This window comes from Rhododendron vialii, chromosome 5a (genome assembly GCF_030253575.1).
Source record: "Rhododendron vialii isolate Sample 1 chromosome 5a, ASM3025357v1".
Taxonomy (NCBI): Eukaryota; Viridiplantae; Streptophyta; class Magnoliopsida; order Ericales; family Ericaceae; genus Rhododendron; species Rhododendron vialii.
This window is the reverse complement of record NC_080561.1, coordinates 719,867-864,045: the sequence shown is the minus strand read 5'-3', so window position 1 is coordinate 864,045 and position 144,179 is coordinate 719,867. Positions and strand designations below refer to the sequence as shown.

Here is a 144,179-nt window from a genome sequence, read left to right as displayed (position 1 = left end):
GAGGTAATGAATATTGTTGTAGTAGCCATCATGACAAGAAGCATATTCGCGAACATACCCCCAGATGTAGAGAGAAAGCCAGAAGGTATTAGAAAACCTGCTCACACAAGCTAAAAATCAGATCAAGTAGATTAACCCAGAGTTGGTCAAGATCAGAAGAGAAAACAATGAGACGAGTCAAAGTAAATGACGAAAAACACAACAGGGTGAATCCCTGCGTTGCCAAAAGGTGTCATAAGAACTAAAAGCTATTGAAATTAAAAATAAAAGCAAGAAGCCCATCACATTTTAGCAACTGAGATCTAGCAAGAATTTTTCGAGTGGTAGACGGGAGTGTGCCTTTATGACTTGTAACTATTGTCTGTCGGCACAAAATGAAGGGGGCAAAACCAGACCTCAGAACTGTTGGGGAAAGCAAGTCTGGCTACGTGGGAGTGGCCATCTGCTGGATATAGCCCTCGAAATCTCAAAGGGGGCTGCAAAAAATTAGTGAAAAACATCTATGGAAACCCAAATTAACCTGAAGACCTATCCTGTTTCTTCAATCAATTTTAGCAGTCATGGATTTCAATGTCAGATTACATATAAACATGACAATGAGAAGATAAAACTCTGATGTACCAACAAATTAAGAAGAGACCTGAGGACAGCTCCCTTGACAAACTTGCAGAGACATAGTAAAAAACCTCTTGCAGCCACAACCAGAACTCACCACCCCACTTCAATTTATAGCAATTCGACAAATCTACGCAAGCTAATTACACGAGTAAATGTCAGGAGGTTGTTCTTATCGAAGTCCTCTCTATGAAACAAAGTCATTATTGCATTGGAATCTTTTTAAGAAAGAAATCCTACCAGGGAAGGTGGTAATTAATGTTTTGAATGTGATTATAGCAATCCCTATTGGACTCATTCATACATCTACCGTTTCTGACAGTATGAGTATCTGGCTAAAGGAAATTTTTACACTTGTAAAACATGACGAGAGGGCAAAGGAATCGAAAAAGCCCGAATGGTTGTCTACTTGCAACACCTTTTTCTTTTGCAATGCTAGGCTAATTACAACTGGTCAATAAAAGTTGTAACGCTCGTCCTGGTTCAAAGTTCACAACTCACTTTTCCCTTCAATCTGAAACTAAGCGGGAGTTAACTGGGCTATAGAATCAATGGTGAAAAATACACCTGATTTAGAGCAATACTTCATAGCGCAATCTAGATGGTAATCTTCTAGCTTGTGTGATAAATTTCAAGTTGAAAAAGATGAAGCAAAAATAAGAAATCATAAAGTTCTGAGCTAACATATCGACACATATACTATGTCTTGCATTTCAGTATAACTAATATTTTTCCGCTTTCATTGCAAGAATCAGCCATAAATTCGTAGTTTCCCACTCCAGTGCTAATTTGAAAAAATAATTTCATTTGCTGTCCTGTAAGAAAGGCAGAATCTGTGTCGGAATGTTTTAAGTTAATGTAAGCTTTTGTCAGCGCCCAATCTGGTAAATCTTATTCTGATATCTGCGATATTACCGCCAAATTGGAATCCTAGTAACGCTATTTTTACTACTAATGCAACATTAAATACAGTAAAAGGTTTCAAAAGTTTGTCGTTATAAAACCGGTACTTATCCGGATTCCAAACCGTTTTTGGTTGGTGCAAGCTTTTGTCGGCACCCAATCTTCTGGATCGGTTAGTGTTATACGCAAATTTAGCCAAATGATTGGAATCTTAATAACGGACCTAACTATTAATACAACATATATATTAAAGGATTCAAAAGTTCGTTATTGCAAAAGCGATAATTGTCCGGATTCTAATTTTGTCGTTATGATAAACGACAATGGGATTGTAATGGGATTCGGTGTGCTTTCTTTCCTTCTCTTTTTCCTGCATATTTTCCTACATCATCAGAATGGGCTACCCAGTGTCACTAAGGAGCATAGATACGGACACGTGGACACAGTATTTCTCCAAAAATTAGGACATGGAGATGTTGGGGATATGTTGAATTAAATATTTTTTATCTCACAATTATAGTATATTTTTTCAAAAGAAAATTTGAATATTTCCTATACTATACCTCTCTTAATTTTTATTTTATATTTGATCGCAAATACTAAATTTGCCAATAAAAATAAATAAAACAAGCGAAAAAGAAATACTCAACATTCAAATTTCAGAACCAACCCTTTAGTTATAGATGTTGGGCTGCTATTCCCTTTATAACAGTTTATTCTTAAATAGGCCCAGCTATATATTATATGATGATTGGGCTTTGTCCGTGCCACTTCACAATCTTATAAAAATGGGCTGACCTCTTTATCTATATACATCAGGGCCATTTCACAACCCAAGAGAGGTATAATAAGATAAAACCATAGATGTTGGTTAACAGTTTCTGCTATACATTCGAAGGGGCACATCGGTTCAGCAGTGGCCAGAAACACTCGCCTCTTTGATACGACTTTCCATCTCCTCCCTTTCTTTCTCCTCCTCCTCCTCCTCTTCTTTTTTTTGCATCCCAAACCATAAGAAACACTCACCGAAAAAGTTAGCAAAGGCTTCTCCTGTACACCTTGTCCAACCACAAGTTTCTGGCGGGTCCCTCTCATGTAATCAACCACATGCTGGACACGTGTCTGGGATGCGCCCGGCCGTGTCCCAAATGTCTGGGACACAGGTATGTAAGTCTTGAGAGCGTATCGGTGCTTCTTAGTAACATGGCAACTCAAACAATGAATGAGACGAATGAAACAAGCCTACTGAATTATAACATATACATGTTTGAATTAAAAACTGAGTAGGCATTTCAAGTTGCAAAGTTATTGCTAATTTTATGTGAAAGCATAAATTCTCATGGAGCATGGTCAAGAGGATACAAACCTGAGCCAGAACATGCTTGACTCCACATCATAGCTAGCCGGATCAATACCAATCAAGAAAGCATTCTAGAATATTCAACAAGCTACATTCGTGAGACAAGTCCAGTTTCACCTCAGGAAGCTTCTGAAATGCTTCTGAATCGCTCTTAACCACCTTAAACTGCGTTGTTCCTGCATCCTTCTGGAAAGGAGTCCAAACGATAGCCCTAGTTATATTTCTTTGAAACCTGAATATAAGATATCACAGCAGGCCTTATGGCTCCAATCACCACTAAACTTCAAGAGAGTAATCATATGCTTCCTAGAAGACCGATAATCAGTCCTGAAAAGGCACCCAACGTGGTTTCTATTTATTGCAGCTTAGTGATGTTGCGTCACAACCTGTGTCTGAGATCACTGCAATTCCAAGGAAGCAAGTTATGGCTGGTTGTGTTCAACGAAGATAAAATAGCACTGGAGAAGTTGTCTGCAACCTGTACCACTCTAACATGACGACCATGGAACAAGACTACTAGAGTCCCACTTTCTCTAATCGCTTCTCCATGTCCAAGAGGACTAATGTCCCTTGCAAAGGAATACACTAGAAAATACCAGTCAACATGATTTCCATGGAACTTGAAGACCACATCTGAAAGAATCCACCATCTCTCTTAATCCCTTCAACTTCAACAAGGTACAGGACAGATTTGCTGAGCAGTCATAACCAAGCTTGGAAAGAATTCCCAAACGGACTACCTTGTACCACTCAACAGGATCTCTATGAAACAATACTACTACATTTATCCTGCCATTGTGTCTCTCCAATCACTTAAACTTTGTACCGGCCAGTTGTCTCAAGACGAATAAATAAAGAATTGAGTTTTTAACAATACCATAACCATTGATGCTGAGGTGATCTTTCTCTAGTCGGGCAGGAGAAGATAGACGGCACAGGTAACCCGCATTGAGTTTGTTTAACCACCCACAGAGAGGACTCAAAAGCGGTTCAAGAAAATGGGCAACCAATTGATAGATACCACATCTTCTAAACCTTTTGCCTGCAAACCATTTGGTTGCAGTAGTTGCAAACCATAAAGCAAACACTTACGATGGCAGGACTGGTAGAATGCATCAACACTCATTGACGGGATTTAAACAAAAATGCAAGACATCCATGCTATGAAGGTAAAGAAAAGGCAGGATTTAAACAATACTGCTGCCATTATATTCTGAAAAATGCCGTGGCATTGTTTGCTTAAACTAGTACACTGGGGCGAACCACAAGATCAAACCCGGAGAACATATTCAAAGCATACAAACACCATGAACATCTTCCAAACTTCACATTCATAGATCCAGAGAGTAATGTTAGACTTCACGGGACTTCGTCCTTAACTCCACTAATAATTTCTATACCAGTGATACAGGGAGTTGTAGCAGCAGCACACTGCAGATCAGACAGAGAGAAAGACCGCCAGGGAGATAAATTCCGTTGAGGAGACGACGTCAATGATTCATTGCAGGGTGATCTTCTACCATGTGGGTGCAGAGGAGGCCGACAAAGAATGGGTGGTGGTGAGCTCAATTTGGAGTTTTCACTGTTGCTCTTGCTCTCATAGCCGCTCAGACTTGCCGCCAGAGCCAAAGTACTTCTGGAACTGGCAGATCTCTTTGACATACCGACACTGCTACTTTTCGGTGGATAATGGCAATTCTTGTCCCATAAAGTACTGTGAGCAAGTAAATTCTTGCGTTTCCTTGTGTAAGCATCTTCAGGCTTCACAATTTCTTTAATAGAGGAACAAGAGACGGCATCACCCAGACTAGTAAAGGACTTTGACTTGCCACCATAGAATTTGGATATTCCTCTCCTGAAAAGTTCAAACCGCATATTAGGAATACTTCATGCAAATAAAAGAAAAAGTACAGCACATGAGAAAGATAAAGGAAAAAAAATAGTGATATCTAAAGCTGGTTAAATTAACATAATTCTAAAGGGTGTCAAAATGTGAATACAAATTTCCTTCCTCTGAGACAGTGAGACCTGAACCAAATCAAATCCGGAATTGTCAAGATTTGGTAGTAATTTTCAAAATACAAAGAAAAAATACACCAATGCATTGGCATATCAAAGATATCCAATAAATATTGGAAAGTTGGGTCTAAGAAATATCAAGAAGTTTGTTTTGAACAACGATCACATATCTAACAGGTAAGATACTTGTTTCGGTGGCGAGAGCTATGGGTCTGTGCCTCCAATCTCCACCGTTGTCTGTGAATCTATCTTATTACGCCACGATTTGTTAATAACAAGAAGTTGGAAAAAATTACACATGCACGACAATTTTTTACTCAACAAGATTTATAGCTCTTAGTGATATTAATTAATCTTCGAAAACTACAAAATTATCAAGCATGTTGAGTGCATCTGATTGGGCTGTATCCTACTAACACATGTTTTCCCCACAAAAATGGCAATAGATAATTCAGGAGTAATATTTGAATTTAATTCACTCGATTCAATAGTAGGTTCAATCACTAGGTATTTCCGATCGTCACGGTTTGAAGAAAAGAGGGAAAAAAAAAAAGGGACTTAGAACCTGGTATGGGACTACAAAACTAGGATTTTATGCAATGTTTCCCAACTTATAATCCCTTAAGAACCAATAGATGAGATTATATCTTCGAGGGATCTGAAAAAGGTCATCGAGGCTTGCGGCTCTTGCCTCGCGTTGGTGGGAGGCGCACAACCCAAGCACCTCAGGTGCACATCAAGAACTGCGCCTCACCTCGCCTTGCCCGCAGAGCCTAATCAGGCGAGGCACATGCCTTTTAAAATATTGATCAACTGTATCCAAATACTAATTTGCCACCCTCCTATCGCTTTTCCATGAATCATGTCCAAAATCACGCATTGTACGATTGTAACTACAATAGTGGTTAGAATAGACATAACGTCCTTTTTGTTTGAGAAAAAGGTGAATGATTTTCTCAATGCTCCATTTATCGGTCAGAGGTGCTTCATTAAACTCTTAAGTCTTAATACGTAACAATTAGTCACCAGTTACCTACCTTTGGTATATAGACCCCGATATACCAATCTTGGTGCCATACTGATAAAGCGCACTCATAGCTAAACTAGAACAAGAAAAAGGGAGCCCATGTGCAACAAGTTCACTACAACTGAGGTATTGTTTGTACAAGGGGAAAAAAAGAGAGGGCACTTTGGAGCAAACCAACGTTTTTAAAATTTTAATTCCCCGCACAATAAATTGACACTGGACCAGCACTAGTTAAAGCCATTTTATGTCCTTTGTCTGCATAAGAACAAACAATGCAATCCACAAATCAACCTAGCAGAAAAACCTAAAGAGTAACACCATGTAAATGAGAACTCACAAAAGTCTATCATGGAACTCATGCAATGGTTCAAAAGTAGCTCGACAAAAAAAATGGGAAAAGAATATCTCTGACGTAGAAAGCGGGACCAATTTAGCACGTCATAAACAGCACAATCAGCCTTTTCATTACTTCAGGGTAAGCATCTGCAATGTCTTTGGTCGTTGCAAAAACACAATTTTCCACTTCCTTTGAAAGAAAATAAATAAACATCAAATCCCATGGTTTTTTTTTTCTTTTTTGGATTTCACGGAGGTGGAAAAGCTTGCCTGAAGGAGGTACACATACTCCTATACTGAAGCTTTAAACTTGAAAGCACGTTCTCAGGTTTCAGGCAATGAGACAACAAAACCATTAAATAAGAGCATGCTCGCCCTCTCTCTTGAAGGAGACACCAAAATCTGACAGTTGAGCAATTGTGTGGTTCTTAAGCCGTCTTTGATATGTCACCTTATGATTGGTTATCACAAAGCAGTTATCTATTCAATTAACAATCATGCAGTGCCATCAGCATGCAATCTAAATTGTCGTACACATTGTTGTGCTAGTAGACTTTCTCAACATTGACCGCTCATGGGGTTGTTCATCCAATTCCAAGTCTACGGCTAATCAAACGAGCCTTTAAGGTAAATTACGTCCAAAACATAATCCAATCAATAACCTAAAGATGTTTCCCATTACACAACCTTTTTCATCAACTCAATGCAATTGTTCATGAACACGGAGAACCCAAAGTAATTCATTATCTTAGTAAATTGGTCGTAACTCCATTCTCTTCAACTAGCAACCAATTCATCAAAAAAAAGATCCCATGCAAACCAATTAATCATGTGCCTCAAAGCTTAGTCACATAATCCCTCAGCAGGACCCTCCGCTCCCGCTCTTAATATTAGCTCTGCATCTGCGCTCTCAATCGCGAATGTTAGTATTTTGTGACGTTTTTGAAGCTGCTTTAAGTTTAACCCTCACGCTCCCGATCACGCACGGGAACTATATATAACTAGTTAGCTTCGAAGGGAATATAAAAGTAAACCCTAAAACATCAAATGGAAAAGATACATACTTGATAGGCAAACCTTCCTCCAGAGCATCCAAAGTATCCAACGGTCCTTTACACGAGCTCTGAACCTCGCCGTCGCCGAAATCACCATCGCCGTCCGACGTGTCACTATCCCTCCCGATCGACGACGAGCTGCTCGAATCCACCGCCACCTCTTCCTCCAATTCCACCGCCGAGGGTTCTTCCTCCGTCAATAGCCGATCGCCGGAGAAGATACCGGCGACCGGCATTCCAGATTCCGGCGAGTCAAATGGCGATCCGAAAGACATGCCGTGGCAGAACCCTGGCCGTTCGATCCGGTTACTATCCAAGGCGATAGACATCCGTCTGTCTAGAAGGTAAATTAAAGCATAGGGACAAAAACATCAAGGTTTACTTGAATACGCAGATGAATTATCGATACAGACAGAAAATCTAGAGAGAGAGAGAGAGAGTTATCGCAAAGACAAAAAAGAGATAAAGTTGGGGAAGATGATAGGAGGTCCAGGGTCCTTATCCTCATCCATTGACGGTTGAAATATTGCGAGTGGGATAAATAAACAAGATTATCTTTGTTTATGAGTGTTTTAAGATAAATCAAAATTACTTATGGCTTTGGAATGGATAATCTGCATCGGGTTCCGCGACAGCTAGGCCTCGTTTGGATACAGATTATTAGTGAATGATGATGTTAATTTTCGCGCCGGCTAAAATATATATATTATAATCAAATATTCGGCTCTGAATCATTGGAACTTTCACTCATTTACGAGTTAGATCTCCAGAATATTCTAGAGTTATATCCAAGATAAAATTGACAAAATCGATTTTGAAAAAGTACGTTGAATTAATCTATAGCTGCGACAATTGGGCCTCGTCTAGATGTGTAACAAACTAGTGAAATCATGTAGTTAATTCTCATTTTGTTATAACCAAGTGTCTAAATGTCCATCTCAAAAGATTCAAACTTTGACTCATTTACGAATTAGATCTTCAAAATATTCTAGATTTTTATCCAAGATAAAATCGACAAAATGGACTTTGACTCATTTTAACTGTCGTGGGTTCTGCAACAGCTAACTCTCGTCTGAATATCAGGATATGTAGCGAATAATGTTAATTCTCATGCCGGTTAAAATCTCTTTTGTTATAACCAGTTGTCTGGCTAAAATGTCATTAAATAATTGAAACTTTGGACCACTAAGATCTCTGGAATATTCTGGAATTTTACACAAGATTAGATTTGCAAAATCAACTTTGAAAAAGGTATGTGGAATCAATGGTGGAAGCAGAATGAATATCAAAATACTCCACCATTGGAATATGTTTCTGAGAAACGAATATTATTTTAAACAAGTCTACATCATTAACATCAATTTTATTGCACAAAATATGTAAACGACATATGACTCTTTCTAAGTTTATATATAAAACGAAACCTATAATCTCCGGTAAACTAATATAAAAAAACCTATGACATGTTATTTACAATAATATAGTTTGCAACAACAGAAAATATTGGCCCGTTCAAATTGACTAATCAAACCAATCTCAAGCTATCTTATCTCTCTTAAATCGCAACGAAAGTGACATCATTTTATTTCGCTCGATAAGTAACAAGATATGACTTTCTAATATTTATCCAAACACAAAACCTACAATATACAGCGAACTGATTAGTACTCCCTCCGTCCCTTTTTAAGTGTCCTGCTTCGTAATTCCAACTTATTAAAAAGACATCATCATTAGACCTTTCACATCAACTTTTTCCTCCACTTTCCCTACTTACCCATCATCATTACACTTTTACTCACTTACTTTTTAAAAAGAAATCTACTTTTAGGGATAAAATAGACAATACACCAACTTTTACCCACTAACTTTACAAAATGGACACTTATTAAGGGACAGCCTAAAATGGAATACTGGACTCTAAAAAAGGGACGGAGGGAGTAATATAAAACGAAATATGACATGTTATTTATTAAATGTAGTTTGTAAAAATTGGAACGTAATTGAATAATACAAAAAATTTATTTTGACCAATAAAATTGGCAAACCAAATTAGCCATTCTCGAATGGTCTCTTTTGTTTGGATCACAATGAAAGTGACAGTGCCAATAAAACAGAGAGACAAATTATTGTGTGACATATATATCGATGGTATTTAATGGAGTTAGTAGAAGCTACGGATGCCATGACACCCCAACCACGAGAATGAAAGTGACGTACGTTATAAATAAGGAACAAGGAATCTTGTAGCAATGAACGGTTCGAATTAATAAGAGTTCGGATTAAATAAGAGTCGTTTGCGTCAAAATAGACGGCCAAATAGCCTATGATGGAAAAAGTATTTCCGATATAAATACAAAAAAGGGCAAAGTATTAGGTACTCTCTGAATAATTACGTAGAGTTTTTTTGGTGGGGTGGATTAATCAATTTATAGTTATATGCTACTTTCAATAAATAGATAGTCGCAATACATATTTTATGTATATCAACTTTTACCCCTAACATACTCACAAAATTTAGTTACGATTTAGTACATTATTAGGTGAAAATACCATGAATGATTACTTCTTCTTCTTTTTAAGAGTTGTGCTACAAATGCAGACGTTCCGGCACAAATTCAAATATCGATATAAAGCTTGAGTAATTACATTTGAATGCCAACAAATCCATCTCTTGAGCAAGATTTTAAATAAAGGTTGTTATGTATTTTCTCAGCTGTTACGTAATGGGATTTCGGACCTCCGATACCGTTACAGAACCAATCTGGTCCGATACAGTCTAATATCAACCGATATATAGTCGTATCACTGATACCGTCACATACGTTTCACAACACCGCGATTTAAAATATTGCTCCTCAGCTACTCAATTAACAAACAGTAAGTAACAGCCCATAAAGGATTCTCAAAAGAGGATTAGGGGCCCAAAGAAGCCCATACACCATGCTCATAACAGAAAGGATTCACCCTCTTTCGCAGAACGGCAGAAGTCCAATTTTCCTTCCAAGACCAAATGGAAGCCCTCTGGCAGCTTTCACTTCCTTACCAGAAGCAGAAAATGAGACACAAGCACCTTCAATTCAGCCCCTTGAACCTTGCCAAAATCATCCCTGGCTACTGAAAAAAAATATTATCAAAATTTCACCCTTCAAAACCTGCATAAAAAAGAACTTTGACAGTTTCTCCTTTAGGCAGAAACCATCTCTCAAACAGAAAAATCCACTTGTTAGACGGGCCTAAAGCTTCATGTCTAAAACAGACCTGGCTTTGTCTTTGTCTATGGAAAACAGATGGTTAGACGGACCAAAAGTTCCATGTCTCTAAAATAGAAAATCCACTTATTCTTCATGCAATCAACTATCAAACGAGCCATTTTTTATTTTTTATTTTGAAAATCAAGTGGATATAATGCAAATTATGATTTTAAACCAGTACTTAAGACATCACATGACCTAGCAATTGCATTTTTGAAAATAAAGCGGATACAGTGAAAAAATGGTATTTGTATCAGTATATAATTGTACTTGAGAAACCAGACAAAAAAATAACCATAAAATCTATTATCTATTTCCTCCGTAGAATAAAAAAAAAGACGTAAAAATCTGATAAAAAGAAGTACACACAATTGAAGTGCTATTAATTTTTGGAGAGAGTTTTACATGATAAATGATAATTAAATAGAGCGAAGACAGACAGTAAATAGAGAGATTACCAACATTTCTGGAAGAAAACCAAAGGAAAGAACTTCTCCCTAACAATTAGTTCATCACTTCCATTAGAGAACTGATACCGTGCAAAATCATCATCATGTAGGGCCAAACTCAAATTGCTTCAGTGAGTTACCAAACAAAACTAAAGAGAAAGGATCTCTCAAACTATTGTTTGATAACTCATCGAACAATTAGAATTTAATTCTAGCTCTAACTCAATACAAGAGTTCAGATTGCTCCACTCGAGTAGAACGAAAAGAAGGAATAGTAAATTGAAAGGGGGAGCCAGAAGCAAACAACTAATCAACTGTCTGGAATCCTAAACAACACAAATCAACTAAGATTCTACCTCAACACTATCTTGCCATTACAATGCATGTATTTATAGAACTTGGTATCAATTCATAGCCGTCGGATTGAACAAGAAACTATTCATCATGTCCTTACAAATTATAACACATTCGGAAAATGCATTCACCGAAATAAATTCCTTACTAGTCTATCATGTAATATAAACAGGGAAAACAATAAATTTACTCGTGTTTTTTTTACTAATATTCCTTAAACGAGGTTCATGAATATAATCAATAGAAGCAAATAATAAATATCACATCTTCTCTCGGTTGGAAATTACTCAAGGCCTCTTATTGAGGATGAAATGTCCTCATTTATTAACTGTGCTTAAGAGAAATGGTTAAATGAAAAGAATTTGGGAGTGTAAACAGCCTATCTCCCATTTTGGGAAATAATCCGAAGTCATATTACTCTTATTTAAGGCCACGTCACCATACAAAGAATAATCTAATCCCAAACCGTTGCCTCATCGTCCGAAGAATCACCCCGCTTGGCAGCAATTCCAAGCAGTCCATCCGGACATTTATCTTGGCAACGAATGATCGAAATTTTTATGCACTTGAATTAGATCCAAGCTGTCCGGACCGAAACGAGCAGCCGGATAAACTGCTCGACACCGCTGCCAAGCACTCAACATCTCCCAATCCAGATTTTTGAGGGCTGATGGGCTTCAAAGTTGTGAGGAATGGGATCCACCTCTCTTTCAATATCCGCACCTTCGTTCCATCTCCACTATGTGGCTGCGCCATGCATCTGGTTCCTGTCGTGAGGACTTTATTAGTGGAAACCATATCAGCGGAAATCAAGGGCTGGCTCTACCACTGCTCCATCTCCGTCTTCAGGTATGGTCTACTCTCTCAGTCATTTCCTTTCCTATTTCCACATCTCCCCATCTCACTTCGCTTTTCTCTCGGCTTTATCTCATTCACATGACCCCACTTCCTATGGTCAAGCCATCAAGCACACACACTGACATGATGCCATTTCTAAAGAACTCCATGCACTTGACACAAACAAAACCTGGGTCCTCACACCTCTTCCGCCTGGCAAAAAACCAGTTGGTTGTAAATGGGTTTTTAAAACCAAATTAAAAGCTGATGGATCCGTAGAACGATATAAAGTGCACTTGGTCCCCAAAGGCTACACTCAAGTCGAGGGGTTGGACTATCATGACACATTTGCTCCTGTTGCGAAATTGGTCATTGTCCGTTGTGTGCTAGCTATCGCTGCCACTTGGAATTGGCATTTACACCAGTTAGATGTTAATAATGCTTTCCTACACGATGACCTCGATGAGGATGTTTACATGTCTCTTCCTCTGAGATATGGTCGACAGGGGGAGACGCATGTCTGTCGATTACAAAAATCACTCTATGGGCTCAAACAGGCATCCCACAATTGGTACTCTAAACTATCTACAGTCCTCATGACTAGGCCAGTTGTCCCATGACTCGGAGCTCAACTACTAGCTATTTTATTACCCTTGGTGGCAGCCCCATCTCCTGGCGCACTAAAAAGCAAAGTGTTGTCTCCTGATCTTCAGCTAAGGTCGAATATCGGGCCATGGCCTCTACCACTTGCGAATTATTATGGCTTCACAGTTTACTACGCGATTTAGCAGTTCAATCCTCATCCCCGATCACCCTCTATTGCAACAACCAGGCAGCCTTGCACATCGCCCAAAATCCTTTTTTCATGAGAACTCCAACCACATTGAAATAGACTGCCACCTTGTGCGTGAAAGGGTCCACAAGGTCTTCTTCGCCTTCATCACATTGCCTCCGCTAACCAATTAGCCGATATTTTCACAAAGGCCTTGGGTGTCAAACATTTTCATCTTCTGACCTCCAAGCTGGGCATTATGTCACTCCATGTTCCACCTTAAGGGGGAGTATTAGCGGAAATCAAGGGCTGCCTCACTATACTCGACAACAATCAAATTAGGATCAATCACTACCATAATTATAGGATAATTATTCTCCTTCCATGTTTATCTTTTCCTATATGTATGGTTGTATCCTTCTTTGATTTTCAATGAAAAATACAGACAATATTCATCACAATACCGTTTTTATCAGAAAGGGCTTCCAAAATAGGATGGCCTGGACTTTAAACCTGCTTCCATAAATGAAGAGTTTGGGAAGTACGTACTTTTAAATTTTGGTAGCGACCCTCGGCAGGTTCAAGATAAGTAAAAGACTATGGTTCGAGCTATTTTTACTCGTCTCCGTTCTCACTCTTCTCGGACTTTCAACTACAATGTCTAACTTGGATGCGTTGGAAATATACAGCCTGGATATCTCCACATGGATTATCCTATGATTGTTTTCTATAGCAAGCCATTTGATATCTCATGCTATTATAAAACTCACCTCTCTAATTCTTGACAAGTTGGTGAGTATGAAAAATACTTACTTTTGGTTCGCCATAACAAGTGCATCAACAAAGGTATTGTAGCATACAAGTGTTTAGGGGGCATGGTTTATATTGCTTAAAGTTGATACAAAGGTATCGTAGCATACGAGTGTTTTAATTTGAGGGTATGGTTTATATTGCTTAAAGTTGATATAAAAAAGGTGAAGATCGTGAAAGATTCCCAAGAATACATAACAAAAGCGTTGTTTTGTCTTGTAATGGCAAGTGCGTGTTGGATAGTGAATGCTATACGGTATGGGACGCTCGACGACGAGTTGAAATACATGACGCATGTGGAACCCATGATCGAGAGTACGACCGTATGTGATCATGTAGCTATGGACTTATCAGATTTTTTTTTTCGAATAAGAAACATGATCAGATAGGGTCGTACCCTCTGTCATGGGTTGGGTCATCCATTTCAACTCGTCGTCGAGTGTCCCATACCGTATAGCCTTCACCATCCAACATACACTTGTCATTACAAGACAAAACCACGTTTGTAATGTATTCTTGGGAATCTTCCATGATCTTCGCCTTTTTTTATACCAAGTTTAAGCAATATATATAAATCATGCCCCCAAAACACTCATATGCCACAATACATTTGTAGATGCACTTGTTGTAGTGAACCAAAAGTAAGTATGTTTCGCACTCACCAACTTGTGAAGAATTAGAGAAATGAATTTTATAATACCATTAGATATCAAATGGCCTGCTATTGAAAACGACCATAGGATAATCCATGTGGAGATATCCAGGCCGAAGATATCCAATGCGTCCAGGCTAGCTAGACATTGCAATTGAAAGTTCGAGAGAAGCTAGAACGGAGACGAGTAAAAATAGCTCAAACCACATTTTACTTACCCTGAACCTGTCGAGGAGTCGCAACCTATCTTCCATAAATGTAGAGGAGAGAATTTTGGTCTTGGCAGATTCTCCAAGCTTGCTTGCCTAGCAGTATTGCAAGGTTGAAAGCTTCGATATTTCTGAATCCCAAGCCGCTGACTTTCCTTTCGTACGCTAAGCTTCGACCATGCTGCTCAATGGGTTTTTCGCTGCCCATTATCTTGGCGGTTTGGCCCCACAAAAAGGCAGTTGTCTAGCAGGTACTCCTTTATCAAGATAAAACGATCTTGGAAGTTGTTATTGTACACGCCAACCGAGTGTTGTCCAACACCCAAAGCACCGTATACAATGTCAAATATTGAAGCAAAATTGTCGACCATAAAGCAGGGTTAATATTGATCTGTGCACATGGGAAGAGGAAGGAAGAAAGAGAGGATTTTTTAGGGGTTTTTTTCTTCTAGCAATTGATACGGTTTTCCCATCTTTATATAGTGGGGTTATGATTAACAACTTATCCTATTAATTTGGAGAAAAACAAGTGCACATGGTAATTGGTTTTGACCAATTCTAAAAATCTTTTAAGCAAGAATATTACTCGCCAATTTTAAGCTATTATCGCTTAAGGTGAGAACAATTACCTCAATGGAAAAAAAAAGGATATTAGTTTATATGCGTTAATTTAAAATTACATATATACATCACTTGTTTCCCATGCACATATTGTTGGATCCGGAGTGCTGTAGTGCACGTGTAGGGCGGCACACAGTTGTTGATCTCATTAATTAACGGTTCATATTAAAAATCAATTATGACCGGTAATAAATGATTCTTACCGGTCATAATTAAAAATCGTATCTCAACCATTTATTGTCTAGATCGATGACCCGTGTACACCCTACAGGGTGCTTTACAGGGCCTTGCACTACAGAATTTCCCAATCCCCTATTGTTCCCCACCACTTCTTTTTCATTTTTTTGGTTAAACTTTTTTACTATTCTTGGTTCCCGCAAACTATTCCCCACCACGGTTTTTGTTTGGACACATTCAACACAAGTGTAAGTCCAAACGTTTTTACTATTTTTGTTTTGTTTTTGAAGTAAACGCAAGAGCGTCAAAAGATTTTCTTTAAAAAGAACCAACCACATTGTGAGTAACATGCAATGGGACAGCAACTCGTGAGCTGTGGGATCACTCGACCCCATAGAATTTTGCTGCTTATCATACTTTTATTGTACTAATTTTATTACTTAACAAATGACCCATAAGATTTAGTCCTTCAAAACTCATAAAATTTAGTACTTTTACATGTTAGTTGGAAAGTTTAGCTGAACTTTTTGATGTGTGATATGTTAAAGGTAAATTATGTGGAGGTACAAATTTATATGGACAATGTGGCATTGTGACAAGTGGATGCGCCATTGTGACATGATAATGATGTACAGTAGTAGTTTAGAATTGTTTAATGAGAAATTACCATAAATGTTAATTTTTCTTAGAACATATAAGTACCTAGGAAAATGTCAAATGAGCGAGTCAATTCCCAATGAGACATTTTAAAGATGAATAGTAGTGATTGAATTGGGATGGCATCTTTGCAGTTTAGTACTTCAACCAGGAGCGGCTCTACATTCATCCAATGGTGGTCAATTGAATATCTTTACGGAGAAATTCTTTTTAGAATACATGCATGTAGTAACTTTGGTTTAGTCATTTTTCGAACACCCAACCTTGAAAACCTAGCTCAAAAATAATTGAACACTCATCGTTCCAGGTATCTCATAGTTGAACATGTACGTAATACATTAGCTCAAACAAAGTTCACACTCGATCAAAAAAAAAAAAATTTCACACTCATAATGATAATTATTTAAAAAAGAAAAAAGAATGAGAGAAAAGAAATAATCTACTGGTATGGGTATTGTGCTATGTATGGATGGGCACTGCTATGTCTTCACTCTCAACAATTAATGATCGACTTAATATACGTTGTCTATAGTATAAATGTATTGATTTAGCATCTATAATATTAACTATTTGTAATTTTTTTTCTTTGTATAGTTTATGAAAATATGGACAAATTTCTTTTAAAAAAATTGAAGGTCTACAAAAAAAAGTCCTTGGCAACCTATATTTACTATCCGCATTATATATATTTTATTATCTCGACAGATTACGACGCAAGTAAAGGAGACACATCGCAATTAGGAGAATGACAACATTCGATTAGATTATATAATGACGGTAGCATTAATTAATTCAGTTATGATGTTGCAGGGGGGAGGATCCCATCCAGTCCGAAATAGTCTCGTTCAGTTTTTGTATTTGGACTGTTCTAAAGTGTTTTGAATGAATCAGATTTTTTTGAATACATTTTTATTACAAAATATCCAAAACAACTCCGAACAAATTTGGATCGTCCAAAATAATTTTGGATAGCTCGGATACAAAAAAATAAACCAAACTGGTCCAAGCGGACTAGACAGTATCTGACACCGATGTTGCAATCCCCTGCATCAAACCAAACTACACATTCTCAAACTGGTCCAGGCGGACTAGACAGGATCCGACACCGATGTTATTTATTAAATGTAGTTTGCGAAAACTGGAACGTAATTGAATAAATACAAAAAAAGACTGATTCACCAACAAAATTGGCTAACCAAATTAGCCATTCTCGAATGGTCTCTTTTGTTTGGATCACAATGAAAGTGACAGTGCCAATAAAAGAGAGACAAATTATTGTGTGAGATATCGATGAAATTAATGGAGTTAGTAGAAGCTACAGATGCCATGGCACCCCAACCACGAGCATGAAAGTGACGTACATTACAAATAAGAAACAGGGAATCCTGTAGCAATGAACGGTTCGAATCAATAAGAGTTCAGATTAAATAAGAGTTGTTCGCATCAAAATGGACGACCAAACAGCCTATGATGGGCAAAGTATTTCCAAAAAAAAAAAAAAAGGGCAAGTATTAGGTGCTCTCTGAATAATTACGTAGAGTTTTTTTGGTGGGGGTGGATTGATCAATTTATAGTTATATGCTACTTTCGAAAAATAGATAGTCGCAATACATATTTTATGTATATCAATTTTTACCTCTAACATACTCACAAAACTTAGTTACGATTTACATTACTAGGTGAAAATACCATGAATGATTACTTCTTTTTTTTTAAGAGTTGTGCTACAAATGCAGACGTTCCAGCACAAATTCGAATATCGACATGAAGCTTGAGTAATTAGATTTGAATGCCAACAAATCCATCTCCTGAACAAGATTTTAAATAAAGGTTGTTATGTATTAATTTTTTCAGCTAGAGATTTCGAACCTCCAATACCGTTATTTAACCGATCCGGTCCGATACAATCCAATATCAGCCAATATATGGTCGTATCACCAATAACATCACTTTTCGCAATACCGTGATTTAAAAGATTGCTCCTGAGCTACTCAATTAACAAACAGTAACTAACAGCCCATAAAGGATTCTCAAAAGAGGAATAGGGGCCCAAAGACTCCCATGCACCATGCTCATAACAGAAAGGATCGCAGAAGTCCAATTTTCCTTCCAAGACCAAATGGAAGCCCATCTGGCAGCTTCACTTCCTTGCAAGAAGCAGAAAATGAGACACAGGCACCTTCAATTCAGCCCCTAGAACCTTGCCAAAATCATCCCTGGCTACTGAAAAAAAATATTATCAAAATTTCACCCTTCAAAACCTGCATAAAAAAGAATTTTGACAGTTTCTCCTTTAGGCAGACACCATCTCTCAAACAGAAAAATCCACTTGTTAGACGGGCCAAAAGCTCCATGTCTAAAACAGACCTGGCTTTGTCTATGGAGAACAGATGGTTAAACGGGCTAAAAGTTTCATGTTTCTAAAATAGAAAATCTATTGGTTCTTCATGCAATCAACTATCATACAAGTTACTTATCCAAAAAAAAAAAACTATCATACGAGCTAATTTTTTTTTTGAAAATCAAGTGGATATATTGCAAATTATGATGTTAAACCAGTACTTAAGAAATCATATGACCTAGCAATTGCATTTTTGAAAATAAAGCAGATATAGTGGAAAACTGGTATTTGTATCAGTATATAATTGTACTTGAGAAACTAGCCGAAAAAAATAACCATAAAATTTATTATCCATTTCCTCTGTAGAATAAAAAAATAAGACGTAAAAATCTGATAAAAAAAGAAGTACGCATAATTGAGGTGCTATTAACTTTTGGAGAGAGTTTTACATGATAAATGATAATTAAATAGAGCGAAGACAAACAGTAAATAGAGAGATTACCAACATTTCTCATAGAAAACCAAAGGAAAGAACTTCTCCCTAACAATTAGTTTCACTTCCATTAGAGAACTGATACCGTGTAAAATCATCATCGTGTAGGGCCAAACTCAAATTGTTTCAGTGAGTTACCAAACAAACTAAGGAGAAAGAATCTCTCAAACTATTGTTTGGTAACTCACCGAACAACTTGAATTTAGTTCTAGCTCTAATTCAAGAGTATAGTTATGTATAGAGCAAACCCTAGTTTCTAGTGATTCACCAAACAACAAAGGAAAAGGTGATGAGAGCAAACTTTCAAACCAGGGTTCAAGGTTATGGAAATACTAACACCCCGCTAACCTCCGCTGATGTATACTGCATAACAAAAACTCTCAAATCACAGTGTGGAATCTCCTAAATAACACAAATCACCTAAGATTCTACCTCAATACTATCATGCCATTACAATGCATGTATTTATAGAACTTGGTATCAAATCGTGGCCGTTTGATTGAACTAGAAACTATCCATCATGTCCATGCAAATTATAACACATACTATAAACCACAAAAGCTCATTCGGACAACACATTCACCTAAATAAATTCCTTATTAATCTATCACGTAATATAAACAGGGAAAACAATAAATTTAATTACCCTTGTTTAGTATATTCCTTAAACGAGGTTCATGAATATAATCAATAGGAGCAATTATTAAATATCACATCTTCTCTCATTTGGAAATTACTTAAGGCCTCTTATTGACGATGAAATGTTCTCATTTACTAACTTTGCTTAAAAAAAATAGTTAAATAAAAAAAAGAATTTGGGAGAGTAAATAGCCTATCTCCCATTTTGGGAAATAATCTGAAGTCATGTGACTATTATTAATTTAGGCTTCATACCATACAGAGAATAATCTCATCCCAAATATGACTGGTGTGATGCCATATTAATTTTTCCGTTGCTGAATTGCATGTTGCCCCACTGCCCCGGGATGTTCCATCTACGGGGTTGTTCACTGAGCGCGCGGCTGCCCCATCTTGTTCCCGTCATAAAGACTTTTCGGGCTTCCAAAATTCCTCTCCCAGTGTAGGATGGCCTGGACCCCAAACCTGCTTCCATAAATGAAGAGTTTGGGAAGTACTTGTTTTTGAATTTTGGTAGCGACCCTCGACAGGTTCAGGATAAGTAAAAGGCCAAAGTTCGAGCTATTTGTACTTGTCTCCGTTCTCGCTCTTCTCGGAATTTCAACTGCAATGTCTAGCCTGGAAGCACTGGATATCTTCAGCTTGGATATCTCCACATGGATCATCTTATGGTTGTTTTCTATAGCAGGCCATTTGTTATCTCACGCTACATCTCTCTATTTCTTGGCAAGTTGGTGAGTACGAAAAATACTTACTTTTGGTTTGCTACAACAAGTGCATTTACAAAGGTATTGTGGCATACTAGCGTTCTAGGGGTGTGGTTCATACTAGTCAAAATTGATATAAAAGAGGCGAAGATCATGGAAGATTCCCAAGAATACATTACAAAAGCGCTATTTTGTGTAATGGCAAGTGCGTGTTGGATGGTAAAGGTTATACGACGAAGAGTTGAAATGGATAACTCGTGTAGAACCCGTGATCGAGGGTATGACCCTATGTGATCATGTAGCTACACACTTATCAGATTTGTTTTTTGAAGCTATATCTAAAGACAAAAGTAAGTTGATCATATAGCTATGTTTTATATTGCACCTACGAATCATGTGTAGCTACATGATCAACTTACTTTTTATCTTTGTTTTTTGAAGCTATATCTAAAGACAAAAGTAAGTTGATCATATAGCTATGTTTTATATTGCACCTACGAATCATGTGTAGCTACATGATCAACTTACTTTTTATCTTTAGATACAGCTTCAAAAAATGAATCTAATAAGTGCGAAGGTACATGATCACATAGGGTTGTACACTCGATCATGGGTTCCACATTCGTCATCTATTTCAACTCTTCGTCATATAGCCTTCACCATCAAACACACACTTGCAATTACAAGACAAAACAACGCTTTTGTAATGTATTCTTGGGAATCTTCCACAATCCTTGCCTTTTTTTATATCAACTTTAAGCAATATAAACCACGCCCCCTAAACGCTTGTATGCCACAATACCTTTGTAGATGCACTAGTTGTAACGAACCAAAAGTATTTTTCGTACTCATCACCAACTTGTCAAGGATTAGAGAGATGAGTTTTATAATAGCATGAGATATCAACTGGCCTGCTATAGAAAACAACCATGTGGAGATAATCCATGTGGAGATATCCAGGCCGAAGATATCTAGTGCGTCCAAGCTAGACAATGCAGTTGAAAATTTGAGAGGAGCTCGAACGGAGACAAGTAAAAATAGATCAAACCATACCCTTTTACTTACCCTGAACCTGCCGAGGGTCGCTACCTATCTTCCATAAATGTAGAGGGGAGAATTTTGGTCTTGGCAGATTCTCCAAGCTTGCTTGCCTAGCATTGCAAGGTTGAAAGCTTCGATATTTCTGAATCGCAAGCCGCCTTCCTTTCAGACGCAAAGCTTCGACCATGCTGCCCAATGGGTTTTTCGCTGCCCATTCTTTTGGCAGTTTGGCCCCCACATAAAGGCAGTTGTCTAATTGGTATTCCATTAATATACAATGATCTTGAAAGTTGTTATTGCACACACCAATCGAGAGTTGCCTGACACCCAAAGCACCGTAAAATACAATGTCAATTATTGAAGCAAAATTGTCGACCATAAAGCAGGGTTAATATTACCCTGTGCACATGGGAAAAGGAAGGAAGAAAGAGAGGATTTTTTAGGGGGTTTTTTCTTCTAGCAATTGATACGGTTTTCCCATCTTTATATAGTGGGGTTATGATAACAACTACCCTATTAATTTGGAGATAAGTGCACATGGTAATTGGTTTTGACCAATTCTAAAAATCTTGTAAGTTACTGCTCTCAGAATATTACTCGCCAGTTTTAAGCTATTATCGCATAAGGTGACAACAATTACCTCAATCAAACAGTCCACGTTGTATTCCGAACCACTCCACAACTACACAATCCTTTGGGGTCCACAACTAAGTGTATCGATCCCACATAAATGTATGGTTCTTGAGTAGTCCGGAGTACCACGTAACAGTGCTCCTGGACTACTGAACAGTTACTCATAAAAAAATAGGATATTACTATATTAGTGTGTCTATATATATATGCGCATAAAATGATAAATTACATACGACACTTGTTCCCCACCCCACTTTTTTTTTTAGGAAAAATGATCGCCAATGACGTGTTTTGATACTTAATACTACTCGCTAAGGACAAGCTAAGTACATTTGTTAATGCTGAAAATGTCTTTGGCGGGTATTAATTATCAAAACACGTCATTGGCAGTCATTTTTCCAAAAAAAGGGAAAATGATGGTCCAGGACGTGTTTTGATACTTAATACTCGCTAAGGACAAGTTAAGAACATTTGTTAATGCTGAAAATGTTTGTGAAAACCAAGAATAGTAAAAAAGTTTAACAAATGTAGGCCCAAACTTTTTTACTATTCTTGTTTTGTTTTTCAAGTGAAGGCAAGAGCGTCAAATGATTTTTCTTTTAAGAAGGTCCAACCACATTGGTTACCCAATTGTGAGTAGCATGCAATGGGACAGCAACTCGCGAGGTGTGGGATCACTCGACCCCATAGAATTTTGCTGCTTATCATACTTTTATTGTAGTAATTTTATTACTTAATTAACAAATGACCCATAAGATTTAGTCCTTTAAAACTCATTAAAATTTAGTATTTGTAAATGTTAGTTGGATGGCCTCGTTTAGATACAGATTATTAGTGAATGATGTTAATTTTCGCACCAGCTAAATTTTTTTTTTTTTTATAATTAGATGTTCGGCTCCAAATGATTAGAACTTTCACTCATTTGTGAATTTGATCTCCAGAATATTATAGAGTTTTATCCAAGATAAGATTGACAAAATCGACTTTGAAAAAGTTCCTTGAATCAAGTTGTACTGGTTCCGCGACAGCTAGGCCTCGTCTAGATGTGTAAGAAACTAGGACATCTAACAATCATTTAGATACAGATTATTAGTGAATGATGTTAATTTTCGCGACAGCTAATATATATATATATATATATATATATATATATATATATATATATATATATATATATATATATTATAATTAGATGTCCGGCTCCGAATGATTAGAACTTTCACTCATTTGTGAATTAGATCGATCTCCAGAATATTCTAGAGTTTTATCCAAGATAAGATTGACAAAATCAACTTTAAAAAAGTACGTTGAATCAATTTGTACTGGGTTCCGTGACAACTAGGCCTCGTCTAGATGTGTAAGAAACTAGTGAAATCATGTTAATTCTCATTTTGTTATAACCAAGTGTCTAGATGTCCGTCTCAAAGGATTGAAACTTTGACTCATTTATGAATTAGATCTTCAGAATATTCTAGAATTTTATCCAAGATAAGATTGACAAAATGGACTTTGGCTCATTTTAGCTCTCGTATGGATATCTGGATATGTAACAAATTAGTGAATAATGTTAATTGTTAAGCCGGTTAAAATCTCTTTTGTTATAACCAGGTGTCTGGCTAAAATGTCATTAAATAATTGAAACTTTGGACCACTAAGATCTCTGGAATATTTTGGAATTTTACACAAGATAAGATTTGCAAAATCAACTTTGAAAAAAGTATGTGGAATCAATGGTGGAAGCAGAATGAATATCAAAATACTCCACCATTGATTATGTTTTTGAGAAACGAATATTATTTTAAACAAGTCTACATCATTAACATTAATTTTATTGCACAAAATATGTAAACGAGATATGACTCTTTCTAAGTTTATATATAAAACGAAACCTATAATCTCCGGTAAACTAATATATAAAAACCTATGACATGTTATTTACAATAATATAGTTTGCAACAACAGAAAATATTGGCCCGTTCAAATCGACTAATCAAACCAATCTCGAGCTATCTTATCTCTCTTAAATCACAACGAAAGTGACATCATGTTATTAACATCATTTTATTTCGCTCGATAAGTAACAAGATATGACTTTCTAATATTTATCCAAACACAAAACCTACAATATACAGCGAACTGATTAGTAATATAAAACGAAATATGACATGTTATTTATTAAATGTAGTTTGTAAAAATTGGAACGTAATTGAATAATACAAAAAACTTATTTTGACCAATAAAATTGGCAAACCAAATTAGCCATTCTCGAATGGTCTCTTTTGTTTGGATCACAATGAAAGTGACAGTGCCAATAAAACAGAGAGACAAATTATTGTGTGACATATATATCGATGGTATTTAATGGAGTTAGTAGAAGCTACGGATGCCATGACGCCCCCAACCACGAGCATGAAAGTGACGTACGTTATAAATAAGGAACAAGGAATCTTGTAGCAATGAACGGTTCAAATTAATAAGAGTTCGGATTAAATAAGAGTCGTTTGCGTCAAAATAGACGGCCAAATAGCCTATGATGGAAAAAGTATTTCCGATATAAAAAAAAAAATGGGCAAAGTATTAGGTACTCTCTGAATAATTACGTAGAGTTTTTTTGGTGGGGTGGATTAATCAATTTATAGTTATATGCTACTTTCAATAAATAGATAGTCGCAATACATATTTTATGTATATCAACTTTTACCTCTAACATACTCACAAAATTTAGTTACGATTTAGTACATTATTAGGTGAAAATACCATGAATGATTACTTCTTCTTTTTTTTAGTTACGATTTAGTACATATAAAGCTTGAGTAATTACATTTGAATGCCAACAAATCCATCTCTTGAGCAAGATTTTAAATAAAGGTTGTTATGTATTTTCTCAGCTGTTACGTAATGGGATTTCGGACCTCCGATACCGTTACAGAACCAATCTGATCCAATACAGTCTAATATCAACCGATATATGGTCGTATCACCGATACCGTCACATACGTTTCACAACACCGCGATTTAAAATATTGCTTCTCAGCTACTCAATTATCAAACAGTAAGTAACAGCCCATAAAGGATTCTCAAAAGAGGATTAGGGGCCCAAAGAAGCCCATACACCATGCTCATAACAGAAAGGATTCACCCTCTTTCGCAGAACGGCAGAAGTCCAATTTTCCTTCCAAGACCAAATGGAAGCCCATCTGGCAGCTTTCACTTCCTTACCAGAAGCAGAAAATGAGACACAAGCACCTTCAATTCAGCCCCTTGAACATTGCCAAAATCATCCCCGGCTACTGAAAAAAAAAATTATCAAAATTTCACCCTTCAAAACCTGCATAAAAAAGAACTTTGACAGTTTCTCCTTTAGGCAGAAACCATCTCTCAAACAGAAAAATCCACTTGTTAGACGGGCCTAAAGCTTCATGTCTAAAACAGACCTGGCTTTGTCTTTGTCTATGGAAAACAGATGGTTAGACGGACCAAAAGTTCCATGTCTCTAAAATAGAAAATCCACTTATTCTTCATGCAATCAACTATCAAACGAGCCATTTTTTATTTTTTATTTTGAAAATCAAGTGGATATAATGCAAATTATGATTTTAAACCAGTACTTAAGACATCACATGACCTAGCAATTGCATTTTTGAAAATAAAGCGGATACAGTGAAAAAATGGTATTTGTATCAGTGTATAATTGTACTTGAGAAACCAGACAAAAAAATAACCATAAAATCTATTATCTATTTCCTCCGTAGAATAAAAAAAAAGACGTAAAAATCTGATAAAAAGAAGTACACACAATTGAAGTGCTATTAATTTTTGGAGAGAGTTTTACATGATAAATGATAATTAAATAGAGCGAAGACAGACAGTAAATAGAGAGATTACCAACATTTCTGGAAGAAAACCAAAGGAAAGAACTTCTCCCTAACAATTAGTTCATCACTTCCATTAGAGAACTGATACCGTGCAAAATCATCATCATGTAGGGCCAAACTCAAATTGCTTCAGTGAGTTACCAAACAAAACTAAAGAGAAAGAATCTCTCAAACTATTGTTTGATAACTCATCGAACAATTAGAATTTAGTTCTAGCTCTAACTCAATACAAGAGTTCAGATTGCTCCACTCGAGTAGAACGAAAAGAAGGAATAGTAAATTGAAAGGGGGAGCCAGAAGCAAACAACTAATCAACTGTCTGGAATCCTAAACAACACAAATCAACTAAGATTCTACCTCAACACTATCTTGCCATTACAATGCATGTATTTATAGAACTTGGTATCAATTCATAGCCGTCGGATTGAACAAGAAACTATTCATCATGTCCTTACAAATTATAACACATTCGGAAAATGCATTCACCAAAATAAATTCCTTACCAGTCTATCATGTAATATAAACAGGGAAAACAATAAATTTACTCGTGTTTTTTTACTAATATTCCTTAAACGAGGTTCATGAATATAATCAATTGGAGCAAATAATAAATATCACATCTTCTCTCGGTTGGAAATTACTCAAGGCCTCTTATTGACGATGAAATGTCCTCATTTATTAACTGTGCTTAGAGAAATGGTTAAATGAAAAGAATTTGGGAGAGTAAATAGCTTATCTCTCATTTTGGGAAATACTCCGAAGTCATATTACTCTTATTTAAGGCCACGTCACCATACAGAGAATAATCTCATCCCAAACCGTTGCCTCATCGTCCGAAGAATCACCCCGCTTGGCAGCGATGCCAAGCAGTCCATCCGGACATTTATCTTGGCAACGAATGATCGAAATTTTTATGCACTCGAATTAGATCCAAGCTGTTCGGGCCGAAACGAACGGCTGGATGAGCCGCTCGGCACCTCTGCCAAGCACGAAATGCTTGGCAGCATTTCCCAATCCAGAATTTTGAGGACTGATGGGCTTCAAAGTTGTGAGGAGTGGGATCCACCTATCTTTCAATATCCGCACCTTCGTTCCATCTCCACTATGTGGCTGCGCCATGCATCTGGTTCCTGTCGTGAGGACTTTATTAGCGGAAACCATATCAGCGGAAATCAAGGACCGGCTCTACCACTGCTCCGTCTCCGTCTTCAAGTACGGTCTACCCTCTCAATCATTTCCTTTCCTATTCCCACATCTCTCCATCTCACTTCGCTTTTCTCTCGGCTTTATCTCATTCACATAACCCCACTTCCTATGGTCAAGCCATCAAGCACATACACTGGCGTGATGCCATTTCTAAAGAACTCCATGCACTTGACACAAACAAAACCTAGGTCCTCACACCTCTTCCGCCTAGCAAAAAACCAGTTGGTTGTAAATGGGTTTGTAAAACCAAATTAAAAGCAGATGGATCCGTAGAACGATACAAAGCGCGCTTGGTCACCAAAGGCTATACTCAAGTCGAAGGGTTGGACTATCATTACACATTTGCTCCTGTTGCGAAATTGGTCATTGTCCGTTGTGTGATAGCTATCGCTGCCACTTGGAATTGGCATTTACACCAGTTAGATGTTAATAATGCTTTCCTACACGGTGACCTCGATGAGGATGTTTACATGTCTCTTCCTCCGGGCTATGGTCGACAGGGGGAGATGCATGTCTGTCGATTACAAAAATCACTCTATGGGCTCAAACAAGCATCCCGCAATTGGTACTCTAAACTATCTACAGTCCTCATCTCCGCTGGTTTTAAACAATCCCAAGCAGATCACTATCTCTTTACTCGGCAAACTGGTTCTACTATACTTGTTGTTCTCATTTATATATGTTGATGATTTGCTTGTTACAGGCAACAATTTAGCATCTATCCGCCGCTTACATGAGTTCTTATCAAGTAAATTTCAGTTGAAGGATCTTGGGAAGCTCAAGTATTTTTTGGGCATCGAAGTGGCCCGCTCCGCCACCTGTATTTTTATTAATCAGTGAAAATATATTCTTGACATCCTTGCGGATGCAGGCCAATCAGGATGTCGTCCAGCCTTTTCCCCGATGGACCAACATCTTAAACTCTCAGCCAATTTTGGTGACCCCATCTCGAATCCAAGTTCCTACCGTCGACTCATTGGTCGCCAGATATATCTCACAATTTTTCGTTCGGATATCTCTTTCACCGTCAACATGCTCAACCAGTTTATGCATACTCCTCAGGTCCCTCATCTTGATGCTGCCACTCACATACTCCACTACCTCAAGGGCGCCGTCTCTCATGTCATTCTCTTCTCCTCCAGTTCGGATCTTGATACGCACCTAAGATTGCTTGATCGTGGTGCTTAAGTCCGTTAGTTAGAAGTGCTTTTAGCTATTATTGTCGTTTTTAGTCAATATTGCTCGTAAGGTAGTTTGTTCAGTGTTTCAGGCAAAACGCCCTTAAAAGGCATATTTTGAGTGCAAAGTCAACCCCCAAGTTAATTCAAGAATCATCGCTCGGTGGAACTTTTGCCAAAGTGACCAAAGAACGAAGGCGAGGAGCATCGGGCAAACCAACGGTCGTCGGGTGTCAAGATTGGGAGGCTGGCTTGAAGAACCAGAGATAAGCATTCCGTATCGATACGGATTTAAGGCGTATCGATACGCGTTTGTTACCTTTCCAAGCAGAGCTTCCCGTATCGATACGGCCATAATCTGTATCGATACGGGATTGTTACGGGAGATTGGCCTTTTCAGCTTAACGATGTGGTATCGATACTTTGCTTATTCTGTATCGATACGGAGAGCCTTCGGCCAGATATTTTGCTACTTTTTGGGCTTTCCATTTATGAAATACTTGCCTTTTATAGTATGTTTTTAGATATTTGAGGAGAGAGGAACCCATTGTGTATAAATAGGGGTCTCCTCTCTCCCTTTTGTATGTAGGTCTTTAATAGCTTTTATTTTTCCTCCATTAATGGTCTTTTAAGCTTTTCAAGTTATTTCCTTAAGAACTCAAGTAAGTAATTCTCGTTTGTTAATTTCTCGTTTATTAAAGTCGTTCCTACGGATTAGATCTTTTATAATATCAAGTTTGTTTTCGTTTTTATCGATTAAAAGTCATGTCTCGTTTTTATGCTTTCTTTCATGCTTTAGCTATGTGTGAGTAGTTGATAGGCCAAGTCTCGGGCTAATCTTTCCCGAGTACTTAGGTGGTTATTTGGTTCTCAAACCTTTGGGCTTAAAATCTTGGTTTTCGGAATTTCATTAACCTAGCCTTTTTGGTCTAAGCGATGCGTGTTAACTCCTTGGTATGAAGTTTAGTCAAGCGGTCTTGGCAAGCGACATATTGAGGGCTCGTGGCCCCCTACGTGTTAGATACATTAGCAAAAATAGGTTGATTTAATTCCGTTTAATCACATCTTCCGATAAATGTAGTCTTTTAAAGCTAAATTCTCCGGGCGTGAGCACGCGGTCGTGACTCTCGCCTGAGTTATATTGAGAACCAGTAACATCCTTTGTCAAGGGTTAGACGATCCCTAGACTTGCCTCCTTTAAGTTAATTAGGCGTTTTCCTAGTCTTTTGCCTTGGCAATTTTCATCGTTTCAAAGCAAAACCAAGTTGGCCGTCTTAAACGCCACAATCCACCTTATAAAACCTACAATCCGATTAAGCTACATTCGAATTCTCTGTGGGTACGATCCCGGACTTCCGGATATTATGCTACCGACGACCTAGCCCTACGCTTGGGGTTTTCAACCTTATATTTGAAGGCGAGGTTTGAAGGCGAAGCAGATCTCACCCTTACCGGCTACACTGACTACGACTAGGCCAGCTGTCCCATGACTCGGAGCTCAACTACTGTCTATTTTATTACGTACCCTTGGTGGCAGCCCCATCTCTTGGCGCACTAAAAAGCAGAGTGTTGTCTCCTGATCTTCAACTAAGGTCGAATATCGAGCCATGGCCTCTACCAGTTGCAAATTATTATGGCTTCGCAGTTTACTACGCGATTTAGCGGTTTAATCCTCATCCCCGATCACCCTCTATTGCGACAACCAGTCAACCTTGCACATCGCATGGAATCCGTTTTTCATGAGCGCTCCAAACACATTGAAATAGACTACCACCTTGTGCGTGAAAGGGTCCACAAGGTCTTCTTTGCTTTCATCACATTGCCTCCGCTAACCAATTAGTCGATATTTTCACAAAGGGCTTGGGTGTCGAACATTTTCGTCTTCTGACCTCCAAGCTCGGCATTACGTCCCTCCATGCTCCACCTTGAGGGGGAGTATTAGCGGAAAGCATATCAGTGGAAATCAAGGGTTGGCTCACTATACTCGGCAACAATCAAATTAGGATCAATCACTACCATAATTATAGGATAATTATTCTCCTTCTATGTTTATCTTTTGCTATATGTATGGTTGTATCCTTCCTTGATTTTCAATGAAAAATACAGACAATATTCATCACAATACCGTTCTTATTAGACTTTTTGGGCTTTCAAAAAGGGCTTCCAAAAGTAGGATGGCCTGGACTCTAAACCTGCTTCCATAAATAAAGAGTTTGGGAAATACTTGCTTTTAAATTTTGGTAGCGACCCTCGACAGGTTCAAGATAAGTAAAAGACTATGGTTCGAGTTATTTTTACTCGTCTCCATTCTCGCTCTTCTCAGACTTTCAAATACAATGTCTAGCCTGGACACAATGGATATTTTCGGGCTGGATATCTCCACATGGATTATCCTATTGTTGTTTTCTTTAGCAAGCCATTTGATATCTCATGCTATTATAAAACTCACCTCTCTAATTCTTGACAAGTTGGTGAGTACGAAAAATACTTACTTTTGGTTCGCCATAACAAGTGCATCAACAAAGGTATTGTAGCATACGAGTGTTTTGGGGGCATGGTTTATATTGCTTAAACTTGATATAAAAAAGGTGAAGATCGTGAAAGATTCCCAAGAATACATAACAAAAGCGTTGTTTTGTCTTGTAATGGCAAGTGCGTGTTGGATAGTGAATGCTATACGGTATGGGACGCTCGACGATGAGTTGAAATAGATGACGCATGTGGAACTCATGATCGAGAGTACGACCCTATGTGATCAAGTAGCTATGGACGTATCAGATTTGTTTTTTCGAATAAGAAACATGATCAGATAGGGTCGTACCCTCTATCATGGGTTGCGTCATCCATTTCAACTCGTCGTCGAGTGTCCCATGCCGTATAGCCTTCACCATCCAACATGCACTTGTCATTACAAGACAAAACTACTTTTGTAATGTATTCTTGGGAATCGTCCACGATTTTCGCCTTTTTTTATACAAAGTTTAAGCAATATATATAAATCATGCCCCCCAAGCACTCATATGCCACAATACATTTGTAGATGCACTTGTTGTAGTGAACCAAAAGTAAGTATTTTTCGTACTCACCAACTTGTGAAGAATTAGAGAGATGAGTTTTATAATACCATTAGATATCAAATGGCCTGCTATTGAAAACAACCATAGGATAATCCATGTGGAGATATCTAGGCCGAAGATATCCAGTGCGTCCAAGCTAGCTAGACATTGCAGTTGAAAGTTTGAGAGGAGCTAGAACGGAGACGAGTAAAAATAGCTCAAACCACCTTTTACTTACCCTGAACCTGCCGAGGGGTCGCTACCTATCTTCCATAAATGTAGAGGAGAGAATTTTGGTCTTGGCTGATTCTCCAAGCTTGCTTGCCTAGCAATATTGCAAGGTTGAAAGCTTCGATATTTCTGAATCCTAAGCCGCCACTTTCCTTTCGTACGCAAAGCTTCGACCATGCTGCTCAATGGGCTTTTTGCTGCCCATTCTTTTGGCGGTTTTGCCCCACAAAAAGGCAGTTGTCTAATAGGTACTCCTTCATCAAAAAACAACGATCTTGGAAGTTGTTATTGTACACGCCAACGTACCGAGAGTTGCCCAACACCCAGAGCACCGTAAAATACAATGTCAAATATTGAAGCAAAATTGTCGACCATAAAGCAGGGTTAATATTGATCTGTGCACATGGGAAGAGGAAGGAAGAAAGAGGGGATTTTTTAGGGGGTTTTTTCTTCTAGCAAATGATACGGTTTTCCCATCTTTAATTTATATAGTGGGGTTATGATTAACAACTTATCCTATTAATTTGGAGAAAAACAAGTGCACATGGTAATTGGTTTTGACCAATTCTAAAAATCTTTTAAGCAACTACTCTGAGAATATTACTCGCGAGTTTTAAGCTATTATCGCTTAAGGTGACAACAATTAGCTCACTGGGAAAAAAAAAAAAAAGGATATTAGTTTATATGCGTAAATTTAAAATTACATATATACAACACTTGTTTCCCATGCACATATTGTTGGATCCGGGGTGCTGTAGTGTACCCCGTGTAGTGCACGTGTAGGGTGGCACACAATCGTCGATCTCATCAATTAACGGTCTATATTAAAAATCAATTATGACCGGTAATAAATGATTCTTACCGGTCATAATTAAAAATCATATCTCAACCATTTATTGTCAAGATCGATGGCCTGTGTACACCCTACAGGGTGTCTTGCAAGACCTTGCACTACAGAATTTTCCAATCCCATATTGTTCCCCACCACTTCTCTTTCTTTTTTTTGGATAAACTCTTTTACTATTCTTGGTTCCCACAAACTATACCCCCACCACGTTTTTTGTTTGGACACATTCAACACAAGTGTAACCCCAAACGTTTTTACTATTCTTGTTTTGTTTTTCAATTGAACGAGTCAAAAGATTTTCTTTAAAAAGACCCAACTACATTAGTGACCACATTGTAAGTAGCATGCAATGGGACAGCAACTCGTGAGCTGTGGGATCACTCGACCCCATAGAATTTTGCTGCTTATCGTCGTACTTTTATTGTACTAATTTTATTACTTGAAAAATGACCCATAAGATTTAGTCCTTCAAAACTCATAAAATTTAGTATTTTTACATGTTAGTTGGAAAGTTTAGCTGAACTTTTTGATGTGTGATATGTTAAAGGTAAATTATGTGGAGGTACAAATTTATATGGACAATGTGGCATTGTGACAAGTGGATGCGCCATTGTGACATGATAATGATGTACACTATTAGTTTAGAATTGTTAAATGAGAAATTACCATAAATGTCAATTTTTCTTAGAACATATAAGTACCTAGGAAAATGTCAAATGAGCGAGTGCATTCCCAATGATACATTTTAAAGATGAATAGTAGTGATTGAATTGGGATGGCATCTTTGCAGTTGAGTACTTCAACCAGGGGCAGCTCTACATTCATCCAATGGTGGTCAATTGAATATCTTTACGGAGAAATTCTTTTTAGAATACATGCATGTAGTAACTTTGGTTTAGTCATTTTTCGAACACCCAACCTCGAAAACTTAGCTCAAAAATAATTGAACACTCATCGTTCCAGGTATCTCATAGTTTGAACATGTACGTAATACATTAGCTCAAACAAAGTTCACACTAAAAAAAAAAAATTTCACACTCAATGATAATAATTTAAAAAAGAAAAAAGAATGAGAGAAAAGAAATAATCTACTGGTATGGGTATTGTGCTATGTATGGATGGGCACTGCTATGTCTTCACTCTCAACAATTAATGATCAACTTAATATACGTTGTCTATAGTATAAATGTATTGATTTAGCATCTATAATATTAACTATTTGTAAATTTTTTTCTTTGTATAGTTTATGAAAATATGGACAAATTTCTTTTAAAAAAATTGAAGGTCTACATTGTGAGATTCATCTTGTACGAAATTTTTTTTGATAGACAACAAAACTTTATTAGAAACTCAACAAATGGTACATCGAGAATACGAATTTCCTAAACAAAATCATGTTGCCTTGAACAAATGGAATTTGGATTCATTACTACAACAAAAATAAATATTGTCATATAAGTCTAATGATAGGAACGAAATAAGATAAAATATATATCTCTAAAAAAGTCCTTGGCAACCTATATTTACTATCCGCATTACATATATTTTATTATCTCGACAGATTACGACGCAAGTAAAGGAGACACATCGCAATTAGGAGAATGACAACATTCGATTAGATTATATAATGACGGTAGCATTAATTAATTCAGTTATGATGTTGCAGGGGGAGGATCCCATCCAGTCCGAAATAGTCTCGTTCAGTTTTTGTATTTGTACTGTTCTTAAGTGTTTTGAATGAATCAGATTTTTTTAATACATTTTTATTACAAAATATCCAAAACACCCCAAACAAATTTAGATCGTCCAAAATAATTTTGGATAGCTCGGATACAAAAAAATAAACCAAACTAGTCCAAGCGGACTAGACAGTATCCGACACCGATGTTGCAATCCCCTGCATCAAACCAAACTACACACTCTCAAACTGGTCCAGGCAGACTAGACAGGATCCGACACCGATGTTATTTATTAAATGTAGTTTGCGAAAACTGGAACGTAATTGAATAAATACAAAAAAACTGATTGACCAACAAAATTGGCTAACCAAATTAGCCATTCTCGAATGGTCTCTTTTGTTTGGATCACAATGAAAGTGACATTGCCAATAAAAGAGAGAGACAAATTATTGTGTGAGATATCGATGGTATTTAATGGAGTTAGTAGAAGCTACAGATGCCATGGCACCCCAACCACGAGCATGATTCTCAAGTCCCAACAACTTTTTTAATACACACCCAAATAAAAAGTGAACTATGTTACACATAAGGAACAAGGAACAAAGGATCCTGTAGCAATGAACAGTTCAAATCAATTGGAGTTCAATACATAGATTACCAATATCAAATACATATTCACAATTATCAACATGGGTATCAATCTATCTTTTACACATTATATATCCACAGCCTTAAAGGTGGTGGTTAATTAACATTTCCATACAAAAAAGACTCCCCTCAATAGATGTCCAACACGAAAGTACAGCAGATAAGGAGAGTTCAGAACCCATGCAACATGAAACTTGAGAAATTAGATTTGAATGCCAACAAATCCATATCCTAGGCAGGATTTTAAATTAAGGTTGTTATGTATTTTTTCGGTTGTTACGTAATCAAGGGCGGAATCAAGATTCGCACGCAAGGGTGGCATCGTTCGATGAAAATGTAGTTATATGTTACACAGAAAAATATGAAGAAAAAAAATTACCGTAAGTGTGAAGTCATATAATTAGGTTTTGTCGTGGATTTTTCTTTTTTGAAAAAGAAATAAAAGCTTGATTCAACTCTTGTGGTATGCAAATGCACATTACGATATAAATTCTTCTTGATCCGAAATCTACCATTGTCTAAATTGCATTTTTTTTTATAGTATTTATTTTTTTACATACTCATAAATACCTAGTCAAACCGCATTAGTTTTTAAAAAGTTTATGTGTTCGAATGGGTTTTGAAATTTTTTTATTTCCAAATGGGTCATGTTCAATTCCAATTAATGCGAAAGAATTACAAAGCTTGAGAGAGAGAGAGAGAGAGAGAGAGAGAGAGAGAGAGAGAGAGAGAGAGAGAGAGAGAGAGTGTGTGTGTGTGTGTTTGGAAAGAAAAAAAAAAACAAGGCGCTAGGGGATTTGAACCCTGGTACTGTGTGTGTGAGAGAGAGAGAGAGAGAGAGAGAGAGAGAGAGTGTGTGTTTGGGAAGAAAAAAAAAAAAAAACAAGGCACTAGGGGATTCAAACCCTAGCATTCAGTGCCTCAATATAAGCTACACAGCCAACTTAACCAGAGATAGTTTTATGCAAAGTTCTTCAAATCTTTTTATTTCACCTTGCTATGAGTATTTTTTAGGGGGGTTTTCAAAACGGGGTGGCACATGTCACCTCCCCCCACTAACTACCTTCGCCCTTGTACGTAACAAGATTTTGGACCTCCAATACTGGTATTTACTTACGTATCGGTCGATACTGTTCGATACAACCCAATATCAACCAATATATTACCGTATCACCGATACGTCACGTTTTGCAATACTGTGATTTAAAATATTGCTCCTGAGCTACACAAATAACAAACAGTAACTAACAGCCCATAAAGGATTCTCAAAAGAGGATTAGGGGCCAAAGAAGCCCATACACCATGCTCATAACAGAAAGGAGAGTCACTCCCAAGAATGGCAGAAGACCACAGTTTTCACTTCCTTGCCAGAAGCAGAAAATGAGACACAAGCACCTTCAATTCAGCCCCTAGAACCTTGCCAAAATCATCCTTGGCTACTGAAAAAAAAAATTTATCAAAATTTCACCCTTCAAAACCTGCATAAAAAAGAACTTTGACAGTTTCTCCTTTAGGTAGACACCATCTCTCAAATAGAAAAATCCACTTGTTAGACTGGTCAAAAGCTCAATGTCTAAAACAAACCTGGCTTTGTCTATGAAGAACAGATGGTTAGATGGGCCAAAAGCTTCATGTCTCTAAAATAGAAAATCCACTTGTTCTTCATGCAATCAACTATCACATGATCCAATTTTTCTTTTTTGAAAATCAAATGGATATAACGCAAATTATGATTTTAAACCAGTACTTAAGAAATCATATGACCTAGCAATTGCATTTTTGAAAATAAAGCGGATATAGTGAAAAAATGGTATTTGTATTAGTATATAATTGTACTAGAGAAACTAGCCAAAAAAATAGCCATAAAATTTGTTATCTATTTCCTCCTTAGAATAAAAAAAATGTAAAAATCTTATAAAAAAGAAGTACGCACAATTGAAGTGCTATTAATTTTGGGAGAGAGTTTTACATGATAAATGATAATTAAATAGAGCAAAGACATACAGTAAATAGATAGATTACCAACATTTCTAGTAGAAAACCAAAGGAAAGAACTTCTCCCTAACAATTAGTTTATCACTTCCATTAGAGAATTGATACCGAATAAAATCATCATCGTGTAGGGCCAAATTCAAATTGTTTCAGTGAGTTACCAAACAAAACTAAGGAGAAAGGATCCGTCAAACTATTGTTTGGTAACTCACCGAACAATTAGAATTTAGTTCTAGCTCTAACTCAATAAGAGAGTTCGGATTGCTCCACCTAAGTAGAACGAAAAGAAGGAATAGTAAATTGAAAGGGGGAACCAGAAGCAAACAACAAAGGAAAAGGTGATGAACTCTCCATCCCCTGTCTGGAATCCTAAACAACACAAATCAACTAAGATTCTACCTCAACACTATCATGCCATTACAATGCATGTATTTATAGAACTTGTTATCAAATCCTGGCCGTCGGATTGAACTAGAAACAATTCATCATGTCCATACAAATTATAACACATTCGGAAAATACATTCACCTAAATAAATTCCTTAATTACTAGTCTATCACGTAATATAAACAGGGAAACAATTATTGAATTTACTCTTGTTTACTAATATTCCTTAAACGAGGTTCATGAATATAATCAATAGGAGCAATTATTAATCACATCTTCTCTCATTTGGAAATTACTTAAGGCCTCTTATTGACGATGAAATGTTCTCATTTACTAACTTTGCTTAAAAGAAATAGTTAAATAAAATGAATTTGGGAGAGTAAATAGCCTATTTCCCATTTTGGGAAATAATCCGAAGTCATATGACTATTATTAATTAAGGCTTCATCACCATACAGAGAATAGTCTCATCCCAAATATGACTGGTGTGATGCCATATTAATTTTTCCGTTGCTGAATTCTTGCCCCACTGCCACGGGATGTTCCATCTACGGGGTTGTTCACTGCGCCCGCGGCTGCGCCATCTGGTTCCTGTCATAAGGACTTTTCCGGCATCCAAAATTCCTCTCCTAGAGTAGGATGGCCTGGACCCTAAACCTGCTTTCCATAGATGAAGAGTTTGGGAAGTACTTGCTTTTGAATTTTGGTAGCGACCCTCGACAGGTTCAGGATAAGTAAAAGGCCAAGGTTTGAGCTATTTTTACTCGTCTCCGTTCTCGTTGTTCTCGGAATTTCAACTACAATGTCTAGCCTGGACGCCTTGGATATCTTCGGCCTGAATATCTCCACATGGATTATCTTATGGTTGTTTTCTATAGCAGGCCATTTGATATCTCACACTATTATAAAAATCATCTCTCTGATTCTTGACAAGTTGGTGAGTACGAAAAATACTTATTTTTGGTTCGCTACAAGTGCATTTACAAAGGTATTGTGGCATACGAGTGTTTTGGAGGCATGGTTCATATTGGTCAAAGTTGATATAAAAGAGGTGAAGATCATGGAAGATTCCCAAGAATACAATACAAAAGCACTATTTTGTGTAATGGCAAGTGTGTGCTGGATGGTGAAGGCTATAAGACGAAGAGTTGAAATGGATGACTCAAGTAGAACCCATGATCGAGGGTACGATCCTATGTGATCATGTAGCAACGCACTTATCAGATCTATTTTTTGAAGCTGTATCTAAAGACAAAAAGTAAGTTGATAGCTACGTCAACTTACTTTTTGTCTTTAGATCCAGCTTCAAGAAATGAATCTAATAAGTGCGAAGGTACATGATCACATAGGGTTGTACCCTCGATCATGGATTCCACATTCGTCATCCATTTCAACTCTTGTCATATAGCCTTCACCATCAAACACACACTTGCAATTACAAGACAAAACAACGCTTTTGTAATGAATTCTTGGGAATCTTCTACGATCTTCGCCTTTTTTTTATATCAACTTTAAGCAATATAAACCATGCCCCCTAAACACTTGTATGCCACAATACCTTTGTAAATGCAATTGTTGTTACGAACCAAAAGTAAGTATTTTTCGTACTCATCACCAACTTGTCAAGAATTAGAGAGATGAGTTTTTATAATAGCATGAGATATCAACTAGCCTACTATAGAAAACAACCATGTGGAGATAATCCATGTGGAGATATCCAGTGCATCCAGGCTGGTCATTGCAGTTGAAAGTTTGAGAGGAGCTAGGACAGAGACAAGTAAAGATAACTCAAACCATAGCTTTTTACTTACCTTAAACCTGCCTGAGGGTCGCTACCTATCTTCCATAAATGTAGAGGAGAGAATTTTGGTGCAGATTCTCCAAGCTTGCTTGCCTAGCATTGCAAGGTTGAAAGCTTCGATATTTTTGAATCCCAAGCTGCCACTTTCCTTTCGGATGCAAAGCTTCGACCATGGTGCCCATTGGGCTTTTTGCTGTCCATTCTTTTGGCGGTTTGGCCACACAAAAAGGCAGTTATTTAATTGGTACTCCTTCATCAAGATACAACGATATTGAAAGTTGTTATTGTACATGCCAAACTGAGAGTTGCCCGACACCCAAAGCACCATAAAATACAATGTAAAATATTTAAGCAGAATTGTGCACATGGGGAGAGGAAGGAAGAAACAGAGGATTTTTGGGGGGGGTTTTCCTCTCTAGCAATTGATACGGTTTTCCCATCTTTATATAGTGGGGCTATGCTAACAACTTATCCTATTAATTTGGAGAAAAACAAGTGCACATGGTAATTGGTTTGACTAATTCGAAAAATCTTTTAAGAAACTACTCTGAGAATGTTACTCGCCAGTTTTAAGCTATTATCGCATAAGGTGACAACAATTACCTCAATGACAAAAATAGGATATTAGTTTCGGGGCGGTTCTGGAGACATCTAAATTAATAACTCATAGTTTCTGATCAAAATTTGATGATCCAAGCCGTTAATTGTGTTTAAAACGTGTTTTTAAAGGTACTCGTAAGAAATCAGTCAAAATAATATCGAGAACGGCTTGATTCGTGCAGTTTTTCATAAAACAGTTTCTGTTCAGCATTTATCAAAAACTGCTCCGATCAGGCTCTTTTCGGTCATTTTTAGGTGTCTCTGAAACCACTCCGTATTAGTTTATATGCGTAAAATTTAAAATTACATATATACAACACTTGTTTCCCAGATATTGTTCCCCACCACGTTTTTTTGTTTGGACACATTCAACACAAGTGTAAGCCCCAACGTTTTTACTATATATTCTTGTTTTGTTTTTCAAATGAACTCGCGTCAAAAGATTTTCTTTAAAAAGACCCAACTACATTAATTACTGACCACATTGTAAGTAGCATGCAATGGGATAGCAACTCGTGAGGTGTGGGATCACTCGACCCCATAGAATTTTGCTGCTTATCGTCGTACTTTTATTCTACTAATTTTATTACTTGAAAAATGACCCATAAGTGATTTAGTCTTGTAAAACTCATAAAATTTACTCGTGAGGAGTAGTATTTTTACATGTTAATTAGTAATTGAAAATTCCAGCTCAACTTTGGATGTGTGATATGTTAAAGGTAAATTAACCACATGTCAGTATACGGGCAATGTGGAGGTACAAATTTATACGGGCAATGTGGCATTGCGACTTGATAATGATGTAGTAGCAGTAGTTTAGAATTGTTAAATGGGATTTTACCAGAAGGAAAGTGCTACACTACACACTTTTTATTTGGCTGTATATCATATGCATTCTCATTGAAACACACCAAAATGTTATAATTTTCAAAATGTTATGAATCTATTGCTAAAAAGTTACGAATCATATTGATGAAAAGTTACGAATTTTTAGTATAAAAATTACGATACGAAATAAAATGTTATGAATGACCGGTCTTACAAATAATTTTTTATGAGATGGCACAATATGAATCACACAATAGGTGCATATGGTACATACCTTAAAATGGTGTGCATGTATTGAAGACTTTCCCTTACCAAAAATGTCAATTTTGTTAGAACATATAAGTACCTAGGAAAATGTCAAATGAGCGAGTACATTCCCATACATTGCTAAGATGAACGGTAGTGATTGAATTGCATTGGCATCTTTGCAGTTGAGTACTTCAGCCAGGGACGGCTCTACATTCATTCAATGGTGGTCAATTGAACATCGTTACGGAGAAATTCATTTAGGATATACATGCATGTATAGCAACTTTGGTTTGGTCATTTTTCGAACACCCAACCTTGAACACCTAGCTCAAAAATAATTTGACACTTAGCCCTAAAATTTTGAACACTCAGCCCACATTCTAATTTAGTTGCGGATGCACGTCCAAGGACGGGTGTGCAGCTGAACATCGTAAATTTTATTCTTTTTGAAAGTTCCTACCACTAGTATTATGTGACGTACCGGTTCTTTTTGAACATAGTGTTTGGTACATTATGAACACTCATCGTTCCAAGTATCTCATGGTTGAACATGTACGTAATACATTAGCTCAAACAAAGTTCACACTAAAAAAACAAAAACAAAATTCACACTCATAATGATAATAATTTCAAAAAAAGAAAGAGAGAAAAGAAATAATATACTGGTATGGGTATTGTGCTATGTACGGGTGGGCACTGCTATGTCTTCTCTCTCAACAATTAATGATCGACTTAATATACGTTGTCTACAGTATAAATGTATTGATTTAGCATCTATAATATTAACTATTTGTAATATTTTTTTCTTTGTATAGTTTATGAAAATATGGACAAATTTCTTTTAAAAAAAATTGAAGGTCTACATTGTTAGATTCATCTTGTCCGGCCCTTGGTCGATCATTTCTTGTTCTTCGTCGAAATCGTCTTCATCGATGCTCTCTATCTCTTCTCTTTGTGTTTGAAATGGAATGAAAAGGGAAAGAAGGGATCCGTTTGTGTGTACCCGTGACCTGCGAGAACTTTTTACCTGTTACCCGATCGCCTGGGATCCGTGAGATACTCTTTAAATTAAATGCCAGCAGTTGGATTAGATCCAATAGCTGAGATGAGACTCCCGCACAAACTAAAAAATCCAGGATCCTGTTAGGAATGGAACTACCTGTTCAACTCACAATACCCCTACAGTTCTTGAAAACTAAGATCACAGAAACCGCAAGCAAACGGAAAAATAATGCGTAACGAACAAGAGGAGAAAGAACACAAGATATACGTGGAAAACCTCAACACGAGGAAAAATCACGGGAGTCACACCAGTCAACTATGAAACCAAATCAAGAGTATAAATCTTCTCGCAGTCTATCTGAGATCTGCGTTTTCTCTTGCCTTTCTATATTTTTCTCTAAAAAACTTACAAGCTTAATTACATACAAATTGCAATATAATTAGGTCGGGTCCTATAGCCGAAATTACACCTTCAAGTCCTTGAAATATCATTTTCGCTTCAATTTGCTAAACTACTGTTGAAAGTTGTCTACACCCCCAACAAATCCTTCGTGGGAACCGAAGAGTGTGTGTATATATATCCTCATCAATAACACTACTCATCATACTTCCTCCCTCTACAGCTATTTGACTGTCTTTGCGTGTCAAAAAATGGAAGATGATGAGTTCGACTTCAGTAATTTGTCGATGGAGTTTCGGTTCCGTCTGACATATTTAGAGTTGGTGGTGGACTTCTTGGGGAACAAGATCTGGGGGAACTCTGCCCAAAAATAGGTTCAGAGATGTGAACATTTATGAATACCATCCTGAACAACTATGATCTCTCCCCTCTTCTTCAAAACATTGAATCTTGTTTTTTATCTCAAGCTATATGTAGTTCTTTTTATTATAATAATCAAATTATACTAGCATGCATGGCCAGTGGCGTAATCAGAAAATATGTATCAATGATGGCACTATAAAGAAAAGATTTCAGGGGCAGCAAGGATGGACGGATTAATTTTAGATCGCTTATCGACTTTCGTATGTTCTCGAAAATTCAAAGTAAGTGTCTCCCAATTAATATTAGATGGGCGAATACTTTTACAATACTCAATAAACGGATAAGATTATTTTAATCTAACAGCCCACATTCTTTTTTTTAGAATTCTCGTAGTAAAAAATATATTTCTTTCTTCACATCACTAGATTATTTCATAATTCTTCACACAAGTCTAGTATATAATAGAAATTTTACAATCAACATTCCATAAGAAAAATGTATAGTAGTGCATTCTCATTTTCTATAAGTATTTTATTGAAACGTACGACACATGGCCGAGCCGCATCCCTCTTGGTGCCAGCGTGGCTCCACGTTGCGTCACATGTCATCTTTTGGCTTCTCAACCCGATACCGTGCCCCACCCGCCATATATACCGCAGACCGAACAGCGCATCTGGGGTTAGGGGCTTGGCCATCGGACCTTGGGCTTTATTGGACTTGTCCAGACGGGGCCAATCGGACATTAGGCTTTATTGGGCTCTTTCAGACGGACTATGAACGGTTGTCTGGCCCTATGTGATAAATACTCCTATATATATAAAAGGGCAAATTACTCGAATGGTCCCTGTAGTTTGGTCTTTATATCACTTTGATCCCTATAGTTTTAATTGGCTCATATTTAACCCTACAGTTTTGATTTTGTGCCAATTAAGTACAATCACTAACTTCCATTTCCTCCTACTAACGGAACCAATTGTGCAAATTGCACTTGACCCCTTGTGATTTGCACTTGGTATAAATTTTTCCTTATTCATTTAGAAACTTCAACATAACCCATGGTGATTTTAGTATATTAAAGTGCATCGTTACATGCGTTAATGACAAGTTATTATTCTACTTTTGTTAGTTTTGAGTCAAATATTTCTTGAATTATTTATCCGTATTGACAAGAGGAACGTAAAAAGTAAAAAGTTGTATTGGACTTCTCTAAGTCGCTAAGTACAGATATAAACCAACATATATTCGGGAAGTTTTGTCGTGTCTTAGTCCCACTGTCGGAAATCACTCTTTCATCTCGTTGTCAACTTCCTCTGAAACCACCGTATCAAAAGCTCACAAAACCATGAAGTGGTGCTAACAACGAATTATATACTATAGTATATATATATATATATATATATATATATATATATATATATATATATAGTCCAAATCCAATGAGGGATCCCGCACGGTGCTACCGTGCGGGACTCCCCTTTCCCGATCGAATTGCGACTATCCGAGCCGCTCAAAGTGTGTAGAACGTGATTTTAAAGGTACGCGCGAGAAATCAACAAAAAAAATGATCGGGAAGGGCTTCATTCGAGCAGTTTTTTACTGAACCGTTCAATAAAAAACTGTTCGGATCAAGCCCGTCCCGATCATTTTTTTTGCTGATTTCTCGTGAGTACCCTTAAAATCACGTTCTGATCACTTTGAGCGGCTCGGATCGTCGCAATTCGATCGGGAAAGGGGAGTCACACACGGTAGCACCGTGCGGGATCCCTCATTGGATCCAGATTGTGTGTATATATATATATATATATATATATATATATATAGACACACATATTTATGTCTGTATTGTATTTTTTTTTCGTTAGTGAATTTTTTATAGGATTTTGGACATAATTTCTTACTTTTTTTCATTCCTCTTGTTGAGACTATTAATAACCTAAAAAAATTGGATTAATGAAAATTAATCAGAACAAAAAATGAATGTTGATAGTTTGAGATTTAATTAGATTCATAAGATATTCAATTAATATCATCTTCTATATACATAATCCATTAAAGATATGTTCTTACATGTTGGACGGTGGATAAAAGACCAAAAAAATTAGTTAAGAAGGATAATATCGTCTTTTATATATAGTATTAACAAATGAAACGTGCACTTTTAGTACATAAATCACATTGGGTCATGGGCTAGTTTTTAAAATGACAAGGGATTAAATCACACAAACTCAAATCACAAGGGTTTAAAGTGTAGTTTCTGCGATTAGTTCCATTAGTAGGAGCAAACAGAAGTTATCAATTGTACTTGATTGGCACAAAATCGTAACTACAGGGTTAAAATCGAGTCAATTAAAAATAAAGGGACTAAAGTGATACAAAGACCAAACTGTAGGAACCATTTGAATGATTTGCCCTATATAAAATCACTGGGTATTATTAAGCAGCACTATTGATCTCATGGAACGACATATATATCCTATATAAAAATATATATAATTATCTGTCTATCCACTTGTAAGTTCCGTCGATCAAACGGGCCCTAAGTGTATTAGTAATATTTCATGGACTGTGACGAATAGAATGATCCTTTTTTCTGAATTATTCTTTTTTAAAAAAGCACAAATTAAAGATTTAAAATCGCTGATCCTCCAAATCTAATGAGTTTTGCTCCAAGAAGAAAAATGGAAAGAAAAGATCCAACCTTGTGTGTGAAATATGTGAGTAATAGAAGGTTGACCTTGGACCAATAAGGTCTTCTTCTTTTTCTCATTTTCAATTCTCAAATTTTGTGACGTTGACAAATGTGATAAGTCGTCTCCACCGCGTTGGTTGCAATTATAGTATTGCGTACGTAATTAGTACTGAAAATAGTTTAATTACTTGCCTAACAAAATTCCACTCCTGCGTATTCAATTCAACTATTCCTGTTCTCCTTGTTTTGCGAGGAAATAGTCCGGCTCCTCTATACGTGTACCCCTGTTGTGGCTGTGGTAGTTTAATGGGCAGAATTCTTCGGTTGTTCAAACTCAACTTTTTCTCCGTAATGCAGGGCATTTCGATCGGGTCAGTTTGCACAAACCTCATATCCATCTCTACTGTCATTCCCACATTCATTTCACGCATTCACCCTTGAGATTGAGGTGGCCCGGCTAAAAAGTTGTTGAACTTGAGACCTTAGAAATGAGTAGATTCCCAATTCTCAGACCAAGCCCACAAATTGTTCAACTCAACTTTTTTCCTCACGCGCGTGTACCTGAATTTCGTGCTCAATTTTTGGACATCTACACGTAATTCACAGAGATAAGGAATATTGGATGTGGTGGGAATTACACTACAATAAATATAACTTTTAATAGCATAATACAATAGCATTCTTTTATGAATGCTATGAAAAGTTGTCAACTACAGCGTTCCGTTAACACAGAATAATTTTATAGCGTTCCATAGCGTTCCGTTAACACGGAATAAAAAGAGAAAAGACTTCCATAGCGTTCCGCAAACACGGAATAATTTTATAGCATTTTCGTTAAAATGCCATCCACATGTAGCGTTCAACCCAATAGCGGCAATCAGAGAGAGAGAGAGAAGAGGCGATTTCAGAACAACCACCACGAACGATCCAAGAACGACGACGACGACGAACGGGTTGCCAAGGTATCTATCTCTCTCTTGCTCGAACTCTCCAGATCTCTCAATCGATTAATTTCCAGATATTAGGACTTTTTGGATTTGTTTTTGTTTCGAACCAAAACAAAAAAGGGTTTTTTTAAACGCACATATCCCTCTGCAATTTTCACTTACCTTTTGAAATTTTCAGTCAATAGAGTCCAAACAAATCCCGTATTTCTGAATCATTATCCGTGCGAACTGTTTCGGATGGATCGGCTGTTGTTCTAGGGTTCTGGTTCGCATGGATCGGCTGTTGTTCTAGGGTTCTGTTCGTTTTAGGTTGCTTCATTTTTCTCAATCGTTTCTCAGAATCGTTTTCCGCTATGCATGTCTCTTCTCAACCGTTTAAGTCTTATGAATTTAGGATTTATTCTTGTGCACCAGAAATGAAACCATGCCATAGTTAACTTATTGTTATTCATCCATGATCCATCTAAAATGGGATACTTTTAGAGCTAACCATTAAGGAAGAATAGAGTATATGAACTAGTTGTGGGCCGTTTCTATGGATACTCATGTTGGGAAGTAATTCCCCCCTAATGTTTTCTGTTTTTGTTGTGCTAGTAATATGGCAAGTAGGAGACAAGTATCTTATAGTTTGTTTGAAATGGAGAGTACATATGGTGGAGTTTGGTGATAATTGATGACTCATTACTCTTATGCTTGATACTAGCTATATGTCCTCTCCACCTCACCTTTGGCCGTATATATCAGAAGATCAATTGGAGTAAGGTTTATTGGCATGTATCTGTTTACTCTTTTTTTCTTCATAATCTGCAGTATCTGTTTACTCTTTTTTTTCTTCTCAAAAACTTCTAGACCCTGCACACTAGGGCCAGCACACCTTAGCATAATTCAGCCTTTTGCACTTCTCAGTAAGCTGATCTGTATTTTTTCGCCATTTCGCCTCTAATTAACAATTACAATAGTTTTGTCATATGAATGTGCTTATCTTTTAACAATCTTGGTCACTTGGTGTGTTGTCCTAATTTGTCCAATGAAACAGAACCCTTAAGGAAACTAAGAGTTTGAGACACCTACTGTTGGAGAAGTTGGTCCTTCCAGCTACTCCATTGGTTATATTAAAAGACTTTGCTCGCTGTGTACTTTCTTCCCTCAATTATCTTAGTTTAAGGGCTAATAATAACTATGGGAATGATTCTTGCTTGCTTGCTTCTTGTTTTCTTTTACTTCGGAGGAATTAAAACTTTGAGCCATTGATTTTAGTTTGTGGATATCATTTTTCTTTTGTATGAGCACTATGCTCATTGTCTACCACCATTGATCAATAATGTATGTGTTTATATATAGCTAAGTGGCTCTGTTGGTTGTTAAATGTTAACTGGTAGATCTTGCCATCTTATCTAGCTTCAAACTTTTTGATCTCCAGAGACTTCTCGATCATGTTAACTGGTAGGAGAAATCACCCGAAATGAGAGGGTCTGAAGCATCATGAACTGCAAAAGTTCAACTATCTTTGTTTTTGTTTTTTTTGGACTGTTAAGTGTTATCTACTAAGTCTCTTTTTGCGGGGCATAGTTGTAAAACAGAAAACAAACTGCTTGTGACCAGCTCAGTCGCCTCACACGAGCTTTAGACAGACTGTTACATGCCAACACACTGTTACAATGCATAGGTTGATGTTGGAGCCAAGCTTGTGAAAGTGGAGTAGTATATCATTTTGGCTTCGTTATTGTGATAGATGGGAATTGGGATAGTTGGCCCAGCGGTTGTCTAGTTGCACTCAGCTTCATTAAAGATACGGGCTACCAAAAAAAAAATTTGTGATGGATGGAAATTGATGGGTTTTTCTCCTGTTTCACAGATTGACGGTGGACTCATGCAGTGATGGATTTTTAGTTAAAGCATGTTTTGGATAACTTAATGACTTTATCCATTCGATGGATGCATGTATTTGGATATAGTAATTTAGGTGTTATGTATGATCATATTTAGATTGCTTTGATTTTATGGATGAATATACTCTTTGTTTGGATCAATGGATATCATAGATTGAATAGACAAGTTACAGGCCACACACTACCAACAAGTTTAACTGCTCTTTATGATAACTGCTGCAAATTCTCCATTATATATTCTCATCTTATGTTCTCTTTTAATAGAGTGAAATGTGTAGAGACCCGAAATTTTCTTTTAAATTTTGACATTTTATAAGTGGACAAATAATGGTTAAGTGTGAAAATTATAGTTGTGGGTCAATGTGCAAGAGTTTGAAAGATGTGGGTGTTGGTGTAATATAGTGCAAGTGTGTATATGTGTGTGTGGCGGGGAAAATATTTCCCACTTTTCCTCCCTCCCGTTCTCTCTTCTCCTCTCGGCTCTCTCTCTCTCCCTCTCTTCTCTCAAAAACTCACCTCCAAATTCAAAACCCACAACAAATAACCTCCATTCCATCTTTTACTCGTGTATTGTGGTCCGTACCGCACTAGTTCGAGCTCGGAGAAGTTGTATTCCGGTTGGAACAAGGTTTTCGGAAAGCTAGGGCTTATAACTTCTTGGGTTTCGTGCTCTGACTTCGAGGTAGGGAATTCTACCTCATTTTATATGTTATTCGAATGTTTTTATGCCTTATTCGAGTTGGTAGTGGTTGTTATTGAGATTGGATCAAAACTTGAAATTTTCTGTCGAAATCTGTTGAAATCGTCTGTAAGTAACTCCCCCTACCGGTAGAACGATTGAGAAATTCTTTCATAACCAGCTCAAACGTACAGCAGCAGCTTAAAAGCTGCTCAACGTTTTCAAGTTCTACCGGTAGGAAAGATTTACCTACCGGTAGGTCAAGTACAAAAATTGTTTCATTCAACTGTTGACCTTTCTGTTCCCAATTTCTACCGATAGGAACTTCTCACCTACCGGTAGGTCAAGTGCTTCTACCGGTAGGAACTTTTCACCTACCGGTAGGTCAAGTGGTTTTGTTCAGATGTTGACCCTTCTGTTTTCAAGTTCTACCGGTAGGACTTGCTTGCCTACCGGTAGGAGATTAGGTTGCGTGAATTGGAGCTTTTCGTTTTCAAGTTCTACCGGTAGGACTTGCTTGCCTACTGGTAGGAGATTGTGCTGCTTCCTTTTCAGCTGCTTCCCTATATCTTTCAATTCACATGTCGAAGCTTTTCATCGACTCTAATGAGTTTGTTTGTGTATTCTTCCAAGTGTTTTGGTGAGTATTACTCGTTTCTCCCTTAGAGTGGCATCCAATGGTCTAGAGTGAACATGTCTAGGGATTCGACGAGTAGTATTGCAAACCGTTATCTCTCTTGACTCGTAAAATTCTTAGATTCCTTTAGTACATGCTTTTACGGACTCCGAGTATAGAAACTAGATAATCGGGCATCGTAGAGTCTAGTCGTGGGTTAATATGTGGCTTGTAAAGGTACGGGGAATGTACCTAGAGGTACGGTGAGGACGTGTGAGATTATGGTGTACTTAAAGGAAAAAGGCGTGTATTAATTAATTAGTCAGAGTCTTGATATGGATGACAGTTAGGAACGGTTTGAGATGTAATCAACGTGGTGGATTGGTAGAATTGTTTGAAATGATGAAATAACTTGTGTCCTCTCGACTCGTCAAGTCTTTTAATCCTTTGACTCTCTCTCTATGAGGTTCAAGTGTAGAAACTAATGGATAAAGTATGGTAGGATTATACGTACGGGCTTGATACGCTATGTCTGATGCAAATGGGTAAACTAGTGAAAAGGCATGAACATGTACATTTGTGGAGTCACGTAATGATTAATTAAAATTTCAGTGGTATAACCGTCAAAGGGATGATGAAATTGATTGTGAAATGATGTCGATTGAGAAAAGTGTGAAAGGTGACCCAAGTGGTCGTTATTGAGGGAAAAGACTCGAGGTGACCCTGCGCTCGAGGGAACTAGACCCGAGGTGACCCAACTGATTCACATTATTGGAGGAAAAGACTCAGGGTGACCCTGCGCTCGAGGGAACTAGACCCGAGGTGACCCCACCTGATTATTATTATTAAGGGAAAAGACTCGGGGTGACCCTGCGCTCGAGGGAACTAGACCCGAGGTGACCCTAGTGATTTTTGATGGGAAATACCGGATTAAAGGAAAAGAAAGGTTTTGCAATAAAGGAATTTAATGAAGATCAATGTAGACACGAGAAAGATTGTACTACCATACGAAGAATAATAAGATGTTTTGTTTTGATTATAGACAAATGTGGAATGACGTGAGTTTAATAACATAACTAGTTAAAGAAGTAAACGGCTAGTGACATTGATGTGAAGTCTAGGACTCTTAGGCGATAATTCGCAGCTTGTTGGTAGTCATTTGTAGTATAGGCGTATCTGTCAGTACTCATTCATTCTCGGTGTATGGTTCATTCAAATTACATATAGCTTGAGCTTAGAATTTTCTACTGGGCTAGTGTAGCTCAACCAAATCTTTCTTTTCAGGTTCTGATGCCGGGCAATAGATTGCATGCATTGTGTGCTTGACAGTAAAAGACTTTTGGAAGCTGACATCACTGGTTATTTCGTCATCTTTGTGAAGATCTCAATTCGTTAAAGATGGTTTTGTAAATAATTACTATTGAATTTTCTTTTGACTAAAGTTGTAATTATCAAAACTTAAGGACTTGTTTGTAAATTAAACAGGTGGGAAACTCCTTTGGGTAACGTATATGATATGCGAGGTTTCTCTTTTTATTGAAATGTATTTCTTAATTATGTTGAAAATCGAGGGCGTGACAAAATGTGTGTTCGGTTTTTTGTTTCTCTGCAACAAAACTTAAGGGATCAAAGAGAGGACGGTTAATTTGCCAAAAGAATTTTCTGTTGGGGAACAAACTCAATAGGTATCTACTTGTTCAATTTGTGTTTGGGGACACGATTCTACATGTGAGCACTGACTTTCAAGTAGAAGATTGGTTTGACTTTGTTACTTTAATTGTGTGTGGACAAGATGGTAGTTCCATTTGAATGCCTTTTCTTTTAGTTCTGTATTTTAGGTTGAAGTATGTGCTTTACATTGTTGGCCATCGCATTTTGTCAAAGATCAATCTATCCTATGTATCTTACAATATTTAAGATCGATAGCAAGATCAATCTATCGCTTGTTTCCTGTGCAGGAAACGGTTTTCTCGTGATGCATTATAGTTTGCTAGATTACATAAAACCATCTACAATTTTATGAGTTAGTAAATGTTTTGAATTAGACTGTTTGTTTCCAATTAAAACTTGCACTTGCAGCAGAGTATGTTTGTGAGAGTTAGTATGTAGCAAGTCATACCCTTTCATTACTTTTTCATTTGTTTTTTGTTTTTCGGGAGGTTGATTCTCTTAGATCAAATCTGAGCTAATAAGGCGTTCTCTTGAACGCTATGCATATAATACTATAGCATTTTTGGCACGCTATCAAAAGCCTTATTTGTTGTAGTGTCAGGAGGTCGTATATAATAATCTATACTATGCCATTTTTATCTGATTTTATAAGGGAATTGCTTAAGTCTCACTTTTATATGTACTGATACGGATGCTTTATCTTCTTTTTATAATTGCTATAGGGTGAAAAATGCAAAGTCTCACATGATACAATACCCTTGACAAAATCTATGGTAGGACTGCTTAACTTTCTAATTAAGCTTGCTTGTGATTCATTCATTGCATTTGACTAAATTCATTCATTGCATTTGACTTAATTGCTTAGGATGACCAATTGAAACCCGATGATAGTTATGAAGCTTGGCAAGCGGATCCATAAGACGATAATGTTGATGTGCCTCTTACTTGAAATAATGGTTGTGTAAGTCTCAAACTCTACAGTAACCAGGAGGTCAAACTTCCATTAAATTCTTACTAGATATTTGTCTTGGGCTTATGTCTAGTATGCCTTCTTATACATCATACATGAGAGATAGAACTTTTGACGCTAAAGTTATCTCATATCTTGTTGTAAGTAAAAAATTACTCATACACTACAACACATATGGGCTGTAATAGCATATTTTTTAGCATTTTTCCAAAAATGCTATTATAGAGATGCAATAATAGCGGAAATGCAATGATTGAACGCGGAATAGTTTGACACAACGTTTCTACATTGTGAGATGGTAGTATCTACATTGTTTTAGTTCATTATCACGGTTTCTTGTATACTTCCTATTAGCAAGTAAAACTAAGTGTATTGGTAACCATGTGTAAAAAACGGGGAGCCCTCTTCCATAACTAGATATTTTGTTTACTATTTTAGAATAATGCAAGTTTTGAATCCCAATCACCTTTCTTTCCCTTATTCTTTCAGTGTCTTTCTCTACCATATATTTTGCTGGTTCTTACTAGTTCATTAAACGCTACAACAAATTATACTTTTGATAGCTTTGAGTTATGAGTGATTTAGTGGAGATTCCTATGAATGCTCTACTATTATTATGCCTAGCTATTATCCATTTTCTTTGTTTTGTCATAAGTTCATCCACTTTCCATTTTTCTACTAAATCTTAATTGGTAAGAAAATTCCTTGATAAATTGGTAGTTCAAATGTAACTTGGAGGGTGCTGGTGTAATGTGGATCTGAACATTGATGATATATAGTGGATGACTATATCCCAATAGGTTAATATGAACTGCGCTCGCCCACTGTGTGTATGTCAACACGCGCACAAAACTCTAACCCATTTGGTTAATGGGGATGATTAGTGATACCGGTGTCATTTAACTTTTGCAAGAGCACTATGCTGATTGTCTGCTACGTACCATTGATCAATAATGTATGTGTTTGAATAGTTAAGTGGCTTAGTTGGTAGTTAAATGCATGTGGTTGAAGTTCCAGCTTTTTACATAGTTTTCTCACATGAATAGTCATGTTCCACAATCGTGCATGGATTGGTATATGTCATTCGCCAATTTGTCATGGTGTGGCTGCTTCTGAGATTGCTGTTGGTTCTTGCTGACAATTATCCATCATATTCTTCTTTTTCGAACTGCAAACATTATGTTGCTTTAAAGTTATTTTTCTCGTTAATAATTTTTATTATATCTATTGGGTTACTTTGAATGGTCTACATTTACAGGTATGTGTTCGCCGTTGGGAGCAAAAGGGTGTAAACTTGGCAAAAAAGTAAGCTTCAAATAAAAACATCTCCGTGGGCGAAGAATAGGGGTACTTGAATGAGATGGCTTCCTAGTTTAGGATTACATTTTCTGGAAAGAGAGATTACATTAGTGTTTTTTTTATGAGTGTAATTAATCTGACTCTTAAATGTGGTTTGTGCTGGAAAATTATTCTTCAAGCTATTGTAATGAATCTTCGATTAAATTATTTATCTTACATCGAAATTGTATCGTGTTTGGATGTACTTTGGTGTTGAATGGAATGCAAATTTTCTGTGTGAAAATGCTAGTATATTGGCATTTGTAGTATTTAAAAAAAAAGAAGCTAAAATTGGCTAAGATAACATTCAGAAAAAGCTATTGTTTACTTTTAATAGCATTCATTGCATGCTGTAAACAGAAATAAGATAACAGGCAAAGAATGCTATCAAAGGTACTAAATATAACAGCGGGCAATGAACGCTATAGAAAGTTTTTTAACAGCGGGCAATGAACGTTATAGAAAGTTTTTAACTGCGGACAATGAACGCTATAGAAAGCTAAGACTTTTAATTACATGAGCTAATAAGGCGTTCTTCAGAACGCTATCTATCACCTATTATAGCGTTTTTTGCATGCTATTAAAAGCGTTTTTTGTTGTAGTGTTAACACCTGAAACGTACCTAGTTACTTTGCACTCTTAATAGACAACCACGCACACAATCACATAAACTTACTCACATCAAATCTGGAACTCACACACACTGTCGTTGATTGAATACTATCCATTTTTATATGGCATTGGTTAGCAAAATCAGTAGTGTTATAAAAATTGTGAATCTCATATTTTAGGAGAGTTGCTTTATGCTTTGGGCAATTTCATCGGTTTAGTCCGATCAAAAAAATTCAGTTAAGTCGAAATTCATGTAATGGAAAAGAAATCAGTGCCGATCCAGTGACCTTACTTGACTTACTCTGGCTCTGCATACATTGTGTTTATATAGGCACCTGCTTCACTTAGACCGTCGAATGAGTCTAACATTTGATGTGATATTTTCAAAGATTAATGAATTCCTTCTTTTTGCCATTCGGAAACAAAGGGTAGATCATTTGATGATTGTCGATCTCACTTAGTAATTCTCTCCTAAAAAGTCTACAACCACAGCACTTAGCTTTGTGTGTGGAATCCGCAAAATATGTCAGTGCATCTTTTCTTTTCTTTTTTCGAAAAGTAAATATGAGTCTATATGTATGTGTATTTACAAGTTGTGGGGTACTAGCAAAACTCAAATTCTCTTGTTATCTTTAACCCTCTATCCAAGTAAAAATCATTTTGTGCTCCAGGAGCAATGCTCTTCCCCCTCACAAAAGTGCACGCATGAATCTCTTCCAAAGAAAAATTATTTTGTGCTCCAGAAGGAGGTCAACTTTTGGCATAAGACCGCAGTTAAACATAAAGAGGTCAGCATTTCGCACAAGCTAGACCGAAGTTAAACATAATCTATTTGGCTAAGCATTGGCTAACCTCTTGAAAATTGAGGACTAATCATTAACATTGCCTTTGAAATGGAAATTTTCGGTCAACAAAAATATAAATTCAAGAAAACTGATTAATTTCTTCTAGGGTTTGGTGAAAACCCATTAAGAAGGTAAGTAGTTGCATACTTTCCTGTATTTGGTCATCCTATATTTTTGACCTTTCAAGCACTCCAAAGAGAGCCAACTAATCCAATTCTACATTCAAATGAAGCCCTGGTTTAGAAAATGCGTTACAGTTAAAATTCTATTCCCTAAAATAATGTACTACTAATTGATACCATAGGTCACAATAAGTGAGACTTCATTCAATTTAAGAGTGCTAATTAAGTAGATATTTAGGGAAATTAAAGGCCGAAAGAGATGAATATTTGATGAGTGATTATTTATCTGCTGACTTACATTGATGAGAAGAATACGAAAAATAGTGTTGATAAGGAAACTACTTCAGGGATAAAATATAAGTACGGGATCCATGAAACCACCTACACGCAAACTACTGTAGTTTTCATATTGTTGAGAGCTCAAAAAAAATTGCAGTTTTTACCCAACAATGGTATAGACAATGTACTCATTGCTACTGTAGCATTCCTGCCGAGCGGTGCCAAGCACTGACCCAACCATTCATCTCGGCACGGACAACTTGGATTGAATCAGAGCACGTACTAATATGAGTCGTCGATTGCTCAATAAAGATCTGAGCTGTTGATTGCTGAGATAAACAGCCATCTCTCATTCTATGATTTTTGGGGTTGTGGGTGCTTATTTAGTTAAGGTAAATAGTTAATCATAAATAATTATGTTGGGTACCACATAAAGTTGTTTTGGTTCGTGGTTCGATATGTTTAAGGTAACCAAAAAAGCACGGTGGGGGACATGACAAATAACAGAAACTTTTGTAGGCCAAATGGGTGATTGTTGCCATCGGAGAGGGTTTGGCGAAAATGAAGAGGCAACTAACTGCCCACAAAGATAACAAAATATATCTTCTTTGTAGACCATTCCGTAAAGAAAGTTTTACGGAGGCCAATTGCGCGCGTTCAAAATGTTTTTAGACGGTTCAAATTAAAAATTAATTGTAATCGGTAATAATTAATTATGATCGGTCAAAATTGAAAACGAATCTCAGCCATTGATTGTGCGAATAAATGACTGTGATTGTACCGCTCCGTAAATAGAGCCTCCGTAAATAAATTTCTCTCCGAAGATAATTTCAAAGCTCCAACTTCCAAGCAGTGGCCATGTTGTCAAAGGTTAATTTCCTTGTACACTGAACTGGCCCTAATATTGAACTTTTAGAAATAATAAAATAAGTACAAGACTGGTACGTATCACCTTTTACATATCTTGATCGACCGAGTCTGTGATCATCGTTGACAGTCCGAAGAGTATTGCTAACCTCCAATTGAGTTATTGTCTCGTGGACTTTCATAATTAATGGAGTGTTCTAAATTTGTATTTTGTACTTCACATATAATGTAAAATAATCTCTTCTATCGGTTGAAAAAAAAAAAACTTAACATAAAAAATGAGAAACGCCCGCCCTTAAACTCTAATAACGTGTGATATCTTTCATGTACAAAGAATATCTACGCAGTATGCATTGCATCTGATTTGGTGAATCAATTATTAATTTGCTCGATCCATTTGAACATCTAACTCGTCTAATAGCAACCAGACGTACTGGTATGACCGGGGAGAGGATCCTCTTCGGTTCCAAAAAATACTATTGGACTGTCCAGTTAATTCATCTGTGGGTCTTTTCACGTCCCATTTTGTTGATCTAACCCGTTTCACAATTTAGAGCTTGTCGACAACATCAACCACGTCAAAAATCAAGTTTGATCGGACACCAGTCGATATAATTTCAAAATGCAGGGTTAAAATGGGTTCTAAATCTTGTTATGTTCTAAAACAAATCATATCAAACGATATTTGACTTGCAGGCCTAATGTTCTTGACAAGCTTTACGAACATGACAGTTTGGATCATGGCATGAAAATGGCCCAACATGGGCGATTTAGAGTCACGGCTATGGATAGTGTTTGCACCTTCATGTGTTAACCTAACACATCCCGCTAACTATACCGTATGGCAAAAAAAACTAGATGTAGTCACTGAACAATTCATTTTTATGGAATAGAGAGGAGCTGATTCCTATAATCGGTACCCAAAAAACCAACCAATCTATCTATTCATGACATCTGACTTTAATGCAAAAGCCTTCATCGTTTTGTTTTGTTTTGATGAGATATAAAATCTCAACAATGCGCATTGACTTTACAATAAAGATGGTCCCACATACCTACTCCTTTATTGACAATAACATATCCCTAAATTCTTGATTAATTTCTTCTAATTAATCAATTGTTTTCTATATACTAGTATGATGTTTATTTAACAATTTCTGGCAATCACAGGGGATCCGTATAACTTGAAGGGGTTGGTCGAGCCAAAAATAACAGTAAGAGGTTTGCATCGGATCCGAGGACCTTGCAGTATAGGGCTAGGAAGTATTATAAAGATGTAGTGTGCAATCTAATTTCTTCTTATCTGAATCGCTAAAAATATTTTTATTGGCATGATCCCAGTATGTTCTGTTTATTACACCCTTGACCTCCCAAATTTGACTTACTCCACCATTAATGTAAATTTTAAGATCATTGTAAAATTAAGTAAAGATGAACGCAAATTTAGCCGGGTATCTATCTATTTATAAACAACACATCATCATGACTCATGAGGAGACCGTAATGCAATTGGCATGGATACTGTGTTCGGTGGTGGTGCCCCCACCAACCTTTGTGATGGTCCCACACTCCCTCCTGGCTAGTACTAGTATATATGATTTGGTTTAGGGATATAGAGGACATATACAGTACCCAGATGATTTGGTTTTTAGAGAGAGAGAGAGAGAGAGAATAATTTTGTAGTCTAACAATGAGGCATGGGGTTGGCCAGATGATTATTTTACAGAGTATTTAATTATATAAATTTCCAAGTTCAAGAGTTTTTAGCTTCTAGAAGTTTTACAACTGTACGTGGAAGCCAACCAACCAACCTTTTTCTTGCAAAGTCTAAGGACCACCTGACTATATCGCCCTCTCGACTATATATGTTTGTATTTGTATATCTAGAATCCATACCGTGTCTGCCAAGTACTTAAGTATGTATATCTAGAATCCATACCGTGTCTGCCAAGTACTTAAGTTTTCACAAGAGTGAAAACAATCGTTTTAATTAAATGAAGTTCACACACAATATGAAGTTATAATTATGTTTTGGCAATATGAAATTTTAATTATCAAATGCATGAGTACAGAGAAAAGGATATAACAAAGGGAACAGATCCTCTTTTGTTCACTTCTTAGATTATAACGTTTAGTTAAACCGGCCATTTATGAGTCATAACCGAATAATTTATTTTTTATAATTCTTGATAGACATTAAACATGCCAAAAATCACATTGATCGATCGATGTCATTGTTTAATACTATTTCATAACACATATTTAATAGATTGCAACATCATATTGAAACCCAATTAACTCATTTATCTTAAGAAATGAGTGCAATCTAAGATCATATGAACCAATATATTCAATCAATTCGATTTTTTGCATGCTCAATTTTTCTAAATTAACTCTAAAAAGTAAACCATCCAAAACATTAAAGTGGGCCCAAAGTGAATCCACAAATAGGCAAACAAGACTGTCCAGTTTTTTTTTTTTTTTTTTTGTGGCCATATTTTATAATTAACGGGGATTAATTAGTGAAATGTTAGACAACGCTATCAGTTCGTTATTGCTTCCGTAAACAAACATGCACTACATCAATCATCGTGGAAAACTAGTACTCTTCCTATCTGAAAAACGAAAAAGGGAAAAAGACTTGGGGAAACTACTACTCCTACTCCGCTTGTACGCATTAGGAAACTCATGAGAAGGTCCGGAAACAACCTTGCTTGCACACCGTTCCAACCCCATAATTAGAATAATACAAATTAGTCAAAGGAGGGAGGGTAGCCCAGTCATTTTCCATTCAACCAAATTCGTAGACTTCATTAGTCATTACCGAGTAACATTAATACTTTTCATTTTCTTCAAATTTTTCTACCACCTTCATGTATGCATATATATAATACATATATATATTTGGAAGAGTGCATGTTGTATATATAGCTCGAAACGCCGGAAAATATTAAAAGGGCCTGACCAATCTTGGAGAGAGAGAGAGAGAGAGAGAGAGAGAGAGCAGTTGATCATTTCAATATTGCTCTACCCATATAAGCCCTCCAAACCATTGTCCATTTCCACCACCCAATCTAACAAACCTCATTTCCTACCTTATTATTCATTTCATCAAACCCCTCTAAACTTCGTTGGATAAGCAGCAGCAGCAGCAACAACAAGAACGCCACCGCGGAGTCGATGATTTTGAGCCTTTTATGAGCAAGAAGATTGAGGTGATAAAGAAATGACGGTTCAGAAAATCGCGTGGAGATCGTTCTTGCCCAATTTTTGCGTTTCCGATCAGAACCCATCGCCGAAGCCCAAAAAACCTGCGGTTTCTAAGCAGGCTTCGTTTCAGAGGCTTTCGGCATCGGATTTGAGCTCTTCGACGCTTTCGGAGGACCTTTCCATTTCGTTGGCGGGATCAAACTTGCACGTTTTCACGGTCGGGGAGCTTAAAGTAATCACGCAGAGTTTCTCGTCGAGTAATCTTCTCGGTGAAGGCGGGTTCGGGCCGGTTCACAAGGGGTTCATCGATGACAAGCTAAGGCCTGGGTTGAAGGCTCAGCCTGTGGCTGTTAAGCTCTTGGATTTGGAAGGAATGCAAGGTCATAGAGAATGGCTGGTATGTTTATTGTTTTTCATAATTTTGACCCGTTAATCCAATTAGTTTTCACAATTTTTATGACAATTCTGTTCTGTCAAACACAATTCAATTCAACTTTGAGGTTTTTTTTTTTTTTTTTTATCAAATGGAGCATCAAATGTGTCATTATGGTTCTTTGACCTGATTTAGTTCATGCTTGTTCCTTGTTAATTATTTGGCAGACAGAAGTGATATTTCTTGGGCAACTGAGGCATCCACATCTGGTGAAGCTAATTGGATATTGTTGCGAGGATGAACACAGACTGTTAGTGTACGAATACATGCCTCGTGGCAGCTTGGAAAATCAACTATTTAGAAGTATGTTCTCCTTTTCCCCGATATACTTTCTCTTGAAAAGGTTCTTAATTTAATTTGAATTTTGTAGCACTTTTTGGCTTCGCACTAGAATTTTTTAGTACTCCCTCCGTTCCTTTTTTTGTGTCCAGTATTTTATTTTGGGCTGTCCTTTAATAAGTGTCCATTTTGTAAAATTAGGGGGGTAAAAGTTGGTGTATTGTCTATTTTGTCCCTAAAAGTAGATTTTATTTTGAAAAGTTAATAAGTAAAAGTGTAATGATGATGGGTAAGTAAAGAAAGTGGAGGAAAAAGTTTATGTGAAAGGTGTAATGATGATGTCTTTTTAATAAGTTAGAGTTACGAAGCAGGACACTTAAAAAGGGACGGAGGGAATATTACTTTGTCATATTTAGGGTGGGTCTGAATTAAAAATCAAGTGACTTCTTCTTCTTTTTTGCATTTGTTTATTTTGCATCAAACTTTTGTGATTTATTGATTCGTCTCGTTGAGGGAAATTGAAAAATTAAAAAATATTATTGAAACTCATAATTTTTTGAATAAATACAAAAATAAGTCAAAATGACAACTTATTTTACTTATTTTTGTCTTTTTTGAAAAATTTATGAGTTTCGATCAAAATTTTATACTTTTCTGATTCCTCTTGTCGAAACGAATCAATAAGTCACAAAAATTTGACGCAAAACTAACAAATGCAAATTTTTTTAAATAAAAAAAAAGTTGTTATTTGACTTTTAAAGCCAAATTAGCCCATATTAGCTAAAGCGGATTTCGCGGGTCATTTCTTATTGTCATCCCAGCTGGCAAATCAATATTTCAGCAGAAGGAGCATTAGTTTATTAGATTATTTCATACCACTAAAAGGAAAAGTCAAGGGAGTTGACTTTTAGCATATTTGACTCCATTATGTAATAGTATATAATACTCATGACTTACCTAATTCTTTTTTGTTGATGGAGTATATGGTAGAGAAAAGTTTTTGGGTGCCAGACGGGTACCATACACGTTTGGACAGTTGAAATTGTTGACGAATACTGCCACGTAGTACCCGTTCAGCACCTGAAAAGTTCTCCATGGTAGCACATAAATCTAAAGGGTGACAATCCTAGTGTTGAAATGAACAAGGCACAACGAGAAATCAATAAAACAACGATGAACACTTGAAAAATTGCCTCTCTTTTTTTTCTTTCCAATTTTAGTCAACTAACGAATGAATGGATTCTTCTCTATTTTGCAGGATATACGGTATCACTTCCATGGTCAGCCAGAATGAAAATAGGTCTTGGGGCTGCTAAGGGCCTAGCCTTCCTCCACGAAGCCGAGAAGCCGGTTATATACAGAGATTTCAAGGCTTCAAACATTTTGCTAGACTCTGTAAGTTCATTTTTCCTCCTTCACTGTAAACTATCATTCGTGTTTTTTAAAGTACTAATAATTATAAGTTTTTGTTCATGTCTATACAGGACTACACTCCCAAACTCTCGGATTTTGGACTCGCGAAAGACGGACCAGAGGGAGATGAGACGCACGTTTCTACGAGAGTCATGGGCACGCAAGGCTATGCTGCTCCCGAATACATCATGACCGGTAATTTGCTAGTTTATGTCTTAGAATTTAGAATTCTCGTGCTTTGAAAGTTTCTTTCGCATTTCAATTCATGAAAAGGCTTAGGACGGCAGCAAAATTGAAATGCTAACTTTGAATAATTTCTCAGGTCACCTGACAGCAGCAAGCGATGTGTACAGCTTCGGAGTCGTGCTTTTGGAGCTCATAACGGGCCGAAGGTCCGTCGACAAAAACCGGCCTCAAAGGGAACAGAATTTAGCAGATTGGGCCAGGCCTCAATTGAAGGATCCGAGGAAGCTGAGACGGATACTGGATCCGAGACTCGAGGGACAATACTCCGAAATGGGGGCCCAAAAGGCAGCCCAATTAGCTTACCAATGCCTCAGCTACCGGCCCAAGCTTAGGCCCACGATGAGCTCTGTGGTCGAGACCTTAGAGCCTCTCCAGGACTTTGATGACATCCCAAGTGGCCCGTTCGTGTACACAGTTCCTACTGATTTGCAAAAGGAAAATGCCAAGGATGAGAGCCGAGGACAAAGGGAGATGAAGAAAGACAGAGAGAGTGATAGACATCGGAACCACCGCGAGCGTCGGAACCACCGGACGAGGTCGCCGAAATCCCAAACCATGTACTCGGAAAGTACTGCTCTTAAACAAAATTTGAGAAATGGTTTGAACTCCCCCGTTACACCGGAGAATTAAGAAGACATGGACTGGTGGTAACTAGTAACTGTAAATCACAAATGTAGATAGATAGTTGTTCAAGGGAGTTGTTTTTTTATTGGTGTTGGAATTTTTTAATTCAAATTAGTTTTTTTTTTTTTTGTCTGCCTTTTGCGTTATTGGAAAAGTAAAGTTTTGTGTTCTAAATGAAAACATACTGATACTGAATGATAATGTTTGTGGTTAATTACCCGTTAGACTTGAATCAAATACTCCCTCCGTCCCAATTTAACAACTCCGACTCTACTTTGACAGCCACTTTTATGCAATCTCATGCAAGTCGTAATGTCACATTTTCGTCCATTTGGCAAGTGGAGTGGTAGCCCAGTGGTAAACATCGTATACTTTTATACATTCGAACGAGGTTCAAAGGCATTAAGAGTGCCAAGAGGTCTTTTGCCCCAAAGACATTAAGAGTGCACTTAAGGGCTAAGAAAAAAGAGGTCACACGAGTTCAACTTTTCTTCCAATGTGTTAATCTAACAATATTGGATATTGCCGCGAAAAAAAAAAAATTACTACTATTCTCACTCTAGTCCCTTCACTCCTATCCGGGCCCTAAAAACTTGTCATGCGTGGCACATGTGCTATTTTCAATCGAACTTGTTAATTACGTGTAGATGCAAGATTTAAGTTGCGATACACAGCGATTGGCTAATTTCGTAATAGATAATGGAGGGGTCAAAGTGAAACCTTAGTAAATAATAAGGGCACCAAGCATAATTACCCCAATATTTACAAGAACAAACTTGGAAATACTTAACTTATAATCAGAGGCGGAGACTTTCCAACATTACCAGTAACAGATAAAATAAATATACAATACCGAATGATCGATTATTAATTGCATATTGGACTCTTTAAAAACTGAATACATATTAGTCCTACATCGGAAAAACTATTTAATGGTCTTGGGGTGTCACCACGTGATGCCTTCTCATATGAGGTTATTGTTCAAACATAAAACGGAACGGACACTCGAAAATGAAAACAGGTAACTTAAAACCAGAACCATCAACAGGACATAATACCACTTCGAATTCACAACTGATAAAGGTGATCAGAGAGCCTAGGCTCCAAGACTGCAACCAGTGGGATTTTCCTAACCGTAGCCAGTCCATAAACTTCCTCCATGCTCAAATCCTCAGCCCTCAAATTTCCAGGCAATCTCCATTTGAACCCGTGTAACATATTAGCCAAGCTAGACCGGATCATCTTGAGTCCAAGGCTGTATCCAGGGCACATCCTCCTTCCGGACCCAAACGGCAACAACTCGAAACTCTGCCCCTTCACGTCGATCGATCTCCCTAAAAACCTTTCCGGGCGAAACTCTTCCGGTGCATCCCATATCGCAGGGTCCCTCCCGATGCTCCACGTGTTGATGAACACTCGAGTTCCTTTACGGATGTCGTAACTGGACACATTGCAATCTTCAAGAGCCTCGTGTGGGGCAAGCATTACGGCAACTGGATGGAGCCTCATGGTTTCTTTAACGATCGCATCAATGTAAGGGAGTTGGGGGAAGTCTCTCTCTTCAACCCATCTCTCTCTTCCGATGACTCTGTCGAGCTCTTCGGTTGCCTTGTTTATTAAATCTGGTTGTTTCAAGAGTTCAGACATTGCCCATTCCACAGTTGTTGCTGAAGTGTCCGTACCACCAGCAATCAAGTCCTGAAACATATATATGAGGTTATTTAGAGGTTCAACATGGTTGAAAATCCTAATTTTGAAGGGGCTAAATGAACCTTATCAAGATTTTGAATGAGCCATACGGCCCATGCAATTATATTTTAGGACAAAATCCTAACATATACATTAATAAATGAATTTATACTAGAGTTTGGTGGTGTCGTGCTAGGCCCCTACCTTTTGGTAGTCCAGGGCCTTGACACAGCAACCTTAAAGCTTGTTCACTCTAATAAACTGGTACTTAGTAGGAGTGTGACCCCCCGATCCGACTCCTACTCAATATCCGGACACTACCCCGCTCGCTCCCCCTCTGCCCGCCCTTGGTTTAGAGACTTCTTTCGCTTTAGGCAAAAAAATTTAAACAGTAACATGATACTATAGATGAAGATATAACTAATCAAAAGCGCGAATGAATCATACCTGAATGAATCCTTTGACACCATCACTAGTGAGTTTAACCTCAAGGTTTGGATCATCAGCCAGCTTCAATAACAAATCCACCATATCCTTGGGCACAAAATCCTTCTCTGCTTCCTTCCTAGCCTGGTGTTCACCAATCACATGGTCATGAAACCTATCGAATTTCTTGCACAAAGCCTTCATTCGCTTCACGTATCCCTGCAAATCCAAAAAATCAATCCACGGTATCCAATCTCCTATGTTCAAGACACCATTAAGCAAGAACAACTCATCTAACATCTCCTGAAATTCCTCAAGCGTCACTATCGATTCCTCATGTTTAGATTCACTGAAGTACTTTTTGCCCAGTACAATTCTGCTTATAATGCTTAGAGTAACGCGTGAAAGATGGTCTTTGAGTAAAACAGGCTTTCCTGACAAGGCAAAGAGTCGGGACATAAAGGCTTTTTTCTCCTCTACACGAATGTACTCATATGACTCTAGCCTTTTCGAGCTAAAAAGCTCGTGTAGGTAGATTTTACGCCCTTGGCGCCAGTAGGGTCCATAGGGAGCCCATGTAATATTGGAGTAGTTGTAAGTAGTGTATTTGCCAGCCGCAGTCTCAGGGCGAGTGGCGAAGATTTGGTCATAAGTTTTGAGGAACTGCTTTGCCATCTCAGAAGACGAGGCAATCAAAACCGGGTAAGAGCCGAATTTGAGTTGCATTAGGTGTCCATACTTTTGAGACAACTTGTGGAGGGATTGGTGCGGGAGGGGACCGATGAGGTTCAGGTTACCGATGATTGGCCAAGGTTTAGGGCCCGGTGGGAGGGTATTTTTCCTATGGTTATAAGGGAAAATTTTCGAAAGAATGAACAATGTAGCTACCCAAGAGAGGGCTAGAACAGCCCAAGATTGAGTTTCCATGGGTGGAGAATATGTAGTATTTTTGTGGTTGTGAGTTGTGAAGAGAATGAAGGGGAAGAAATGGGTACTTATACAGTTGAATGAGCTCGAGGAAACTTCTCTTTCACCTTTTCACAATTGAGATTCTATTGAAGAATATTGTTGGACATCATTTTTGTTTCTCCAAGTCTCACTGTGGCTCTATAAGAAGGATATCTGGAAGGTCCCCGGCAGGGCAGTGGTTTGAGCAGTGGGATTTTGTTTTGGGTGTTTAGGGCTTTGGTTGGTATCGGGTAGTGTGGAGATGTAATTTTAATTTTCTTTTTGTCCTTGTCCTTTTAATCTTTGTAATATTGCAGAGATTAATAAAAATAATTTGCCGATCAAAAAAAGTATCTGTTAAGTGTTAAGAGATCAAGAAAAAAAAGTTTAAATTGTGCACCTTATAGGCCAGCGAAATCAACCTAATAGAATATTATACAAGGACAGGAAGGTATTAATTTTGGACAAACTATATTTTATTTTTATCAATTGCAACCGCTTGGATTATATAATGGGAGGCAAATTAATTTTGGACAAACTATATTTTATTTTTGCTCAATTGCAACCGCTCGGATATATAATGGGAGGTAAAAACTTCGGTCACAAAAGTCGATATGACATGATCGATGCCCGCTGCCGCCTAGAGCCCCCAAATTTTCGGTCCCAAATAGGGCCCTTAAGTCCGATAAGTAGTTAATGTAAAATAGACCAACATTTTATACAAACAATTGGTATTTCGTTCTTTTTTTTTTCTAACATTTTACTTTATGTTTCCATCTAATTTTTTTCAAGCACAAATTATACCGCTAAAACTAACTAAGAAAAATATAATGAGAGTATATTATGGCATGGGTTGGCTTCATTAAAGGGCAGGAAAGTTGATGCTTTCTATCCAGATATTCAGGCATGAGAGTTCTGGGCTTAAAGAAAAGAGAGAGCGGGGGAAGTTTGGGGTTATGAGGGCCAGTGACTATTGGCCCCTCTAGGACGTGAAGACTGGTTCCATGTGGTGATTGAGATTTTAGAAAAAAAAGTTTGTGGAGATAGAACCTACGTATCCTACAGCCCTTTTTATGTTTTTCAAGTGCGGAGCAAGTTAGTGGGGCTCCGGTCGAGTTGGAGTATTAGAAGGATTTAGTTTTAAAGATTATTTGGAGAGATCGTTGTATAATTTTTGAGGACATTGAGGGGCCCATCATTTGTAACATTTGGATAGTTATTTATTTTTGAAGCAATGTAAAAAATTTGGGTCGTCACACGTACAGTACTCCGCCACGCGTACACCGAACGTCATGCATGATGTTACCTACCTAAAATAGATTCGAGTGGCACTTGCCTAGCACATGGCTTGAGGAGCAAGTACATTCATCCTATAAAAGCCTAAGGGGGAAACCCTAAAGAGGGTATGTAAGCCATTTCATGATCTAAGATCTATGGTACTTTTGCCTTTATGTGCTCCTAGTTTCTAACTTAGGAGAGGAGCTCACTTGGTGAATCCGTCCCGATGTACATGAAGTGAATCACCACCCACGTACACAAGTACTAATATAGAACATTATATTTCTCGTCACATACATACACATGCGCGCACACACAAAAAAAACATTGCCAACTAATAATTCATAGCTCTTGGTGAATTCCTCCACCAAACTCATCCTGACTAGCTTGAGCCATTGGACAAGCAGTGTAGAGTATTTAAATTGGACTTGTTAGGATCAGAAATCATGAATGGGGGCCATTAAGATTTGCATGCTTTTTTACTCCCCATTCACAGAAATCTGATTGCCTTCTATTTATCCGACGAACGCTGCTACAGGTTAACAAGTGTTGTACAACAGCTGCGCACAGACCGCTTTTGCGCCCGTCTCTGATCTCGCAAAGATGATCGGAGTCGCTCATTTTGTTCAAAATACTTCGTTTAGGGTCCTTGTAAAAAATTATCTCAATCCGATATCGGGAAGGGTGTTTAAGAATCATCCAACTTTGCTTTAAATTTTTAAAATTTGAAGCAAAGTTGGATGATTCTTAAACACCCTTCCCGAAATTTTGAAGCAAAGTTGGATAATTCGTAAACACCATTCCCGATATCGGATTGAGGTGATTTTTTACAGAGACCCTAAACGAAGTATTTTGAACAAAATAAGCGGCTCCGATCATCTTTGCGAGACCAAAGACGGGCGCAAAAATGGTCTGTGCGCAGCTTCTGTACAACACTTGCTGTGCTTGTATCTTTACTGTTATCCAACATAGCCAATATAGGCCCATTGCTTCATCAAAACTTTAGCCCTGAAACACATGCCCACACACAATATTCAATTATGGTTGAAAACTTGAAACCTTAACTTTTGTATAAAAAGTTTTATTTGTAGAGGTTGTTAACAAATATTCTCTCTCTATTTTTAAAATATTACAGTAGTTGTGTTCAGTTAGAAACGGGAATCACGTTTAGAGAGTTCTTCTTGGTTTCTAAATTTTTTTTTTTATAATTTAAGTGTCCGAGCCAAATTATGCGCACCTCGATTAATCCTAAGAGGTCAATTTCACCAACTTGCGGAGGTCTCAATTAAAGTCAAATCATAACTTAGATATACTAAAAGATAACTCACATGATTTTTTTTGTGAAATTAAAAAAAAATTGGAATGAAAATTCACAAGATATTTTGATAACTCGGGTGTTCGGGCCTTATTCACTAGGCCAAGCCCTGGGTTTTGGTTTCTAAGTATCTGTTTGTCCTTCCTATTAGATACATCTCGTATCTAACCAATGTGTTGATTTCAAATGAGATGGTATTCAAAATGTAGTTGTACTTGAGAAAACCAATGATATAGATCCTCAACTAGGTTAGTAGGGCAACAAGAAAGGTGGATCCTAACTCCGAATTCGAGCACGAAAAGTCCGTGAAAGTTGGAAAATTAAATCAAATACTTACAGTTATCCGATTGAGCTCATATTTCTCGGGAGCACTTGACAAAATAGTTTATATGTAATGAACGACTCAAATCGTTTGTGTGAGATTCGGAGTGGACTCCACAAAAAATCTGTGCACATATTCGAGTTGATTCGAGCAGGCCATCGCAAAGTAATATTACGGGGCATCCCAATTTTCGCAGAGTACAATAATTTATCAGCAATGGTTCGTGGTTTTCTCAGCCATATGAATTGAAGATCAGGTTCCGGGTCAGGTTCAAGATAAAGAGTTGTCTGGTGAAAGTGCAATTGTGATTTGGAGTAGTTTATGTATTTGATTAGGTGTTCATGATTTGCTTCTAGTATGTTCAGGTGCTCCCCGTATGTCCTGGGGTATTTGGTGTCTGGGTTACATGTTTGACTACTCTGTTTGTTTTGGTTGGCGTCTTGCCAACCTCCCCTTCCTCTGGGGGCAGGTGGCATATAATTGTTTTCGATTTAGGTGTCAACATAGTTGGAATGTAGGTTGCCGGTTGTGATGCCTCTTTTTCTCATTTCCTTTTAATCTTTGTAGCTTCGATTCTTTAATTAATAAAATCTTTTCTTTGCTGATCAAAAATAATAATAATTTAGTTCATGTAAAACTCTAAATAGAACTCCAAGAGGTTTTGACTATGTAGCCATGAGAAAGTTAATAAGTGATTGTTCTCCATGAAGTCGCATTTTAGAATCCCACGAAGGCCAAACATTCCAAACTTTGGAGTCACGGGAGGATTTTTCAGTCATTAACTTTAAGATTTCAAAATTAATAAAGGTGCGTGAAAGCTAGCCTGACACCTAGTTATCAAGGGGGAAAAAAAAGCAGCTCCAACTAGTCTTGCGACAACCCATGGTGGGCCAAACTCATTTTGGTGCAGGCCCAAAGTCCATTAAAGGGGTCACTAGCCCGAATTGGGGAATGACGATGGTGGGCTTTATAATCGGCTTTTGGGCCGGATACGGACGAAACTAGATTGAGCTCAAGGCTTTGGTGGGGTAGCCTGCCACAAAATACTGTAGCGCGACCTATACACACTTATACAAACACTCTTGAAAAAGGTTATATAGTATTTGTGAACTTGTTTGTGATTATAAATTATAAGTATGATTCTTCTTCCTTTCTCTCTTTTTGTCTCTACGCTCCCTCCCCTTGTCCCCTCTCTATTTGCGATCAACACACAGTGGGGTCCACAACGGTGACAGAAAGCGTTGGGTTTTCACCTGATTTGGAAGTAATTAAATTAAGTACTAAGGAAAAATTGTTAGGATTCTTTTTCTATTTTTTTATTTTTTGATAGATAAAACCAAATCCCTGTCGGAAATCGGGAATGTGAAAGGGGTTCGGGGATCAGAACAGTGATATCTGACCGCAATCCACCCTCTTGTTAGCACTAGTAGCAGAAAAATAATGTAAAAACTTAGGCTCTGTTTGAAACCTAAGGGAAAAAAAATGGGTAAAAAATGAGAGGAAAATTGAAGGAAAAATTTACTATTTACTAAACTTGAATTTTTATTTTCTTCGTTCTTTCTCTTCCAACCGAACAATGGAAGAAAAATAAAATTAATTTTCTTTTATTTTCCTTAAAAAGTCTTAAACAGAGCCTTTACTGCGCTAATATTCCGATTTCTGATAATAAAAAAATATCCAATTTTGATTTTAAAGTAGTACTAGACTAGAAAAAGCCAGAGAGGGAATCAGAAGACAGTGCCCCAGCCTTCTGTTTTCGGTTTATCAAAGCAATGGCTTCTCTCGACACCGACGTGACGATGGTCCCCGCCGGCGAGGGTCCAAGCGACGCGCCACCGTCCTCGTCCGCCGCTTCCGCATCCTCGTCATCGAAGAAGGCCAAGCGATTCGAAATCAAAAAGTGGAACGCTGTCGCTCTCTGGGCTTGGGGTAACAAAACCCTAACCCTAACCAGCTTCCTTCAACATGAATTATCTTTGTGATCTTCGTGTCATTTATCTAATTCGATTTTGTTTGGTGGATGTAGATATTGTTGTGGATAACTGTGCTATATGTAGGAACCATATCATGGATCTCTGTGAGTTTGATCTATTCTATTGTACTCCTTGTATTGTTTTTCCTGTTAGATTTTTCATATTTATTGTTTGGATAATGATTTTCGCACTCCACTTTCTTATAAATTAACGCTGTCCAAAATTAGTCTTTTAGTGCTTGTGTTGTGTATAATTGAAGCACTGAATGAAGCACTGAATGATGAATTTTGGAGTGAATTTATAAGAAAATTGAGTGCAAAGATCACTATCTTTATTGTGTATTGTGTAATGTTGTTGGTCTGTTTTTTGATGATCTTGATTAGGCATTGAGTGTGAAGCTAACCAAGCTAGTGCCACAGGATCATCATCTTTATTGTTATTGTGTAATATGATCTGTTTTTTGATGCTCTGTTTAGGCATCGAGTGTCAAGCTAACCAAGCTAGTGCCACAAGTGAGGAATGTACTGTTGCTTGGGGTATGTGTCTACTAAAATTGACGCACTTTTTTTTGTACTTATGCTGGTGTTAATTCACGCTTCGTTTTTATTTAGAAGATATACTAACGTATGCAGATATAGACACCAATATCTGTGTATGTGTGTGTTGTGTTCAGTCTCTATATACTAGCCTTGTTACGTGCTGTGGCTTTAGTTGGGAGGTATAAATATGACTGTTCAGTAGCTTGTGCAAGGTTTACGTCCCCTAGAAAGACACTAGAAAGTATGCTTTGATAATGGAATCTGTGTAACTGAATTGTTTACCCTGATAGTGTTTTGGAATCTGTGAAAATATTACATGTATGTAACGGCTTCTTTTATCGGAAGCAAGGTTTTGTCATCATATGAAAGTGGATCCATGCTCAGTAGTATGTTGAATTAATCTAAGCATGTGCATGGAATTAAGGATATCATGTTCATGTATGATGGGTTTTTACCTTGCCATTGACAACGTAAAGTACCCAGGAGTGAGAATGTGTTTTGGTGTTACTCTATAATATCTTTCTTTTTTTTTGGTTTTCCTTTTCTCTTTCCTTTAGCACGGGAGTTTTGGAGATTGGTTTGAGGTCAAGGATTGCTTTGTCTTGATATTGATAGATGAATACAACTGTCTGAAACTCTTATCAGCTCGTGCTTAGGTTATTTCTTTACAGAGGTCATTTAAGTATTCTGATGAGTGATGCCATTTAAGTTACTTAGAGGCTTTTGAAGAAGAATTTTGGGTATTATGTGCAGGTCGTGTAGTAGTGAGTTTTTCTATTTTTGAATTTCCGACTTCCTGACAAGCTTAGGCATTGGATTTCTGCTTTGATTACCTACCCCAACTATTATGTATCTCTCAATAGGAGCCTGCGGGATACGTCACTGGAGCAAAAGGTCCTCTTTATTCTTAACAGGGAATTCTTATCCAAATTTTTTCTCAACTGCTTGACTAGATGTCAGATGAGGGCCTTTACAGGGATCCCCCTTCCTGCTAAACCCTCTCCAATTATGTATAGCCTCCCCGCCCGGGCCCCCCCCACCCCCCCCCCCCCCCCCCCCCCCCCGCGTTATATCTTCTCCCTCTTACCTTCAGTGGTGCAATTACTTGGAATGCTATCAGGCCTCATTCTCTTGTGGTCATATGTCATAGCCCGAGATGACATATTTGGTTCCACAATGGTATTCTCAGGCGCAACACTGGTAAATGTGGTCGCATTGTCTATGGATACTTTTGCTGACAGTACGTGAAGCCATGAGCCAGTTAATTATACAGCTAAGTTCAGTATGTCCTGGCATGAATGGTTGTGCTAATCAAGGGTTTGTCCTGGTATTGAAAGTTTAGGATAAAGACGGTTGACAATCGCGAAGACATGTTAAGGAAAACAAAGGTTGGGGAGAGCCATGGTTAGCTCCTTTTCACAAAGTAAATGTGGTCGCATTGTCTATGGATACTTTTGCTGACAGTACGTGAAGCCATGAGCCAGTTAATTATACAGCTAAGTTCAGTATGTCCTGGCATGAATGGTTGTGCTAATCAAGGGTTTGTCCTGGTATTGAAAGTTTAGGATAAAGACGGTTGACAATTGCGAAGAAATGTTAAGGAAAACAAAGGTTGGGGAGAGCCATGGTTAGCTCCTTTTCACAAAGAAGATATTGGCGTCTTACAAGCACCTCTGACATGCATGGTGGAGATGCGTGATCTATTTTCACCTTTGTAATTCCAAGTTCCAACAACATATGTTGAATTTGAACCCTTGGTTATTGATGACATAGGGAGATTTTAGTTACATTTAATTGCTCAAGCGTCCCACAGTTCTTTATTCACGATCAGACTGGGGCATTGGAGATTTATATTTCATCCAGTAGTTCATGGTGGAATTAGACTGGCTATTGCATGCTTATTGCTGGTTGATGTAAATTTTATTTTTGCTGTAACAAAGTTGGTTTCTATTCATTTAGGGGTTTGCAACCATGCATTCCATTTCCACTGCATCAGCCGTTGGCTCAAGACACGTCAAGTGTGTCCATTGGGTAAGTCCTGTGCCCCCACACCTACTCCCTTGATTCACATAAATGGGATTGCTTTTTGATGACTTCAATATTTTTTTTTGTGTGTGTGTGACCCGGAGCCATCTTGTTTGTGCAGATAATAGTGAGTGGGAGTTTCAGAAGTATGGCCATTAGAAGGATTGCTGCATTTATGTTGATCCTCTCACCCTCTGCTGCAGCATGATTTCAAATGAATGTTCGAACCACTATGATTTTACTCTTGATGCATACTTTGGTTTCAGAAATTCTTGAGAGCAACTATAATATGGAGTGCAATGTGTGCAATATGTAGTCGCATGATCTTTTCTTAGGAATATAGTTGCTTTAAGTCTGATCTATTCTGCACTGTATTTTGGTGGTTCAACCACTTAAGCCCGTTTTACATATCTGGTGATATAGTACTTCTCTATTTGGATGAAATGTTGGTTTACTCTACAAAGTTGACTTCCTCTTTCAAAGTAGGGGGGGACCGGCCCTTCTTCTTCTTCTTTTTGTTCAGTCCTCTGAAGCAGGTCCTGTGATTTAGCTTCTTACAGGCTCATTATGTACGTGACCTCTCTCTTCTCAACCCTACTTTGAAAATTGTTAGGAACTCTGATACCGTTGGGTGTTCTGTATGTTTCGAGTATTCAAGCCTCTTTGTGCCCTTATTCAAGAAACAGGTGGGAGTTGGTGGTGTCATTGCCATCCTTTGCTCGTCCAGAAGCCCTTTCTAAGGTTGCAAAGGGGGCATATTTTAATTGATCCAGTGGAACCACCCAGTTCTTGTTTCACATTTTAAAGCCGTCTTGTTGAAACTTAAAATGATGCGCGCATGAGATTGGTTACCTGCTTAGCCACAAACTTGTCTTAACGTTTACTCCTATTTTTTTTGAACGGCGAAAAAATTTCATTAATCTTTGAACAAGGTACAAAGACAAACAGGACAAGGAAAACGACAAATATACCGAGTCCGAGACCCAAACCTTCGATTGGCAAGGTGCCAATCAAAAAAACCCCAATGGGACAAGTTCAAACACCTAAAAAGCCTAAAAACTCAAAGGAAAATGACAAATATACCGAGTCCGAGACCCAAACCTTCGATTGGCAAGGTGCCAATCAAAAAAACCCCAATGGGATAAGTTCAAACACCTAAAAAGCCTAAAAACTCAAATAAACTGGGACGAGCCTAACCAATTAAGATCCAACACCTGAAAGCCTAGATAATTGGAGAAGCCAAAATACAATTAAGCCCCAAAACAAACCCTAGCACAACCCTAAACAGCCAACCACCACTGCAGCAGCCGAAACAGCCATTGGGATCTGAAATGTCGCCACTGCGAGGATCACCGAACTGAGCTGCAGTGATAAATTCAAGACAAATTACGTTTAGATGTTGAAATAATTTTATCAACTAATATTACCAGACCCTAGTGCCGTGAGGAAGCTAAACATTTTAAACCTTGGGATCAGTGAAGGGTTTGTAAGGTCGTTAATTTCAGGGTTCTGAAATTAGTCAAGGCGCGCGCAAATTGACACGGATGTTCGGTTATAAAATAAATAAATAAAATGTTATACAATGTGTTAGCTCTTGTGTCCTGAGAACAATTTGAGGTATTGTATTTTCTGTTTTCCCTTTGCCTCGGGCATATCTTGTAATTGGATGGTTTACCTATTACTCGTACCAAGCAGGAAGCGAAAAAACGGGAAATGGGAGCAGGGAGTGAAAAAATAGAAAAAAGTGTCATCCGTCGCCTGAGAGATTCGAACTCTCGCGGGAAAATCCCATGTACTTAGCAGGCACACGCCTTAACCACTCGGCCAAAGCGACGTTATGTAGCTATCTTTCAGAATCAATTTTTATATACTATTGTTTCCTTGTGTTTGTCTGATAGTTACAGGATTCGGAATAACAAACTAGTAAAAGAAACTCCTCTGGGCGATAGCAACCCCGTTTATATGTACACCAGGTTGGTGTAGTGGTCAATATCGGGGACTTGAGAGTTTGTTCTCTCTGAAGGTGTTAGATTTAAAATTTTTCAAGTGCTATTAACTCATTCTGAACAATTCTAAGAGTTTTGCTCATACTTTAATTGGGACCTGTGTAAGCATTGGAGAGTTTGAGAAAGACAGCTTCAAACAATCAATAGATTCTGTTTGGAGTGAGATAAGAGCATCTAAGATCAATAGAAAAAGACTAATGATTTTGTCACTCCTTTGTTGGTTAACATCGCTTCCTTTTTGTTTTTACTAGAGTGAAACACCCTTGTACTTTATGATGCTACTAGCTTTTTTCCACCTTCCAAATGAAATGGTATTTTAGTAAATTCACCCTAATAAAAACAAAAAAGAAAATGACATTAATAAATATTTGCCTAGAAAAAATGACCGAAAGCATGTAGAATAGCAAACGAACAAAGAGGAAACAGGAAATGAACTCTCTCATTCTCTTGATTCTTTGCCCTTTCGGCACACTCTCCTAAACCCTTGATGCACGTCTACAGGAAAGGAGGTGAATACTAGGATAGTGCTTCTATATGATACTCCGCTACTTGATGATGCAAACAAAGCATTTATAAAGCCACATGTTGAGGGAAAGGATAGATTCCCATTTTCATAAGGTTCAGATTTTCTTCGGTCCAAGTTTTGACCGGACAAAACAGTCTTTACAATCGAGCTTAGAAACTTGTATCGATAAAGAGTCTACGTGCGCGTACGGGAAAAACTAACAATTTATTAAACCAATGTGACGTCATCCTTACCCTTGCCCTTGGTAATAACCAGGACAGACACAATAAGGGACACGTGGGGTCATGTGCCTCCACCCAAATCAAAGTGTGTTTTTTTTTTTTTTTTTGTAATTGCTATCCTTTTAGGTTTTATCCCTCAGATTTTAAAGAGGAATTGTTCCATAGCAAGACCCACTGCTGCAATTTTGGTTTGATAACCAGATATTCGGGTTAGCTTGAACACACCTCGACTGATTCTAGGATACTGAAGTTTAATGACCGGACAAACCCTCTAGTGTTCCCAAGGGTTTGTAATGTTTTGCCTCCGTAAAATTTGAACATGCAATCTCATGAAGGACAAACGTTATTAACTTTGTCATTTTCATTTGGCCAAACCTAGAACCCGCTGTGGTCTTTTGTTTGATACGTAAATATTGACTATTGTACCTTGAAATTGGAATTTTGATTTTGATCTTGAGTTAGAAATTCTTGTTAATTAAATTAGGAGTATCTTTTTTTTATAACCAAATCACGACTTTCTATATTGAATAAATTAGGGCTTTTAATGTATTTTGTAGCCTCATTTGTAAGATTTTGTACTTCGTCATTGGTAAGGCTTTTCGTCTAACTAGGTAGTATTTGAAGTTTATCTTGTTTGTATAAAGTCAAAGAGAACTATTTTTTTTATTGAAAACATGGAGAAATTTTATTCTGCATAGAATATTTAAGCTTTGCGTCATTTGTCTTTTTACAAAAAATTTCTTGAAGATTACAAAACAATGTGTCCCACCGGTGTAATTTTCTAGATCCGCCACCGATAATAACCCATGCACATCGTCCCTTTCCTTTAGTGTGGGCTTGGATTGTCCCCTGTCCACAAGGGTATTGTTTGTGCGGGGGATGACCTCCCTCTGAATCATCACTTTGGATCCATACTCCACGCCCACAACGAATGTTCCAAATTCGTGATAAAATCCATATTTTTCCTTAAAATATTATGCAGAGTGGATGAGGAACATACAAAGTTGCAGTGGCCTTGGGGGTATCACAATCAGTTGGTGGTGCCTCTTCAACCCCACACACAACCACATGTCATCTGACCGGACTGAGGCGTGCTCTTGTGTTCCACATCCCTCCACTGATTTTCTTTTTTTTTTTTCTAAACTGATTCAGGAACCCATTTATAAATCTGAGCTTGTTCCTTTTAGAATTTTGATTTTCGATTTTGGGTAATAAGCAGAGAGAGAAATGAAAGTAATAATTGAGAAAAAAATTATTGAAAAAATTATTGAAGACCATGCACACAAAAAAAAAGTCCAAAGTCAAAATCCCCAACCGGACTCTGGGTGTATAGTTACAGACATTGAGCAACCATGGGGGATGGGATAGATAAGTTAGTTTAGACGCCACTTCTAGTTTGTGTAGTTCATTTGATATAAAAGGCAAATGATTTTTGTCACTCCAATTTTTTATGATGACACTCCAAAACTTATTTTTTAGTATAAAAATTATACAATATATAACAAGCACACTAATAGATAAATTTTAAAATATCATCATTAAAAATTAGAGTGCCAAAATCATTTTCCTTTAATAAATTGGTTCAAAATGAGGCCATCTTCTCTGGCAAGTGTCTGAACCACTCAATGGAATCCCCACTAGACTTTAAATAGCACGGAGAAGTGCTATAAAGTTGTTCACGTTGGAGATTCTTACCGTTGGAAAGTTTATGCAAAGTCAGCTGGGCATGTTCACACTCCTTTTTTACATCAACACTTTTTTTTTTATTATGTAATTTTAGTACTTCACTATTTATTTTGCAATCTCACATGATGAAGACACAAAGTGGAGAGTGTCAGTGGCTAAAATTGGAGTGCCAAAATCAATTTCTTTTTTTTTTTAATCCTGACAAATATGAATTATTTTGTTTTCTTTTCATCGGTTTAACTTTTGCTACACATTAAATATAAGTCCAAATGAGAAGAGAGACTCTGAAAAATCCATTCCCTTCGCAATTCGCATATGAGGAGGTGGTTGGCCGATTAAGACTTGCATTCTAGGTAATGCATTTCCGGGTAATGAATGTTTGGCCACTCACTTCGGATTGATATTCTGAAACTGGCCGAGCTGATGGTAAGGTTAAAAAAATTGTATTGAAATGGTAAAAAAATTGTATTGAAATGGTAACAAGTGTAAAAAATAGTATATCGGAGTATATGTTTTTTTTGTTTTGGGGTCATTTTTTTGTTTATTGAAGTGAGCTATTAATAGAAAGGCCCGATAAAAAATAATAAGAGAATGAAGAACTATGACATCATTTTTCACGAGTGTATTGAATTCTAAATATATTCTTCTTAAGATTTCGATGTTTCACAGTTATTAAAGATAAAATTCTAAACTACAATCAGAAAAATTATAAAAGCATTTCTAAATACATTGGAATCTTAAGAAGAATTTAAAATTAGTTCCCCTACATCAACAGGACTCGGATCCCCTGTCCAACTATCCATGTCCCACTCCTCTGTCCTACTCTTTAAATGCTAACACGCGTCCTCCTCAGCAAAAGTTAAAAGACCACACCACACCTAATCCCTCCTTTGTCTTCTCCCCTCCTGCCTCTGCCCCAAAAACCTCACGAACCTCTCCGCTAGCGATTGCAGCACCGCTGCAACCTCTTCGAACGGCCATTTCATGTTGTCCCCCTCCCACTCCTCGTTTCTCCCCTATCTAGCTACTCTTGTAAAACCACCATGATTTCTCTATGGCAAATTGTCATCTCCCTCATCAATTTTTCCATCTCACTCAACCCTCACGAGATTAGAGGTGGCAAATTGAACCCAGACCCATTAACAAACCCAGACCCATCAACTAGAAAATAGACCCAACCCAACCTATTTATTAGTTGGGTAAGAATGGATTCAAACCCAGCTGACCCATTATTAGTTGGGTCATAATTGGGCATCAATTGGTTCAACTTAAATGACCCAATGGGCAATGAAAATAACCCACCAAATTTCATCTCTTAATTGGTTTCTTTTCCAAACCCAAACCCATCAATTGGTCTCCCCCGCCCCCCCCCCCCCCCGCCCCCCTCTCGCTCTCTCTCTCTCTCTCACCGCCCCCCCCCCCCCCCCCCAATCTCTCTCTCGCCCCTGCGCCCCCCCCCCCCCCCCCCCAAAACCCAAAACCCAAACCCCCAGGAGCCCCCCCCCCCCCCCCCCCCAATGGTCCGAATTAAAAATCAATTGTGACCGGTAACAATTATTTTGACCAGTCAAAATTGAAAACACATCTCATCCATTAATTGCGCGAATGGACCCGTGAAATTGTGCTCCGCCGTGAATAAATTTCTCTCATGGTAGTCCCGCAAAGGGTTTGGATTAAAAAATTGACTTATTTTTTTGTCCTTTTTCAAATTTTTTTTGCATTTTTTTTGTTTTGTGTCATATTTTTGTGACTTATTAATTTGTTTTGATGAGAGGAATCGGAAAAGTAAAAAAATTTGATCGAAACTTATAATTTTTTGAATAAAAACAAAAAAAATTCAATAAGACAAAAAAAATTACTTATTCTCGTCTTTTTGAAAAAATTTATGAGTTTCAATCATAATTTTTTTTTACTTTTCTAATTTTTCGATCAGAATTTTTAGTATATATGTAATTGGGTTAATTGGCGGGTCGGGTTTGCTTTAAAATAAATGGGTCGGGTTGGGTATGGGTAATTAGACTCATAGTTAATGGGTCTAAATGGGTCAATGACCCATTAAAGACCCAACCCACTAACAACTTACCCAATTTGACCCAAATCCGCCCGTTTGTCACCCCTACACGAGATTGAAAACCTGATGGAACAAGCCCTTGCTACATTTTCCAGAATCAAGTAATGAATTGTTAAAATATTAAACAAAGAGAGAAATTTAGTAAAAAATCTGAAACACATCCTTTATGATTTCATGTGTTTAGATACGTACATATACACAGAGAGAGAGTGAGAGAGAGAGAGAGAGATTTTAACGGTGAGGTTATGGTGGAGTGGGCCGTAGGGAGAGAGGAGAAACGAGGAGCTAGTGGTTGAGATCGGCGCAGAGTGGTCGTGTACTTTTTGTGGCAGAGGTAGGAGGAGAGAAGACAAAGGTGGGATTGGGTGTGGTGTGGTCTTTTAAATTTTGCTGAAGAGGACACGTGTCAGCGTTTAAAGAGTGGGACAGAGGAATGGGACAGGGATAGTCGGACAGGAAATCCCAAGCCACATCAACATGTCATAAAAAGAGGATAAGATTACTCTAACTTTCGCCCAATGGTCGTAGGATAATAGATAAAATGTACATTGATATTTGAGAAAAGTGTATTGATATTTATGAAAGTATATTAATATTCATGAAATATGTATTTATATCCGAATTTATTTAGAATTGTGTGTATATTATATTCTGTCTAACGGGCGGATATTAGCAAAATCGTAACACAAAAACCAAATACCAAAATGTAAAGGGAAACAAAATCGATGATTGCCATCCAGCTGCAGAAAACGCGTGACAAAAGACGCAAAACAAGATGATCAAAAAAAACAAAAAGACGCAAAACAACAAAGATCGAGCGTGTTATTCCTCCTGCAGTTCCACAAAGAAACAAGGGAGAGAGAGAGAGAGGAGGCCAAAGGTTTGTCCGGTTGCTTGTTGCGTTTGCTCCTTCTACTATTGAATCGGGTTCGGTTTTTGGGTCGGTCACAAGAAAGTAAAGAAGAAAGTATTTTCTTGTCCCGGCATGGATATGCAGCCTATATTTAATTAGACAAAGAAAAAAATTAATCGAAATGTACGTAAATTAATAAAGAGAGAGAGACTGATGAGAGTTGATATGCTGGAATGGGAAAATTATACTATGCCCCAAGGGCATAGCCACGTGGTGGCTTTCTGCACCACACATTTCAATGGCCCGTTGAAATGTGTGGTGCAGAAAGCCCCAGGGCACCACGTGGCTATGCCCCGGGGGCATGGAATAATCTCTCGCTGGAATGGCGCCACCATTTACGGTTCAGAAAGGCAGGCCCACTTTTGACAGTCTCACGTCACTTGTGACTCATCATGGACCTCTCACTTTACTGTACAAAACTGTAACCGTTTTCAGACTATCCCTGCACTCGCTTTCCACCTTCCCAATATCCACGCCACGCGCCACCGTCTCTGGACTCTCCGTTTCTGACACCGAGACAAGGTTTTAAACAGCGGTGGGACTTGGGAGAATGGGTAGCACTAACTAGTAGCGGGTATATCGAATGAAACGTAGTGGGAATTGTAGCAATTGTGATTTTTTTTACTAAAATTTGGCACCTAATCACTTGTAGGCAACGATAAATTTTTCAGTGTCGGGTGGGTATTATATGGTGCCTGCTCGGCATATCTGGACAGTTCATTTTAGTTTTAGACGGCTCGAATTTGGAGAGAGAAAAAGAAGAGAGTGATGGGGTAAGAGAAGAGAGAAGGTTTCAATCTGAACTGTCCAATACACTTTTAAACTGCTCAGATGGGCTGCTTGGACATCACGTGATACCTACCTGGTGTCGAAAAAATTTATGTGGGCAGCAGCCATGAAGAGGTCAAAAAATCGGACCTCAAGTGATACATATCAGCAGTTGGTCGTGTTAAAAAAAATTGAAATAGACGAGGACCTAATTTTCATTGTTGTGTTCAAAATATAGCTCTATCATACATTTATACATATCGGCAGTTGGTGACTAAGAAACCCAAACAAATTAGAGAAATATTCTTAACAAGAAAAACCAAGATTATCTAGGCGAAATAAATAATAACTTGTACTCCCTCCGTCCCAAAGTGATAGTCTGGTTCAAAAAACGAGGACTTCAAAATAATAGATTTTTTTGAAGAAAAAATCCAAACTTTTTTCATTAATTTAAAAAATGCAATTTTTTTAAACCCTCGTTTTGTGAATCAGACTATCATTTTGGGCGAAGGGAATTCTAAACTAAAATAATAAGTAATAAAATTTAGAAAATATAGTAATATAATATTTCTTACAATTAGTTCGGGTGTGAATTTTGAGTAGAACCAAATGGAGACATGTAGCGGAACCGGATGGCCGGAAAAACACTGGTGGCGGCCGATGCCTGAATTTATGCACCGAAATCAATCTGCCACTAGAGAATAGGCGGTGCAGCATGGGTGAAAACCACGCGCCGCCGCCATGGTACCAATGATTATGCAGATTCTAGTAGTACGTACTACAGTAGTACACTACGTAGAGCGACTGTTTGCTTAAAAAATCCAAACATTTGTTGGTCAAAAAGAGCGACTGTTTGCTTAAAAAATCTAGCCGTTGCATTTCCGTAAAATGCATCGGACTTTTTTTTACCTTACCCACTGGCCACACACACGGGCACGAGAGTAAAAAGACAAAACAAACTTAGGCTCCGTTCCAGAAATTTTCTTAAAAAATAAGCAGCTTATTTCACATTTTCAAATTCAAAAATAATGTAAATGAAATTTTTTTTTTGCACCGTATTAAAAATCTTGATGAGATCTATTAAACAAAATCCATATTGATAAAAAAATTATTTGCATGGCTTTGTTCGTTTAACATATTTACTTTGTTTTAACTTTGTTTTCCAATCATTACCTTATATCTTTCCTCAATCATTACATTATTTCTCCAATTATTAATTTCATTTCTCTCTCTATCTCTCTCCAATCATTACCCCTCTCTCCAATCATTACCCTATTTCTCTTTCCACCCGCTACCAAAACTAAAATACCAAAAGTTACCAAACGAACAAGATTTATTATTTTTGAGCTTGAAATTACCTTTTTAAAAAATAAGTACTTATTTTATATTCCGAAACGGGCCTTATTACGGTATGCCCATTTAACTACTCCCACTTTGCACGATTCCCCACACCACTGCTTGGGGTTGGGGGTCTCCACTTTTGTTCCCCAAACAAAAATGCTACACAACAATTCTAACACAATTTCTTACTGTATATATTAATGCATGTGAACCCCACATGTGTATAAGAAATTATATTTGATATTGTGTTTAAATTATTGTATATATATGTAGGCACTTTTAGTCTCCAAAATGCCTTCAGTTTTTAGTTCTGTGACGGAATGCATGACCATGCCACCAGTCAGCCCCCTTCTGCATGTTCCTCATTGTGTTTTTCCCACGTCTTAAAATAATTAATTTCCGCCAAAAGAGAAAAAACAAATGTCTTACAAAATTCCGGCATTTTCTATGGAGTTTAGGTCCTGTTTTCACTAACAATTTTGCACTGCAATTTAAGTTTTTGAAAAGTAATTTTGGCACTCTATTTTTCTTCTTTATCGTATATAAAATTATTAAATTATCCTTTATTTTGCTAGTGTTCATCTACTTTAATGGGTACTATTGTAATTTCAAATAAAAAATACAAAAAATAAAATGCCAAAATCAATTTCCTAAGATACACTTTTGGACTGCTCAGATGGGCTGCTTGGGCACAGCCACATGGTACCTACCCGGTATCAAAAAAATTTCTGTGGGCAGCAGCCATGAAGAGGTCAAAAAATTGAACTTAAAGTGATACATATCGGTAGTTGGTCGTGTTAAAAAAAAATCGAAAAGACAAGGACCTAATTTTCATTGTTGTGCTCAAAATATAGCTCTAACATACATTTATACGTAACGGTAGTTGGTGACTAAGAAACAAAAACAAATTAGAAAAATATTCTTAACAAGAAAAACCAAGATTATCTAGGCGAAATAAATAATAATTTATACTCCCTCCGTCCCAAAGTGATACTCCGGTTCACAAAATGAGGACTTCAAAATAATAGATTTTTTTGAAGAAAAAATCCAAACTTTTTCATTAATTTAAAGAACTCAAATTTTTTGAACCCCGTCTTGTAAATCAGATTATCATTTTGGGCGAAGGGAATACTAAACTAAAATCATAAGTAATACTAAAATTTAGAAAACATGGTAATAATATTTCTCCTACAATTAGTTCGGGTGTGAATTTTGAGTAGAACCAAACGGACACCTGTAGCGGAACCGGATGGCCGGGAAAACACTGGTGGTGGCCGATGTCTGAATTTATGCACCGAAATCAAACTGCCACTAGAGAATAGGCGGGTGAAAACCACGCGCCGCCGCCATGGTACCAATGATTATGCATATACTAGTAGTTCGTACTCCGCGACTGTTTGCTTAAAAAATCTAGCCGTTACCATTTCCGTTCCGTAAAATGCATTGGACTTTTTTACCTTAAGCTTCCCCACACACACACGAGAGTAATAAAAAGACAAGACAAATATTACGGTATGCCCATTTAACTACTCCACTTTGCACGACTCCCCACACCGCTGCTCGGGGGTCTCCACTTTTGCTCCCGAACAAAAAGTACAAAATAATGCAAACACAATTTCTTGCGGTATATACAAGTGCGCGTGAATTCTACATGTATGTAAAAAATTGTGTTTAATATTGTTGTATTTGAATTGTTGTATATTTAGCACTTTTAGTCTCCAAAATGCCTTCAGTTTTTAGTTCTGTGACGGAATACATGACCATGCCACATATGTTCCTCCTTGTGTTTTTCCCTCGTCTTAAAATAATTAATTTCCGCAAAAAGAACAAAAACAAATGTCTTACAAAATTCCGGCATTTTCTATGGAGCTTAGGCCCTCTTTTCACTAAAAATTTTGCACTGCAATTTAAGTTTTTGAAAAGTAATTTTGGCACTCTATTTTTCTTCTTTATCGTATATAAAATTATTAAATTATCCTTTATTTTGCTAGTGTTCATCTACTTTAATAGGTATTATTGTAATTTCAAATAAAAAATACAAAAAAAATAAAGTGCCAAAATCAATTTCCTAAGTTTTTTTTTTTGTCAAATTGTTCATACCAACCCACAACTCTTTCCTCTCCACCGTCACTTAAATTTTTTAAAAATTAAATCGCCATATCACTCTGATCTATTTTTTCATTTATTGATACCATACTAATATTTACAATTACATTAAATCAATCGGTGAAAATTTCCGAACCCAGCATCATATACCCGAGTCGCTTGTGACTAATGGCTGCGATTTGCAATTATAAGTACGGATGCAAGGATATGATTGAATCGAGAATTCTAATCTAGCTACTAGGAATTTGATACATAAGGTAATCTCCCTTAACTACTTGGATTAACCATGAACATTATACGTATTTCATAAGAAAATTTAATAGAATTAACCCCGCATTTTCCTCCTCCTCCTTCTTCTTCTTCTAAAATTAGTTGTAGTTTGAATTTAGCATGGTTGTTGGTGTGAGATGATTTGCTTAATTAACTTGATAAAATGATTCCACCATTAATTATGATGTTAGAAATTTCATCGCAACTGTAATTTGTCGTAAATGAAATCATGATCACTCGGAATCACATTTAATGCTCTCACTAAACTTCTTCCACGTAATATGTTTGCACACACTAGATTAGGAAAATGCTAATATTGGGAAAGTCTACAATACACACCCTTTAAAAAGATGTACCATATGCACATATTTTATGTTTCATGCATAACATTTTATTGTGTTTCGTAACTTTTGTTCTAAAATTCATAACCTTTCAGCAGTAAAATTCGTAACATTTTCATTATAATTCATAACATTTTAGTATATTTCGTAACCTTTGTACGATTTATAACTTTTTAGCAATGCGATTCGTAATATTTTCTCTATAATTCATAACATTTCGGGGGTGCATATTATATACACCCAAATAAAGGATGTGAATTGTAGTCTTTCCCTTAATATTAATACGCACCCCTACCTTTGGGTTATGTCTATGTTTAGTGACCCCGTGAATGTTACAATTCCTTTGGTGAAATGTTACGCCTTGTTTTGGTGAATATTATGTCTTTTTATATGGTCGTTATATAGTTGCACCTTTATAGATGTTACGCTTATTGGGTTAAAATATTGTGACTCTTTTCGGTTCAAAATATCATGCTTTTTTGTGGTAAACTGTTACGTCTCTTTGTCGCGAATGTTATGCATGTATTATGGGTACATATATATCATGTACCCAAAAGGGTGTGTCTTGGAGCTTGACCCACTAGATTAAGGTGAGAAGATGGCATGTGACAAGAGAGTTTTGTGGTTAATTGGTTTGCATTTACATAGTGTGATGAATGCGTGGGTTTGTAAACCTAACCCACTTTAGACAATTGACTGGAACCATTTTGGTGCAAACTTTTGCAACAGAAATAAATTTAGTTTTCTCATTCTACCTTTAGAAAAATATTCAATATTTATTCATAATATGAAGTTTTGGACGAGATGACAAAAATACAGTGGTTTAGAAATGTAAAATTAAAGTAGCAAGCGAAAAAAAAAAGGAGAAAAAAATAGTTTTTTTTTTTTGGTAAAACTTATTTTCGATGCGTATGTATAACGGTTACCTCTTTTCTAAGAAAATGTACAAAATAAATAGTCTTATTTTCCTTCAAATTTTCTCCTTTTGGTACTGCGCGAATTTCACACGTATCAAAAAGCTCCAAGCAAAGAAAATTTAGATTTGCTTGACAGTATCTACCCCTTTGCTATCTCGAAATATTAGATGTATCACTGCATGCCCCCTTTCTCCTTTCGAAATCTGAAATCCCTATCCTCTATCACAGATTCTTTCGTTTTGGACATTGGGAAATGGTTAGTTTGCTATGAATTTTCTTACAATGGTTCCTTCAATAGGTGTGAATGCACTTAATTCGTCAATGTGGTGTAAAATTCAAGATAATGAGCTGTAAAAGCATTTACTTCGTGCCTATCAACAACTATTTTTGGGCTAAATATACGAAGTTCATTATGTGCTGAAAAAAAGTAATTTATCGGTATCTTTTTCTCACCTGAGACTAGTTTAGTTCGCTACCCTTGCACTACATAAGAGTCACGAGATCCCATCCTAACCAAAAGCAAAAGTTTTTCATGTGAATATTTTTACCTATTTGTTCCCTTAATGGCCTCAATGGAACTATCAGTTGGGCATAAAATTAAAAATGATTGCAGCCTGTGTCTAGTTTGATATAATTAAGATACTTGTGTTTTTTAGCGTTTGTAAAACAAGATGGATCCATGTCAAAAAAAAAAAAAAAACAAGATGGATATTCTTCTTTTATTTGCCTACAATATATAACTCAATAAAGGCAAGAAAAAGAGCGTGTCACTTAACCAAAGAAAGTATGAAAAACATTTTTCTCTGTTTTGGAGTTGTATTTTTTTTTTTAATAACTGAGGAACAGACTTACAGCCGAGCCACAATTGGAGTAGTATTTTAAGAGCATATTATATATACTCAATGGTAGGACAGTTAGAGCTACAAATGAACTGAGTCATTTGAAAACTATTCGAAACTTAACTCAATAAAGCGTTGTCTGTGTTCGATTCCCATATTAGATGAACAAAATTTGAATATTCTAAGGCTCTGTTTGTTTGGGCGTAAAATGTTCTTCGGTAAAATATTTTACCTATTTTTCGGTGTTTAATTGTGTAAAAAATGAGGATGTAAAATATTTTTCATTAATTGGATGAAAATGACTTATCCTTAAATTTTGGAAAATGATATTGGCACTCCAAAAAATGATACAGACACTCCAAAATCAGTGTAATTCCAAAGTCACTAATCTTTGTTTTTTGGAGTGCCTCCATCAATTTTTGGAGTGCTAATATTATTTTCCTAAAGCTTTCGTAAGTTATTTTTCGAAATGAATCCATTGTCTTCTACTGCAATTCTCACTACTCAGTTTCTTCGATTGTCAGTTTTGAACCACGTTTAATTCTAATATTCTCATATCATTCTATCATTTAAGCCCTCTCTCTCTCTATACACACTATTTTGACGATTTCTATAAATATTTTTCAAGTGTCAATCAAACACTCAAAACATAAAAATTTAAAATTTATTTTCTGAAAAAATATTTTACATTGAAATAAACAAACGGATATTTGAATATTCTAACCGGTGGTGGCATTTAAAGTAATAAAACTAAACGACAAGGCCTTTCTGTAATCTACTTCCCATATATACCCGACACGAGTCCTTCCCCATCTTCTCTGACAGTTCACATTTCTTTCTCTCGATACAAAAATCCACAGTGTAGATAAAATACACACTTCCCACTCCGACCAGTATCAAAACTCCCCACTCTCTCTCTCTCTCTCTCTAGTCATGGAGTCGGTAATCTGGCTCTCCTTCCTCTCTCTCCTCCTCCCCTGCCTCGCCGCCAAACAAACCACCTACATTGTCCACATGAACCACAACCTCAAACCCTCCTCTTTCCCCACCCACCACCACTGGTACTCCGCCACGCTCAACTCCCTCACCACCACCTCCTCTGACTCCGACTCCGACTCCGATTCTCTACTCCTCTACACCTACACCACCGCCTACCACGGCTTCGCGGCCTCCCTCACCCCGTCCCAAGCCGAATCCCTCCGCCGCTCCTACTCCGTCCTCGGCGTCTACCAAGACACCCTTTACTCCCTCCACACCACCCGAACCCCCGAATTCCTCGGCCTCGACCCTCAACTGGGCCTCTGGGCAGGCCACACGCCATTGCAACTCAACCAGGCCTCCCAGGACGTCGTCGTCGGTGTTCTCGACACCGGAGTCTGGCCCGAGTCCAAGAGCTTCGACGACTCGGGCATGCCCGACTTGCCCGCCAAGTGGAAAGGCGAGTGCGAGTCCGGCCCGGACTTCAAACCCACCCTCTGTAACAAGAAACTCATCGGCGCTCGGAGGTTTTCGAGGGGCTACCACATGGCCTCAGGGTCCGACCCGAAAGAAAAACAAGAGATCGATTCGCCACGTGACTACGACGGCCACGGGACCCACACGTCCAGCACGGCCGCCGGGGCCCACGTCGCCAACGCGAGTTTACTAGGTTACGCGAGCGGAACGGCGCGTGGGATGGCAATCAACGCCCGCTTGGCTACCTACAAGGTCTGCTGGAAAACCGGGTGTTTCGGGTCGGATATCCTGGCCGGGATGGATCGGGCCATCCTTGACGGCGTCGATGTCTTATCGCTCTCTCTCGGTGGCGGTTCTGCTCCGTATTATAGGGATACGATTGCGATCGGTGCGTTTACGGCGACGGAGAAGGGCATTTTCGTCTCTTGCTCGGCCGGAAACAGTGGGCCCGGGAAAGGCTCGCTTGCCAACGTGGCGCCTTGGATAATGACGGTCGGGGCCGGAACGATAGACCGGGATTTTCCGGCTTATGCCGTGATGGGGGACGGCAAGCGGTTCACCGGGGTGTCGTTGTACAGCGGGAAGGGAATGGGGAAGAAACCGGTTGGTTTGGTTTACAGTACGGGGAAGAACAGTTCGAGTAATCTGTGTTTGCGCGGTTCGCTCGAACCGGACGTGGTGCGTGGGAAGTTGGTGTTGTGTGACAGGGGGATCAACGCGCGGGTGGAGAAGGGTTTGGTGGTGAGGGACGCGGGCGGGGTGGGGATGATCCTGGCGAACACGGCGGCGAGCGGGGAGGAGCTGGTGGCGGACAGCCACTTGTTGCCGGCGGTTGCGGTGGGGAGGAAGGTGGGGGACTTGATAAGGGACTACGTGAGGAAGGACGGGGCGACGGCGGTGCTGAGTTTCGGTGGGACGGTGTTGAATGTGAGGCCGTCGCCGGTGGTGGCGGCGTTTAGCTCGAGGGGGCCGAATATGGTGACGCAGCAGGTGTTGAAGCCGGATGTGATTGGGCCGGGGGTTAACATCTTGGCTGGTTGGTCGGAGGCTGTTGGGCCCACTGGTTTGGACCAGGATACGAGGAAGACTCAGTTCAACATCATGTCCGGTAAGCAAATCAAACGGCTAGAATTTCTGACGTCATGTTTGGCTGTTTGTTTTGTGAACTTGATACTCCTAAGTGGATGTCCAGATGATACAATTGGGATGTCATCCCAATTCATTGTGCTGATTTTTGGAGTACTTCACTTAGAGTTGAGTTTTGTTCACCCTCCACTTAAGAGGGTGAACATTGTATTCTTTTCTATTGGTTGAAATGATGTGAACCCCACTACGAAGTGATGTCATGCTTACTCAAAAGTGTATTGTATAGTAAGCATGACATCATATTGTGACAGCGTCCATACCATTTCAACCAATGAAAGAGGACAATGTTCACCCTCTTTCAAGTAGGGTGAACAAAATTGAACTCCTTAACTTAGGACCTGTTGATACTCGATCCGTACAAATTTGTTTGTCTAATTTTGGAATTTCAACTTTTTAGTGGCAACATGATTACTACTAAAGTTTTGAATTTTCTATTATGCCCCTCACTTTTTTTGACATTAAATGAGAGTGCGCATTGTTTTATGCATAATTTGTCAAAAGAGCCCATTAATTGAAACTTTTAAAGTCTATTTAGAATTGAACAAATATTTTGAGACGTTAAATTCAAAAAGTAGACAAATGGGAGGGAGGTAGTAACTACTATTGATTAGTGGGATCTTACCAGTTACTAAATAGTGAGCAATATAGGTAGGAGTTCATAGTGAGATAGATAGTTTGGCTACACTTGCTTATTTGCTGAAGCAATAGACCTTAAGCAAATGGGGAACCAAACGCGCCATTTGATGGACAAAAGAGTACAAATTAGGGTCTCTTGAGTCTTGATCATAAGCCTCTCCCATTCTAGTCATACAAATACTTAGAAAAGTTTGACTTGCAAATCTGATCCCTATGTTGTGTTGCGGGTTCGGGACATGAAAATTTTACGTGCATGATTGAAGCAAGGCCCAGCCCGGGAAACAGTACTGTGAATAGTTGGGACAAAAATATTCTCCACGAACCAAATGCAAAATGAAATGCCAAGATTTATTGTGCGAGGTCACGAGTCCAAGTGAATCACCATGTTTAGTTTGGTTTTCGAGGTGATTTCTTGGTCGCAATTCTGGCTCCATAGCAGTGCTGCTACCACCACCAACTTTCATTCATTCTTGTGCATAGCTGACCTTTTTTTAGCTGTTAAACATCGGCCAATGTAGTTAACATGGTTATAACTGTTCGCATTGTGGAGAGTCCAAGTGTAGCATTTTGCTTGTTAATTCGGTTCGAAGTAGGTCTTGAATAATTAAAGGTCGTGTAAGGTTAGCTAAGCTTGAGATAATTAGTTTGATAGGTGGTGTAATTATTCAGTTCTGGTGGTGGGCTTGAATGGTGATTGAGCTGGCATTCTAAGATTGTAAAGCACATGCTAAAAGCAAAAAGAGGTTAGGTTTGCATTAAAGCGAGTTGATTCTTAGCTTTTCTCTACTAACTTTTAGTCAAAAAATGTTCAATTATCTTTCTTTTTTTTCAACGGCGAAAATGATCAAATATCTAACTCAGTCACAAATTAGATGCTGGTCAATGTTTTACTTCGAAAGGTTAGCTGTTATTTTTTCCTAGAGAGTTTTGTTATAGAAAACAACATTTTGAAAAGTTCTCTTGAAAATTTGTTTTGATTATTAATATATGTTTGAATTCACAAACTCTTACCCTGACTTCAGGGAATTGAAGCATACATAGAGCTGGTGGGGCTACCTACCCTAGTGGTTTGCCATCACAATGCATCATAATTAGGCTGGAGATAATGGACAAGTCACTAGTCAGTATATGTTTGGCTGCCAAAAAATGAGGCCTTTAGAGCATGCTGTGGGCTGTGGTCCTACAATACCCTTTTAGCCTTGGACCATATGTAGTTGATCAAAACACTCACATGTTGGGATTATGCCCCTTCCAGTGGGCATGACCCACCACCCATAAGGGTCTCAAAAATGTTCAAGTAATATGATTTTTAGAGAAGTGAATAATGACTTTTTAACAGAAACTAGTTAGTGAAAGTGACACAAGTTGATCCTTTGTCTGTGATGGATAATTGCCTTCTCTTCTGCACTCCCATACTTGTGGAACCAGTATTGCTAGAAGTTTGTCCCAGAAAGTCAATGTGGGCTTGGCAGAAAAACTCACTATGAGGGCTTGAACCTAATCTCTACTCCAACAAACACCTATGCCCCATGAGGCAAATACCTATTTCACAGAGGCTCACTACTTGCGTTTATTTTCTTCACTCTTCTTTTTTTTGTTGTTGTTGGATAACCTGCTTTAGCCTATGTAGTTAATTTGCGTGTCCCAATTTTGATTTTCTTTGGCAATTAAATGTTATAGGTACATCCATGTCATGCCCGCACATAAGTGGACTAGCAGCATTGCTCAAAGCAGCACATCCAGACTGGAGCCCGAGCGCAATCAAATCGGCACTCATGACAACTGCCTATGTTCGCGACAACACAAAATCCCCGCTGCGTGATGCTGCAGAGGGCGCCTTCTCCACCCCATATGCCCATGGGTCTGGCCATGTCGACCCGCACAAGGCACTTTCTCCGGGCCTTGTTTATGATATCTCAACTGATGAATATATAGCCTTCTTATGCTCCTTGGACTACACCGTTGAGCATGTACAAACCATTGTCAAGCACCCAAATATCACGTGTGTGAAGAAATTCGCGGACCCTGGCCAACTCAACTACCCATCATTCTCAGTCTTGTTTGGCAAAAAAAGAGTTGTGCGATACACTAGAGAGTTGACAAATGTGGGAACTGCAGGATCTATATATGATGTGGCGGTCGATGGGCCACCGTCAGTTTCTGTGACCGTGAAGCCGTCTAGACTTGTTTTCAAGAATGTAGGAGACAAGCTGCGGTATACAGTTACTTTCGTGTCTAAGAAGGGTGCAGTACCAGATCCTAATTCATTTGGTTCACTGGTGTGGAGCAACTCTGAAAACCAAGTGAGGAGCCCAATAGCTTATGCTTGGACACAGCTTTGAGATTGAGAAATTATGCTTTGTGAGACTGAAAGAATTTTGGGTCTTGTTTGATTGGTTTGTGTAGTTTTTCTCTAGTGCCAATGTAGCAAATACAAGCTGAAAATAGCTCTGAAGAGTTAGAGATGAAAACAGAAAGGGAGAGAAAGAAGTTCCTCCTGAAATCCAAATTCGGTGTGCCAAGCAATACCTAATGTATTAGAATTAGGCACATCATGTTGGATAACTTTGCAGTTTGTGTTTTTGCAATGGAAATCGAATGTGGTTTTCGGCAGGAAAGACAAATAATGTGCCTGATTTCCTATTGCTTTCTTGGGGATTAAATGCTTCCACTTCTTATTGCTTTGTTTTGTTTTGATCCCAACTGCCGAGGATGAAAAATATTTGCTTGCTTCAATCATCTTTACATTCTAACAAGATGAACAAAAGAAGAGGATATCCTTTACCTTATATCTTTTATATTGTATGAACCAGAATTGCAGTTCCACGACCAAATTCATCCAAAACAATTGTGTCTGGGGAGCACCGAACTGGATAAACAAGATCAGCTACTGCTGATTCTGAAAATTTTCGGACTGTGAAAGCTTAGGTTGTCCAAATTCTTGGGTATTTCCTGAGTTGTAATTTGCTTAACGTCAATTTAAAAGAGTCGATTTATCCCACATATGAGTCAATGTTCCAAAATTGTGGTCTTATGGTCAGCCAATGAGATTTATTTACCTGTCTAAATTCTTTATGGAAATTGACTTCTACACTCCCCTTTTTACCACACACACTCCTTTTTTTGTCTTTATTTGATGTGAATTTACTCTATTGCCCCTTAATGTGTAAAAAAGTGAACTTATGAAAGGGTAAAAAGGTAAATTCACATGAATAAGGACAAAAAAAGAAGTGTAGGTGCAGAAATGGGGAGTGTAGAAGTCAATCTCCTTGTATTCATTATCGATTCCATCTCAAGATGACAACAGATAATTGTTTTGAAAAACATGCAACGGTCAATTCTGTAGTATTGGCTTGGTTCAATGATGCAACATAAGGACCACACACCAGCAATTTCATAACAAATAGAATGGTACCTTGAATAGGAAGAAAGATACCATTGGACTATTTCATTAAATCCTAGCAACATAGACAGGGGAGGTAGCAACAGCTTTTTGTACAACAGCAACAAAGGTTTAGCTTTGGGCATTTAGGACAAGAGCAACTACATCTACAATAGCAATCTGGGCACGAAAGACACCGGGGAGTGCAACACTTACTGCTGCAGCACGAGATCTTGTCAAAGCATCGCGAGCGAGGCCAGGAGCAACACCGACATTTTGGCATTGAACAATGAGTGCATGGATGACAGTTCCGTAAGCTGCAATTGCAGCAGCAGCTTGGCATTTCAAGATGAGGGATGCACCCAAAACAGCACATCCATGAGAAGTTAAAACAGGGTGCTCCACTGCACAAAAAAGGGTACATTACTTGTTAAACAAAATTGTATGCACGACTGAGACTGAGAGAAGATAATTTAATTTCCCTTGCACGAGTGCATCTAACAATATACAGATATTTCCATTTCAAGCTTCTGTCATTTCAAAGTAATACTCCTCCTTGGCCAATTGCACGTAGAGACAACATATCAGAAAGGCTACCTAGCAATAGTCTATCGGTTACCATGAGAAAATAATTGATAGGTGAAGTGTTGGTTGGAGTGACACGTATTCTGTAAACAATAACTATCTGAATTGCAATGGCACAACAAGTTTGTTGTAAGAGCAATACATCACTTTTGTCGAAAGAAAAGGGAAGAAAGAAAGAAAAACGAAATCCATTCCGATGCACATCAAGTTTGTTGCTAGAGAATCGCATGACTGCCTGAACTATGTTTTAACATGAACAGTAACTCTCTTTTGCTTCTTCCTCCATTCATATGGTGTTCCAGTAAACATTATGCTTTAGACAGCATCAATTTCGAAGAAATATGAGGCAACATAAGTACTCCATATATGCAGAAAAGATGAGCAAAGGACGAGAAGATACCAGAGCCATTTCCAGAATCGACAAGATCTACGAATCTTCCGACTTCTGGTAGACAAAGAAGTATGTTAAAAAGCAATCTCCAACTAAACTCCAAGAAAAAAAAAAGGTTGTTGAGCACATTCTTACGTAGGAATAAAAGGATCCGGATTTGTCACCGCGAAATCAGCAACCCTGGTAAATTGCAAGTCCAATCAAGTTTAGCTTTAGCAACATAACTGAGTAGATGTCTCCAAATGATACTTAATTTAAGAGAGAGCTTTGTTAGAACAAAAGAGCCAGATTTTAGAACGGATGTTTAGTAACTACATTCTGTACAATACGACACAATTGCGAGAGCAATCACATACTCTTTACAGCACCGGGAGGCAGGTGGAAGGCTTTCGACGAATTTTAATTCTCCCTGCAGCATCAACGACATTTGCACCGTTACAAAGAATAGGGAAAGGAGAATGGTAGGGATACTTCGCAGCTTAAACTTTCATGGCGGAAAATACCTATTCGTGTAACGACTTTACACAAGGAGGTATAAATAACTAAATCTCAAGCATATTAGCAAATCTTATTTCACAGATATCTTAGATGTGACATTGTAGCTGTGGTAACACAATCCAATTTCCAGCTTCCATTTCACAACTATTGACATGCATGTAATAAGAGAACTAAAATTGAAGCAGATAAAAGAGTTGTCCTAACATCAGATGCTCGAAGAAAGATAACATCCAACCGACTTGTAAAGTTAAGAGGTTAATCGTGTCCAATCACCGACCCTTTTGCTTGTATCACTTGTCCTATAGCTTTGGAGATCTATCCCAGTGATCACATTCCACCCATTAACTCACACTTTCATACTATTGATTCGAGAAATGGGAAATACCATGAAGTACCACACAGTGTGAGAGATTCCTCTAAAAAACTGAACTTTCGCAAATTGCATGGTTGAATCTGAGTAATAGAGGATCATCTATTGTCTAGCTGACTTTTAGATAGCTGCAAATCACCAATGGTTCAGAAGAAGTTTAATTGGCCACAGAATACAAAGTCGAGCACCTTAGAATGACCAATTGTGTTTACATAATCGGACCCTTTAATCGTTGTTTCTCTTACTCATGTCATTCGAAGTTATCGTTCAAAACTTGAGGTATACATGATCAACACGATGGATAACGGAAACCACACCATAATGCGACCATCTGGAGATAAGCATACGTTGGGGTAGAGCTCTGAGGTTCTTTTGAAACTCTTGAAGTACTTACAATGTCAAGGGTTTTAAAGTACAAGTGTAGCAAGTTAAATCCAGTGTCTCCCCCCTTCATCCAAGCATGCTAAATATGACCATTGCGCCCTCGATAGTGGTCATTGATGGTCAGTCATGTTTCAAGAGTGCAATTAGGCTGCATGATTTTACATTGTGTACAAAAGTGATAGAGAGCTTGTTGGATATCCCACTTTGTAGATCAAGCAACGATATTCGAACATTGACATCATAGATTCATAAACTCTTTTCCATTGTACTTGGAAAACCAGATAGCAATTTTCGAACGGGTTTCCACTTGAAGTTTTCTTTCCAATTTGGATAGGGGATGATTTCAATAATCAATATCAGTTGTTTTTATCAAGTTTACCTTTTTTGGGTAACTCAGGAATCAGAATGTTCAGACCAGCGTACAAGCACCTCAACTAACTAGACTAGCTTTCGCTCACCTGAATATTTTTCAGATAATCCTCCATTTTATCAACTTTTAGTTACTTGGTGTTCAGTTATTTTCCCTTCCAATATTTTTCGACACAATTTCTCATAGATGGTAAAGTATGGGGGTATGCATTCAAACTCAACCGAATCACAAAAGTTGTGCTCTGTTTCGGCAAAAACATGATTGCAAGAAAAAAAGATTGTCACAATCCTGAAAGTGATTGTTAGCAAGGGTGTAGCTATTGTGGGGCCAGTAGAAAACCGCTCAATAAAACTCGAGTAGCTAGATTTATTACTTGAAAAAATCTCTTCCAAAAATATCTCCCATTGTTTCGACCAGGGGCAGACCGTTGGAGTGTTGTCAGGGTGTCGGCCCCTGGTCGAAACAATTAGATTGGCTCCTATAAGTCTCTCGGAGGAGAAAAAATCTTACAACATGTGTGGAAAAAACTAACTGTTATTCCAAGTATCAACGAGTTTCTGGTCGCGCGTGTAAAATAAATTTAGACCTAGCAACTTTTGTGGTCACCGTAGAAATACAAACGAGGTTCGGGGGCTTGCTATGCACAAATTCTGTGTCCACCCCTGTTTGGGCCCTTCAACTCTCGACTCCCCTGATTGTTAGAAAGCGTACTAGCGCCTAACCGGTGGGGGGCGGCATTGGTGGTGGTTGTGGTAGTAGAGCCTCCGGGAAAATATTTTCTACAGAAATCAACTCATTTAACTTGAGGCAACCAAAAAAAACCCATTTTGATACTAGTACTAGTTTTCCACCACACCTACGAATCCCATAGGTTATAAAGAAAGTAAAATAAAACCCACAAAAGAAACTCAGCAAATTAACCAAAAAGAAACAAAGTTGGATTTCAAAAACCGAACCTCGAGAAAACTAATCTCCCTCTCCAACATCTGAACCTTGGCCAGCTCCCTCCGCTTCCCATACAAGTCCGGGTACTCCGGCGGAGACTTGGGCCGCGGCGGCGGCAACGATGGCACTACAGAGGAAGAACCAGCCATTGATTGATCACCCAACAAGCTCCTCAACACAGCATATTTAACACAAACGTATAGCAAACCGTATAATGGGTTTACGAGGGTAAAAAATGTCCGGAACAGCGCACAGTACAAACGTACTCAGTTAGTATATGCTTAAGTGCCCAACAGAGTAATGAAGTGACAGCAGCAGCACAGCAACAGTAGCCACCATTAAACACCCAATTGGGAAGCAGGGAGCAGTACTATAAGAAGAAGTAAAGAAAAGTGGGAAAATGAGGCAGTGAAAAAAAACGTCCAATGGAAAAATAATTTTGAGAGAAGAAGACAGGGGAAATAATTTAAGGGAGGAGGTGGTACTGACACTGCGGGATAATTATGGGGGCAGACCGGCAGAGTCTGAGACAACCAAAAGCTCTGCCAACAAACGCAGAATATGAGAAGTAGCCAAGTTGGAGTAGGAAAATGAACAACACCTATACGTTAATCTATACCATACGGTCCATACTTCTGCAAATGTATAGTAAAAATAATGCGAGATATCTGCTGGGAAATAAGTTTTTTCGGAGGAAATGAATTACGATCGTTCATTCAAAATGCTTTTGGATAATTGCAATACACTTCTATAAAATTTTATTTTATTCACGAAGCTCCGTGAATAAGATTTTTTCAAAAAAAATCCGTACCTTTTTAATAATACGCAAATGAATGAGTGATTAACCCAAGAAATTGATTGAGTTTAAGAAATTGCGAGACAGACGGAATACTAACTTCCCTTTTCTTTACGGATTACGGATGTGGGACATGCAAGGGGATCTCACAATTACCCTCCTTTTTATGCAAGGGGATGTTGCAATTTTTTTGACTTTTGGATTGGAAAAAGTATTTTATTTTTTGAAGTTTTCGTTTTGCGGACCGTGCAAATAATTTGTGAAGGAGGGAGTACTACTATATAATGAATTGTGACGAACTACTGTATAACTCGAGATTAATTAATCTGTTGACCTACGCGGATAGGCTAAGGGTTAAGCGTGTTAGCTAGCGCGGATCGTTACAAGTTTAATAGGCCTATATATAAGCTTAGTCACATAATCCATGAAAATGTCTTGCGCACATGCGCTCAATCCTCTCTCTTACAAATTTTTAGTAGGTTCGAATGTGTTTCAAAGACGTTTTCCCGCATCCAGTACTCCCGCCCGCGAATTATGTGACTTAGGCCCTGTTTTCATTAACCTAAAAGTGGTAGACTACAACTTTTTGACTCTCTCTTTATTCAAATTTTTTTCGTTGTTTGTTAGTTTTGCACAACTTTTATGCATTATTAGTTTCATCTCAACTAAATGAATCCAAAAAAAGTAAAAAATTATGACTTTTACACAATTATTTTTTGAAATATCCAAGAAAAAACCCAAAAATGAATGTTTCAAAAAAATACTTGTGTAAAATTTGGCACAAAAGTAACAAATACGAAAATATATTTGAATAAAGACAACAAAAAAAATTGTCTGAAACTTTTAAATTAACAGAAACTTTCAAATTTTTTTTTTTTTTTGCATTTGTTGGTTTTATGGCAAACTTTTATGTGATATAAGTTCATCTCGACGAGAGGAATGTAACAAATTATGACTTTTACACAACTATTTTAGAAAATATCCACAAAAAAAAAACTTACAAAATCAGTTTTTGGACTTTTTATTGGACATTTCTCAAAAATACTTGTGTAAAAGTCATAATTTTTTATTTTTTCGGTTTCTCTCATCGAGACGAATCCATATTACATAAAAGTTTAACGTAAAACAAACAAACGCTAACAAAATTTAAATAAGAACAAAACTAAAAAATCGTGATGCATAAGTTAATTATTAGCGTGAACGAGGCTGCGAGGAGAATGTGTAAAATGATACTCCCTCCGTCCAAATTTATTTGTCCCAGTTCTATTCTAGCTGAATAAAAAAAACTAGTTACTCCCTCCATTCCAAAATGACTGTCCCGTTCGGTCTCCAATGCAAATTTTAAATTGTCAATATCTTTCAATCTACAATGTTTTTAAAGATTTTAAATTTTTTGTATAAAAGAATTAATTAAGATCTATCATATAAAATTTATATTGTACATAAAATTCATTATAGATTAAAAGATATTAACAATTTAAAATTGAGATCTATCAAATAAGATACATATTGGATATAAAATTAATTACCAATTTAAAGATATACTCCCTCTATTCCAAAATGATTGTCCCGTTTGGTCTCCAATGCAAATTTTAAATTGTTAATATCTTCAATCTACAATATTTTTAAAGATTTTAAAATTTTTATATAATAGAACTAATTGAGATTTATCATATAAGATCTATATTGCACATAAAATTTATTATAGATTAAAAGATATTAACAATTTAAAATTTGTATTGGAGACCGAACGGAACAGTCATTTTGGAACGGAAGGAGTATATCTTTAAATTGGTAATGAATTTTATATCTAAGATAGATCTTATTTCATATATCTCAAATTGTTTTATAATACAACGCTTTCAAAATCACCTAAAATATTACTCCCTCCGTCCCAAATTGGATGTCAATTTTTGATATCTGTGCCAATTTCAATTACTTATATCTTTCAATATGGATATCAAAATATATGCAATATGGATCTTGTTTAATAGTTCTTGATTAGTTCTATTATATAAAGTTTTCAAACTCATGAAAAATATTATGAATTGAAAGATATAAGCGATGAAAAATGACACGAATTTTAAAAATTATCATTCATTTTGAGACGATGAAAATATAAATTATAATATATGATCAATTGAAAAATAATACGAACCCTTAAAAGTGTGAATTTGGAACGGAGATAGTACGAGGATATGATGATTATGGATAGCAATAGAGATGGGTTTGGAGAGAAAAGCCTGGATTTGGTGGTACGAAATTCAACAGTGGGCAAATTATGGGGAAATCCTACCTTTTTACTCCATTCTTTTGAAAGTTTCTACTTGAAAGTTAGCTGTATTGCATTTCTCTCTCTCTCTGCCTCCCTCGAGAAACACTCACTGCCTCGGTTTCTGTGCATTTTGTGTCTGTCCATTTTCAATCGATAGGTCGTGATGGTTGCAGGGTTTTGTACTCAGATTTGCAGTGATTGAGAGATAGAGAGACAAGAGACGGAAAGTAGACGCCGTACCCTCTTCCCGCACGTGACTTCTGTGTAGGAGAGAGAAGAAGTTTGGGCAAATAACATTTAGCCCTTCTAAGTTTACTTAATGCCTCACTTACCTCCTTAATTATTTAACAGTAAAGATATAGGTACCGAAAGGGGGGAGGGAAAACGTACCGACTGGCCGCGCTGGGCCGTCTCCGGCCACCGGACAGCCGATCCGAGCAGTTCAAAAATTCTATAAAAAAAAAGCAATCGGGCCCCCGGGGAATCAACGGCATCCGAGGTGTGTAGGGTGCTTGATCCGAGCACCCCTTTTCGTGTATATTGGGTGCTTGGATCAAGCACCCTACACACCTCGGATGCCGTTGATTCCCCCAGGGACCCATCGCTTTTTTTTTTATAGAATTTTTGGACTGCTCGGATCGGCTGTTCGGTGGCCGGAGACGGCCTGGCGCAGCCAGTCGGTACGTTTTCCCTCCCCCTCAATCGGTACATATAGCATTACTCATTATTTAATCTTCCGACGGGATCTCTTTAGCGTTTGTTCACTTTTGGGATTCCAACGACGGGATCTCTTAAGGGTCGGTTCATTTTTGGGGTTCTGAGAACACGGTTTCGAATAAGTTTTCTCTCTACTTATTACTCACATCTCTCTATCTCTCTCTCATCACTTATTACCCTAAAAACCTACCTTAAAATTTTACTATCAAACAACTCTTTAGATATATATCGAACAATTTATGTTCATTTGCTCAGCAAAAATTGCCACATGAATCTATCATTTAGGAGAGAAAAGAAGCTTGGGTAAACAACATTTAGCCCCTCTACGTTTTCTGAATGCCTCACTTGCGTCTTTAATTATTTAATCTTCCAACGACGGGATATCTTAAGCGTTTGTTCACTTTTGAGGTTCCGAGAATACGGTTTTTGATTGAGTTTTCTCTCTACTTATTACTCACATCTCTCTCTCTCTCTCTCTCTCTCTCTCTCTCATTACTTATTATCCCAAAAAACTTCCTTTAAAACCTTATATTAAACAACGCCTTAGATATTGAACAGTTATGTTCATTTGTTTAACAAAAATTGCAACATAAGAGCCACATTAATCTATTGCTCCAAGTTTCACCCAAGCCAAAATTGGAAAATTCTAATCAATACTCGGCCGAAACTCACATCTATGGAGAAAACGGGTGTCGTAACCTTATAGAGTGAATTTAAAAAATTAAAAGGATGAAAATTTGAAAATTTCATGGATGGACATAGCATAATGGTGATCGAATGTTTGTTGCTCAATTACTTGTGGGAGTAAGACTGTTGGCGAATGATTATGATTTGGAACATCCCCTATTGGCCTTACTCATATTGTAATATTCATTTACCTCTCTCTTCACTCATTCTCTCTTCTATTTTCTCTATTAACTTTTGTTCAGATGAGCTGTCAACATAGGGTTACAGACTTATAATTTGAAACAAAAATCTCACTATTTTCTCAGAACAATTTTTTTTTTTATTGGTTCTGTGTTTAGTAACACAGGAGGGTAATTTCATGAAGAAAGAGGGGAGAAGAAAGTTTGGTATAATGATAAGGACTAGAGTGAGTATCAAGTTGAAGATTAGGACTTGATGAGGTAAAATTAATATGTGGCGGATGCGTGTGTCAGTAAGGATGGATGGAACTGGTTAAAGACGAATTTTTTTGAACTGTGGGTAAGAAGAATTTGATTTGGATTTTGGTGTATGTGGAATTTCGAGCAGGATGATATGTGCTGCTTTATGCTGGAATGGGAGGCGTTGTAGTGTACTCATCGCACTACACTGTGTAGTACGATTGATTTGATCTTCCATTTTCGGCATGAACGACTTGGATTTAATCCGAACTTCTACAAATCATAGACATTCACTATTCGGATGAAATTCGAGCCGTCTATTGTCAAGATGGACGACTGAATTATCCGCACTATATGTATAATGCGAGTGTGCACTAGAGCACCCCCGGTTCCGCTTATGTGGGAATGGTTGTCCTAAGAAATAAACAGAGGTTAAGAATTAGGCTCTGTTCGCTAAGGTTCTTATCTTTTAAATACTTATTTTTTGCTTTATGAGGCATGTTATTCTTATTTGTATTAGTGGAACACACCTTAAATTGTGAAAAATATATTTCAAAGGTCAAATCGAGAACAAAGTAGTAATAGTTTTGGTGACAAAAGTGGAATACTATTTCTGAAAGGAAATTGATATTTGTACTCCATTTTTTGCTATCAACACTTCATTTCATGTCTTTCAACAAAAAAATTATACTTTCAAAACAAAAAAATTATATATATATATATATATATATATATATATATATATAGTGTGAATACAATTTTCTATCCGAGAATGTTTACCCATTTTTTATCGTACGAAAATGTTGACCTCGAGTTTGGGTTTTGTGCATAGCCTAGAGTTCTTTCTACAGTATTAAACACTCACTGTCAAATCGTAGCGTGTGGGTTTCGCCGTTACAGTCACCGACTGGGATTTCTCCGGTAATGGATATTTGACATTGACGTTTAGATTCGGAATGTCTAATTAGTACTACCTCCTTCCTAATTTAATTGTCACTTTTGAGAGTTCGTGTTATTTTTTAATTGATTATATATTGTAATTTATAATATTTTAATTGATTTTGAAAACATTGCATTATAGAACAAATAGAGATCTATCAAACAAAATTCATATTGGATATAAAATTCATTATCAATTTAAAAATATATCTAATTTTTTTATCCAATTAGAATAGAACTGGGACAAGTAAATTGGGACGGAGGAAGTAAATTTTCCTTATGCTTTTCCTAATTTTTCCTCAGAGAATGTACGAACATTTTTAGTGTAAATTTCTAAGAGAATGGAAATAATTTTCCTAATTTTTTTTTCAAACACTTGCACGAACACATACACCTACACAATCCACACGCCCATGGAGTGAAGTGCAATTGGTTCCTCTTTTATACTCCAATGCTCGCGGATATGGTTCGATTTCTGTAAGCACCCATCCACCTTCCTAATCCATTAGAATAGAGTAGCTTATGATTAACGAATGGTAAAAAAAAAAAATCTCATGTGAAGACCCCACACACAATGTAAGTGTAGTGCGCGGGCAATTTAAATTTCAAATTATTTTTCGTCATTTCATTTTTCTTATACAGATGTATATTTAATTAACATGTGTAACGGCTATAAATAAACCGAGTAGCTCGTGAGCTCGGCTCATTTAGTAAACGATCCGAATGGAGCTCGGCTCGTTCGACAAAAGCTCAGTTCGTTAAGGGAGGCTCGACTCGATTAAAGAGGCTCGTTTAGTAAATGACTAAACTCGGCTCGTTAAGGGCTCGGCTCGTTAAAGCTCGAGCCGAGCTCGAGCTCAAGTTTTTGGCTTGTTAAATAAACGGGAGGCGGGGGGCTGCCCCAAGGGGGCGGCAGCGTGCTGCGGTCCCGGGTTTTCGGGCCCATTCCGGTCTCGCTCCGATGATCGAAAACGCTCATTTTGTAGAGCTCGTCGAGTAAAATAACTATGCAAAAAATCAGCTTAATTGGATATCATTAAGTACCTGATCGGAACCTTTTTATCTTAAAAAGAATGGATCCGAAACACTGAATCAAATCCACTGTAACCCATGGACCGAGAGTTATATAGGCTCCGATCAGGCACTTAATGATATCCAATTAAGCTGATTTTTTGCATAGTTATTCTACTCGACGAGCTCTACAAAGTGAACGCTTCTGATCATCGGAGCGAGACCGGAGTGGGCCCGGAAACCCAGGACACGATTCGTTTACACCCCTATGTGTAAGGAAACAGGGGAAAGGTGTAGGGTATGTCCGGTATGATGTCCCTTCATTGTATTCTTTCAGCATTTATTGATCGTTCATATTGTATTCTTTCAACATTTATTGATTGGAACAGGTTTCTCTCCGGTTGTTCACATTGATCGTTTTTTTAGTTCTTTCCGTCACTATTTTGGTGATTCTAAACGTTTATATTTTAAAGTTCGTCAAAAATATTTTCCATGCCAAAAATGGCGATGACCCATTACCGTTTGATATGGATTATCAAACCATACAGTTTCAAAACACATTTTATTTTGAACAAAAAAATATTGTAACACAAACTCACTTAACCCATTCATCTGAAGACAGATACATTACGAAATCATATCAACCGGTATCTAATCATCCTGATTTTTAGCATGCTCAATGTTTTTGACAAGCTCTAAATTAATTATGAATGTTTTCGATCATCAAAATTGTTACCCAAATTATGCAACCTAGAGGGGGGGTGAATAGGATTGCTAGTAATAATTACCAATAAAAATTTATCTCTAACAATATATGCAAACAATAAGTATGCAATCAAAATAGAGAGATAGAGAGATAGAACCCGTTTATAGTGGTTCGGTCCGGATTTGTCCACGGTCCGGCCCTACTCCACTTCTCCTCAAGCAATTACTTGAAGGTTAGACTAATCTTTAAAAGATTACAACTTGTAAGTCTTGCGGGTGCTTACAAGAACCGAATGCCTCTAGCTTTCCCGAGGAGCTAGCACAACCGCAAGAATTTTCTCCGAAAACTTCTCAAAAACAATAACACCCAAATTCCAACCCGAATTTGGTCTTCTAAGCTTTCAAGTGTTTGACTCAAACACTCACTTAGGAAATACAAGTATGTGAAGAAGGTATGAAAATTATCGCTCACGACTTGTACAAATTTTCTCTCAAGAATAATATGAAAGTGGAAGAACAATGAGAATTTTTGGCTTTGATCTTTTGAGAATTTTCTCTTGCAATAATATGGAATGTTGTAGCTTGTGTGTGTACTCATTAATGAGTTCTTGATGCCTTATATAGCCATCCATATGCTTCCTAGCCGTTGGAAACTAGCCGTTGGAACTAGCCGTTGGAAACTAGCCGTTGGAAACTAGCCGTTTGAAACTAGCCGTTGGAAACTAGCCGTTGGAAACTAGCCGTTTGAAACTAGCCGTTGGAAACTAGCCGTTTGAAACTAGCCGTTGGAAACTAGCCGTTTGATAGAATGGTCATCCGGGTGGTCGTCCGGTTGTCACAGCTTTCTGTTCAGACAGCCGGCTTGTCAGCCGGTTCGTCAACCTGTGGCTCACAATTTCATCTAAATAAACCGTTAAAGCATGTATTGAGCTCAATAAAGTCTTTGTAAATATAAATCATGAATCCAAGAGACTTTATGCTATATTTCAAGGTCACGAAAATATTTAATTCGGGAATCGACTTTTCGATAATTTTGTATTTGCCGAATAAAAATATCATTGAATTAATCATCAAAATAATTAATAGAGATGCATATAAATTTTCACAAATTATAATGCATACATTTTTCAACAATCTCCCCCTTTTTGATGATGACACAAAATGATAGTTTTTATTCAAGTAGGAGTTATGCCAATCTCCCCCTTAATACATGCACCAAAGCAGTTATCTATGATCAACGAGTAATAGCAATAATCATCAGATCATAGCAAGCAATTTTTTTAAATTTGCCCAAAATGGCAAGATAGATCAATTAAAACTTGGCTTTTTCTCCCCCTGTGACATCATAAAAAAAAAACTAAAAAGAGAAAAACAATAGGGCCATGGTTCCAGCACCATGCCGCTCTTGCCCTGTAGCACTCTATCTTCGTTCATTGAGAGCTTGGCGTCCTTGATTTTCGTATTCTCGAATAATGGCTGCTACAACGGCAGCTATAATGCCAATCCAATACCACAGAGTATCCACATTTACATTCCATCCGAACCATGGTGGTATTCTCATGGTAAGTAACGCACACAGCAGAATGAAGATAAAGAGTTGCATCCAAATGGTTTGGATAAACAACCTGAACTCTGCTCGTTCGGCATCTCTTTCGTAAAACTCAAACGGTAACCCTTGCGGTATGTTTGCCATTGCTTGATGAGAGATTTAGGCCGAGAGAGAAGGAAAGATAGATAGATGAAGAGATAGAGAGAGTGTTGTTGAATTTATAGAGAATGAGAGAAGTGTTTGAGGATAAGGGATAGAGATGCAGCGCCGAATTGTTTGAAATGGTGCGCCGAATTGATTGAATTGCTGCGCCGAAAGAGAGATAATAGGGGATGCGGCACCGAATAGAGATAGGATAGGGGATGCGGCGCCGAATAGGACAAGAATAGGGGTGGCGCCGAAAAGAACAAGAATAGGGGAAGAAAATTGTGTTCGGGTGTTTATTGTTGTGTCCCCTTAATACATGCTCCCCCTAAAAGAGAGCTTTTTTAAAGAATGCGAGGGGTATTACCGAGAATGATTATCCCTGCAAGCTTAGAGACAAGAAATTCATATCGGCGAAGTATATAAGAGACAATTTAAGCACTAAGCCATGAAGTTCATACAAACTAAGTGTAAGAGACTTAATAAATCAGAGTTAGCAACGCAAAAGCTTGAATAAGTCTCAACCTCACGGTTGTCCGGTTGGACATCCGCTTGGACATCCGACTGACTGTCACGACCCTGACCCGCCCCTTGAGGTCTTAATCATGACAAATGCCAGTGATTTCTAGCAGAGGGCTCCCAAAAGACAGATTTCCAAAACCCACGAAATTATCAGCATATAACAGATTTGTTCAAGACTCAAAATAAATGATCAAACTTGATTCTTGTACATCTAACCAACACTTAAACATGTAAAGAAGGTAGGAGATCCCTACCTCGAGGGTTAGAAGCAAGCCCGAACATGGAGGAAACCTCAAAGTGCTCCGATCATGATTCTTCTTCGATCAATAGGAAGATCTCGTCGCGTAGAACAACTTTAGTACTTGGGATTTTTCCGAAATCTCATTCTAAGGCGATGAAATCGAAGAGAGAAGTTTGGACGAGAGGTGAGAAAGAGAGAGAGTCGGTCGAGGGAGTAGAGAGAGAGAAACGTGTGTGTGTCTGCCCGGAAAAGAAAAGAAATATATGTGGGGGAGAATTATCCCCTACACACACCTTCACTTATACACCCATGCATATTACACTTGCATCCCGAACTTCTAAATTCTAGCACATTCGACATCCGAACTCATTCTCCATTTTATATCACAACTCATGCCTTAATAAAACATAAAGAATTATGGAAATAAAATACGGGTCTCTACACTGACAAATGCAGGTTAAGTCCAGAAAGCGTTTAAGAGGAGTAGCATTAAAGACCATAAAACTGTTTTTCTGCATACCAAACACAGGAAAATGAATCATATGATAAAATGTTTGGAGGGTGATTTCTTTATCAAGATCATTTGTACTCTCCATCAAGTATGATATTTACGAATTCAATCAACTCAATATTGAATCCAAAAAAAAAAACTTTTGACATCAAGAACACAACTTTTTCATAAATGATTAGACATGCCGAGTTCTCGTCGAATGAAACAAAATTGTTCTTCACCAAGGGGTTTTGTGAAAATGTCCGCCAATTGCTTGTCGGTACTAATAAAGTTAAGTTCAATATCTCCTTTTTGAACATGATCTCTTATAAAATGATGTCTAATCTCAATATGTTTTGTTCGAGAATGTTGAATTGGATTCTTGGTTAAGCTAATTGCACTAGTATTATCACATTTAATAGGAATATGATCATATTGCAAATTGAAATCCTCCATTTGTTGTTTGATCCACAATATTTGGGCACAACAACTTCCGGCCGCTACATATTCCGCCTCGGCGGTAGATAGAGCTACGGAATTTTGTTTCTTGCTATGCCAAGACACTAGAGAGTGCCCTAGAAATTGGCAAGTCCCACTTGTACTTTTACGATCAACTTTGAAACCTCCAAAATCCGCATCCGAATAACCAATTAAATCAAATGCAACTCCACGTGGATAAAACAATCCTAAGTCATGAGAACCGGCAACATATTTAAAAATACGTTTAATAGCTTTTAAATGCGATTCTTTAGGACATGATTGAAATCTAGCACACATGCAAACACTAAACATTATATCCGGTCTACTTGCAGTGAGATAAAGTAATGAGCCGATCATACCTCGATACATCTTTTCATTGACGGCCTTACCATTCTCATCTTTGTCTAGCTTAGTTGATGTGCTCATTGGTGTGCTCATTGGCTTTGATCCTTCCATGCCAAACTTCTTAATAAGTTCTTTCGCATACTTGGCTTGGTTGATTAGGATCCCCTCATTAGTTTGCTTGATTTGAAGTCCGAGGAAGAAGTTAAGCTCCCCCATCATACTCATTTCAAATTCACCTTGCATACACTTAGCAAACTCTTTGCACATATTATCATTAGTGGCACCAAAGACAATATCATCAACATATATTTGAATAATGAGCATATCTTTACCTTTGGCTTTAATGAAAAGAGTAGTATCAATTTTTCCACGAGTAAAGCCATTGTCAAGCAAGAATGAACTAAGTCTATCATACCATGCACGTGGTGCTTGCTTCAAACCATATAGAGCTTTTGAGAGTTTAAAAACATGATCGGGGTATACATGATCTTCAAAGCCGGGAGGTTGTTTGACATAAACTTCCTCATTTATGAACCCATTCAAAAATGCACTTTTCACATCCATTTGATAAAGCTTGAAATTTTTGAAAGATGCAAAGGCAAGCAATATGCGAATAGCCTCTAATCTAGCTACCGGTGCAAAAGTTTCTTCAAAATCAATACCTTCTTCTTGATTATAACCTTGAGCAACAAGTCTAGCTTTATTCCTAACAATATTTCCGGATTCATCTAGCTTGTTACGAAAAACCCATTTAGTACCTATAATAGTGTGATCAAGAGGCTTAGGTACTAATGCCCAAACTTTATTCCTTTCAAATTGATTTAACTCATCTTGCATGGCCAAAATCCAATTTTCATCATCTTGAGCTTCCGGAAAGTTTTTAGGCTCAATTTGAGAAACAAAAGCTTGATTTTCACAAAAATTTCTATGAGACGAGCGAGTGGTTACCCCTTTCGAAACTTCTCCAAGAATCAAGTCCTTTGGATGGTTTTGCACGAATCTCCAATCCTTGGAAAGATCTTGGTTGTCTCCCATGGCATCTTGAGGTTGATTAATAACTTCATCTTCTTTGATTTGAGAGCTTTCTACTTGAGTATCACCATCAACTTTTTCTTGAATTTTCAAGTCATGAATCTCATGTGTAATTTCTAAGTCATCATTATCAACAACATCCTTAGTAGCACAAGGATTAGATTCATCAAAGGAAACGTGAATAGATTCTTCAACAAGATTAGTGCGCTTATTATAAATTCTATATGCTTTGCTAGTAAGAGAGTAACCAATAAAGATGCCTTCATCCGATTTTGAATCAAATTTACCCAAGTTATCTTTTCCATTGTTTAATACATAACATTTACAACCGAAGGCATGAAAGTAATTAATGTTGGGTATTCTACCATTCCAAAGCTCATAAGGAGTTTTCTTGAGGATAGGCCTAATTAAAACTCGATTCAAAATATAGCATGAGGTATTAACGGCTTCCGCCCAAAAATATTTTGGCAAAGAGTTTTCACAAAGCATAGTGCGGGCCATTTCTTCCAGAGTACGATTTTTTCTCTCTACTACTCCATTTTGTTGAGGAGTACGAGGTACGGAAAAGTTATGACCAATACCATGTTCATCACAAAACTTTTCATATAAAGAATTGTCAAGTTCTTTTCCATGATCCGTACGAATGTTAGAAATAACAAAGCCTTTTTCATTTTGAACTCTTCTACAAAGTTTAGTGAAATTAGGATAAGCCTCATTCTTATGAGCTAGGAACATCACCCATGTATATCTAGAGAAATCATCAACAACAACAAGACAATAATAGTTTCCACAAAGACTTGGAGAGCGAGTTGGTCCAAACAAATCCATATGAAGTAATTGCAAAGGTCTAGTAGTTGAAACAACATTTTTGGACTTAAAAGAAACCTTGGTTTGTTTTCCTTGTTGGCAAGGACCACAAAGTCTATCTTTTTCAAATTTGATTTTAGGAAGACCTTTTACCAAATTTTTTCTAGAGAGTTTTGAAATAGCATCCATACTTGCATGTCCTAGGCGCCTATGCCAAAGCCAACTATTTTCACTCAAAGCGGAAAAACATTTTATATCACAATTACTTAAATCATTGAGATTAAAAACATATACATTTTCAAGTCTTTGTCCAACGAAGAGTGTCTTGTTGCTTTTGACATTTTCAATGATACATTTGGATTTTTCAAAGATAACACGATTTCCTCTATCACATAATTGACTTATGCTAAGAAGATTGTGTTTTAAACCACTAACAAGTAAAACATCTTCAATAATAGGAGAATTACCTATATCACCGATTCCTATGATTTTGCCTTTGTTGTTGTCTCCAAATGTGACATGTCCACCATCTTTAGGCGAAAGAGAATTGAAAGCCCTCTTGTCACCGGTCATGTGTCTTGAACATCCACTATCAAGGTACCAACTTCCTTCCTTGAGAGAACTTTTGAAGCATACCTACAATAGCACATCAATTCTTGACTTTTGGTACCCAAATCATCTTGGGTCCTTGAAGGTTAGCATTGATACGGTTCTTAGGAACCCAAACCTTTTTTGCATTAGAAGATGAGTATCCTTTCATAGGACATGTAGGAGAAATATGACCAATTTTACCACAATAATGACATGTCAATTTAGAATGGTTAGAAGGAGGAACATCTTTTCCAAAAAGATTTTTGTGTTGAGTGGGATTATAACCAATTCCGGCCTTGTGAAAAGAAACCATTTGTTTTCCAAGAAGAATGTCTAAACTTTCTTTTCCATTAGTGAGTTTTGAAAGAGAATTAGTTAAATCGTCAATTTGTTTTTCTAAAGATTCGTTTTTGGAAGTATCCTTCAAATACTCTTTTTCTTTTGCCAAAGAGGTTCTTAAACTTTCATTTTCTTCCTCCAAAATATCTTTCTCTTCAATTAAATCATCCATTTCTAGTGAGAGATCTTTAGCAACCTTTTTAAGAAATTTGTTTTTAGAAACAACTTTTTCAAATTCTACTTTCAACTCTTTATAGGCAATAAACAATTCATCAAAGGAATAGGATGAGTCGAGATCTACCTCGTTTTCTTCGATGGCCATGAAACACAAGTTAGCGACCTCTTGTTGCTCATCGTCCTCATCGGAGCTACTATCGTCACTATTGTCCCATGTGGCCATCATAGCTCTCCTTTTGTCCTTCTTTGAATATTTTTTGGCATATGGACATTCACTTTTGATGTGGCCGGGCTTCTTGCACTCGTAGCAAATAATTGGATCCTTTTTGCTACTTTCTTCTTTGCCTCCATCTTTTCTTGAAAATCCTCTACTTTTGCGAGATGCTCTATTTTTGAGGAGTTTCTTGAACGTTTTTGTGATGAGCGCCATTTCATCATCCTCACTTTCGTTGCTTGAATCCTCCTTGCTTTTTGATTTGCTTGTTGTACTTTTGAAGGCAAGATCCTTAACTTTCTTCTCTTTTTCACCCTTGAGGTTGTGATGCATTTCCTCCGTCATGAGAGATCCCATGAGCTTGTCCATCGTGTATGTTGAGAAATCTTTGGATTGTAGGATGATGGAGGTGGTAGTGTCCCAATTGGTTGGCATGGAACGGAGCACCTTCCTTGTCATTTCGGATTGACTGTAAATCTTTCCAAGAGCTTTTAAACCGTTAGTAATACTAGCAAATCTAGCAAACATTTGAGATATAGATTCATCCGGTTTCATTTTGAAGAGCTCATAGCTATGCACAAGAATATCAATTTTGGACTCCTTAACTTGACTATCTCCTTCATGTGACATTTCTAACTTATCCCATATTTCTTTAGCCGATTCACATGCGGAGACACAATCATATTCATTGGGAGTAATAGCACAAAAAAGAAGGTTCATAGCTCTATAGTTCTTTTCTATTGAAGCCTTTTCCAAATGACTCCACTCATAATCTGGTTTAGGCATAGTCTCTTCTCCAACTTTCTTAGTAGGAATAATGGGACCATTTTTGATAATTTTCCATAGATCATAATCCGTGGATTGAATAAAGATCATCATTCTATTTTTCCAATGAGAGTAATTTTCTCCGGTGAACAAGGGAGGTCTATTGGACGATTGACCTTCGATACAAGAAACATTACTAGTGGTTGCCATGGATCTTAACTCTTAGATGGTTAAATCTACAAACAAGAGCCGAGGCTCTGATACCAATTGTTACCCAAATTATGCAACCTAGAGGGGGGGTGAATAGGATTGCTAGTAATAATTACCAATAAAAATTTATCTCTAACAATATATGCAAACAATAAGTATGCAATCAAAATAGAGAGATAGAGAGATAGAACCCGTTTATAGTGGTTCGGTCCGGATTTGTCCACGGTCCGGCCCTACTCCACTTCTCCTCAAGCAATTACTTGAAGGTTAGACTAATCTTTAAAAGATTACAACTTGTAAGTCTTGCGGGTGCTTACAAGAACCGAATGCCTCTAGCTTTCCCGAGGAGCTAGCACAACCGCAAGAATTTTCTCCGAAAACTTCTCAAAAACAATAACACCCAAATTCCAACCCGAATTTGGTCTTCTAAGCTTTCAAGTGTTTGACTCAAACACTCACTTAGGAAATACAAGTATGTGAAGAAGGTATGAAAATTATCGCTCACGACTTGTACAAATTTTCTCTCAAGAATAATATGAAAGTGGAAGAACAATGAGAATTTTTGGCTTTGATCTTTTGAGAATTTTCTCTTGCAATAATATGGAATGTTGTAGCTTGTGTGTGTACTCATTAATGAGTTCTTGATGCCTTATATAGCCATCCATATGCTTCCTAGCCGTTGGAAACTAGCCGTTGGAACTAGCCGTTGGAAACTAGCCGTTGGAAACTAGCCGTTTGAAACTAGCCGTTGGAAACTAGCCGTTGGAAACTAGCCGTTTGAAACTAGCCGTTGGAAACTAGCCGTTTGAAACTAGCCGTTGGAAACTAGCCGTTTGATAGAATGGTCATCCGGGTGGTCGTCCGGTTGTCACAGCTTTCTGTTCAGACAGCCGGCTTGTCAGCCGGTTCGTCAACCTGTGGCTCACAATTTCATCTAAATAAACCGTTAAAGCATGTATTGAGCTCAATAAAGTCTTTGTAAATATAAATCATGAATCCAAGAGACTTTATGCTATATTTCAAGGTCACGAAAATATTTAATTCGGGAATCGACTTTTCGATAATTTTGTATTTGCCGAATAAAAATATCATTGAATTAATCATCAAAATAATTAATAGAGATGCATATAAATTTTCACAAATTATAATGCATACATTTTTCAACAAAAATAGTCCAGCAAAGAAACCAGAAACAATCAAAACTGAATTGCTAGTCCATTTAATAAACTGGAGAGGATCCTGTTCCAATCCAATCAAAGGGGAAAGGTGTAGGGTTTGGGTATTGATGTTCCTCCATTTTATTTTATTTTTGAAAAGTTTGTTCCTCCAGTGTGTTCTTTCAATATTTTAACCCGATTATAGGTTCTACAAATCACTAATGTTGTGTTTGGATGGATTTTTGAGAAATTTTTTACGAGAGTAATGATTGAAAGTAGAGATAATGAGTGGAGAAGGATAGAGAGAGAAATGAGAATAATAATTGAATATAAGAATAATTAATATAAAATAATGATTAAAAATAAAAATAATAAATATTTTTTGAGTTGAATATATTTTTTTTCAAAAAGAAAAACGAACAGGGCATACAGGTGTGCAATAAGGAACCTTGAATTATTGAAGTACTCCATTGAGAGCTGCTACACACACAGCAGTCTGTGCACAAATTGTGCACAGATTTTTTTGTGGGGCCCACCACAGGTCCCACACAAATCATCCGAGCCGTTCATTAAATGTAAAACAGTTTTTCAAAGGTTCCCGTAAAAAATAGGCTCAATCCAATATCTATAGGTGCTTCATCCAACCATCTAACTTTTCATTCAGATTTTCGGTTAATGAAAAGTTATGTGGTTGGATCGAGCACATATAGGTATTGGATTGAGCTTATTTTTTATGGAGTCCCTTGAAAAAGTGTTTTACATTTAATGAACGGCTTGGATGATTCGTGTGGGACCCGTGGTGGGCCCCACAATAAAATCTGTGCACAAAGTGTATGTGTGTGTAGACTTTCTGTACTCGATTTGCATTTAAGAAGTTTTGCAGCTTTTCTTTTCGTTTTTTCTTCGTTGGTCCAGCTTTCGTTTTAATTTCCTCGTTTGTACAGACTTTTGCGAGTCAGATTTGATAATCATCACTAGGGACATCATTGAAGTAGTTCTGTTGTTTCCTATTTTCGAAACCTGAAACTGGCAATCAAAAGGATATTGGCATGGAGTTTTATCATTTTTTATTCATCTTTTATGTCTTGGTTCGAAAGCTTTTATGTGTTATTAAAATTTCAGAGAAAAACAATACGGGAAAGGACTCCGTTGGTAGATAGAGAAATTAAATCATGACATGCGTAAGTTGACTTGAAAATCGATCACGAGCCATCAAGAGAATTCAAAAGAGACTCACAATCCATCGCATTTAAATGTCATGATTCCAAAAGTGTTGCGAGGCGCTAGTGGAAGGTGAAATTAGTTCATGGTATGAATAAACTGACTGAAAATCACGAGCCATAAAAAAGTTCAAAAGGGATGTCACACAAACCTACGAGTTCAACTAATGGATATCTCTAAATTCTTGTACACATCAGAAAAAAGACATTTGATAACAACTAAAAATCTTGTGGATATCAAGAAGTAGCCAATCCAATATATATATATATATATATATATATATATTTGTACAATCTCTTTAAGGAAGGAAATAACGTAAAAAAGCGCTATATTTTTCCAACTAGTGGGGCCCTAATTAAATTCATCTTGTATTTGGTGCGAGAACCTTCCTTTTTCCTGCTTTTGATTTTGTACACTGCAAAACCACATTCAATAATAGTACTAGTATTTTAGAGAGTGACCCCAACGTTATTCCAACAACAATTTCAACAAGATACCCCTAGGGCCTAAGCCACATGTTTTTTCAAATCCTACACATTTGTTTACTTTGTCAATAATTTCTATGGTTCAAAGACGTAGGATAAACTTCGCTTACACTCTTGTGGTTTGATCAATCTGCAAAATGGACAACCTGAACTTCATCTTGTAACATATAACTCCCCTGTTGTTTGGTTTTTTGTATTATGTGAACGGTTAACTTTTCCGTTAAAGTTAACAAAAAATAGGACCCGAAGCATTCATATTGGATCCAAATAGTTCATATTATAGAGCTTGACGAGTATTACATTCTTACCAAAATTCAAGTCCATCGAACAATTGGAACCTCATGTTGAATATAAACTATTATGAAAGCAAAATTTCAAATTCCAATTTGCCTTTCATTTTATAAGAATAATGTTTTTCGATACTTGAGTTATCGAAGTCCGATCGACATAATTTTTTTTCACAGATGCTTTACTCTTTGATTAATTCATTATGAATGACTTGGACTAAATTTTTAGTGTATTGGTTAGATTCAAGAAAGCAGATGAAGAAATTTATGACAAATCTCTTAAATCTATCAAATTAGACGGAGTTGGGTGATGTCGTGATGATGCAATCTTTCACAAACCACATGGGATTTATGTGCTACAAAATGAAGTTCATAGGGAGGGTATCTCCACATGGGCCAAACAACAGAGGGTGTAACTGAAATTTGCCAAAGATATATTCGCTTTTCCATGTTTTGAGTCAATTAGGCAGCCGAATTTCAAAAAGCTCATGTGCACTTTTTGTTACTTTTTTACAAATTAAAATGCTTTTCTAATGTGTAATAAGGGGCCAATTATTGGGCAGTCGTATGTCAAAAAGTACTCCAGTAAATAAAATATCGTCACCACATATTGTAAGTCACTCTCTAGCTATCTCTGAATCACTCACAAAAAATGAATGATAATTTTCCTACCGCATAATTTTTCGCTACGTAAGTGGTTGAGAGTAGCCAAGTATCACATAGATAACGCCACGTGATACTCCAGAAACGCTGGAGAATTACTCCTAACAAGGTAGACCAATGGATCACTCAATATGACTCTTCAAATATTTATTGTCAAAAGAATCGCCAAACATTTGAATACCAAGGAACACCGAACATTTCTTAACTTTCCCTTCGTCCATATATATATATTATGCAATGCCTCCAATTTGCTCCATGAAACTTAAGACATTTGTGGGTGGGAAATGGCAGCAAAGGCAAGTAGTGTTATTATGCCCATTGTGAGCAAAATGTATTGCTCACCATCTCAGGTGATTCTTGTAGTAAGGAGGAGGCCTCATGTTGTGAACGGAGGAGGTTTTGTAGTGACAGATTGTACCCAGAAGGTGGTTTTCAGAGTAGATGGCTGTGGAATACTCGGTAAAGACGGGGAAGTCGTTCTAAGGGATGCGGAGGGCGATTCTCTCCTTCTCATTCGTCGAAAGGTACATCTTTTTCTCGGCTGTCACAACGTTTTTAGAGGCTCACCAACTCATATTGAGGACCAGGCATGGTTAGACACATAAGAGAACCACGTTACAATACTTTCAGAGTTACGCATTTGGTGTTTTAGGGAGGCAGATAAAAAATGGCCAATGATTCTAGCAGCTAGTCCTCGGCCCATATTACGTCCTGAACAAAACCCCCTCAACTCGGAGTTTTGGAGGCATGTATTTTGTAACGTCGAGAGCAGTTGAATAGAGGTGGCTGTGTTAAGAGATTTATCGTAATTCTAGTTGCGTCTAGAGGACTACCAAACAACCCATATCTTGTGTTTTGTGTGAGTGCGTAGCATAGTTCAATTGAACAAATGGCACAATCGAACAAATGGCACAGAGACATCCCCTAATCCCCATTATATACTAAATAGGATCGTGAAATAAGACTGTAACCATTCTAGCTAGGTCACATGAAGGATCACCCGAGAAAGATTCATGCACAGAGACATACAATTGCTCATTTCTTTTCCTGTGGTTTTACCTTCTCCCATTGCAATCATTCTTGAACGTTCTTCGATTGTTAAAAAACTGAGCCGTTCTTGTTTGTTTCTCTAGGAAGGAATCGTCGAAGCGCTAAACATCAACAAACACTGGAAAGGGTATGCATTCAACTATGAAGGTTCACAGAAGAAGGTTTTCACCTTAAAAGAGCCTAACTCGTATCTCATGAAGAACAATCCAATCAAAATCTCCACTCAACCCAGGGGTTGTGGCACACAGTGGGATTTTCAGACCAAGGGTTCTTTCCACGATCGAACTTGCAGCATTGTCGAATCCACCGGCAACATCATAGCAGAGGTAAATATATCATACCCCTTCATTTTCAAAACATATATAGCAAGAACCTCCCCATTGGACAAAAAACTTTTCGAATGTCTGTTTTCCCAACAGTCTCTAGTGCGCGGGAGAAGAAATCCATGATGCCATTAACAAGAGCTTCTGAATTGTTGTAACAAATTAACGTGCGGACTTCTTGTTGATAACTTTTTGAATGCACACACAAGCAGATTGGAATCAGGAAAGACGTGGAGGAGATGATGATGGGAAGCAGGGATCTTTACCACGTAATCGTGAAACCTGGGACTGATCAGGCCTTTGTTTTTGGAGTTATCGCTGTTCTTGACTACATCTACGACGGATCTACCAGATGCTGATCATCGAATCTGAAGGAGATGATGCTCTATTCATGAATTCTTTTCTTCATGTATAAGCAATTAATCAATAATCTGTGCTATAGACATAGTATTTGTCAATATCAATGATACTATTAACCCAGAAGTAGTAGCAAGAAAATGTTTTTTTTTTTTTTTGCGAAATGCATTCTGTTGTGTGCACGGCATATCAAATTTGGGTGCATATCACGTGTTTCAATTTCTTTACCATTTTTGACTTTTCCTGGTTTGGTTTTTTCTGGTTGACCAATTATCAAGATGTTCTAATTCCTACGGCAAGCAAGCATTGAATTTAACTTGACTGAATGAAATTCCTATAGAAATAAACTTGAGTGAATGAAAGTCCTACGGAACGTAGTAAAAAATGGTATATGTGAAAGAAACTCAATTGCCGAACTCGTTTTTGGTCTGCTTTTGCGGTATTTGCTAGACAACTTAAGGCTCGTGTTTGGATGAAAGACTTAGGTTTCCTATTTCGATGTAATCTGTCTATCTTTGGTCTACCGGGTGTGCATTAGTTTTTTTTTTCATCGTATTTCGGATGGAATTCCCTTGTATGTCTATGTCCATTGGACTTCTTGAATGAGAATCATTACCGTTGATAAGAAAATCATCATGTTCCATAGTTACACCCAATACAGAAAGGAAAAAGAGAGAACTCAAGAACAAGCATGTGTTCTCTTTTCAAGTTTGGAGTATTTGATCACTTTGAATCTGGGTTTCCAATAGCACAAGTCAAGAATAGGATGTTATACAACCAATGCAACCACCCTCATTGCATTTAACTTCTTTGAGTGGGAATTTCATGGCATAAGCAAAAAGTCAAAACTAAAAGAAAGAAGGGTCATGCTAACGGAAGAGAGAAGCCTCTTGCCAACGGCCGCCCACTAGATAACGTAATACCCACATTAACACCACGCACGAGTTATTACACGTTCACGGATATCAAAATATTTTTGTGGACATCGGTGCATTCTTTATACATTATCACACATTATCCATTGTATTTGGATTATCGAAAGAAAAATAGTATCTTCATGAGCAAAATTACACCCGATACACAGAGAGAGAGAGAGAAAGGGAAAAAAGTCATGAACAAGCACAGGAGTTTTCAACAACAGCATCATTTGATTCACTTACCAAATCTCCACACCTAAAAAAGTAATACCCAGCGGAGATCCCCAGAACCACAGACAGAAACACACCTCCGTTGAAGGACATGACGGCCAGCATGAGGGCGTACCCGATCGCCGCGTTGACTCCGAAGAGCGCGGCGTGGGCCAGCCTCCGTAGGCTGTGCTTGCGGCCGCCTCCTCCGCTTTTCGAGAGGAGGGGAGCCTCGCTCGGGGGCTGCTGGGACGGGAGATAGGCGGCGGCAGCGGCGGCGGAGGTGGGTTTGAAACGGAGGAGGCGGAGGGATTCGAGGAATTGGTAGATGAGGGAGAAGAGGAAGCAGGCGAGGAGGGAGAGGGAGTAGGCGAGCCAGGAGTCGGTGGTCCACCAGTCGAATAGCAGGGTGAGGTCTGTGCCCCAGTACATGGTCATGTGCATCATCTTCTTCTTCTCTGAAAAATACACGAAGAGAGAGAGAGAGAGAGAGAGAGAGAGAGAGAGGATCCTGAGGTATGTGGGAAGGGAAGATGGAAGCGAGCGAAGAGTCACTGGTGTCTGTTCAGAGACCAACGACTGGAGGGTTGGACCATTAGTTGCGTTTAACCTAAACAGAAAAGCTACGTGCACAGCATGCTGTGCACAGAGCCTTCTTTCTCTCGCCTCGGATCGTACAAAGATGATCGAAACCGTTCATTTTATTCAAAATATATCGTTTAAGGTCTCTGTAAAAAATTTGCTTCGTTCGATATCGTTAGAGGCGTTAACAAAACACCCAAAATCACTTCAGAATTTACATAGACCTTAAACGACATATTTTGAACAAAATGAGTGGTTCCGATCATCTTTGTGCGATCCGAGGTGGGAGAAAGAGGGCTTTGTGCACAGCTGCTGTGCACGTAGCATAGCTCTAAGCTAAATTCATTTTTAAAAGTAGCAGGTACTTTTTGTTTTCAGTTGAGAGAAAAATTTCACGGAGCCTCTGGGCATCCGTTTCGGCTTTGAACAGTTCAGATTTTAATGACATTTTTTCGGAAAAAGAGTTTGACTCTTCTCTAGAAAAGTTTTATTAACATCTGGACCGTCCAAAGCTGAAACGGACAATCGAGATTGCGCTCCGTAAAAATTTTCATCACATTGTTTTAATCTTCTATCACATTGTTCATATCAATGAGTGGAAGAATCAGAAAAATATAAAAGTTATAAAAAAAAGTTGCAATTTTTTTTTTTTTTACATAAAACGACATTAAGACATAAAAAAAAATATTTTTCTTTTTTAGTGAATTTTAATTTTTGCAAAGGTAATTCCTCCATAAACGAAATGAAGTACGATCAAGCATAAAACAGAAGGGTACCGGACCCTAAGGACACTGAATTGGAACTCAATCCAGTCCGACTTAAGGGTGGGACCCAAATTATTCATTGTTATTGTTCTTGAGGCGCTGTCACGTGGTGCCCCAAATCTCTCCATCACCACACATTGTTACGAGGTTCAAGAAAGTAAAGTAAAAGAAAAGAAAAGGAAAAGTTATTAGCATAATGAAAAATGTCAAAGAATGTGGCAACTTTATCAAGAAAATCTTGTATTTTTGGCAAAAAAGTGGAAGCAATATACTCATACTTTAATGAGTTGTATAAAAAAATCTACTTTCTTACACTTTTTTTGTATTTTCATGCTAATCAAACACCAAAAAAATGTCATTATTTTATATTTCTTGCATATGATGTTTCCGCTTAACTAGAAGCGGTAGACAAGTTATAAGACAGTTAGCCACCAACATATAGATAGACAAAGTTGTCTCTACTAAAATTAAATGGACCCAATGGTATTCTTTGAACTAAAAGGGGCCAAGTCAGAGAAAAAGTAGAGGACCAAAAAAATTTGGGTTTAAAAGTTTATAGTAGAGATAAGTTTGCTAAAGGCATTCAGTTGTAGAAAAATAATACAATTGGGCCTGACTCGTTCGATCATCAAACTCCTCATGTCAGGCTTACTAACAGCCATATTTCGGCCCAATGCCACTCCCAGGAAACCAGGATGCAAGGAGATAGATATGGCTTTGACTCATGAATCCAGTCAAAAGACTACAACCAAAGTCTGTAGTTGATCCTGATTGTGAGTGTGTATATATATAGCGCTCACCGGCTGTGGCGAAATGACCGAAGAAGAGTGTGTGAAATGTTGTGCCTCTGGGTTAATCACACACGTAATATCTATTTGGAAAAACTCTGTTCGACATTCCTTCCAAGATATATGGGCATGGCGTAAGCAAACCGTACTCAGAGTCGCATATAAAGGAGGGCACTCGTGAGTGGGAGATTCTCAAATATTTTTCAATATTTGGAAGTAACCGTTCCAACAAGGACGCCGTGTGTACCCAAAAAAAAAAAAAGAACGCCGACCAAAAAAGAAAAAACTGTTCCAACAAGGACAATGAGAAAGCCTTCAAGTTTGTCAGGGTCGTCAAGGCGGCGTGTATATGAGATTTGTTGTATGCTGCTATATATTACCTTTGAGGCCAAGCAAGGAGACCAACCTGCCAAGACATTCCAAGCTACTGTGTCTAGTGCAGTACATGAGACCGAGAGAGTTCAAGTCATGTTGGCCCAAACCATACTCCTAACTCGGGCGTTTGTTTTCACACTTACCAGCGGTGAGAGTGTTTGAATATGGCATGCTTGCTTCTCAAGGCTACCTGTTGTAAGGAGCCCATTCTGTGGCGCCTTTTCAGGTGTTTTTGCCTGTTTTATGACTTGGTATTTCCTTTCCATTATGGTTGACAATTCCATTAAAGATAACGACCAACAAATGACCAAAAAACAATCAGATTCGACTCCTAAGAGCTAGGAGTGTTACGTGGCAATTTTTCTTGAGAAGCTGACATTTAACAGTTTATACTCATGCATTTATAACCATCGACAAGTTGAAACTCTTTTTGGCTCAAACTTCGTCTCAGTTTAGCTGAGGGAAGCAGCAGTTGCAAAGCATAATCCACCAAGAATTTTCTTTGTTGAGTTTTCGCAACTTGGTCAATTCATTTCGCTAGAGCAACAAATGAAAAAGTTGGACCTGCAATATGAAAAATGGTAGTAAGGGTACCAAATCTCTTTTGTGGGTTTGTTGAAAAACTAGAAACAAGCTTGAAACAAACATAGGTTTTGTTGTATTGGTTGCTTTGATGAAAAGATCTGTAGAATAGTGAATGGCTAGATGGGCCGCTTGGCACTGCTGCCAAGCGGGGTGGTATGCTTGATTTCTTTATTTCAAGCAACACAAATAGTTTATGGCCCATTGATTCTCCGAAATCTCAAGAATGCTTGCAGGGTAGTCTATGAATGATGACGATGGATATCCTCCAACTCCGGATACTAGTACGGAGTAATATATTAGCAAGAAGACATCCGCTTTTTCTACCGAGTACAAATATTTTGTGAAGCATTACACATAGACAGCTCAAACTTCATATAAAAGCTGTACACGGATTTCTAAGAATGTTAAACTAAAGAAAATGGAAAAAACGAACCCGTGCTAAGAAAACACTACTTCTGAGGTTCAAAAACTCATCTAGGATTGCCTTTTTCCTTCACAATGGCATCAATTCGAATATCATCTAAAACCATCCAATGGCAAACCCCCCATAGAGGTGCTCAACCTGAAAGCAAGAAACACCAAATAGATGGCTGTAAGCCCAACTCCCAGCAACTTGGTAGGGCGCATGTCCTTCAGTGGTAACACGAACAGTGACCAAACAAGCCCTAACATGAGAAACCCTATTGTGAAGTACAAGCTCTTATCCTGCGGAACTATGTAAGGTGCTGGTTTCTTTGACCAGGCCCCAATCAGCACCGAGATTCCCAGACCAACTAGTGTGTTGAACATAGGCCCTGCATAGCATCCAGACATGGCAATCTGCACACCGTCTCCACCATTCATCGCCAAAGCAAGATTCGACACCAAATCACCCATGGAGTTTCCCCATGCCAACACTGTTAAACCAAGGATTGACGGGTTGATTTTAAATATCACACCAAATGTGACGAGTAGAGCAACAAGCTCATTTGCCACCATGTAGAACCAAATGATACTCATGAAAAAACCGCCGCAAACCCATGGGAATAAGAACTTCTGAGGTGGCTGATCGAATCTAGTGTATATAGTTGCAATAACACCTAGTATACCACCAATTAAAGCGCCAATAAGATAAGCAATCCACCCACTTTCCACATCATCCTTTGTGTTCCAGAGGAATGCCAAAAGCATGGGTGCAAAAGAGACACTGGCCACAGCATACCCTTTTGACCACCGTTCCTCCTCAATTACAGGTATTGTCAACCGTCTTGGAAGTGTCAAGGGGATTTCAAGCATTGCACATAACGTGGAACAAGAAAAGGATGATTGGTCATTCCCCGGCTCCTCTTCGTTCCAACCCCAAAGAGGGTTTGGGCTATCTTCAACATGAGCAGCCTTCACAGTCTCATTTGAATAGATTGCCACATTTGCAGCCCACATCCAATGAGGCAGCCTAGTATGTAATGAGGGCACATCATTCTCGGCACCAAACTCGAGTAGGGAGACGGACATAAACCCATCCTCTTCATTTCCATCAGAAAGTCTACATGCTTTTTTAGCAGGAAGCAAAGGTGTAACCGAATTGATTCCCAGCTTATTCACATATTTTCGCAACATCTCATTTGCAGCAATGGAAATGACATAAACCAGGTAAATTGAAACATATGCAATTGCACCACCAACACTCACCTCGCCAACGACCAAAATGATGACGAGGGACACTAGAGTGAAGATTAGGAAACAAACATCTCTGATAAAGCACCCCTTATTGATCTGAACCCTCTGCTTTGCCACACAAAGGGAAACCGTGCCAACAACGATACAAGTAACAAACAAAGCTCCACCCAACACACAATTGAGACCCACTTCCCCCACATCCGTGCCCATGAAAGCTGCAATGCTAGCAAACACATCCGGTGCTCCATTCCCAAGTGGAAGCAAAGTAACTCCTGCCACTGTAGGGGGTAACTTCAGGAGATTCGAAAGCTTCTCAAGAGAGCAACAGAAGTAATCCGCTGCAGTATTACCCAGTAGGTAAAATAGAGCAGCCAACCAAATGGCCAGCACAATATACGCAATAGCACTGTGATGCTCACAGTCACAGTAAAAGAAGCCAATGTAATTGAAGAAACCCTCCGAGGCACATTGGGGATTGGCAATCAAGTACTCACATTCGCTATTGTACCCTTTATGTTTATACATTTCCGTGCAAAGCGTTGGGTTTCTCATACTATTCAAATCGTTCTGCATCGACCCATCATTTTTATCACCGAAATTCGATGAATTAACACTAACTTCAGCAGTTCGCCTATGGATAACCTCAACCCCATCAAGTTCATTGTGCAAACCACCTCTTGAACCCCATTTGAACCTCCCAAGAAAAGGGCTTTCCATAATACTTTCCTCCTGTAAGAAGATGAAGAGGAACAGTACAACCGCACAAATTCCATTGAAAACCCCTCGAAAACGCAAGTGCCTTCGACGATAAAAGCCCTTCGAATTTTCCATTTCTAACCGAACTCACCAACCCTTAGCCCAAAAACTTGACCTTTTTTTTCCCTTTTGGCAGAAAAATAATCAAAAAGCCTTCAAACACTGACAATTGGGGATCACAATGAAAACTAACCTACCCCGTTTAGAAAATCAAGATATGAGCACATATGGCGGTAAATTTAGGGGGATGATGAGAGAAGAATCAATTGACAATTACAATTAGCAGAGTTTTAGGTGAAAGTAACGAGGGAAACAAGAGAAAGAACAAGAAAAGCAGCTACTGGGTTGTTTCTTGAGATGATTGTACCCACTTAACTTACCAAAAAAATACCCAACAAAAAAGGGTCGTAAACAAATCTATTGGGATAATGAGACGGTAGTTTCTTGAGATGATTGTACTCACTTAACTTACCAAAAAATCCCAGCAAAAAAGGGTCGTAATCAAATCTATTGGGATAATGAGACGGGAGATGAACAGGGACGTACCAACAAAACCAGGGTTCTTTGTAACAGATTGTGCGAAGAAGACAAAGAGAGAACAAGGAAAGCAGCTTCTGGGTTGCTTCTTGTTGATCCCGATTACACGCCTTCGTTGTTTATTTTGGGGGAAAAAACCGAATCGACGATGGAATTCGTTTGTACAGGTGCGAGAAAGTTGGAGGAATGGTGACCGTGTTAAGTTGCCTCAAATGTACGCGTACTAGGACGAGTGAGCTTTTTGGGCCGACGTTCACTGAAATCTGGACACGACAAATGTTTTGGTTCCTTTCGTATCGTGTGCTGTGACTCAAATGTTGGATTTTTGTGGGGGATGGGGCCACGAAGTGAGGAGTTTGGCTATCTTTTGTCTGAAATTGTCACCAAACAAAACAAAAATAATACTGTAAATAGTAAGTAATTAGGAGTTGCTATTATCCTTTAACTAATCTTTGTTAGGCCCGCCCCGCCCCGCCCCGCTCCGCTCTGTTAAAGTTATTGTTTTTTAAGTATTTATTTTTCGTTTTATGAGACAGATCATACTCTCATATGACATCACTTTTAATTTTAAAAAAGTACTTATTTTTCTTTACAAATTGGGACCTTAGTTTCACTCGATTTTTCCTAAAAAGTTTATTTATAGCTTAAGAACTTTAGACAAGTTATTTTTCCTAACTAATTTTTTAGTTAATACATGTGAGGAGAATAATTTGTCTCAAAATCCGTCCAATTTTTTTTTTGGTCAATCAATCGATAGAAGAGATAATGGAAATAAACCAATTATATGGTAAAAATAAATAAAGAAAGGAAAAACCCTCTAAGGGAAAAAAAAACCCCACACATATGTGAGAAGTCTCGAATTCCTGACCTTCTAGTGAAGTCTTCTAGTGAAGTGCAAAAGTCTTGGTCAACTAAGCTAATTAATTGGTTTGAAATCCGTCCATTTAAACAATAGGAAAACCCGGTTGAAAAGCTATTAAGTTTTGTATTCTTCGAGATTTGATTTGTCACAAAAACATAAAGTATAATAATTGTTCTAAACATTTTTTGGCGTCTTTGGTGGTTCTTTCATAATCGTAATTTGTCACTTTTACGAACGAAATTAATAAGATTGCGTGTGTAGTTTCAGCATCCGGGGTTGGTGTTGTGCAGCATCTACACAACATCATGCTGCATGATTCGGATGCCGTCCGTTCGGCAATCCAACGGTTCAAATCTCATCTCGGCAATGAATGACTCAGATGCAACATGGGTGGAGATGAGATTTAAACCATTAGATTGCTGAACGAACAACATCCGAATTGCGTAGCACGGTGTTGTGTAGCAGCTGCCGATCAAGTGAATTGTTGTTTCTGGGAGCAACGGATTTCACTCGCGACTATAGGACCATCTCTCGTCGGTGTCATTTTTTATTTCGTGGAGATATGCTGTCAACTTATGACTTTTAGCATCTCAAAATTAATCTGTTTTAATATGTATCTCTTCTTGGGTTATGAGATAAAGGTAATTGAAAAACAAGATAATTTGATTTTTGGTAAACTTTATTATACTAATTTCTAACTTATCTTTAACATATGAAAAAAGATTGCGTGAGTTTGACATTTTCACAAGCAAATTAATGTGCAATGGAGCTCCCACTCCATTCGGGGGAAAAAATATGAAGCTCTCCACTTGGAAAGATCACTGCAAGTTCCTTGCAGGAGGAGCATGGGAGTGAGGGCATGACGGAACCCGCGACGTGGTAACGCAACACTATTTTATTTTGACGGGGTCAATTATGGCTGAAATCTGAACATTCTAGGTCGGTTATATTTTCCAGTGATCAGGGAGTCGCGATGCTAGTTCAATCCAACTTACTTTTTTTTGGAGCAGCTAAATCAACATAGTATTTATTCTAAGTTTCGCAATTATTATACAACCACACCCACGACTCACAAGGTGTGTTAGCTCCACACTAAATGTGTGTAATGTGTGTAAGGCCCACACACTTATGAGTGTTGGTATGTAATAGATTTTGTAAATGAATGTGATTGTAGCATTTTTGTCAAGTTCCAATTGGTTGATAAGAATGAACAAAAGGAGTTGACCAATACTTCCTTAACAATCGGCCCGTGCATGATCACGTCATTATAGCAATTAATACTACTATCAAGATGATAATATGACCAGGTAATAACAGTGAAGGTTCATGTACACAGAGGTGGCAAATGGACGGATGAAAATGTGTCACAAGTTGAATATGGATTAATAATAGACGGGTTGAAACATATCGAATCGAATATGGATCGATTCAAACCCGACCCCCCTTTTCCCATTACTTGTTGAATATGGGTCAATGTAACCTTATCCTTTCAAGTAGCTTCAATACATTCCCACCGTATTTCTTGAAACAGATTTCACTGTTGGATTTAGAAAGTTTTAGAAAAGAATGTATGTCCCTGAGAAAGTATTAGAGCATCTCCAATCGGAGAAAGGGCCGGCCCAAGGAATTTGGATGCCCAATGCTAAATTGTTGAATGGTGCCCTATGTATTTTTAGAATTAAACAACAATGTTAGAAATGTTTCTTTATATAACTACTTCAGATTTTATAATGCATGTTAACTGCTTTGGCTTGAATTTTACTTGAATTGGTTTTAAAACCTGACAGTTACAATAGCATTACTTTTGGGGGAAAACATTTTAAAAGAAAAAGTTACCCAGAAGATTCAAACTCAAACACTCCACGATGACTAAAATCAACTTACTACTGAGTTAGAAAAGACATTTGTGTTATAATGCGAACAAATAATATATATATATAAATTTACAAATAATATTGGAGTGTCCCTAAAATTTAAAATTTTTTGGATGCCCAAGGCCAGGCCTCTTGGGCCTTGTGCCAAGGCCGGCCCTGACCGGAGATACCAAAGTTGAGGTGGACAAGTTAATACACACTTTTGTCATCAACTCACAATTCAATTCATCTGTCTTCACTCATGCCAAAGTTGACGTGACTTTGACAGTTACCTCTAATTGCCTGCCGATTTTAAAAAACTTACTGTTGGAAGTTCTAAAACTTTCTGTTGAAGTTCAAAAAGGGAGAGTCCGTTTGAGTTTTTGACATAAGATTGGAGAAGGAAAGCTTGATATTAAATTGAATATGTCAAAATGCCACAAAGCTTCCAAAAAAATTTGGACATATCCAATTTGAAATTATGTGTTGGAGATGCTCTTAGAAGGTTACTACTGCAGCGTCTTTCTACAAAATGAAAATTTCCCCTGTTTTTTTCTCCCTTTATATTTTCAAGTTGCATTTAGAAACAAGTTCGTTCCAATGGTTAGAGAGAGGGGGCCTAACCTGGTATGTATGACGTGCAGCCTCAGCTGTCGTAAAAAAAAAAAAAAAAAAATCAAGTTTCTGGGACCCACTTTACACTCGAGTTCAATCCAACGGCTAAAGTGGACTGAATCCTACGGTGAAAAACTAGCCACGCCGCTTGATGATTTTCTGAGCATCTATGCCGACGAAGCCCAAAAGGCGTCTGTACACGTATTTCCGTGTAGGTGGTCCCCACATGCTTTTTTGCTGATGTCGGCGAGCGGTTGTTCGATTTTTTTTGTTGTTGTGTTGCATTCCAGCCCGAGCCCATTTTTAACTTATCTAAATCTATAAATCTATATAAATATAGATTGTTATGGATATCAACCCATTACAGTATAAGTGGTGCTAGACGCACAGCAGAAGCTGTACAAACAGCTAGCACAGACCCATTTTGGGTTCGATTCGGGTTCCGCAAAGATGATCCAAGCCGCTCATTTTGTTCAAAATTTATTTTTAAGGGTCCCTGTAAAAAATTATCTCAATTCGATATCGGTAAGGGCATTTACGAATCATCCAACTTTGTTTCAGAATTTAGCGCCCTGTAAAAAATTATCTCAATCCGATATCGGTAAGGGCGTTTACGAATCATCCAACTTTGCTTCAGAATTTAGAATTTAGGCTAAATTCTGAAGCAAAGTTGGATGATTCGTAAACGCCCTTACCGATATCGGATTGAGATGATTTTTTACAGAGACTCTTAAAAACAAATTTTGAACAAAATGAGCGGCTTCGATCATCTTTGCGGGATCCGAATCAGGCCCAAAATGGATCTGTGCAAGCTGTTTGTACAGCTTCTACAGTACTTATATCATTTCTGTTACAGTATATATTATGGGAGAATTGGATTGGGTTAAAAGTAGACAGATACAGACGGATTATAAAATGTGAGTTGAGATTGTCACTTATACACGTAAGTTCTATACTAGCCTTTTGAAAAAAAAATTGTATTTCCAAAGGGTAGAAATTTCTACCTTTCTTTTAAAAACTCAGGTGTGTGCATCAGCAGCACAATTTCACTTGGATGGAATCCAATTAAATTCGAAACAAAATTTCATAATATCTTACCCTAAAAGAGTTCTTAACATTTAAAAAGTTATAAAAATCTTGGAAAAAGCAAACCCACTCTTTAAAGATCTTAGGAAAAGAAAAACCTTTACTCTTAAGCCTTGATTATATCAAGTCAATCTTTTCGGATTGTATTTCATGAAACGACATATGCATAAATCAGGCTGATCATAATTCCAATTACTAAAAGTTAAAGAGCATTAGATTAACAAAGATACCTTTACTGCCACAACCTTCCATCATTTTCTTCAAGAAATGGGCTTCAATACCGTGTTTTAGACTGCTCAATTCGTGTAATCTTAATCTTATGTATCTGAGAGCGCAGATTAATTGATATATTCTTACCGGATTGATAAGAATTTTTCATAAACAATTGAACATGATCAATTAATTATCGAGATGGACAATCAAAGTGGGATTGCTTTTATGAGAGAATCTAAATCCTTTCATTTCTCCAAGCCTTGCACACGATAGATTTTACAAGCTTCCAAATCAAACCCAGATTACAAAGAAAAAGCATCTCCAATCCTTTGACAATCAACCAAGTAAGCAAACCCATAAGCCAAATTCTTCAAGCTAGCCTCATGCAACTCCACCTCCGACGTCGCCGTTGCATCCGTCGAGAAGAACACCCGAAACCCCCTCACGAAAGCCTCACGCGCCGTCGTCTCGCAACACAGATTAGTCATCACCCCCGTCACGATCACCTCCTCCACACCTAACTCCCTCAGCCGCTCCTCCAGGCGCGTGCCCGTGAACGCGCCGTACGTGCTCTTCTCCACCACCGCGTCGTTGGGTCTCCGATCAAGTTCCGGCATCAGCTCCGCCTCCGGTGTGCCGTCGATGACGAGGTCGCCGTTCCACCACTCGCCCAGCATGCCGTGGTCGGCGGGAAACTTGTGGCGGTGGCGCGTGAAGATTATGGGGATGGAGGCCCGTCGGCAGAGGTCGATGGTGGTGTTGATGGATGGGATGATGGGGTTCACCATCGAAGAGAAGTAGTTCTGGGCATCGATGACTAACAGAATCGAGGTTTTGGGATTTGGGTTTCGCGTTCTGATCTCGAATTTCTTGTAAGAAGAAGATGGTTCAGATTTCGTGGCCATTGATTTTATGCACTATGCAGAGCAAAAATGGCAAGGATTTTGGCAATTGATGCGTTTAAAAGGGAACTCGGGTCTGTCCTCCTGATAAGTCCCATCCAGTCCGGTCCAATTTGATTGCAGTGCGTTTCCGGACTTACAACAATGATCATAATAGTTCATTTGGGGAGCTCATTAAGTACTTCAAATAAAACAAAGTTCAAGTTTTGTTGATACCGGTCAATGACTAATCGAAACATATTTATTATGCAAAAAATAGGTCCCATTTAGTGTGCATAGTACATTTGCTTCAAAATAAATGTGATCTACGTTGTATTGATTCATTCGTTGTATTGATTCATTCGAACCATCGGTTGCAACTAAAAATTTGTTATGGACACGTGTATAGAACACGTCATTATACTTTGCAATTAAAAATCAAAGATGACGAGCTGAGATTAATAAGGCTCATGTATCTATACATTTCCACATTTCATGCCTCGTTTGATAACTGTGATAGATGAGTGAGATTCGTAAGAAGATGTGATTATGATTAAAATTGATAATAAGAAGAGATTGGTAATGAGATGAGATTGATAAGTTTCATGTTTGTTTTATATGGGATTGGAGGATGGAATTAGTAATACCATGTTTGTTTAGAACCGTATTGGATGGGATTACGATGACAAGTTCCTCTTTTACCCTCGATCAAGGTAATATAAAAAAACCATTAACCTTCTGAATTTTTTTCTTTACTTTAATATACATTATGTGAAACAAAAAGTAAAATTCCTTATTAAAACATAACCTTGGAATTGTTGTCATAAAAAGCAGACACAAAAAATACTACTCCAGAATCAACCAAAAAAATAAAACTCATAAATGTTATGCACTTCACCTTCCAAAACAAACCCTGAAATTCCTTATCTTCCGTTGGACCAAAAAAAAACCCAGAAATTGTCAAGGCTTTCTTCATTAAAGTGTAGCTGGGTATGATAGTCGCACATAAAGTCAAGGAAAATATTGGCATTAGCAGAAGAAACTATGGGTAATTAGGTAATCTTACAAGGATGGCTTGGGATGAGATGGATGAGATTACCAATACCTGGTTTCTCAATCCCCCCTTAGGCTGGACTGATAATCCCATTGGGCTTGCTAGTCCGATGCTCAAATGTGCAATCAAACAACATATTAGAGGCCCCACATCATTACTACTCCCATCCCAAGCCTCAAGAGACTTATCAAACAGGGCCGCTGTCGTTTACGGATGGAACTGGATTCTCTCCGCTTTATAAAATGGAATGGACTCGAGTTTTCATGAAGTTTTCGGACTATTTGGTCTGGGAAGAGCAAAAAGTCGCATTTCCATTTTTTTTTTCCACTCGATAGAAAAGATCATTTTACATTAAATATGAAATATAGAATACAAACCTGAGACACTAAATCAATTGTGAGAATCTACGAGGCAACCAAGTCCAACAACTCAACCAATTCAAGAAATAAACTCATTATAGGATAGAAACAAACAAACAAAGAAAAGTCTTCCAAAAAAAGAACACCCGCACGCAGATGGAAATACTCAAACTCCTGACCTCCTAATGAGAGAGTCCTGGCCAACTGAGAGCCCTAGTTGGTTTGCTTGTTAAGGTAAATAAAGTTTCTATTAATTTCAACCATCAGTGCCTAGCATTGCTAAATTCAAAATGAACACAAGAACTCAATTTCAAAAAATTGTATTATGATTCATGACATTCTATTCTATTATAGTATGAATTATGTATTTTAATTTGGTGTGAAAACGTAAAAATGATTTTAGTGTATTTATATTAGATTGGCCCTTGTACTTGACCAGTGTGAATGAGTGAAACACCTCAAGCACTTAATAATTCCATCTCATTCTTGTGTTGATTGGAATGCCTCAAATGATAAATCTATTCCTTAACCCCTTTGGCAATAAATAACAAATAGAAGTCAGACTAAATATGAAATTTGAGATCAGTCGTTTCACCATAGATGATACATAACATTTTGTCTTTAGTGTTTGGATAAGGTTGCTGAGAAAGGGGAAATTCACTGTTCATATATACATATTGTATGTTATAGCTTTAATTTCCAAAGTGATAACTAGTCACGATATGACATGACCATGTTATATTGTCATAATCGTGTTTCATTGATATTAGTATAACATGACTCATGGTGCTTGAGATAACTAATCGTATAACAGAGAAACCATTATCTTCAGGGTACGCATGATGCTTGAGATAACTAATCGTATAACACAGAAACCATTATCTTTAGGGTTTATGGGTGAACATTCCCAAGGATCAACTATTCTTCCTTCTTGGACCTAATGGAGCTGGAAAAACTACTACAATAAGTTGTTTGACTAGCTCTTAGTGATGGGTGGAGATGGTAGTAGTTTAATTTTGTTTTATGTCCTTCAAGTTGAAATATATTGAATGTCACATCTTAGAACCCAACTATTGATCGTAAAGTATCTTATTTGTTAACAGCTCTAATTTATGGACAATATGTCAGAAGTTCTGTGGGAATGTCAAATATCCGAAAACTTATAGGAATTTGTCCCTAGGTAATTCTTTGCCTCTTAGTTTAGCCATATTTTACATGTCATATAATTATGTCCTATTCGAGTATTGAATTTATGAGTGCAGCAACACTACTTACATAGGTGTGAAGCTAAATGGTTAATATACTCTCTGATATGTTTCCTTATTCCATTTTTCATAGTTTGATATCCTCTAGGATGCATTGTCTGGTGAAGAGCACCTTCATCTTTTTGCTAGTATCAAAGGCATACCTGCTGCTTCAATTGAATCGATATGCGCCAGTACCAACCTTGGTGTGTCAGTCAATGCTGTATACACAATGTTGAAGAAATAACTCACTTCAATTTATCTAATGTTCCCTGAGATGAATGGTTTTTGCTCATTTAGAGATTGCACAAAAGTCGATACACCAAATTAGACTTACTTATGCTGCCACATCCAAAGTTTGTGGCTACATATAGCCTACATTGGAGGAATGGAGCGTCACTTAGTGTTGCGATAGCCCTCATTGGTGACCCAAAGTTGGTCATTTTGGATAAACCAGTATGCACATTCTAAAGATATTTGTTGTTCCTTCATATTCATTTACTTAATCTGGATATGGAGAAAGTTCAACTTTAACATTGTGCAAACAACTGATATGGATCCAAAAACCCAGAGGCATGTGTGGGAATACATTGAGAATGCAAAGATTGGGCGAGCAATTATACTAACCACACATTCAATGAAAGAAGTTAGCTGATATTTTAAGTGAACGAATTGAAATCATGCCAAAGGGCACACTCCGTTGCGCGCATTGGAACTTCAATCCACTTGAAGTCAAAGTTTGGGTGAGGTGTAGTTATTAATGTGAGCTTCACGGAGACCACTACTACTGTTGCCAAATCAAGCCATGAGGCTTTGAAAAACTTCTTGGAGCATGTATATCTCAACAAACTTTGACTTCAAGTGGATCGAAGTTCCAATGCAGCGGAGTGTGCCCTTTGCCATGATTCCAATTCAGTCACTTAAAATATAAATTTCTTTCATGGAATGTGTTGTCAGGATAATAGCTTGACCTTTCTTTGCATCCTTAATGATGTCCCACACATGCCTACCAGTGATTGGATCCATACCTATTGTCTGCACAATGATAAAGTTAAACTTTCTCCATATCCAGATTAAGTAAATGAATATTAAAGAACAACAAATATCTTTAGAATGTGTGTACTGATCTGTCCAAAATGACCAACTTTGGGTCACTAATAATGGCTATCGCAACACTAAATGACGCTTCATTCCTCCTATGTAGCCACAAACTCTAGTTGTGGTAGCATAAGTAAGTCTAACTTGGAATATTGACTTTTGTGCAATCTTTAAATGAGCAAACCATTCATCTCTGGTAACATTTGATAAATTAAAGTGGGTTATTTCAACATTGTGTATACATCATTGGCTGATACACCAACCTTGGTAATGACACACACTAATTCAATTGAAGTAGCAGGTATGCCTTTGATACTTGCAAAAAGACGAAGGTGCTCTTCACTGGACAATGCATCCTAGAGGATATCAAACTATGAAAATGGAACAAATCAATCAGGAAACACATCAGAGTGTGTATTAGCCCTTTAGCTTCACACCCATGTAAATAGAGTAGTTGGACTCATAAATTCAACACTTTGAATAGGACAAAATTACATGATATGTAAAATATGTCTAAACCAAAACAAAAAGAATCACCAAGGGATATACTCCTATGAATTTTCGAATATTTGATATTCTCACAGAGCTTGTGACAAATTGTCTATAAATTTGAGCCGTTAACAATTAAGATACTTTACGATCAATAATTGGGTTTCAAGATGTTATTTCTAATATATTTCAACTTGAAGAACTTAAGGAAAAAAAAATGAACTTAAACTACTACAATCTCTACCTGTCACTAGGAGCCAGTCAAATAATTTATTGTAGTAGTTTTTCCAGCTCCATTAGGTCCAAGAAGGTAGGATAGTTAATCGTTGGGAACATTCAACCATAAACCTTGAAGATAATGGTTTCCGTGTCATACGATTAGTTATCTCAAATATCATGCATCATGTTATACCAATAACAATCAAACACAATTATGAGAATATAACATGGTCATGTCGTAACTAGTTATCACTCTGGAAATTAAAGGTATAACATACAATGCTTATATAGGAATGAGTACTGCTATCAATACCGATAGCTTTGTAGGAAAAACGTACCGACCAACCGCGTCGGGCCATCTTCGACCACTGGATGGCCGATCCGAACAGTCCAAAAATTCTAAAAAAATAAACCGAGGGGGCTCCATGCAGGAATCAACGGCATCCGATATGTGTAGGGTGCTACACGAAAAATATGGTGTTTAGATCAAGCACACTACACACATCGGATGCCGTTGATTCCCGCGTAGGGGCCCCTCAGTTTTTTTTTAAGAATTTTTGGACGGCTCGGATCGGCCGTTCGATGGCTGGAGACGGCCCGGCGCAGCCGGTCAGTACGTTTTCTCTACAAAGCTATCGGTACCTATATCATTTTCGATATAGGAATAGTGAATTTCCCCTTTCCCATCAGCCTTATCCAAATACTAAAGACAAAAATGTTATGTATCATTTATGATGAAACGGTTGACCTCAAATTTTATATTTAGTTAGACTTTTATTTGTTATTTATTGCCAAAGTGGTTAAGGAATAGATTTATCATTTGAGGCACCCCAATCAATACAAGAATGATAGAAAACTATTACATTCTTGGATCACGCTGGTCAAGTTCAAGGGCCAATCTTATAAAGAAACTAAAATCATTGTTGCGTTTCCACATCAAATTAAAATACATAATTCATACTATAATAAAAGAGAATGTCATAAATCATATAATAGAATATCTTGAAATCGAGTTCTTGTATTAATTTTGAATTTAGTAATGCTAGGCACTCATGGTTGAAACTAAAAGAAACTTATTTACCTTAACAAATGCGACTTCCTGCTCTTCCTAGGAAATGTCTTTGCGAGACCACGTATTTGAATTGCGACAGTCAAATCAACTAAACCGGTACCTTCTCTCAGTTGCCGTTTGACTGTGATTTCCTCTTCGAAGACATCCTCATCCTCATCATCTGGTATTTTGCGTTCTACTTGAGGGACTGAACGCAAGAAAGGAATGGAAGTGTTAAACACGGAAGCGATTGGTCTAGAAGAGCTGAACAAAAGCAAGCTTGCCACCTTCTTACGAAGAAAAATAAAACCAGTCATGAAAAGCCAAAAAATAACCTTAATGAATATATATGACACCGTAGTTATTCAAATTCAAGTTTTCAATTACCTTCGACCATGTTTCCATCATTCCCTGTCCAGTACCCTGGGTTCAAAATGTAAAAGATTGACTTTCGCACGCCAGATGAGTTTGGCATTATGTTGTCCAAATATATTGCCATGGTAAACCCAAAGGAAGAATGTTGCTATGTACGGATTGGAAAATTTTGACCTGTCCAAGACATGGAAAAGGGGGGGTTAACGGTGTTGCAATTGAAATTTATTGGAGAGAAAAGTACTAAGAGATCGATATCGATGGTATTTTGTGATAAGACTAAATCGGTACACACATACAATTACACGAAATTCCTCTGAAGTGTCGCTCTGTGACATAATCCATGTATACTACTGCTTACGTAAATTTCAATAATAAAAGCCCCTGCAGGGGAGTTTTTGTTGCTTTTGAGTAGAAGGTTTGGACCACATCATGTGCTTATTAAGTTTCAGGCTACCAGAAAGGCAAATATATATACCATTGCCATCTCGCAATGCCCGCGACACTCAGAACGTTTGCTCTGGGCTCCAGCTCATCGCACCATTTGCAGTTGCAAGTTGCAACGGCAAGTTGCTCCATGGCTTGAGAAAAAAATTCGGCAGGAAGCATAACCACATGGATTTGTATATGTCTGGAGACGAACGACAAAAGAGTTGGCTAGCTGCAATGCAAAATCAAGATTTGTTAAAATCACACTACAGCTTGCTATAGCCAGACTGAAACATAAAATGATAAAACTATCTTCAAAATATTTCTAAGGGGGAATCTCGTGCCCTTTGTATTGCAACTTTACCCAAAAGGAGAAATCCAAAGTAAGAAAACTTGCCTGAGCCCCGATGGCAAGCAAAAATGTAAAGAAACCCATATTATTGGCCGATGATGACGTTCCAACTGGGGTTGACACCGTGAAGGCAAAACCTGTCTAGTGTCAGGAAAGAACAATCAGCATACGAAAATGAAAACCATTGTCTAGGGCCTCTAGTCCTAAGTATGGAGGAGGGGATTTACCATAGTGAGTTGGAACAGAAAGAACGTGAGAAACACAATCGCAAAGTTGTTGCAGAAGAAAAACGGAATACCACTCCACAGGGAACTATGACAAGAGATGAAAAGAGCGGAAAGGTTGCCTCCCAGGTAAAGCCATGACAACCAGTAGAAAGTCCCATCACAGTCGTTGCCTGTGAATCAAAACATGGTTAGTGAAGAAAGATACGAAGGTTACTTATCTTGGGGTCTGTTTGACTTTGAAGAGAAAGATCACAGAAAGTGATGCAATGGGACAAGAAAAAAAAATTGATTTTCTTGCTTGCATTTGACTAGTAGTCTAATATAAAATGCTTACAGGAAAGTTCTGAAAAAAAATAAATTTGTTTTACTTTGTACACCACTAAGGCCATGAGAAAGTACATGAATGTATCTTCATTAAACTTACACATAAATCTACTCAATATTTCCATGAGAACATATAACATTCAATTCCTCGTGGTTTTTTGCACGAAACAGATAGACGACTTTTAAAGTTCCAGTAAGTTACAGGGATTTTTGAGTTTCTTACACTTTATATCATTTTCTTCCTAGTAAAAAAAGAGGAAAAAAGACTTCTTTCCTGCACTTTCTACATTTCTATCACTTTCTGCGATTCTTTTGCTGATCAAACAGGCCCTTAAGAAACGAACATTAGAACGAAAGCAAAACCGGACAGAGTTTGTGTTCCTTCTCAACGACTACAGAACTAATCTGGAACACGAATCTGAACAGTGCAACAGCAAGCAAAAAGATTTCTGCAATGCTCTGAAAGATTATTTCAACTTCATCGGTCGAATATATATACCACTTTAGTACCCTCTCAATCATTGTTGTTTTCTGGAATATTTTGTATTTTCAATTTGTAGAGGACACAGAAAGCTTATTTGCCAAATTATTTTATTGGAAATAAATTTCTAAAAGATATTACCACTACTAGTTTTTTACAAAATGACCAAAAGGCGTTTTGGAATATAGAAAATATAAATTTTGTTTCGGAAACACCCAATAAAAGAAGAAGAAGAGAGATGATGAGCAAACACCCCCCAAAAATAACTTAAGGGGTGAAGGAGACAAAAAATAAAAGACAATGGAAACAAAATGGGAAATTTTGTGACTCAACGCCTTGTTAGAAGGAATAGAACGTCCCGGATTGTTGGCCATGATCCGGTTGACGATGGATGCCATTGGGGCGCTTGAATCGCTGCTCCAAGCAAAGTCAAAGCAGGGTTGTTGAATGAAGAAATTTTCCTCACGTGGAGGTATTGTGGGTGAAAAAATGAGGGGCTAAGAGGCTGAAACATTCATATCCTTTAGTATGAATAATAGAAAAATCATGAGTATTAAGGGCGAGAACAGGTGAATCAGCGTGAACGTCGTATTTCGCTAGGATAGAATCATGTTCTTCATGTATAGTGTTTTCCATTGTTGCATTAACAGAGTAAATCCGCTCAGCAACTCCATCTCTCTCTCTCTCTCATTCTGAGAACACCCATAAAGGATTTTGCTTTCCAGATGTCAAAATGAATGAGAGAGAGTGAGAGAGAGAGAGAGTTGTTGAGTGGTTTTACGTAGTTAATGCAACAATGGAAAGTGCTATACGTCAAGAACATGGTTCTGTCCTGGTGAAACAGGATGTCCACGATGATTCAGCTGCTCTCGCCCTTAATACTCATGCTTCTTCTATTCTCCATACTAAAGAGTGTGAAGGCTTCCGGCAGAAAAACTGCTGAGGCCCTAGTTTTTTCACCCACAATACCTCAAGACTGTACACATACTGATCAAATTATAGGAACTCGTTCACATGATAAACTAACAAATAGCCTAACATGTATTTCAAGTCTTACGCTCATTATCATGTGTACTTTATCCACCTAGAGCTCATATAGAGCGCTCAAATGCATCCCCACAATTTCGCATTAACCATGAGGTGCAAATATAGGATAAATTGATACCTTAGATCGATATAATGCACACAGAAAGATACCACCGTAAGTTTTTTTTTCTTCTTAATTTGCATCCACCATTAGAGCTAAAAGACTAAGCTAAATGCTTGAGCTCTTATGGTGTCTATAGTACGGGATGTCCGTGACATCCCAATCTTTTAATAGTTAAGGAGCCATTAGAAATTCTGTGATCAAATAATCACAAAAATGCGGATAAAAAAAAAATAAAAAATCACAACAATGAAATTGACGACATCTAATGCTGCAGATTATTTATTGTTATTATCTTTTACTTTACGTACTAAAAATCATCACTATATATAGATGCTCTTGGAATTTTCAGCATAAATTGGAGTCCTATTTTGGTTTCTCTTCCTACCATTTGTTGAAATTCAACCTTATGGGTTTTTCTATGCTAACTTCAAGGTTTACGGCTAACTCAGGGAGATACAAATTTTACCCCTGAATCACACATAAATACACAGCGCACAAATGTATACAAGAATTCGTTTCCTTGTAAAATCGACAATGACATACGGCATACCAATGTTTATGCAACTACAACAGTATATAAAAACCATCAAAACAAGAGAATGATTATCCCAATTCCATGATGCATAGCAAATTAAGTTAAAGATCTATTAGATGAACTTGCCATGCCTGATGATATCCAGAGTGGGCACATAACCCAATTTATTTGTATTTATTATAAACTCTAAATGCAATTTCATCCAGCCTTGAAATTATGATTCATCTTTAAAACCATGATGACCAATCAAAATACTACTACATCACATCAAGTGCGCCTATCTGATGCATGCCTAAAGGATTCCTTGTAAAGGCTAGGCAAGTTAATAGAATTACGAGCACATAAAATTTTCATCTTTTAGGGTTGAAGTTCCTGTGACAGCATATATATGCTCTTTTCTCTTTCTTCTACATTTTCTAGTATACAAACGCAGTAATCACGACGACACCCATGCGAGAAATTACTCTGACAGAAAATCCTAAATATCGTTCCTTGGATTGTTGGAGAAAATATATGAAATATGAATTTCTTGGTAGAATAATAATTCTAAACAAATACTCATCAACAAATTCACACACAGACAAAAAAAAATATAGATAGATAAAGGAATAGAATACCCTGTGGGTGGTCGAGGCATGTGATAGCACCCGAACGATATACCCCCTCCTGCACTGGGTAGAATGATACTCCTTCCGACCTTCAAGTGCTCTTCTATGGAGCGAATTGAACTCACGAACTATGTAGTTACTATGTAGTTTTCCGACACTCAAATAATTAATGAAATTCGACCTCAATTATGTTGAATAAATGAAAATGAATTTGAAACTATAGTGGAAATTGTTCTCTGATCAAAGGAGAAGAACATTAGGTACTTATGGTGTAAACCAGTAAAAGAATTATGAGAGGTGTGAGAGTTCTGCTGATTGGGTGTGTATTAGCCGAGTAATAGGAATTAGATTTATAGGCAATACAGGCAACAGACTAGTGCTAATATATTGGAGAAGAAATAGGAGGTTAAGTATGAGTGGCAAAAATGCTACGCGCACAACCGTTGTGTTGGTTGTGCGCGTAATTCTAATTTTGACCGTCCAGATGTATTTGGACGGTCTAGATTTTAAAAAAACTCTTACGGGAAAAAGTTTAACTTTTCCGGAGAAGAGTTTAAGCAAATCCTGGCCATTTATTACAGCAATGGACGGTTAGATATTGGTTGTGTGTGTAGCTTGAAGGGAGAAAAATATGCCTACTAGTATTTTGGAGTAAATCAAGTAGACCAAGTCTTTTTTTTTTGGCAAGTAGACCAAGTCTAGCCAAGTGATTTCAACAAACCCGTAATAATCTCTAACGGCATTTCTCCTTCTCTCTGTTCGACTATCTTGAATGTAATCGAGTCTTATGATTAGCAACAAATAATGTACTATTGTACAGTAAAACTGAACATTCCGATAATCAAGGTAAAAATGAATGAACAGTCCATAAAAAAACAATAAGTCTAGGAATAATCTTTTACGGACTATGATCCTTTCTCATATATACGTGTGAGGGTCATCTCACAATTAAATATGTGGGATCGACACATATGTTAGAAAGGGTGGTCAGTGAAAATGTACGTAATATTCTGAAGATGGACCGAAAAGAATCTAGCTCCGTTAATCTATACCTCGACTTTTGCTTGTAGGATCAATTCCGCCCTTAACTAACAAAGATCCAATGCGGAAGAGAACGGATCAAATAGCTGATGGTTCAATCCCAGAGTTGAGTTTTGTTCACTCTCCACTTAAGAGGGTGAACATTACTCTCATTCTTATTGGTTGAAGTGATGTAAACCCTATTACAAAATGATGTCATGCTTACCATGCAATACATCACTTTGTGGTGGGGTCCACACAATTTCAACCAATAAAAAGGAGGGTAATGTTCACCCTCTTTTAAGGAGGGTGAACAAAATTGCACTCTTCAATCCCATTACTGTTGGGAATTTTCCGATCCCACCCGTAACGGAGGCGCAATAATTTCCACTAATATGGTATGAGTACAATGAGATTAAAAAATTAGCCCAACCCAATCTCTCAAACTCACTAGTATTTTATCTCCCTCAAACTCATACAATATTCTCACACGAGTTTCTCTCTACCAAACACACCCACTATATTTTTACTTGTGTCTTTATTTCCCACACCAGACTTCACGGCCAAACACCTGTTAAATACCTTTTTGACGAATAAGATCATTCCATTTATATTAAAATGAAACTTAACAACAACAACAGGAAATACAACAAATGATCCAAAAGATCCGAACAAATTAAAACAGAGAAAAACAACAAAAAATAAAGATCACGCCAAAAATGACAGCCGCGTTGATGGAGATCCCACCGGTCCGCTAGTGGATGTGGCTGGAGGAAGATGGAGCATTCCCACTGGTAGCTAAAGCTCAACGTCCCTTCGTCCCACCAAGTTGCAGTTGCTAGGCGCCACCACCGCTGCTGCATAAGAACCCAACCCATGAAAAAACCTCTTCAATGGCCGAGATCCTTCTGGAGCAAAGAAGCAAATGCTCTTTGAAAATGGAACAAGCACAGCCGGCATTTGCCAATCTCAAGGAGCCAATAAAGACACCACAAACCAACCACTTTTCCATTTTTCTTTCAACGCATTAACACCACATAGGCAAAAACCCAACAACCACAGTCAACATAAAGCGTTGGCTTTGTGTTAGTGGATGCCAACCCCCTAATTTGTCACCGTTTTGTACAAAGGAACCAGCTCAAATGAATTCAAGCTGCTGATCATACCCCAAAACAGAAAGGGGAAAAAAACAACCAAACAACAAACACATACAAGAATGAGAATCACTCATGACAAAGTTCCTTGCTTTCAGAATCCATTCCACACTCCCAGGCATTTTCCCAGACGTGTTAGATCCTAAGAATTACACCTGCCTCAAAGAATTACTTGTGGCCTCAAATAATTGCTCTTGGCCGCAAATAATTACTCTTGGCTGCGAATTCTTTGCGGCTAAGAGCAATTCTTTGCGGCCATGAGTAATTCTTTGCGGCCTGTCAAACTAGTGGGATGGGAGACTTATGTCAAGCTATCATGAAATTACAGTCATTTCACGGATTTGTATGTTTCCATGTATTGTATTGTGTGCTTATGTACATAGGCCAACGTTGAAATATTTGCTCGTATATTATCATGTTTTGAAGTCATTGTTGCTACAAATATTTGGAGCTAACGTAAAAATGCTGTCAAAACTCGCAGATGTATGTATGCATATCTAGCTTTTGCCGAGTTCATGCTCAAGTATGACATGCTTTGGGCCCTTTGAATCCATGCCAGAGGAGAAGGAGAGAACGTAGAAACATTAGAAGTTGGGAATTAGATAGTAATAGTTTAGAAAAATGTGTTGCAGTAGCAGGAGAGAACAGAGGAACATGGAGCCTGGAATTAGTGGCCGCAAGTTTCTGAAATTTCCTCGGAAACCCCCTCAATAAGACAATAAGGACTACTATTTACGGTGGATCGAAGAGCTTTTGGACATTCCAAACCTCTCCTCAGAAGCTTTCCCTTGGCAGAGAGTGGATGCTCTATGTTACACTGCATTGGACTGGAGGATTGGAAGTCTTTGCAGAAATGGTTGTGCTTGTTTAAAGCTTCTTCTGTTGTCATGTTCCTGTCGACGTCAGAACTTCATCTCTCACGGTCCCTTCTCACAACCCACGTGTACCTCTTGTATCCGCAATATGTATGCCAAAGAGCCTACCTCCGTGAAGCCATACGAATCCCATTTGACCAACTGGACTTCAACTTGAGCACTACTGACTTTCGCAGCCGGAAATCATGAGTCTGAGTTAGGAATTTCCATTTCTTGAAGCAGGCTAGCAAAGAAACTCAACCATATATGTACCTTGTTTCAATGAAGGTGAAGTCGGTGCTATCTTTCATTGCATAAATAAATACAAAAGTGAGATATGTTATCAATCAAGGAAAACGCATGCTCAGGTTTTCATTAAAACTAGCATTGTTATGTCAGTCTATGCAAATTCTGCCCTACGATTTTATGGGCAGTCTGTTTCTCTTTTTGAATTGGAAGGAAAGCTTGATCCTTTTGAGTGTGTCTTTTGCTACTGAGAAAAGCTATTCTTACCCTTTGTTCATAGATTTGTGTGGAAAACAAGGGGCTAATAAAGTTCACTGCTGTCAGTTAATGGAAAAGTAGACTTGAGAGTGATGATTTTTGTGTTGTCCATATCCAATGTGGCAACTCCGAGTAGAAAAACTCATTCGAGGCAATCACGTTCAGGGCTTCCGCGACACCACTCAATAAATGTTGTGGTATAAGGATCATAGCCGACATATGAACAACTCCGCTAGGGTTATCGTAATAGACACTTTCTATTGCTT

The 144,179-nt window shown here is 37.8% G+C and overlaps 12 protein-coding genes, 1 non-coding gene and 1 pseudogene across 17 annotated transcripts in view; 4 read left to right on the top strand and 10 right to left on the bottom strand.

Moving 5' to 3' along the window:
* Positions 1–3,908, bottom strand: part of LOC131325327 (uncharacterized) — a 4,995-nt gene extending 1,087 nt beyond the window's left edge. Inside the window, exons 1-2 of one of the 2 annotated variants that reach the window (XM_058357520.1) lie at positions 2,885–3,908; positions 1–97 (exon numbers count right to left, since the gene is read on the bottom strand). The exon at positions 1–97 is cut by the window's left edge and continues 1,087 nt beyond it. In XM_058357520.1, coding sequence (XP_058213503.1) covers positions 1–97; positions 2,885–2,915 — 128 coding nt within the window. In that variant the 5' untranslated portion in view covers positions 2,916–3,908. The remainder of the gene's footprint in view (positions 98–2,884) is intronic. The other variant, XM_058357521.1, reaches the window with a different exon arrangement.
* Positions 3,909–4,064: 156 nt separating this feature from the next.
* LOC131325328 (protein OXIDATIVE STRESS 3 LIKE 1-like) lies at positions 4,065–7,887 on the bottom strand. Its single transcript, XM_058357522.1, has 2 exons — positions 7,325–7,887; positions 4,065–4,733 (listed from the first exon to the last, which is right to left on the bottom strand). The coding sequence occupies exons 1-2, from the start codon at positions 7,642–7,644 to the stop codon at positions 4,238–4,240; spliced, it is 816 nt and encodes a 271-aa protein (XP_058213505.1). The 5' UTR covers positions 7,645–7,887; the 3' UTR covers positions 4,065–4,237.
* An 11,961-nt stretch (positions 7,888–19,848) lies between these two features.
* On the bottom strand, positions 19,849–21,772 carry LOC131326814 (uncharacterized). Its single transcript, XM_058359699.1, has 2 exons — positions 21,350–21,772; positions 19,849–20,042 (listed from the first exon to the last, which is right to left on the bottom strand). Exons 1-2 carry the CDS (start codon positions 21,702–21,704, stop codon positions 19,849–19,851), a joined length of 549 nt encoding a protein of 182 aa, XP_058215682.1. The 5' UTR covers positions 21,705–21,772.
* Positions 21,773–58,776: 37,004 nt separating this feature from the next.
* Positions 58,777–62,257, top strand: LOC131325326 (serine/threonine-protein kinase RIPK-like). The gene is made up of 5 exons (XM_058357519.1): positions 58,777–59,431; positions 59,635–59,770; positions 61,005–61,141; positions 61,231–61,354; positions 61,482–62,257. The coding sequence occupies exons 1-5, from the start codon at positions 59,051–59,053 to the stop codon at positions 62,033–62,035; spliced, it is 1,332 nt and encodes a 443-aa protein (XP_058213502.1). The 5' UTR covers positions 58,777–59,050; the 3' UTR covers positions 62,036–62,257.
* A 533-nt stretch (positions 62,258–62,790) lies between these two features.
* On the bottom strand, positions 62,791–65,179 carry LOC131325325 (trimethyltridecatetraene synthase-like). The gene is made up of 2 exons (XM_058357518.1): positions 64,166–65,179; positions 62,791–63,727 (listed from the first exon to the last, which is right to left on the bottom strand). The coding sequence occupies exons 1-2, from the start codon at positions 65,069–65,071 to the stop codon at positions 63,098–63,100; spliced, it is 1,536 nt and encodes a 511-aa protein (XP_058213501.1). The 5' UTR covers positions 65,072–65,179; the 3' UTR covers positions 62,791–63,097.
* A 4,503-nt stretch (positions 65,180–69,682) lies between these two features.
* Positions 69,683–73,007, top strand: LOC131325324 (RING-box protein 1a). 2 transcript variants are annotated; one of them, XM_058357517.1, is made up of 5 exons: positions 69,683–69,936; positions 70,034–70,084; positions 70,457–70,516; positions 72,479–72,550; positions 72,666–73,007. In XM_058357517.1, exons 1-5 carry the CDS (start codon positions 69,780–69,782, stop codon positions 72,701–72,703), a joined length of 378 nt encoding a protein of 125 aa, XP_058213500.1. In that variant the 5' UTR covers positions 69,683–69,779; the 3' UTR covers positions 72,704–73,007. The 2 variants fall into 2 exon arrangements, with proteins under 2 accessions (XP_058213500.1, XP_058213499.1); XM_058357516.1 differs by having other exon boundaries at positions 69,713–69,936; positions 70,364–70,516.
* Positions 73,008–74,296: 1,289 nt separating this feature from the next.
* Positions 74,297–74,378, bottom strand: TRNAS-GCU (transfer RNA serine (anticodon GCU)). The gene has a single exon. It is a non-coding gene; the product is annotated as a tRNA-Ser (tRNA).
* Positions 74,379–87,364: 12,986 nt separating this feature from the next.
* LOC131325323 (subtilisin-like protease SBT1.8) lies at positions 87,365–92,449 on the top strand. The gene is made up of 2 exons (XM_058357515.1): positions 87,365–89,112; positions 91,467–92,449. The coding sequence occupies exons 1-2, from the start codon at positions 87,483–87,485 to the stop codon at positions 92,126–92,128; spliced, it is 2,292 nt and encodes a 763-aa protein (XP_058213498.1). The 5' UTR covers positions 87,365–87,482; the 3' UTR covers positions 92,129–92,449.
* Positions 92,450–93,162: 713 nt separating this feature from the next.
* LOC131325322 (guanine nucleotide-binding protein subunit gamma 3-like) lies at positions 93,163–97,269 on the bottom strand. 3 transcript variants are annotated; one of them, XM_058357513.1, is made up of 6 exons: positions 97,201–97,217; positions 96,723–97,081; positions 94,501–94,553; positions 94,280–94,324; positions 94,154–94,198; positions 93,163–93,572 (listed from the first exon to the last, which is right to left on the bottom strand). In XM_058357513.1, the coding sequence occupies exons 2-6, from the start codon at positions 96,858–96,860 to the stop codon at positions 93,245–93,247; spliced, it is 609 nt and encodes a 202-aa protein (XP_058213496.1). In that variant the 5' UTR covers positions 96,861–97,081; positions 97,201–97,217; the 3' UTR covers positions 93,163–93,244. The 3 variants fall into 3 exon arrangements, with proteins under 3 accessions (XP_058213496.1, XP_058213497.1, XP_058213495.1); XM_058357514.1 differs by having other exon boundaries at positions 94,154–94,195; positions 96,723–97,269; XM_058357512.1 differs by having other exon boundaries at positions 96,723–97,267.
* An 18,877-nt stretch (positions 97,270–116,146) lies between these two features.
* LOC131325320 (protein LURP-one-related 6-like) lies at positions 116,147–117,913 on the top strand. Its single transcript, XM_058357510.1, has 3 exons — positions 116,147–116,503; positions 117,113–117,355; positions 117,565–117,913. The coding sequence occupies exons 1-3, from the start codon at positions 116,264–116,266 to the stop codon at positions 117,709–117,711; spliced, it is 630 nt and encodes a 209-aa protein (XP_058213493.1). The 5' UTR covers positions 116,147–116,263; the 3' UTR covers positions 117,712–117,913.
* Positions 117,914–118,599: 686 nt separating this feature from the next.
* Positions 118,600–119,425, bottom strand: LOC131325321 (copper transporter 5-like). Its single transcript, XM_058357511.1, has one exon. It carries the CDS (start codon positions 119,281–119,283, stop codon positions 118,819–118,821), a length of 465 nt encoding a protein of 154 aa, XP_058213494.1. The 5' UTR covers positions 119,284–119,425; the 3' UTR covers positions 118,600–118,818.
* A 2,766-nt stretch (positions 119,426–122,191) lies between these two features.
* LOC131325318 (cation/calcium exchanger 4-like) lies at positions 122,192–125,175 on the bottom strand. Its single transcript, XM_058357508.1, has one exon. The coding sequence runs from the start codon at positions 124,415–124,417 to the stop codon at positions 122,447–122,449; it is 1,971 nt and encodes a 656-aa protein (XP_058213491.1). The 5' UTR covers positions 124,418–125,175; the 3' UTR covers positions 122,192–122,446.
* A 4,554-nt stretch (positions 125,176–129,729) lies between these two features.
* Positions 129,730–130,554, bottom strand: LOC131325317 (nicotinamidase 2-like). The gene has a single exon (XM_058357507.1). The coding sequence runs from the start codon at positions 130,411–130,413 to the stop codon at positions 129,811–129,813; it is 603 nt and encodes a 200-aa protein (XP_058213490.1). The 5' UTR covers positions 130,414–130,554; the 3' UTR covers positions 129,730–129,810.
* Positions 130,555–133,128: 2,574 nt separating this feature from the next.
* On the bottom strand, positions 133,129–136,854 carry LOC131326812 (ABC transporter A family member 2-like; annotated as a pseudogene).
* Between the last annotated feature and the right edge of the window lie 7,325 nt (positions 136,855–144,179).

Bases quoted from the DNA above. Each gene is read 5' to 3' on its own strand.
- LOC131325322 (XM_058357512.1), bottom strand. From the start codon at position 96,860: ATGGCTGGTTCTTCCTCTGTAGTGCCATCGTTGCCGCCGCCGCGGCCC. The intron at 94,554-96,722 runs GTTCGGTTTTTG...TTGATGCTGCAG, and splicing joins GGGAGATTAGTTTTCTCGAG to GGAGAATTAAAATTCGTCGA. The intron at 94,199-94,279 runs GTAAGAATGTGC...TTTGTCTACCAG, and splicing joins CCGGATCCTTTTATTCCTAC to AAGTCGGAAGATTCGTAGAT.
- LOC131325317 (XM_058357507.1), bottom strand. From the start codon at position 130,413: ATGGCCACGAAATCTGAACCATCTTCTTCTTACAAGAAATTCGAGATC.
- LOC131325320 (XM_058357510.1), top strand. From the start codon at position 116,264: ATGGCAGCAAAGGCAAGTAGTGTTATTATGCCCATTGTGAGCAAAATG. The intron at 116,504-117,112 runs GTACATCTTTTT...TTGTTTCTCTAG, and splicing joins TCCTTCTCATTCGTCGAAAG to GAAGGAATCGTCGAAGCGCT. The intron at 117,356-117,564 runs GTAAATATATCA...ACACACAAGCAG, and splicing joins CCGGCAACATCATAGCAGAG to ATTGGAATCAGGAAAGACGT.
- LOC131325323 (XM_058357515.1), top strand. From the start codon at position 87,483: ATGGAGTCGGTAATCTGGCTCTCCTTCCTCTCTCTCCTCCTCCCCTGC. The intron at 89,113-91,466 runs GTAAGCAAATCA...TAAATGTTATAG, and splicing joins TCAGTTCAACATCATGTCCG to GTACATCCATGTCATGCCCG.
- LOC131325326 (XM_058357519.1), top strand. From the start codon at position 59,051: ATGACGGTTCAGAAAATCGCGTGGAGATCGTTCTTGCCCAATTTTTGC. The intron at 59,432-59,634 runs GTATGTTTATTG...ATTATTTGGCAG, and splicing joins AAGGTCATAGAGAATGGCTG to ACAGAAGTGATATTTCTTGG. The intron at 59,771-61,004 runs GTATGTTCTCCT...TCTATTTTGCAG, and splicing joins GGAAAATCAACTATTTAGAA to GATATACGGTATCACTTCCA.
- LOC131325324 (XM_058357516.1), top strand. From the start codon at position 69,780: ATGGCTTCTCTCGACACCGACGTGACGATGGTCCCCGCCGGCGAGGGT. The intron at 70,517-72,478 runs GTATGTGTCTAC...CTATTCATTTAG, and splicing joins GGAATGTACTGTTGCTTGGG to GGGTTTGCAACCATGCATTC. The intron at 72,551-72,665 runs GTAAGTCCTGTG...TTGTTTGTGCAG, and splicing joins ACGTCAAGTGTGTCCATTGG to ATAATAGTGAGTGGGAGTTT.
- LOC131325325 (XM_058357518.1), bottom strand. From the start codon at position 65,071: ATGGAAACTCAATCTTGGGCTGTTCTAGCCCTCTCTTGGGTAGCTACA. The intron at 63,728-64,165 runs GTATGATTCATT...TATATGTTTCAG, and splicing joins GTGTCAAAGGATTCATTCAG to GACTTGATTGCTGGTGGTAC.
- LOC131326814 (XM_058359699.1), bottom strand. From the start codon at position 21,704: ATGGTCGACAATTTTGCTTCAATAATTGACATTGTATTTTACGGTGCT. The intron at 20,043-21,349 runs GTAAGTAAAAGG...TTATGGAAGCAG, and splicing joins CGACCCTCGGCAGGTTCAGG to GTTTGGGGTCCAGGCCATCC.
- LOC131325318 (XM_058357508.1), bottom strand. From the start codon at position 124,417: ATGGAAAATTCGAAGGGCTTTTATCGTCGAAGGCACTTGCGTTTTCGA.
- LOC131325321 (XM_058357511.1), bottom strand. From the start codon at position 119,283: ATGATGCACATGACCATGTACTGGGGCACAGACCTCACCCTGCTATTC.
- LOC131325328 (XM_058357522.1), bottom strand. From the start codon at position 7,644: ATGTCTATCGCCTTGGATAGTAACCGGATCGAACGGCCAGGGTTCTGC. The intron at 4,734-7,324 runs GTATGTATCTTT...TGAACTTTTCAG, and splicing joins GAGGAAGGTTTGCCTATCAA to GAGAGGAATATCCAAATTCT.